At 41.4% G+C, this 121,896-nt stretch overlaps 2 protein-coding genes across 2 annotated transcripts; both read right to left on the reverse strand.

Annotated features, from left to right (window-relative positions):
* Positions 1-65,084: 65,084 nt before the first annotated feature.
* Positions 65,085-98,602, reverse strand: CDC5L (cell division cycle 5 like). The gene is made up of 16 exons (XM_065681819.1): positions 98,419-98,602; positions 95,500-95,603; positions 94,578-94,739; positions 93,645-93,772; positions 92,550-92,649; positions 92,095-92,313; positions 90,790-90,934; positions 90,477-90,665; positions 88,682-88,830; positions 85,705-85,864; positions 84,187-84,351; positions 82,500-82,580; positions 81,900-82,145; positions 79,113-79,310; positions 67,264-67,476; positions 65,085-65,552 (listed from the first exon to the last, which is right to left on the reverse strand). Exons 1-16 carry the CDS (start codon positions 98,461-98,463, stop codon positions 65,448-65,450), a joined length of 2,409 nt encoding a protein of 802 aa, XP_065537891.1. The 5' UTR covers positions 98,464-98,602; the 3' UTR covers positions 65,085-65,447.
* A 774-nt stretch (positions 98,603-99,376) lies between these two features.
* On the reverse strand, positions 99,377-106,674 carry LOC136015631 (zinc finger protein 493-like). The gene is made up of 3 exons (XM_065681820.1): positions 106,504-106,674; positions 105,180-105,797; positions 99,377-104,175 (listed from the first exon to the last, which is right to left on the reverse strand). The coding sequence occupies exons 1-3, from the start codon at positions 106,544-106,546 to the stop codon at positions 101,501-101,503; spliced, it is 3,336 nt and encodes a 1,111-aa protein (XP_065537892.1). The 5' UTR covers positions 106,547-106,674; the 3' UTR covers positions 99,377-101,500.
* Between the last annotated feature and the right edge of the window lie 15,222 nt (positions 106,675-121,896).

Below are 121,896 nucleotides of genomic sequence, written 5' to 3' on the forward strand. Positions count from 1 at the left end.
CCTTCAACACACCAGCAACTTGCACTATTATTTCTCTTCGTCTTCTACCTGAGCTTCTCAGAAGTGCCTTGTCCCTGGTGCTATTGCAGTGACTTAGATCCCATAGTTCACCCCAAGAAAGATTTCTGGTACCAAGCAACCTCTCAGGGTTAAGCAGCTCTGAACAGTGAGCTGTCTCAGCAAAATGCTTCATAGTTTCAGTCCCCAAATAGCTGGCTCTGTGCATTTGACCTTGAGCATCTGGTTATATATAAATATATATCTACACACACACACGTACTCTGGACAACTTGCTCTGTACTGCTTACAGTGCAGCTCCATTTAAGCTCTGTGTTTTAAATGCTTCCCAAGAGCCATGGTTTAAATTGAGTGGGGTTGACTACTTACATCAAAAGCCATCTTCTCCTGAATCCCATCCATATCCTGGCAAGTGTCTGCCAAAAATATTATTCCCACCCCATCCTCTCATGAAATATGCATATAAAATGCCCCCTGAATGGTACCTAAAAAATTCATAGTTCCTGACCACATTATAGTAATGCGTGTTGTGGAACCTAGCAGTGTAAAAGATGCTTTGTGACTCTGACAGAGATGATGTCCTATTCAGGAAATTAATATACAGGAGAAGTCTAAGCATATGGTCAAGATTCATGTATATTATTCTGTAAGGGTTATACATGCATTTGGAAAGAGTGCTAGAGCTGAACTCATTTACAGCATTTACTGTGCTTGAGAAATATTTGCAGTTCACAGTTAGAGAATATATATCAATACATGTGTACACATGCATTGAAATATACACATATTCTGTTACAAGATAAGAGATTTTAAACTGCATTTCTTTCAATTGCAATTTCATTTAGTAATGGGAGAAAAGTAGCCATTTGGTTGACACAGAAACATTTTTTCTTAACCAAAAAAGAAAATGGTTATGTCTGAATTTAGAATTTATAAATATTTCTTAACAAAAACTGATTGAAGAATTGGAAAAAAAAAATAACAACCAAAACCACTTCACAATCTCATGCTGACTTTGCTGAAACCTGGGGGAAATGTTTGGCTTTTTTTTTTTTTTTTTTTGTTTTGAAACACAAAGAAGAAAACAGTTAGTAAGAGCTCAGTAAAAGAGATTTATGTTTAATTCCCAGAAACTCCATAGGGAATTGGGCATGGGGAAACTATCACTTATTCTTCCTATTCTGTTTTCAGCCTCTAAAGTGGAGATAATTGTCTTTCTTTCTATAGGGAGCTGAGCTCTGGTATTTAAATCTTAAAAAAGTTTACAGATTTCAGTAAGGGTCAGTCTTGGCCTTATTTATTACCTACAATAACCTGTTAAGGGATCTTGGGGATAAATGACTCACTATTACTGTAGCACTTAGGAATCTTCTCTGAGTTTGCAACCTGTTGGGGAAGGCACTGTATCTACAGGTAACGGGAGACACTGGCTGCTCCAAGTAGTCTTGTAGGCTAAATTAACTGAAGAGAAGAAAATCTGCAATTCATTTTTCTCATTTACCAGAATAGAAGCACAGAGGTATCAGATGAATTGTTAGGAGGGTGTAGGAGGCTGTAGGAGATCCAGGACCTGAACTAACGTTTCATGCCTCTTAGTATTGTGTTTGTCCCATAAGATCTCCTTTCTTTTCTGCTAGTGGACCCTGTGTTTCTATTAAAGATGTAATTTTTCATTGCAGTCGAGACCTGTCAAAGAACAGGAAGGAAAATCTTCTAAACAGAAAAACACAAAGGGAAGTCTGAGCTGCCTGCCTGGTTGCACCTTGGTTTAGTCACTATTAATCCTTCCTTGCTGAGTGAATAGGAGAGTTACCAAACTCACACAGAGCTCAGTGGAAAGGACTCACCTTATCTGAAAGCCACTTTTTGCAGTATGCCAAGTGCTGTGTCTACACAACAATATGTCAGTCTTAACAAAACAGGCAGAGTGAGTGTGAACACATTCACTTGGCAGCAGAGCCACAGACAAGTGAATAAACACTCCTCTTTGTGTGTGTGTTAGAGTCCAGTGGGTGTTAGTCCAAAAGGCATCTGTCTCCTCCACTGGCAGAGATTTCTGATAAAACCAACACACTCCATCTCTGACTCCTACAATTGTTGCACAACAGCCAGCATGATACCAGAGCTCCATGAGGCAAATCAATGCCTGGCTTTCCTCCCAAACCTTATTAGAGCTGACTAGAGCAGTTTGCATATCATTTTCTAACAAAGTGATTTGAATTTGTGATTAGCTAAAATAAATTATTCTTTATTTTTCTTAAAATAGCCTAATAAAACAGTGACTGTCGTTGCAAATGATTTAACTGATGGGTTTTGCACTCATTGTTGAATAACTTGCTTTGGGGATATCCTTCCAGAAGTCAGTGGAGCTGTACTCACACCCACTGGTGAGGAATCTACCCACATTTCTGCCTTTAGAGTGCTAAATCAGTTCATTTAGAAGCATACAGGGAAAAAAGTGTTTTATTCAAATTAGTTCCTTCCATCCATGCCTGCTCTCGCAAAAGGTTATATTTCAGAAATTTAAAGATTTTTTTCACTTTTCTAATTCAGTCTTTTATTTATTTATCTTTTAAATTTGACTTCTGTCTATGATGCATATAAACCAAAAAGTATTTTGAATTTCTAATAAATTTCTGCTTGCAGGACTCCCAAAACATGATGGTTCTGAAAAGATATGGGCTCTTTTGACACAGAGATTTTCCTTGTTACAGAAAGTAGTAGAAGAGACCACTTGAAGCCCAACTTCCTGCTTGCATGCTGCTTGCATTGGTCTAAGTAAGTCCAGGAGAAGACAGTTTGCATTTGGGCTTGGCTAACCCACCTTTTAGAGACTGTCCCCCTTGCCCAGGCTCTGAGTCACAGCCTTGCAGCAGGGAACCAGTGTACTTGGAGAGTTCTGGCTCTAGTTGGGCTTCTCTAAGCTTCCAGGATCCCTGCTGTGGACCTGGGAGCTGAGCCCAGATTATATCTACTCTTCCAGGCTCTTGGCTCCAGGAGAGACTGTCTGGAAGTTTTGGCATCACTCCCTGCCCTACAGCTACAGACCCTGTAATCCTGAAGACCTTGGCTTTGGGGAAATCTTCTTGGGGGGTCTATCTGGGGCTGTCCCACCTGGAAAGTTTTCAGTATGAATTTGAATAGCTTTTTAGTGCAAGAAGAGCTAGTGAGTGAAATGTTGGACTGGTTCTTACAGGGGAGCATGAAGGGCAAGTCTCTCCCTCTTGCTCTGTCTCTGGCCCATCTCTGTTGCACGGTGTAGATGATAGCCTAGGTTAGAGCTTTGTTCTGGGAGGTGAGACGGGTAGGTTTAAAGATGGAAAGACTGACATGGTAGATGAATACAGGTTTCCCACTTGACGGGTGGGAAGCATTGACCTACTAACTGCATACTGCACCCCACTCTCCATTATGAACCAGGGAACAAGACAGGTGTCATATTTCTGCAGATTCAGAAATACACTGCAAAGACAATCCTTTGTCCTCTCAGATGAAGTTTCCCAGAAGAAAAACAAGACATGTCGGGGATAAGGTCTCCTAAACCCAAGCACAGGCAGGGAGGCAACTGGAAGATTCAGCCTGTGAATTTCAGCTTCAGAGAGGTAATTAACCCTGGAGTCTGCTGGAGCCCAGTCATCAGGGACATTATTTTACAACATGCCATATTTCATCATCTTGTACTGACTGGTAAGCTCCCCTCCACAACTCAACTACACTCCTATTCCTGCCTGGTTGATCATCTACTTCTTATAAAGGCGTGTAAGCACCTAAATGTTTTATGAAGTCCTGTTGCAAGGCAAGGTTCCTAAGAAGCTTGGCTGTGGCACTGCTGGGAATAGATCAGGGTTTTGTGTGGAAAACAGGTAGGTCAGCCTAATTCCCAATGGACTTCATAAAGAGTCTGATTCTCACTCATCACACAGGTCCTCCAATTTTGTCCAAAAACTCCTTGAAGCTATAAGATTGTGCCAAGTGGTGTAAATCTTCACTACCCTTCCTTGGTATGAGGTAGAAAACAATCACCAAACTAACAAGGCAATAGCCGATCTTTCATTCCATTGTCTCATAAAACTATTTTCAGCCACAAAATTAAAATTAGGGCAGTAATGAGAAGTCCTTTCTTCTCTCCCAGTTCTCTTCGACAAGTTGTGACCATTAAAGCCTATTCAGGGCTCTCTAGATATTGATAGAAGTATTATTTGCCATAAGAAATACCACAATTTCTTTTTACTTTTCAAAACAGTCTAGGAAATTAAATGTAAGACAACTTACATTAATTCCAAGTAGAGTCTCCCAGCTCCCAGGAAAGTCAGAAAATGGAAACATTAAATCATTATCAGCTCTCAGATTGCAGCCCTGAATGCAGCATTACAGCTTTGAATAGCTGAGATCAGCCCTTCATAAATCATGGTCTCTCTAGACATCACCTGATAATTCACACAACACCTGTTATTTCCAAGTGGGATGATATCCTTAGTGAGCAATATATTAATGCAGTCACCTCCTGCCCTTTTCCCTTTTTCCTGTGGCTTTATTTCTTGCATGCAATTACTTCACTGGTCTTTTCTTGTTCTGTTGCATTGTATTGCATTGAAGATTGAGCTGGTTGCTGTATCTTTTTGCCAGGATTGATCACATAGCAGGCAAGAAACCATGGTGTTCCTTTGAACCTAATTAAACAAGGCCAGGCAAGCACCACAAGTAGGGATCTACTTTCAAAGGACTCTGTTAAACATGACATTCTCTCCAGCCTCTGCTATCACCTCAGATGACCAACAAATCAGAGGAATTCCTGCTCCACAACAGTGTGACTCTGTGTCTAAGTTAGAAAAAGGATTACTTTGGATATGTGGAGGCCAATGTTAAAGAAGAGTATGGTATGGAGGAGGATGTCCTTGCATTCTTGAAGAAGAAAATGAAGAAGAGCAGTGGGTCTCAGCAGTCCAGGACTATATAAACATTGCATTCAGAGGTGGTTTTGGATGGCACATTGATGATTTCGGGGGTTATTTTGGAGCTCTGATACTGTCCTTCTTCCAGACACTTTCTTTAATTTGTTTTGCATTTCTCTGAGTATGAGGAAAGTTTCAGGAAGGGGGAGTGTCCTGTATTTATCTGGGTGAAGCCTGGCATGTTGGTTTTGCAAACTTCCCGGAGAAATCTTCTCTGGGAAAAATATATCAATCCCCAGCCTCTGTATAGTAAAGCCATGGGACTGTTGAAAAGCTGGTGGATGACTTTGTTTCAGAATTTCCAAGATGAGAGGACCCTCTCAGCACCTCCAAGTCCTGATGAATGGTAGTCTAGTCCCACTTGCTGAGGAGCCAACATGGAAAATCTGCAGGGGGGATGTGAATGATGGAGTTTGTAGTTTGATGCTAGTTTGAATCACAGACTGATGAGAAAGAGAAGGAACAGCCAATACAAACCATCCTCATCCTGTTCTCCCAGCAGTCTCTCCTCTAAAGCATTGCTCAGAGGTGAGCATATATGGAAATACTATTATTACTCAACTCCTGCTACTGTAAGACCGCCAGCAAGTTGAGCAGAAGGAGCCAACTTAAATGACAATAAAGTAAAATCCTTGGCAGCTGGAAGTGTTTGCTTCTTGGTGTCTGAAAAGGGAACCCTGGCCTGTGCTCCGCACTCATGCTGTTTTGGAAACTTGAAGTTGTCCATAAAGGAATCGTCTGTGCAGAAGCCCTATCACCAAGCAGCAGGAGATGTTGTCCTTAGCTGTGACAAATGATTGCCAGCAGTGATTTCGGGGAAGAAAGAGCAGCTTTCAGATGTACTGCATCTAGCAAGCCAGGGAGCTAAGTCGAGCTGCAAGCATAATGGTGCCACTGAGATGGGCCAGATCCTGAGAGCATTTACTATGCCTTGTGGGTGGCAGGATTTGGCTTGGTGCTCATAGTGTCACATGTCATTTCCAATATTGCAGGGCCAGCTCCCAACAGAGCTGCATTGCACTGTCTGAGATGTAGCTCTGTAACTGCAGAGAGCTTTCCATACTGTCTGGGTTGCTCCTGATCTGGCTAATCCTACTTGGTACAGCCTTCCCCACCCTGCTGTGCTTTCCACAGCTGACCTGAAAGGGTGATGGACACCTTCCTGTGAGTACTTCTTGGTTTTCGGAATTAATTTGGGAAGGTCTGATCCAGATTTCAGAGAAGTATAGAGAATATTTCCATTGATTTCAGGGACTCTTGGAATGGTCCTTTATTGCATAAATTCAGATCTCTGCTATTTCACACTTCATTTCCTTCCATACCCTTGGGTGAAGATCATCAACTCCTGTTGATTTACTGCCCTTGAACTTCTCAGGTTTCTCATTTTTTTTCCTTTTTCTTTTTTTTTTTTTTTGAAACTTGGAGTTTCTTTCAGGACCACATTCAGATTTCTCCATAAAAATTCCCTGAGAGCAGGAATTTCCCTATTATTTTTTATGGTTTAACAATAATGCACCAAAAGGAAGAGAAAAAAAAAAAAAAAAGCCTTTCACTTCCTTGCTTCTTTGCTAGCGTTTCTAATTGCCTCACTTTGCTCAGCTTTGTCTCCTATTCTTGTAGTTATTATTAAACTTTACCTGGAAACACCACACTGCTGCTGTGCATAAATATATGGATGCTTAAAATCAGACAGTGATTACAGAAGTACCTGCTAAATTTTCTTTTCCAAATTTAAAACCACACATTCCTGATTACCATCTTGAATCAGGGTGCTGAAAGATGCAGAGCTCTGATGCTGGGGGAAAGTCCATTGAATTGGCTTTAATGTAAATTTCTGTGTAATCTGTTCTTCTTCCATTCTGGATTCACAGCACCCCCTTGTTCAGATTCATTTGAAGATACAATTGCATTATTTCTGCTGATTCAGAGGCAGCTATTTTTGTTCCATGCTGTGATTCTTACACTGAAAACTAACAGAAAACAGCGTTAGCTTTACCTGTATGCCTATTCCTGTATGGATTCCGAGCCACCGGCTTTCAGTCTTCCTAGGCTTGCAGAACAAGAGCATTTAAGACCAAGTCAGCTGCCTCTCACTCCCTATGAACTCAACAAAATAATTTGTTCTCCCTTCAGTTGTTTCTAATCAAACCCACTGGAGTTTAATGAGTTGGACACTTATCTCAGAATATCTCATTCAGTGACCATAAGGTACCTAGAAACTGCACATATCATTTATTCCATAGGATCCCCATTGAAAGCAATGGTACAGGAAAGGAAACAACCCCGTGCACCTCAGATCTGAAGGTAAATTTGGAGAGATGGAAAAGAAAAAGTCATCCTGCATAGTGTGTATATATTTGATAGGACATTGCAACTGAATGAACATATGGTCCTGAGATCCCATTGATGCTATGTGGCTTTTCAGATAAGAATCAAATGTTCCAACTACTGGCATCACTGAAACACTGATTTTCACCCATGTATCACTTCTAACATCAGCAGTTGATAATGCTGTAGTCTTATCACAGGTACTCTGTCAATGTGATTCCATCACTGCGAACCATTCTTTATTTGAACCTTGCTTTCACATATTTATTGACATTGCCACAGAAAAAACTTTCTTTCTCCTAGGTAACCAGAACCACCAGCAAAGTTCATGCCTCTGCTGGCCCTATTTAGCCATACTGCTGAAACGAATCTGAGACTGGTCACTGCTATATTCCACCTACTTCAGCGACTCCTTTGCTCTGTTTAGTGTTCTTTCTGACCTCTGCACATGAGAATGCAGGGCTGCAAGACTAGCAGCTGACCTGGACTCAGGTTGTGCACAACACCTGCTGATACTGATGCTTTTTTCCCCATTTGCTCTTGTGTCATTGCTTAACAACTCCCAGTCTTGTGATAGCAACCACTGTACCTCAGGTGGTGTGGGTTTGCCCTTTCTGAGATATATAGATGTTATTGTTCTCAAAGTAAAGATGAAAGATGACATACATAGAGCTCAGGAGTATCTTTTTGATAATACTGCTGGTTTTGCATTGCACATTTTAGGTGCTTGGTCCCTGTTTAAATACACAGATCCAGTTTATTCACTTGAATTCCCAGCTTGGACACTTTTCTATACATTTTCAGTCTTAATTGTCCAGTTAGGTCTGTGAAAATATGTAAAGAAGAGAATCATGGGCCCCTTATACAAACTGCCAAATGACAGCTGAAGGAGAACTACACTGTCCTTCAGACAGCTTTACTCAGTCTGAGGATCAATTCAGATACTCCTTGGCTAAGCAATTACAACAATGAAAAAAGCTGCCACTTCTCAGGTATTGATCACTTCAGAAGCAATGCAGAATGGACATCACTTCTTCACACATTAAACATTGCTACAAAGCTATTAAGCTATTGATGAATTTGCTGATCTTTCCTCTGCATTGAGGCACAGGTCTCAGCTACCCTGCTCAGACCCACACCTTATAGCGGGTACCTCCCCACAGTCTTTGCTTCTGGTATCAGCCATACTGCTGGAACGGTGCTCGGAGACACAACAGATGAGAAACAGCAAGGAAGAAATCCTCATCCTCGTTCTCCGTATTTCTAGATCTTGGTGTCACTCTCACCTAAAGCTGGATGATGAGAACAGGTCAAAGTGGAGAACAGACTCTCTCCTTTTCTCTCCTCATCATTCCTGCACATTGACATCAGCTGAGGGCCAGAAGCCAGGAAATTATTAACAGCAGCTTCCCAAGCCCCTGTCAGATGTATTTGCACTTCCCCTTTAAAATGAAAATGAGAAACAAGTCAACTTACCCTGCTGAGCTCTGGCCTAGGGGCTCAAGGGTTTCACAACCTGGGTAGGGAGCTATTGCAGCATGGATTTAGGAATTTCACAGTCTGATTAGAGCTCGGATATAAATTTGAATCCAGACTAGGTACGTGGTTTCGGCATGTAAAAAATTCTCATTGACATACCACCAAGTATATCCTAATATTTACTTCTATAGACCCCAAGTTCCCTACAGGTAGCTGACAAATTTATTCAACTTTCAGATAAATTTCTGCCCATTCTGTTTAAATACTGTAGCGATTTTTGTGGTGATACAGGAATACTCAAATACCAACAATTCCCTTCCTGAAAGTACATGCTGCCTCTGCAGTTGTCAGAAGCTGAGGAGACAGCCACCATGCCAAGATGCCACCCAAGCCAGCCAGTCTTCTACACTGTTTCCATGTGAGCCATGCCTTGTTCTTCAGGTGTAAGAAAAAAAGCAGACAGGGGCACCCACGGACATGGGCAATGTTTGTGCTTGTCATTTACCTCTACAAATCTGGGGAAAACCAGTCAGGATCTGGGAGTGGAAATCTGTGCGTAGTGGACAAGGTAAGGTGGAGTTCAAATCCATCATCTAAATCCTGGCAAGCCTTTTGCTTGATTTTTTGCTTTCATGCAAATCCTGATTAGCTCCTGGAAAAACCTCATTGGGATCTGGATGTTGAGACCGATGTACATGTTGGTAAGGGCCTGTCCACACCTTTGATGCTGAGGAAACTTTGCTCTGGGTGCACACTTTGAAGCTGAGCTGTGCTTTCATTTGAAACAGATCCTGGTGGCTCAGATGTGGAGCAGAAGGGATCTGTGCTCCGTGGCTGGTGGACAAGCTAACAGAGATGTGTTAACAGCTGCTAATATGCTGCAGCTCTGATTTCAATTTCAGAGCATTTTGTGTTAAAAAAAAAAAAAAAGAAAAGAAAAAGAAAAAGATCAGCCATTAGCAGTTAATAGCAATGGAATATTTCACCGATTTCTCTTTTGACGTAATGGAGCAGAAAGCTTGGGGAACCAGGAAAGAATCCGTAATGCAACATCCTGAGGCTGACATGGAGCAGGGAACAGATGAGAAAGCTCATACTTTGCCTTTAATTTATAGCACATTTTATTATGTGACACAGATTTAATAAGTTAAAATATAAATAACACGGTAACAATTACAGAGGCACTTTACTGGAGGAAACAAAACTTGGAACTCTCATCAACATACAAGGCTTTGTACGTTACGCCCAGAACCTCTTATTTCCTCTGGCACTCTTCTCTCTGGGTCCAAACTACATTCTCTTCATCACAGTGATATGGTTGGGTGGTGGAGGAAAATGCTGTGATATCTTTGTTGTGGTGTAGTTTGGAGAGGCAAACATATGCAGAGATATCTCTGGAGAGGCACGCTTTTATGTTGAAGGATTGGTGTAAGCAAGACTTAAGTACCAATCAAAGATGTTTTGAAACAGATTATTTGATATCAATTAACTTCAACAAGATAATGGAAGAACCAGTACATTCACAGATTAAAGAGGACATCAATTGAAATAACCCAGCAAAACAATACAATTGTACCCATCACACATCTTTCCCATAGATAAGCAGGACAATAACGTGTAGGAGATGGTCTCGCATCTATGTTTGCACTAGTGGGACTGCTGCTTCATTGGTGATCTGGTGAATTTCAAAGAAGACATTGGGTAAATGGAAATGATTCAGAAAAGATTTAGAGTCATTCAGAATCTTGGAAATGCACCTAATGGTGAAGCTGCCTAGCTTGTCCATGGGGCAACAAGGGAGTGATTTAAACTGGGTCTGCATGGTGGAGCTGGCCTGATCTTACCCAGATCTTTAGCCATATATTGCTTGCAGTATGCTTTGTTATACCCCTATGGCTGAGCCGAATTTGGGAAGCCTGCTGAGATTCACCAGCAGGTTCAGCCTGCTGCCCTGGGCTCCAATGTGCAACATAAGTGATGGCATCCCAGTTCAAAATCAGCTTAGGAACTTACTCTCGGCTGCTTTGCCTCTTTTAGTTGCCTCTTCTTGGCTGTGATGCTGAGCAGCGCCAGGTCTGGGCTTTGACCTCATGGTTAATAGCACCGTCTGTTGGCTGAAGCTGGACTGTGATTACGTACTCCTCGCTTATAGCAGAAAAAGTAGGAAAAGCTTTCATGTAGACAGGCGCCAGGAACTTCCCCATCTCTCAGCTGAAACTAGAGCCTTACTGTGCAGTTTCTTTGTCTGCCCACTATTCTGGGATATTTCTGTCATTTGGTTTGGCTGCAGACTCTGGTCTCAGTTCAAAGGTAGCATTTTGCTGGTTGTTACGCCACTGGAGGCAGTGGGACTTGCCTCTCAGATGACATTTCACCATTGATGCTTAAGATAGTAGGTGAGCTCAGATGTTTGCTCAGGCAGAACTTAGGAGCCATAGCCCTAACCATGGCCTGCAGGTACAGCTCAAGGAGAGCACACAGTACAGTATCCTCTAAAGTTATTAAAAGCTTGAATGTCTTGAACTGAGATTTGCAAGTGTTCTAGGCAAACATTTGGCATAACTTGTGGAACTGAGACTTGCCCATTAGGTCTATAAGCCCAGGATTGTGGTGGCTCCTTCAGGACTTGATGCATGGGTGGTTTCCCAAAAAGTGTTGTCCAGCTCCTGCACAAAATGCACAAATCACTGTATGAAATTCTATGCTCTGTGGTGTCCAACAATCAAACTATATGGCCCAAATAGTTCTTTCCCTCTGGCCTTCAAAACTGCGACTACTCTAAAAATAAAAGCCTTGAATTTCCCTCTTTTCCATTCTGCAATGAATGCTTGGAAGGGGGAAGAAGGCTGGATCTGATTTGGATCCAGGGGCAGGTTAGAAACAAAATAATAAGAAGCATTAAAGTGAAAATGAAGAGTAGCCAGATCACTGACTTTTAAAAGAAAAACAAACACACAATAAAGCGATACCTCCGCTGCTTGGACCAGCTCCTACTCCAAACCACCTATCACATCTCATTAGAACAATGTTGAGCGCTTTGGAAAAGAGGTGCCTGCCTAGGATCCACTTTCAAAGAAAACTGCTGGGAGTTTACTTAGAGATGAAGAAAAAAAAAATTAAAGCTTTTATAAGAACCAGAGTAGAATTCCTCACTCCAAAGCAATTGTTATATTTTAAATATTCTATTAAAGAATCCATTTTCTTCTTTTTCCTTAAATGGTTGGGGATAGGTTTCAACGTACATCTTGAATTGGGCTCCACTGCGTTAGGATTTCCAGTGGCATTTGGTTTTGATAAACCTCCTTTTTTTTCTTCTTTTGCCTTGAAGCAGTTTGTTCTCTTGGCAAGAATACAGAGACTGGCAATTGTAGCTCACTTCTTGTTGCCAGCAGTACGGAAGGCTTGAGGTCCTCTTTTTCAGCTGTAGCACGTTTAGATGTTTGGAACCAGAGCAGTGAAAAGAGGGGGAAAGGAGGAGGGAGAAGGAGGGTAAAAAAAAAAAAAAAAAAAAAAAAGAGGTCCCTAAATCTGTTCTTTTCTCTACTGTAAATTGCAACCCTGCTTTTTTAATTTCCTTTCCCAGCACAATGTTATTCATTCACTTCCAAAATAAACAGGGGGCTTAGAGAGCGAACAGTTTGGGAGAACAAACTGTCCTCTTTTCACAGTCTTTACCTGTCAAGAGCCTGATTAAACACATATACACTGATGGCAAGTACAGTATGGTGGCCTTTGGGAAGCTCCCTCATCCCAAAAGTTGACATGAGGCTGATCTTGAAGCTCTGAGGTCTTCAGGGAACCGATGGGTTCTTGTTTGGCTGAGCTACTGAATGAGGCTAAAAATACTAATTTTTTCCGCAAGGGTTCTGTTTTTCAAACACAAGCCTTTGGGGTTTTCTTGAAAGAGATGGCAAAGAAAGACTTCACAGTTGCTAGGCCTTTTGAGATCCCTGATTTGGGATGATAGACATTTTTCTTCAAGAAAGGTGAATGGGGAGATAGAAGTTCTTTACTAAAAACCAGCCAACATAAAAGCCCATTCTATTTATATAAAAGTGCATTTACTGTTTCTGTTTGGTATAACAGGTCGGTCCTCTCCAGTGTAACTTCATGGATCTTCCAGAGTGGCCTCATGGAGGGGTGTGATTTTATGTTTCTTGAAAAGGAAGTTCCTGCTCCACAATTTCTATTTCCTTGGTAGATTCTAGTATTTCTTTTAAGGAGACACTATGGTCTGGACTAAAGCTAAAAACTTTATTAAAGCTAAAGTAAGAATTTTTTTGTCCTCTCCTACTAACTTCTACAGTACCTGCAGAAGTAAAATTCGTCACACAGGCAATTAGTAATGAGAGGTAATAAACAGACTGAGAGATTGAGGTCTTCAGCTCTGTGACTCCACTGCTGAGACAGCAATAGCCTTGAGCACTGAAATAGGTTTTCCAAGGAAGTTGTGAAAACTCCATCCCTGAAAGTGTTCAAGGCCAGGCTGGACAGGGCCTTGAGCAACCTGGTCTAGTGGAAGGTGTTCCTGCCCATGGCTGGGGGGGTGGAACTAGGTGATCTTAAGATCCTTTCCAACCCAAACCATTCTATAATTCTATGATTCTGTATTTATTAACCTTTTTGGCCATCTTGACATGAAAATGACATGCCCTACAGTCTATCTGTTTCAGCCATCAGTAAGTGTATTGGGAGTAAATGGCAATAGGAATACTGCTGGAGTGGAAAAGATACCCGGAATCAAGAAGATATGGGTCTTGGTGATGGTCCCTCCAGGGATGGAGGGCAACACTCAGAGTTGGGTGGCTGTACATGGTCTTTAAGCCTGCTACTCCAACAACAACCTTACTATTGATGGTAGCAATAGTCTGGGAGAGACCCACAGTGGTTGAGATGGACTTGAGAGGCAATTTGCTTAGTGTAAGAAGTGCATGTCTAAGAAAATCTATTTGCTGTCTGAGGGAAAGAAAAAGAGGCAAAAGCCATCTTGTTTTTTCCCACTTACTGTGTATTCTGTGTGCAGCCACCTTTTCAAATAATTTTCTTGAGTTTTCTTTCTTTCTTGCATGTAAGTGACTAAAGCTTCTGGAAAAACTTTTAGATTTTTCCTGTTTATTTATAAGTGGATTGTTGTTCTTCTTTTTGTATATATATTTATATACAACTAATGCTGGAATACAAAATAATGACTGGTTTGTAGAAAAGCCATCCAGAATTTTCTCTGTATCCAACACCATAAAGCAAGAACGAAAAGGGGTTGCTGGGTCGATCTCACAGGCAACAAAGTTAAAATGGATACAAGGAAATACTTCTGTCTAAAGCATATAATCACCCTAAGGAATTCCCTGCCACAGGAAATCATTGAGGCAGAGTTGAAGAAGGTCAGAGAGATATTTTTAAAAGCTTGAATGTTTATGTGAACAAGCAACACACATTGCGTACTTTTTCTCACTGGCTAAGCAGATGGGTCAGATGCTACAGGGATTCAAAATATATGCCCACCATGTAAAGACTGTAGATATGAATCATGGATTAAGTGCAGAAAGGTGACCATTTCCACGTTACGGTTCACTATGAACCAGGTAAAAAAAGAACCATAATCCAAATAAAAGTATACTAGTATCTGGAAACACACATTTCATCAAAAAGTTCCGGAGTGATACAATGATACTACCATACAGTTACACCGATGCGTGTAAGAATTTGTAGTATCAAATTATTTTTTCTAAGCTTTAACCTTAACTTTTCTTACTTGCCTTATTATCCTTTTTTTTTTTTTCCCACAAAGTAATAACAGCTTTCCCCTTCTTTTCTCTCTTGCCGTATGGAATACCTTCTTAGGCTGTTACAGATTACTGTGTGATTATCACTAGCCTAGTCACTCATTTTGCATGTGAAAACTGCAGAAAGTTTGGAGGCATGCCCTGTTATCTACTATCTTCCAAGAGTGATTTTGAGTGTTTCAGTTTATGAAAGCCAAAAACAATCCATTCCACAGGCATCCAACTTTCAAGCACTGAGCGTACATGCCCTAAAAATCGCCTCCTCTACTTTATTTCCAGCAGAGCTTCTATAGTAATGTAATAAAAAGGAACTCATCAGTTTTGGAAAATTCCTTTCTCTCAAGTAGGATTTTCCACAGAAGTGCTTTGCTTTGACTTTTATTCACTCTCAGGACAATATGGAGAAGGTAGGGTGGGTGTATACCACCACAGATGGCACAGCCTGGTACCCCAAGTGTACGTTTGCACCAGCCAGCTAAATGGTACCTGGGAGTTTAATCATCTCTGCCATTGCACTGATGGAACTCACCTTGCCATGCTTTTGATTGGGGCCAACTGTCAGTGTACAAATAGTCTCTTTGTATGGCTGGGGAACTAGGACCTTGCAAGTACCATGCCCAACTGGCAGGTTACACCTAGCCATCCTGTTCTGAAGACTGAGACATGCTACACATAGGTCATGCCATGCCTGTTGGTCTTCATGTCTAGCAGTTATACCCATCTACCTCATTTAGCAGGAGAAATGGGTCACAGTGTGATGAGGGCCTGGATGCAGTGCCTCACGCCCTTTGGCTATGTGCCCAGGCTTCCTCTCTAGAACAACTGTGACGTGAGAGGGGAAATGAGAATATTAGGTCTTGCTCTGATAAGGGATCTTCTGCAGGTAAAGGGTTCAGATAGGGTAAGGATACTAGCTCAAATCCTCCAGCAAAGACATAGCTACAAGTATCTCATCTAATCCACACCTCTCAAAGGAAGAAAATAGCTTTTTTCTGGCCAGATGGAACAGAACTTAAGAGAAATTAAGTGAACAAAGTTGACTTTCAGCCAGGAGCTGTTAACAGTTGTCAAAACAGAGAAATGACTTATTCATAAGTATCAATTAGGCCCAGACAACAAGTTTTGAAGGAAAAATTTACTCTCATCATGTTTTATTGTTTTCTGTTCTGATCTGCTGTCATTTGGGTGGTTTTCATTCTGGTCAGCAATGCCAGTAGAAGGCTGAAGAGCAAACAGGCTTCAATTTTACTAGCTGTTTTCTCACAAGTTAAGGGAAAAAAAAAAGAAAAAGGAAAACTGTCAATGGGAATGATCACATAATTCCATACAGTCAACAGCCCTGGTCATTGCCAGTCCCTAAAGATTGCTATGAATGCTACTTGAAAGAAATATTCACATTACACTGGGGACATCTAAGGTCTGAGAATTGTTATGACTCCGTTATCACCCTTTAGCTCTCGTCCTGGCTAACCTTACCTTCATCGGGTCTAAAAACTCTTGCGGCTATGAGTAACTTGTTCAAATACTAGAACTCTCACGGCTGCTTCCACCAGTTGCAGCATGAGTGGGTATATTTTAACAAACAAAACCTAGCACAGAAACACTACAAACTGGGGCCAATTAAAGACTCTAGTAGACTGGAGCAACTGGATGTCATTCTCCATCACCACACTTCTATTAGTACCTTACATTTCAGGAATTAATTTAGAAAACCAAAACAAGAGTATTCTCTCTTTAAGGATAAGTTGGCTGCAGTCCTGCATATCTTGTGTGCTGACCTAAAAGCATGGCCTACAGCACATAAAACTTCTCATCTTCTTGATCTGAGACTGAATCAACTTTGCCCACATGGAAGTATTTGCAAAGGAGACTGTGCTGCTGGGTTTATGGTGGGAGATGTCCTGGAAGGATGAGAAGCAACTGCAGAGAGTCAATAACAAACTAGTCAAACGTCCCAAAGTACCAAAAAACCTGGCTGATGACTGCACCAATCCCACTGCCAGCTGATCAGGTTCGCTATTCAGTCTCTCAGGTGGTAGTTCAAGTTTCAAAGAAAGATATAATCCTCTTTCTTACACCTTGTTGGCTATGCAATAATTGCTGTGCCGTGTAATACCTCCTCAAACTTGCCAAAATCACCTGATTTCTTGATGAAGCTTAGTTAGAACACTAATATATTATGGTATTATCCACAAAATTATCCAGGCCTTAACACTGAGGAGAATTGAGGCAAAAATGTTGTACTCCTCTCCATTAGAAACCTTCCTTCCTTATCCCTAGGAATGTTGAGGCTCACAATTTCAGACTCAACCCTTCTGAGTTTCTGATTTCCAACAGTGGGAGTTTTCCATGTTTTTGTTGTGGTACAACAACTAATTAGTTCAAAATTTACTTGTTAAATTTACCATTCTTTCTTTCTCTTGTCCTCATGCTAAGGATGGATGTTTTCCAAACCAGGGTGAGGGAAAGAAGCACATCAGAATGACCTCTGAGATGAACTAGAGTTTTGCCTCTGAAGGCTTCCAGTCAATTGGGAGTGACATTTATTTAACCAAGACAAAAGTCCTGTGGCTTTGATTTTGTTGTCACACAGCAGCACAGCTCTGGAAAAACTAAGCAAGGGACTGTTTAAGCTCAGATCATAGCAGGTCCTTTTTCTTTTTTTTTTTTTTTATCCCTTTGGAACAATAAATTGGTTTAAAATATAAGACAATACCAAATGCTTATTACTCCTGTGGAGAATTAATGAACCATGGCATCTAAACTATTGAGTGGTCAGACCATATGTTATTAGAAATGGTGGATGCTCTATGTTGGTTAGGGCTGTTATGCATTTGTGATTAAGGCTATGAAACTTTACCAATAAACACAGCTGAGAAATGAGCATAAACAGTCAATCCATATGAAGGAAACAAGCCACGTGCAGTAAATGTAGCAAAATGCAATTTAATGAGCCTTGTAGGGAAGACTTTCTACATCCAAGAAACTTTCCCACAAACTAATATTGCCTGAGGCCAACTGCTTATCAAAATAATCCTTGGTCTTGCTGGACAGTAGTTCTATACACGGGGAATATGAGAGGTGTCTAGCACTAATAATCTCACCTCATCACTTTGGGGATATTTACTTCCAGCAATACGCAGCTTCCTTGCTATAGTTTTTAGGGCCAGGCAGAAACTGTCAACTGCAAAAGAGATTGTGGCAGAGGTCCAACCTCTTGAGTGACACCAGCAAGCCAAGTTACAGTTCTGTGGCTCAGTTTACCCATAACTCTGTGACATACAGCCAATACAGCTTCTCAGGTTTGTATTGAAAGGGTTTAATTAATGTGTTGCTGCATGTCTAATTATTTCAGCTCTTGTATTTCCTCATTATCTTGAGCACCATTTAGCAGATAATCAGAACATATCATAATAGAACATAATCAGAACATAGAGCATAATCATAATGAGCGTCTTAGGATCTTGGATGAATAATTCCTGAGTGACTATGAAATGCTGGTGTAGTTGCAGCCAATATGAATACGTGGCTCACCTCTAAATCTAATGCTGGGAAAAGCAAATATATCCACAGGCTATGGCTCAGCACTGCTACCTAGCCACTGTGGTCCTGAGAGAATTGGTGCGCTGATTTGATGGAGCTTGCTGATTAGCCCAGGATGCTTTATGGATGGGGAAAATTAATAAATAAACAAACAATGATAAAATATGATGCAGTTCTGCAGTTTTTTGTGGGAGCAAATAGCATGATGTGTGCTAAGCTGAGTTGAAACTTGTTTTAGAAATCAGGTCTTTGAAAATTTGGAAAATGGACTAAACCTTGCTGAACTGAGAACAGAGTAGTGTCAGGCTGTCAGGAGCAGGCCTGCTGAAATCCTGGTGGCAGCAAAGCTGAATTCCTGTTATATACACCAGGCTCCTTCCAGCCTCTTTCAGCTTTCACTTGTTTATTATTCTTGCCTAGTTTACAAGCTCCAAAGAACCTTGACATAGATTATTATAACATGAACAGGCTCAACGCATCTTGAGATGGATGATTTCCTTCCTTCAGAGCGACAAGGAGGCTGGTGTTGCTCATGATTTGGTATCTTTTTGACATTCATTGTAAAGCTTACTTTCTAACACAGTAAGACTTCAGTGTGGTAAAGTCTGACCAACACAGGCCCGTTGACCTGCTGGCGTCTCCAGCACTCTATTCCATAATGGGATTTGCTGTTGCTGTCATGCCTTACATCTGGTCTTGCTGTTTAGAAAGTGCTCATTTTCACCTACAACAGCACTGATTAGAAAAGTTGCTATAACATCCATTCCTGTGAGGTGGCCCCATTCTCCACACGGGAAACATAAGGCACAGAATACAAAGTAAGAGGAAAGGGTAAAAAAAGAAGGTAGGAAAAAGGCAAACAAAAAATTGTTAGGTTGTTTGACACGGTTTATTTATTTCTTTGACAAAGTAATTAATTTCTGACTTATGCAATCAATGTTCAATGATTACTTGGTGGTTTGAAATAACATTTAGGCTAATGGATGTCTGAGACATTACTCAGATCTTCAAGGTTCAGGCCTGCTGGACAAATGGAGTTGTCTGAGTCTGTCTCTCTTCATGTACAAACTGGGGAAGCTCCAGATTTCCAAAATGAAAACCAGATACTGGTATCATCTCCTTTTGAGTATCAGAATTTATGAAAATTGGTAGTGACTCAAAGATGATCTTGATTCAAATAGAAACTAAAAACTTCACCAGCAAATAATTGCTATTTGCATTTACTACAACATGCTAATAGTGTCATGGTTAACAGAACTCAATGAGAAGATGCTATGTAACACCAAAGACAAGGTCATTACACAGTGAATCTGGAGCACAGATGAGCCCAGTGGCTCAGTTGCATTGGGGTTACCCAGCCGCTAGAGAGAATTAGATCCTCTTTCAAAACCAGTTTTCATCAATATTATCTTGATCTGCAAAATTCCCTTCCTCAAAATTACATCTGAAGCTTACTGCACTGTCCTACTAGAATCCAAGTTGAGTTGCTATCCAGTGGCACTGAGGCATTTTATACATGGTCAGATAGAAAGCTGCAAGCAGGACTCATTTCAAATTAACATACCATTGCAAATTAACATAACTCTTCTAGTGCACTGTACTGAATTCAGCCTTCTGGATTATTCCATTTTCCAGTGAACTACAGATATAATATAGCATGTGTTCTGTTTTTAAAGCAATTATGCTTAAATAATCTTGTTCTTCAGTTTAATTTTCCTTCTGAAAGCACAGCAGTCATCTTCTATCAACAAATCTATTCCAGAAGGTTTTTGCTAGCAACTGTTACTAAGACTTTTTTCATCCAAAATGGAAGCTTGGGAGGGATATAATCAGCTCTCTAGCATGACTAGAAACATTTGCCAGTAGCTAAAATATACATTGAGCAAAATATCTGTCTTTTGGATGTTTTTGAAGCAAACAAACAAACCAAATCATAGCTTTAGGACGTAGACCTGATCTTCTCATCCTGGAAAAGCAGGAGTCATTATAGTCTGACAATGAGATGGCTGTACTTACACAAGAAGGAACAGCTCTCTGGTTCTGGGTGCCAAGTTGCCATAGGTCTGTACCCAGAACCAAAAGCTGAGTGTCTAAGTGGTAAAGCAGACACCAAGCCCCATGCGTAGCCCTTACTGTTGAGGTAGAACAACATTCTATTTTGATTGAAAACTTTAATTATTTTACTCATCACTGAAAAATATTTGCTTCTTCCATCCTGTCTATCCTTGTCACATTGTAAGGGGTTCAGGCAGAATAAACAAATCTGGGCACTGCTTGTTGCCAAGATTTTGGGCTTGTCGCCAAACCTGTAGACTACATGAATGACCCTATTCCTTAACTTGTTATAAACAATAATGACTCTTAACAGTCAGCAATATTAGGAGGTCCCATTCTCATAGTGCATGAGTGTCTACATGATTCATGAGTTTTGGATCGCTTCTGAGGTTTGCTCCTAGAGATGTTTAGGTGACTGTGATGCTATCATGAGTAGCTAGAGAAACAAACGCTTTTGTACAGAAAAATTGGCAGGTAAGTAAATAAGGAAATTATTTTCAAATAATTTGTTTCAATGTATTTTTATCATACTGAAATCTAAACATGCTGATTTATATTATGGCTTTGGCATCATAAACATTTGATAGGATTATTTATTAAAATAATGCTGTTCTTTCTTGACTTTCCAACACACATTTACAATAAAATGTGTAAACACACACACGCTACACAATTGGCTGACTCCAGCGCACCTCCTCAACACAACTGAATTGTACGAATATTTACATCCTTCATACAGCATTTGTGGGTACAGACAGATCATAGAATGAGACTTCTGAGCTAAAGCTACAAATAGACCCAAGTGTTACTTCCAACATGGTGTTTTACAGGGATCCTGTTGCTGAGGTCTATGCACATTCACATTACTGCTGGCAAAGCCCCGTGGGCCTTAAGTCTCCATCAGAGAAATTATAACAGCCTTCAAGCTGTCACCTTGCTGAGACCCGTGTCACATCAGAGACAAAGCAGAGTTCTCAGACTGACTGTTTGCTTCATGGTCCTTCCTCTAGAACCTACTTCAGGGCATGTTCTTTGAGAACAGTTATTGTACTTGGCTTCACACCAATCAGAATTAATTCAGAATGATTCTGAATGAATCTGAAACCAGAATGAAACTTTCTGATGTTGCCATGTGTGTCCCATCACATCCCACAGACCAGCAACAGAACTGGACTGGTTTTCTGCTAATTTCCCTACCCTGCCAGGGAGACGCTCAAAAAACTACCTGCAGAAATCAAGATGTGGGTTGAAGCTCCTGACTCAATTAACAAGCACTCTACTTTCCTCTTTTGCTGTCAAGAACAAGGCATCTCCCCACAGGTTTCCATAAAATCAGGCTAATGAACTTAGGTACCTAATCTACAAAAAGATTCAGAGCTGAAAATTCCAGCTAGAGACTCCCAAATAGTCGTGTCTTCCTTCATCCAAGACCAGGTATCTAGAAGACCTTAGTTTTGCCCATCTTCCTATTTTCTACAGGTTGCCCCACATATTTTTAAGCTCTGTTTTCTGTCTTTGTGTAATCCTATTTACTCATCTAATTTGCTTACAGAGATCCTGAGTATTTGATGCCTGGAACAACCCAAGTCTGCTTATAGATCTAGTTTTGAGTGACTTTTCCAAAACTAGGCAGAAAGTAAACGCAAGAGCCAGGAACAGATGCCAAGTTTCTTGTTTCATAAACTCCTGAGTTAACTACTTGTGCTCGTAAGAATCAAGTATGGAAAAACATAACAAAGGGGAGTAAGAAGGAATGATTTCAAAGAACTAAACCCAACATCAGCCGTTCAGATTTCTTGAACGCCTTGTGTTGCCAAACATTTACATCTTTGAGCACTGCTGGAATTCTCAAAGCTGATGGATAATTTTCCCCACAAATTTTATTACTGTAGAATTTGATTCTGCTACCCTTCTGTATCTTGGTCAGTCCCACTTTTTTTTCCCCAGAGACTGAAAAAAGCCTGTAAGCTTTGAGGGGACAAAAGACTGCCAAGTGCAGAAGCTAACTTTTACTTTGTTTCCTTTTTCTTTAAAAAAAAAAGAAAAAGGAAAAGGAAATGAGCAGATGAAACCCATGTTACCCTCTAAGATTTTTTCTTGTTAATGAAATTTGCCTTCCCTCACGATGCTAACTTTTCCCTGCTGTACTACCCAGGACAAGGTAACACTGAATATGAACCAGATCCAGTGAGAAATTCTGTCCTCACATCATTTCCCTGCCAGGAAAGTCAGGTTTGCTGCTATCTATCTGAACAGTTCTTGGAGGTGGTTTGGCTTTGGCAAATCTTGTAGGAGACCTATGAAAGAAGTTGTGCTGGAAATCTGTGTTATTTTATGTCAGTTCAGAAGGATGCTTCTGACTTTCCAGCAGTGCTTTTTAAGAAGGCTTAATAAGGACCTGGGTGCTCAGCAACCAGGGTCTATGGGTCTTCCAGTAAGGCAATTTAGTTGGAAGTAGGATTGGGTGTATATTTGATGAGGTGCTTTAAGGTAAATAAGAAGGGGAGGGAACACTAAGATGGACTTTATAACTCCAATTTAATATGCATGAAAGTAATTTCTACAGCAGTTGCTACAATTAGAATGCAAACATTTTTAAACAACCATCTACTCTATTTCTTGGGGGAAAAAAATATATAAATGAATAAAACCAACAACAGTGAAGAAGAAGCAACTGCCTGGCTCCTGATCAGCAAGGGAAAAAATAAAAATAATTACAAAAAAAAGGCAAGAAAATGTGGCTGCTGTGCAACACAGGGGAGAGGAAAAATCCGGTAAACAAGACAAAACAAACATAATTGGAAACAGGGCTCCAGTGGCACTCCGAGATGGAAGGTAAGTGGAGGGAATGGGAAAGCTGCTGAGAATATTAGAAGAACTTAAAACCCCAAAGAAAACCAAGGGGAGTTGGATAAAAACAACAGTCTGCTTACAAAAGTAAACATAGGGGGGAAGGGAGAACATGCAAAGGGAAAACAGATGCACAGTGAGACAGTGCTCCAGAGACAGAGGGAGATGAAAGCAGTCTAAAACAAGAGGGAAACTTGGAGTAAAAAAAAAGGAACAACAAAATAAGCCAAACAAAAATATTGGTGGCAATGCCTTGTTGACCTTCGTGTGATGAGATGGTTCTGGGGATGCTTATGGCATTTTACCAAACAGGAATTTAACAGCAAGGAGCACACTGAGGAACTTGAAATTCAGAAACACTGTCTTACTCAGGATTGGTTTCGAAGTCTCATCCCAATTTATACCTCAGTCATGCAGATCTGAGGTGGAGCAGATGACAGGAGCTCTGAAACTGGGTCAGGGTACCCATCTGAGGTTTGGCTTCATCCCAGAGCATCCAAAGACAGCCTGATCCATAACACCAAGCAGCTGAGCAGTCTCTCCCAGTGGGCTGTAGGTGCATATATCTATCATAGTCTTGAAACCAGAAGGTCTACAAAAATCATGATTTCCAAGCACAAGTTAGATTACTTGCAGGAGTCTGTCCTTTCTGCTAAATAGATACACAAAAATAAACTGTCATGGAAAAAAGTTGCTCTTTAGAGCTTCTGTGGAGCCTATTGGAAATCCACAGTTGTTCAAAGCACTGCAACCATATGCTGAAGGTCTTCTGATGTGAAGAAGTTTCTCTAGGCTTAACCTCAAAACTTGTGATTCTTACATGGTTATTCTGGAGAGCTGTGCAAGGAGGTTTAGCTGTTTGTATTCCTTCTCCGGCAACCCAGTTTAGTGAGTTAGTGCAAACTGATTTTCGTTAGTAATTTAATCTGAGTAGGTAAATGTCTCCCCATCATTTCTCTTCTCCCACACCTCCCCATCTTCCCTGCTGTGGTATGGGAGAATCAGGGTGACAGAGTGTGAAAGCACCCAAACAAAACGTCCCCAAAAAAGTCTACCTTGTGGGCTGTGTGGGAACAGATGAAGTAATAGGGTTGAAAAAGGATAAGGAGGAAAGTCCATGACTGGCATACATGGGCTTTCCAGACATTGTTTTCGTAGTGAAGCAAACTGACTTTGACGCTAGCCCCATGAGTGGTGACAGTCTGGCATAGCATTCATCTGTGGTATAGAAGGTCAGACCAAAAAGCAGTGAAGAGGCTCAGAAATGTGATTTCAATGTGCAGAGGTGCCACCTCCGTGGTACTGCCTTGTGCTACACATGCTGGAAGACCAAGGGCATTTGTGTCATGGGTCATTCAGACCATGCCATCTTCCTCTGACAAGCACTTTAGGACACAGTGTCCTTTAGGACACAGTGGTCTTAGGGTTTCCTTTTTGATCTTTTTTGCTGGGAATGCATTCACGACAGGGCACAAGAAGACAAAGGATAGGATCTTAAAATTATTGCTGATGATTACCTTGACAGGGCATGGCAAACACAGACAGGATTTGTGGTTTTTGGGGTATGTATTTGAATTGTTCAGCTTTAGTGTTCAGGGGTTTCCAGAGCATCAAATGAGTCTTGTCAACAGCATCAGCAAAAAGAGCTAATGACTGGGTCTGGGATCCTGAAGATGGTCTCAGAGGGAAAGCTCAGCTTCTTGCTCAGAATTGTGACTTTGGGTTAGTGAAATAGCATTAAGTACTGCTGCCTGTGCTATTCCCATGTAGTGAAAAAGCAGAGGTTTTATAGCCCAGGCTCTTATTTCAGCCTTCATCTCTCAGAGTACTTAAATATATTGGTCTCTCCAGTTTCTCATTGACTTCAATGGCTACATGTGTATTAACAAAACAAACATCACCAGGAGTCATTCTTTGGCTTGGAGACTAGCAGTCTGGTTACGCTATCAAACCCTGTTAGCCTCTGGAACAGGATGATCGCATCAGCTATCTATTGGTCCCAGGAGTGTGCCTGTTCTTGCACCATCCCTGGGAGCAGCCTGTAAGAGACATGGCAGACTGGCAAGGACCACCCTAGCAACATGACAGCAGAGGCCATCAGTGAGGTCTGTCCAAGGAACTAGTTGTTCTTGATGATACTTCAGCAAAGACCAAACTGCTCTGTGACTGCTCATTTCCATCCATTGGTTCTCACTGTACTGATGTCAAAACTAATAGAGAATGGTTGTACCTGCGTGAAAAAAAGACTTGGTACAATTTCCTTAATCAAAAAAAGTCCAAAATCCCTTTAGGACAAATCCTCAAAGACATATATGATTTCCTCACCTTGTAAAATTTCAGGGTTTTGCCTTGAACTGGTGTCTGCCAGGAGAATTTTGGAACAAAATTAAATCTTCTGTCCAAATACAAGAGGGGTAAAATTTCGGTTTCTCCTTTCTGTTTTCTTTAGAGAAAGGTCATGAGTGGTTGCTTTTTGTCAGAACCAAACTTCCTCAAAGCCTAAATCTCCTAGAAAAAGAGCTTTGGATCACTTTCATTATAAGGAACAACCTCCAAATCCAACAACTTTTGTATTTGGGATTTAGGTGTGGACCTATTAACAAATTAGGACTGTACATGATGCTAGGTTGAAGATCCAAACTTGCTGAAATGTTCAAGGAATGATCAGATCTGTGGTTTTGGTTTAGCTCCATCACAGTTTTAAAGGGAGGAAAGTAGTATGGACTTCACTGATAAAAGAAGCTTAAGCTTGAATCATTTTATACCGGTAATGTGTTAAATATACCGCAGCAGATTCATATGGCAAGGAAGTATTTTAAGCATTGCAGCGAGTTAACTGAAATGAACCATAGGAAATATATACCAGAAGTTAATTTTTTCCAGTTCTTTTTCAGATCTGCACCCTGCCTGTGTTAGCTCTTGTGCAGGGCAGCTTATTTTCACTTAGAACTGTTTTGGAATCATTATAAAATACAACTCACATGCCACAAGGACACAGGGAGTCTCTGGGCTTATATATTGCAGATGTCCATAATTTAACTGGACCAGCAGGTGACCAGGATTACAAGGTCACCTTATGACAGCGATCAACTCATGGCTGAGCATGGGCAGCTCACAGTAACACATTGGGACTGTTGTACCCATGCTCAAGCCTGGCACTCAGCCGCTTTCCAGCAAGTCTGTTGTGGATAATCAGTGTTCTCTGCCTGAAACCTGTCCCTTGAGGTTAATACTAATAGTGCCTTTTGGCCTAAAAAAAATGTGTCAACCCAGCGAGTTGGTGGTTTTGCTTAAAGGTAAAACAATCCAGGGAGCTTTCAGGTCTACATGAAACAATCAGTGATTATGCAGTTTATCTTGACATTTATTAGTTGTTAATGGCAGTGCTTCCAGAGAGCAAAGCACATTCCGGGCAACCACAGAGCATCCTTGACCTGCAAAAGCTAGTAGTTTGAGAACACACAAACACTAAATGGAACAGCAAAAATAAAAAGGGACTTTTAAAGTTTGTTTGTTGGGTTTTTTTCTTTGTCATTAAAGCTCAGTTGGGCCACTACTGGTCAGATGGCGCTAGACAGTTTCTCACAGATGGAAATATCCATGGAGAAGGGAGCTGCAGGTAGACCTAGATGGACATGGTGAGGCCAGTTGAAGATCCTGGTGTAGTGAGTGCCAAAACCAACAAGCATTTGACTACAGTCTGGGCAAGAAAAATCGCTGTTTTTTCTTTCCCTGGTGACAGCTGCAGAGATTGTCACCAAGGAGGTCAGCAGAGAATAAACAATAGCAACTCAGGAAGTCACATTAAGGAGTGTTGCCTCTTTGAGATGCTCATGGTACTGGAACCAGCTGTGATAGCTGGCAAACCTGAAACTATGGAAACACAGCTTCTCCCTCCTCAATAAAAGCAAAATCCTGAAAGACTGATATCCTTTTCGGTGGTCCTTCCTATCAATGTTTTGTGCCCTTGTGCAACTGAGGCTGGAGAAAGGATTTTGATGGCTCTGTGCTCAGGCCAGGCTGGTAAATGTCAATGCAACAAGACAAATGAACATTACATGTCAAAGATAAGTCACCAAAGATCAGTGTCCCCTTAACTAGCATGGAGTAATTTCTGAGTAGTTTTTGCTCACCAAACTGTTCTTTTGACTATTGCCTTAGAGGCTGCCATGTGACACAAAAAGGTGTGTTTTTTTTTTTTTTTCCCAGGACAAAAGCTTCTTCCAGCAGATAAGAGAAACATCCCTTTGTGGTGACTCTCTGTATAGCACAGACAAGTGGAAGAATGGCCAAGGAGAAAAAATGCAGCTAATCACATCACTGAGTCTTTCAATATAATTTATTATTACCTGTTTTCCACCCAAGTCCAGAAACTGAAATTCAGCTCATGAATGAAATCTTCATCTACATGACTTGGGTCTTTTGACCTCTCTGGGCCTTTCCATTTGTAAAACATGAGTAACAGTGACAGGTAGCCTCAGTATCTGCGGAAAATGTCCCTATGAAGTAAATTGCAGCTCAGACAGAACAGTATCATCGTTGGAAGCTCACAAAGGACTGTGTAAAAATGTTTTTAAATAAGATGTATTACTTCCTGGGGGTCACCTCAGTTCTCAGAGTCATCTCTTACCACACCCATGTCTCTTCAGACCGTAACAGTGACACTGGAAGCAGGACCCAAGCCAGATGGATCCTGATACACAGAGCTGTGTCATGTCCATTAAAGCTAGTGCCTTTAAAATTGTGTAAGTTATTTAGACTCATACATTTGAAATAAAAGAGACTGCCATCCATGCAGGTCCTCTAACAGACCCCTGAACACTTTGGATTCCTACTGGCAGATGACCTACATAGGGACAAACTCCTTTTAACTGTTTATGATAACTGCACAGGCTTATCCACCATGTGACTGCTCTAAGTGTCAGTGCCACAGCACAGGTACCCCACATATCAGAAAGGGAGCCATGTATTAGTCCTTCTCCAAAGACAAACCTGTCTGCTACCCCTCAGGGTAATAGCAGATTTTGGTGAAGCCAGCAGATGCTGCTCCTCTGAGCTACTACTCCAGGCTGCTTACAGACTATCAAAGGGATCTCTTCATGTCTCTCTGTGCTCCTCAGTTTTATTTGCAGCTATAAAGAGTAGGGACTTAAAAAAAATAAAATTCAGCACATAATCATAAATGTGCCACTCCAGATCCAACATCAACTTTTGGGTCCAAAATCCAGTTTGTTAAGAAGGTAGGAACCTAAAAAGGCTGCTGAGTCTGGGTTGGGACATTCACACCAAATACAACAGCACCCTCAAAAGCGTGGAAATGGCTCAGCTTAAAAGTTTTACAAGTGCTTGGGAGGGACGATGGCTTGTAAGAGCCAGGCGAGATGCCTAGAAGCTTAAACAATGCTGAGTGCAGCTCAAAAAGCACTCCCTGTGGACAGACCATCTTTTCAACACAGCCAGAGATTATCCATATGTCTTTAATGCCCGTTGAACGCTACATGTTGCATTGATTGTGCCCAGCAGCTGAGCACTGAACAAATAAGCTGCCACTGCTGTGCTGGATAGGGGAACATCCTGGTGTTGCTATGACATTTCTTGTCAAGTTTTCAGACCCAAATGGATCCCACATGGAGGAGCTCATCAGGCTCCACTGGCAAACGGGAGATTTGGAGGCTGGAGCACTCCCTGTCTCCTGTTCATAGAAACAAAGCATCTTTTATGTTTCTTTCCAACCAGGACAAAGGGCTGAAATAAATCATCAAGTGACCCAGCCACTCCCCTGCTATTATAACAAGCAGCTGGAGGGCCACCAAAACTGGGCACTGCTGCTAGTCACACAGGCGCTTTCCCATTTGCCTTTTATTTGGATTCATTGGTGGCACTCTGGGGGTTTGCCACTTCTTTCTTTGCCTCCTACTGTCCAGAGACACTACCAGTAAAACCCCAAAGTGATATTAAAAAAGGGAAGCTGGGCTAGCAGCCAGCTGTTGCAAACAGATGTGCCTGTGAGCATCACGAAGAATAAGCCAATTTAGCCAATCCAGCCTGCTCGCAAAGCAGAGTCCATTGTTCAATGGGGCACAACATGAAACTGCAGGAGGTTAAATAAACCCCAGGGCACAACTTCTGCAAGCTGTGGAAAGCTTCCAGAAAGGTGCTCGGGACTCCTCTGTGACAAGTTCGTGGAGTTCTTTTGGAGCAGATAGGTGCCCAAACATCATCACTATGGCATCAAAAATATCTGCATTTTTAAGTTCATTTTGAAGGTAATAGCAGGGAGAAGTGCATTTAAGGGTTTCTCAGGTATGCAGGTTGGATGGGGTTGTTTTGCCTCACCTTGAATATGAAGAAGGTCTACAGTGGTGTTAAAAGTAGATGACCAAGCCTTTTGCTGCTGCTTCAGAGCCACCCTCCCTCCATTCTTCCCCTTGTCTGGAGTCTGCCTTGCACTACACAAAAGTGGTGGCTGGGGCTTATTTCCTACCTCGAACCACAGCCTCAAGGAGCCGCAAATTTGGCGATGCCCTGCAAGCCAGCTGCTTTTCTGGGCCTGCTGCCTCTGCTGCTGGAAAAGGAAAGGCGCAGCGGGGGGGGGGTTCCAGCTGGGAAGGTGGGGAGGGTGAGAGAAAAACCGGGAGGGAGCTGCCTGAGCAATTTCACAGCAAAAGCAGTGTATGAAGTTGCGTCGGTTCGTGGTCTGCACTCTGGGGTTTGTCTGTGGGAAGCCTGCAGGGGTGTTGCAACCTGCCAGTGCCAATAAACATCACCACAAGACCAGAGGAGCTCAGGGCCTGCAATATGAAAGGCAAAGGGAGGAAAATTAGAAGCAAAAATATGAAGTTAATAAAAACCCTTTATCCAATCAGACTCTAAAAAGAGCACAGCCATGGGCTGGAAGAAGCAGCCGGGCGCTCTGAGCCCTCACTTTGCTTAATTACCTAATAGCTTGCAGAGCCCCTTCAGTTTTTATGAGCTGCACATTTATTTGCAGCTGTTCTGCCTTGAAGAATCCATGGTAGCTGGTGGGGGTGTCTCTGCTCGTGTTCCTGCCTGGATGCAAGGCGATGGGGCTCCGTGGCCCAGACACTCCGGATCTCAAGGTCTGAACTAGCTAAAGACCTTTAAGTAAATAATCTTTCTTATTCAATGCATAATTTGCCTACTAAGAGAAAAAAATTCCCCCCTCCTGGCTGTTTGAACAACAGGTCCTCTGGGCCGTCTGTCTGAGTCCATATTCCCAGGACAGAGAGTTGATGATTTCATGAAGATCAGCAATTGTGCCTGTGGCTAGCTGGGGGCTGGCATGGGCTTCTCTTGGTCTCCCTGCCCCGCTATTACTACAAGAAAATCCCTTCCCAGCTCAGCAGCTCTCTCCTGCTGGGAGCAGCTCCCAGAGCAGGAGTTGGGTGGGATGCTGGAAAACCTTTCAGCACTGGTGGGTGCACTTTGCAGATGCAGGGCTGGAGCTGGGCATGGACAATGTAGGCACACAGCTGCCCAGGGTGTGAGCAGAGCCCTGGACCCTGATAAATGATGGGGCTGGGCACTGTAAATCATCATTTTGTTCCAACCGGGCTAATGATGGATCTAATGAAGTTTTTCCCCATGTTGCACTGACGAGGACTGCTGGAGTGTGTTGTTCTTCCCCTGTGTCCTGAGATCTTTGCTGCTTCATGGGCATTTTGTCTGCATGCCCCATTCCAGCGTCCCAGTTCTACCTGAACAACCCCCTGTGTCTCCACCCCGTGACTGAGCTGCACACATAATCATTTCAAAACTCCACTGCTGGCACCAGGCTGTGCTGATGGCAAGGTCACAGCATGTTATGAGGCAGAGAAAGTCGAGCCCTGCCTTCAGCAGATTGTGAGATGCCAGGTAGAGTTTCCTGTGCTGACAAAGGATAGCTTGATACCCGCTGCCTCAGCATGTCCAGGAATAAGCAGTGTCTAAAGACCTCTCTAATCAACAAGAAATTACCTGCAAGGTGCCCATGACTCGAGCACTTTGGCTTTTGATTACCAGCTTGCTTAGCAGGGTGAAATGCAAAGGTACCATGTCTGGAGTGCTTGTCCTGCAACACTGGGTGATGACTCCTGGACTCTGCTTCTAGCCCTTTTCTGAGGGAGGATTTATGGTGAGATAACTATGGAAAAACATGATGCTTTTTTCAGGGTTTTTAGACCCAAAGGGCAGCAGTTGTGACTGACATTCAGGGATGAACACTGACCATCTGGAAGGAGCTGATGGCTTACTTTGCAGCTGAGCACCATTAACCCCACCTGGTCATTAATCCCCAGGAAATTGAATCGTATTACAGAACTGGAGGATAAACAGGTTGAGAGGACCTTGGGAGATCATCTTATCTGACCTTCTGCCGTATGACAACACCAGAGAGCCCCGATTCCAGCATCTTTTGGTGTTACAAGCTAAAACCCTGAGAAGGAGATGGAAAAGATTAAAACATAAAATCAAGTGTTTAACAAGAACTGCAGTGTTATTCAGTCAATGTGTGCCCTACTGTTATTCTCCCTCTGCTGGCATATAGTTGATACAACCAAAGAGAAGAGATTTCTTGTGGCACAAATCATCTCTGTAAGAATTTGGGCTGGGCATCTGATTGTTGTTTGTGCATTAGGAAGGTCTTTCTGCTCTCCACCTATAGTATCTTACTGCCTAAAGGTGATGGGCTCTCAAAGCAAAGCCTGCCCAGAGGCTCGGGACTCTCAGGCTATGAGGCAGTGCCAGCTGTGCATATGCGGGATACCTGCCCTGGTCAAGGCTGTGTGCTCCCACACCTACAAGGTGACAGTGGTTGATCGATTGGTTGGCTTTTCTCCTGGCAATCACAGTTGGGCTTTGTATGATGATGCTTCTGCAGTCCTGCCCTGTGCACCACTGCCATGGTGAGACAGCAGAGAGATACCTCATTCCCTGACAGGTTAAGCTGGACCCAGAAAACTGGTATGATGCTGCACGTAGGGAAAAATCCCTGACATCTCCACCTTCAAAACCAGTGTGAAAGGTAAGTGCAGTTCATTCTAATACACTCTAATTCATTCAGTTAGTTGACTGAGCAGGCTGTGTGATTTCAGGGTACCTCACCCAGATGTTTGGATGCGAACACACAGAGCTTTGTCCCAGTCATAGAGAGATCTCTATGTGGCTTTCGGGGTGTTTCCCAGGTACCTGCAGGGCCCAAGTGAGAGGTGCATCATGCATGACCACATTGAGCTTTTGCTCATGTTTCTTTGCTCTACATGGGTTTTCCCCACCTTGAGTGCTCCTGGTGCCAGATGTTGAGCACTGCCATGGCCTCAGTGCCTTGCACTTGCCAGAAGCCCAGTTAGACATGGCTGGCTGCAGACACACCATCTACTTTTCCCTGCTGAGGTTGTGAGCTCAGCCTAGTTCTACCTAGCAGAGCGCAGCAGTGCCCAATGAAGCTCGAAGCTACACACGGATCAACCTGTAAGAAAAGTGAAATGTTCTCCTTTGGGATTTCATGGGCCATGGGACCTCAGTCTGAAATCTTGGGCCACTTACTGTTATGCCTACATAGGACCAAAGGAGTCCAGTGCAAGATGATGATCTGGCAGTTATGGTTTTTAGGCTGATATTATTCCTGGGCAAATCCACTACATGGTTCTTTCTTGGCAAAAGAATAGCTTAGTTACATTTCAATAGCAGTCTGAGAATGTTTTCTTCAACTTGAAATAAAAGTGGCAAAAATTCAAACCAATATTGTAACTTTAGTGGTTACAGGAAAAACGTTCACACAGGTGTCTTTTTCTGCATTTTACAGCTCCATTTTCCAAATTTGGGCTCATCCTGAAATCATTCTATCACACATTGAAAATACAAGTAAAATAAGCATCTTTTTCATACTCATTGATATTTTTGAAATAGAAGCTCTAAGGCTTCAACTAAATGCCAGTCAGCATTAAAACAAACATAAGTAACTGAAAAGGTTCAGGATTCAGAAGGAAACTAAGATGAAGTGGGAATAAAATAAAATAAAATAAAATAAAATAAAATAAAATAAAATAAAATAAAATAAAATAAAATAAAATAAATCCCCTTTCTGTAAATATTAAATATAGAGAGAAAAATTCTCTCATTTTCACCAAACTGTTCTAAGTAGGAAACTCAATGTGATGGGAAGAAAAGGCTATCCATGTTTTTTTTGTATTGCAGAACAAGAAGATAATAGGGTCTTGATTAATTGAAGCTAAAATTAATAATTTCTTCATCAAAAAGCTTTCAGTTAAGTCCAAACTGAGAATATTCTCAGGCTGCAACTGGTAAAGGCTGTGTAAACGTGGCTTTTCACACCCTCAGAGCACATTTTGATTTGTATTTCCATTTTTGCAAAATATCTCAAAGCCCCTCACTGGGCACTTCTGAAAGCCTGCCCGCTTTCCAATTAGGATCTGAGCTCTTTTGAAAACGTATCTCCAGTTGGGAGAGCTGACCACTTCTGTAAATCTGGAACAGGTTTTCAAAGGGAATTAGATGTCAACTTTTGAAAACACCAATAGGCATTTAAACACTACCAAAAGTTTGACTCTAAGTGCTCTGAGGATAATAACCCTTTCTTCCCTTCATCTAGTCTTTCTTTGGTGTCCTCTTAGATTGTAAATCATCCTGCGTATAACCTGTCTTTACCTGCATGCATGTGTGCATCAGAGCCCTGACTTTGGTTAGAACTGTTAACCATTGCCAGAAATGCATTTAGAAATGTTGATAATCATCCCTTTCATGTCTGTAAGTGAAGAAGGATGAAGAATTCAGACATAAGGTGACTTTTAATCTTAATTGGGCCCATTTTCCCGTGTTTATGGTTTTACACCAGACAGACCTGCAGTAGGTATTACTTGAGCATGCTGCTCAGAGTAAGAAAAACTCGCAGAGCAGGTTTGAAGTGAGCTTAGTGTTTACATGGTCTGAAACCAGTTTTAGTGTTAGATCTGACACTTGTGGCTACAGTGGCAATGCACGGATGAGCAACAAGTGAATACTTGCTCTTGCTTCCCTGCATCCCAACCCCTAAACCTGTCCTGCCAGTGCATGATGCAGCGAGTGCTGGGTCTAACTCTTTTATGAGTTCATCATGTGCAAAGATTTCTGGAGACCAGGGGGATTTGCAAGCTCCAGACACATCTTGGTGGCTTCAAGGGGCCGGTCCATCTGCTGCACGGTATACACTTACGTGGAGTCGGCGGAGCTGGCTGCCAGCTCTCAACAGGCAGATCAAACCAGCATAAAACTAGATTAGTATCTGAAGTCCGGATGAAATTCCCTGACATTACCCCTTAAGAGTTTCAGGTGGAGGATAAAGAAAAATCTTGTAACTCAAAACCTTCTGATGTCCAAATTGTTATGTTACATAGGAAATCTCCTTCTTTCTTACAGCCCCTGGTGGACTTTCACTGATGAGTGACTGGGCCATCTGTTTAATTTCACGATTGACATATGTGTCATGCAGTTACAAACGCTTTCCTCCCAGCATTGTCCGGCTGCCCATATCTGAAGTGTAGCTGATTTTGGTCCAAAAACCACAGCAGGGTGTGTAATTAATAAGGGTAATGTTGTGATATGATAAGTGCTGCAGTTTAATGTGTGGTTGAGCCTATTGTTAACCCCAGAACTGTTAATTTCAGGGTGATGTTTTAAACTGATTTACATGAGAGATAAGCAAATTCATCTGTATTACAGCAATAAGACTACTTAGCACTTATCCAGCTGCAGATCTTAAAGAACTTTATAAACATTAACAAATTAAACTCCGTCTTCAGTGAAGCTGCAAACAACCTTACAGTGTTGTAGCCTCATTGCCAAAAACAAAATCCAGGAGAGTGGGAGAGAAGTCATTGTCTTACTGACAAAAACTGAGAGCAATTGCCTCCAGTTTCTGTTTGAAGTTGTAACAAGCCTATTTTGGCGCTATACCCTTTTTTGATACACTCTCTTTAACCCTGATGGACATTCAATGCTAGGTTTCACCTTACAATTTGATAGTGAAATACTCCTTTACCAAAAGCCAGTGTTCAAAACATACCACTCATAAATGAAAAAGGAGGGGGTGAATTTTTCCCGTGGTGTTCCAATCTACACTAGCAAAATGTCTTTTATGCCCTAGTTATCTCTGTCTGTGTCTTCTCTGTCTCTACTCCACAACAGCAAGAAAAAGAAGGTCTAAATTTTTGCAGCAACCAGTAGGGGTCTATTCCCAGCTCTGCGCGATCAGTTAAAAGGGTCATAGTGCTTTGCGGTGGCTCCAGGTCAGACCCTGAGGATAAATGCTCCTTCGTGTTTAAAGATAGGTAGCTCCACAGTAAGCCAGCTAAACCCATCAAGAGAGTTGAAGGCATTTTAGCTGCCCTACATAACAACTCTTGTTGATTAAACAGGACTTACCCCAATAGGTTTTGCAGCATGTGGTGTTGCCCAGAAGGCATTATATCATGGTGGGATGGGACAGTCCTCGGTGAGACAGCTTAAATTGTTGCTCTAGGATTTCATAGCAGGAATATAAATTTCAGTTAGATGTGACCCTGATTGCTTGTACCAGTTATTTGACTATTGGGTATACATGGAAAGTACAAACTTTAAAGCGTCAGCAACCTGCAAATCAAATATACCTGCAGGTTCAGAGAGCCTGTACACTGGCCAGCATGAAAGGAGATGGATGATATTAAAGAAAGGAGAAATGGGCATCCCCCCTCTACACATGGAGAAGAGAGTCAGCAGAACATCAGGTCAGATTTGCAATAAGCTCCTCACCCAGCACCCATAAGGTTCACCCTTTATGTGCTCAAATAAGTGGCCATGTTTTCTAAATCTTGAGTGACCTACTGTTGCCATCTGTGCCCAACAGCACATAATGGTGGTCCTCAGACACTCTGCCCTCACACATCAGGTCAGGATCATGATCTCCTGATGAGCTCTGAGGACAGGTCCTACAGAATGGAGCACTGAGATGACAGTTGCATCCTCTAGTCATGCCCCAAAGACAATCCATGTGATTAGCTGCCTGTGCCCATGCCTACAATCAGTGCATCCCAAAAGAAACCCAGGACTATGCTGGCAGGGGGATTGCAGGGAGATGCAAAGCTTCACACTCACATGGTGTTGTTAAGTACCTCATTATCATTAGGGCCATCTTATTTTGCATCAAGACATGAGAAGATGTGTCTGCTCCTCAATAACTGCCTTAGTTATTGAGGAGAAGGGAGCAGCCAAGCTAGAGAAGTCTTACTGAAAAGACTGACCACCATGTGCAATATGGCCCATAATGCTGAATTAGAAGTGTATAGGATCTGGGGCTAGTCCTGGAGAGCACACAATGCCATTTTTAACTCAGCTTCAAGAAATATTCTCGAAAAATACCTATTATTGTTGTCTGAGATTCTTGTGGGCATCACCTGTGATTCACATTCGAGGTGCTTCTAGCTGTAGGCTTTTAATTGCTGATATCACCAAAAAGGATGACTGATGCAACTTTCTAAAGCTCACTGAGATATAGGGACCCACAGGGAAGAGGAAAGCTGCATTTTTCTGGTTGGCATTCCTGTATACATGTGCTAGGACACTCATTGTAAGCCCCTTCCTCACAGACAGAAAACAATCACTAGCAGAAACTTTCTCCCTTCAGCTCATCTGAAATAAAAACCTCAAAAAACAAAGAACAACCTGTGCCAAGAAAACTCTTATCCAGGGCCTCCTAGACACTTTCCCAGTGCCAGAGGATGATGATCTTTAAACATCTGTTACAGCTCTGCACATGAAAGGCTCACAAGCACATTAGTTTGCATGTTCAGTCATCCTATCTCCAAGGGGAATGTGCTCATCGGCTGACAGAGCTATCTGCAGGATGCAATTGCTCATGCTGAATCCAGGTACTTGGCAAGCGAAACTGGTGACGATATTCTTGGCATCGCACCTGCCTTGTGTAATCAGCCACGGGCGGTGATTTCCGCATTGATATCTCACTCTGCCCAGGGAGGAGAGCGGCTGCGAGCTCACAGCTGGAGCTGGACAAGCTGAGCAGCTCAGGAGGAAGGATTTCATCTTCCCTTTCAAGGCAGAGCTGTGAAAAGACTTGCACTTGATGGGTTTTTCCTCTCTAGCTAGATTGAAGATGCTCAGCAAACTTGGTGGATGGTCTTTGCTTCAGCTTCTGGAATAGTCTTTAGGTAAAGCATTCTTCTTCCCTGATTGGGGATGGAGGTGACTTGCAGGAGGTGACACACAATCCTTGCCCCATCAAATGCACCTGTAGCTTTCCAGGTGGTTTCAGAGAAGCCTCAAAATCACCAAGGCAGTGTCAGGAGCTGAGTCCAAATGTTATTAGTTCCTGATTGTCTGCTTTGATTGCAAAAGCCACCTTCACATGCTGCAGTATCTTGTGACATAAAACTCCATGTCAAAAAACACGTAAAGACTGGCAAAAGAGTTAAAAGAAACAATTTGTGTCATAAGAGACCCATTTGCCACATGTATCCTGTCACTTCTCAGCCTGGAAATGGTGTCACTCACCACAACTGAGTGTAGATTTCTGGGACCTGTTGAACACTTCCAACCTCTGCTTGTTGTGTGTTAGTGCTGCAATTATATGCTAGTGCGAGCACACATCAAAGCAGCATCCTCCTCTCCTTGCCTGCCACCAGGATGCCAACTTAGATTGTTGAGAGTTTTATAACCATGCCTTTATACCAAATATGCTAGAAATCAGCTCGGAACAGTCTTGTGAGGAGACACAGAGAGGGGGCAAAACTTAATCCTTAATCTTACCAGACCTTCAATTTACTTTCTCTTTTTCCTCAATATCACCCCATTTAATTCAATTCTTGCTTTCCAGATTTGCAATAGCGGGTTATTTTGCATCTGCAGACACAAATCCAAATCCTGATCCCATTAAAGTTAGTGGCAAAACTTCCAATAACTTCAACTGCACCAGGACTTGGCTCACTGTGAAGAAAATGTTGTTCTGAAGGCAATATGTATTGCCACAAGGATTCAGACATCCATAAATCCATCAGACCAATGAGTATTTCCATCTGCCATCCAGCATTTGGAGCCGGGTGTGTTAACAATATGAGCTAGAGAGTGAAAGTTACCAGCAAATGCATTTCTGTAACCGTTTCTCTCTTATTCATGAGGTTTTTGCATTTACTGGCAGAAGGATAAAGAACAGCTTCCAGAGCATAGCAGTTTATGTGCAGGTTGGGATCCTGGGACAGGAGCTTGGATGCCTGTGAGATGGACACCTTAAAAGTACTGTTTTAAAGAAGCTTGTTTGGGTCTCAGGAAAGCTGAACTCATTTCCCAGTTCTGCCACCGACCTCCTGTATGTCCCAGGGCAAATCATTTGGTCTGCTCAGTCTCTTTGCTACGGCATTTCTAACTCCTATGCTTTGTCTTTGCAAACTTTCAGGTAAGGCCGTAATTCATGTAATAGTAATAGTAATCATAATAAGAATAATAGTAACAACCATAATGACAATCTGGTTTATACGCAGCATCAGATCTCAGTCACCTGCATTAGGCCAACTGCATTCTGGCAGGACTTTCACAGCTGAGCTGCACACACGGGAACCCTTTGGAGAGGAAAAGAACCCTTTTGCTTTCCTGGTGAGTAATTTTAAGGACTAGACTGGTAGCAAAGCCAGTGTGCAACCTGGAGGCAATTTCGCCGGCATTCTGAAATGAGTTTTGTGTAAGTCCATAAATGTTTTTGAGAAGTCTGTTTTAACAGAGGCCAGAGTGCCCTGGGGTGACTCTTTTTAAAGTGCTTTGTTTTGTTAATAATGATCTGTAAATGCCGTCTGTCGGAAGTTTCGCTGCCACTATCTTGGAAAAGTCTTGGCTGAGAAACACAGGTACCTTGTGTTACTTAATGTGCTTCAAGTGGTTTTCCTTGCAGTGGTGCCTGTTAATGCCACAAGTCTGTGTGGCCACAGTGAAACGATGCTCTGCTGAGCAGTCCAGGTCTCTGGCTAGATTCACCCATCCCTTCATTCAGCAGCATTTGGGAGGTCACCCTGGATAGCTAGATGGCATTAGCCAAGATTGTGGGAGCTGAACATCTTGGGGAACCCACCGGGTCATTTCTGAGCAAGGGCAACTCATCCCTGGAAGATCCCTGCTGCAGCCACAGCTGTATGTGTTATCCTGTCAATAAAGGACCAACCTCACTTGTCAGAGGGAAGACTCTCTTCATGGCATGGAAAGTGTCCTGCTGGGATGGCGAACAGCAGTCATGGGGATGTCCTGAGCAGAGCAAAAAGGCCAAAGCCACTATTCATGGCACTAATTGTCAGAGAAAGCTAAAAAATAAATCAGTTATTTCAATGTCTATATTTATATGTAGTGGGAGTCAAGACCCCTAAGTGTCTTTGGGAAATACCCAGAATTGTACCTGTTGCTGCTATTTCTCCAACCATGTACTGTGTGAAAATATGATCACTGCTATTTCCTATTAAATCCCATAATTTGGTTTCCCTATAAGCACCGTTTCAAGCCTCTGGGTCCTTCCAGAGGACCCAACCTCACCTTTTAGGGACCCTGAACACTCTTTCCACCCATGGAATTTACTCCAGCCGCTTCAGTTGGGATAAAATTACAACAGCCATCAATCCAGCCCTCACACTTCAGAGCATACGTTAATCACCGCAAAGGGGAAGGAAGCAATTTTCTTCACACTTTATTACTGCACAGCCCCAAACATTACAGATCTCAGCGCTGCTCTTTGTTTTGCATCTTTGAGGAGCATCCGTCATTGTCCGCTGATGGAAAGCCTGATGGAAAACCAGGCTGGACAGACCACCGCAGTGCCCAGGTGGGATTTGCCTGACCTAATGCAACTGCCTGCAAGTTTGGCTAACACCAGATATCCTTCTCTGGTTTGTGGAGGGAGCAGGAGAAGGTCAGAGCATGATTCATCCCATGCTAAGAGAGGTGTCTGAAGCAGCCAAGATAAATCACCTTTCAAAGGCCCTGACTCTTTGTTGGCTGTAGGTGAAACCCAGATGATTCACCAATTTGAGACTCTTAACTTGTAGATAGCTGAAGTGAAGTGAGGTGTTTCTCACCTCCTCTGGCCATGCCTGCTGTATTCCTGCTCCTCTGCAAGATTTCCTTTCCAGATGAATGAAATACCAGAATTTTTGCTTATGCTTAATAAAAAATGTCCTGAGCACAATGCTTGTTAACAAGTTGATAAGGAATGCTAGCACAATATGGATGTGACATGATAATAATATTTTTTTTTTTTATTAGGGGAATATGACTGCTGAAACATAGCAGAAGGGACCGGCAAGAAGTCCTGTTCCAAAGAGATCTTGCACTGAAATGGGGTGGAAGAGGAGAGGAAGTTTTATTAATTATTGTACTTAAACCTGAGTGAAATGGCAAACACCGCTGCTTTTAAAACTTCCCAGCTGTTTCTTCCTTTGTTCTGGTGGCTGCTTGGAAGTTTAAGCACTTATAAAAACAAGGACTCTTAAAGCAGTTCGCAAAGTTGTAGAAGACTTTAAACAGCTGGTATGATAAAACACCCACATTTCCCCTGACAAATGTAAGCTCCACCGGTAGCTTTTAGAGCAAGGATCCATACCAGAGCCATAAAAGAAATAAAATGGTTAAGTGTAGAGGTGACGTTCTGGGTTTTCCCAGCTCAGTAAAGATATATCTAACCAGCCATTATCACACAGGTGCACGTATATCATTCAACATCAGACATCAAGGAAAAATAATCGCCTAGAGTGAGAGAGTAAAGTTCAGTGAAAGTTTGAAAGCATTACACACCAGCACTCCTGGAAGTATAATCAGACACCCCAAAAAAATTACTTCCAAGCTTTTGTTTGGTTGATGAGTTTGGGTTTTCTGGCTGCATCGAATGAGATCTCATACAAATCTGTCTTCATTAGACTTCTTCTAAAAACAATTGTACATTTCCTGGAAGCTCATTAACGGGGGAGCATTGCCAGGCTCTTATTCATAATGGCCCTGATTCAGCAAAGTACTTAAACATGTGCTCTGGGCCCAGTGATTTATGATAAAAGGTATAAAAGCAACCCAAACTTTTTCTAAATTGTAGAAAATACTAAGCCCCCCTTTCACTTGCATTTTTAGTGAAAATTGTGGTCAATTCCTCTCATCTTTGATCTGATTTGTTTTAAATAATATGTTCAATATCTACCTATCTATGATTCTCTCAGCCAGCATAACGTCATACCCAGCTCAAAATTTTTGGTGACAGCGCCTCTGCATCTGCTGGTTCGTCCTGGTCTCTTCTGGAATACTTCAAATTCCCTTGTGATGGCACCAGCTATTACTTGTTGAGCACAAGGATATCTCTGTCTCTGTCTGGTGTCTGTCCTACCTGGTCAAAAATTCAGCACAAACATTTGACCTAATTAACTCTTGGTCAAACTCTCTCCTAAATGTCTCTTTCCCCACCAGTAATTTGTATTCCTTGCATTTTTTTAATCCTGCATTGGCCTGCTGGAAATTCTGTCCCATGTTGAAGGACCAGCTGTTCAGTGTCTCAGCCACTGATTCCAGCTTGCCTTCTGAAATGCATGCATTAGAGGGTAGCTGCAGAGCTGGAGGAGTGCTGAGTTAGGTCGTTTTGACGTTCTCCACATTATGCAGTATGTTCTGACATCAGGCAGTTTTTGATGTCCTTTACAAGTGTCTTTCCCTGAGTTTGCTGAGTTTTTCTTGGCTCTTTCCAACTGAACTGCAATGGAGATGTTGAAGATGCTGTAGGATGGCAAAGCTGTGCTATTAACATGTACTGAGGGCCGTCAAGCTCTGCTAACTGTCCTGCTGGGATGTGCTGAAAGCCTCCAAAGATATTATTGCCTTTGGGGCCCTCTGCTTTTCATCGCCCAACTTGAGGCACCTCAGCAGGAAAACGGTTTTTGGGAGGCCATACATTCCTTCATTGCAAACCAGCTCCCTGGCTGGGCAGCTGCCTGTCACTCTTGCATGCATGTATTTCTCACCCCCTTTTAGCTCTCAGGATCTTAGACATGGCTTCTCAGTGTCACAGATTGTGGAACATGCAGGGAGAGCTGACTTTCTGCCCTAACCCTGAGGCTAGTCAGACCCTGAATGGCAGCAGGACTGCTCCCAGCTCTGGCCAGCATGTGTATGGCTGTACAAAACATTGGCATGTTCACCAGACTCCAAAGGAGAATGCAGGGAAAGGCCCTTCATGTAGTTGTGGGGTTTTTAATAGTTTAAATATCTCTTCCTAATGCACTTTCCACACTTGATTGGATTTGCTGTTCACTGCTGAACTGTTATCCAGCTTTGGCCCACCAGTGGAGGACCTTATCCCAACCACCCCCAAAGCACCAGTATCTACTGTTGCTTTGCCTAACTTGTTGCTACTTCACTGTTCCTATTCCTGCAGGTTGATAGCCCCAGCTGTGATTCAGTCCTTACTACATACTAGGCACTGTACAAACATGTAGGCAATTAACATCCCTCTGAAAAAGTCTATAAACTAAATAGATGAATAAAAAATATAAGGAGGTGAAATGATTTGCCAGGTGGAAAAGCTGACTTTCAGATTTGCACCTGATGGCACCAGGTCTCAGTGCCTGGTCATTAATCCCCAGTTTTCCAAGGGAGCACTTGTGTTCACCTGCTGGAGGTCCGCAGCTGGAAAGCCTACTGGCTACACATTTCTTATTGCAGTTCTGCAGGAGACAAATCATTGCTTGCGTGACACACAGAGTTGTACAAAGTCTCGCTACAGAAAATGTTTCATGCTGTCGATCTTCCAAAGCGTCATCACTGGCAGCAGGACACTGGCTTCAGAACGGGTAGATTGTGCTTCCAAAAGCTAATTAAAATCATTAGCAGCAATCTGTGATCAACTGCCAGAAGCTATCCTTCATGAGAGTAACCTCACTTCCCCCCTTGTCTGCTTGAGTAAATTTAAGAGTTATTCTGAAGTTTATTATCTCCCTTTTAAAAAATAATTCATGTTTATTTTATAGTAAGGGGAGACATCTCAAAATCATTATGTATACCCAGATAAGCAATAAAAATCACAGAGGTCATGGAAAAGAGAGCTTGTTATGAATGTTACAAGTGCTTTGTCTCTGCTGCGAGGTTCAAGCCCAGAATCATTGCCAAACCCTCTGAAGTCAGATATCTTTGAGCTCTCTGCTTGTTAAAAATGCTGCTTAACAGGACGCTGCTTAATAAGAGTGGGGGGGAAGGATGAAAGGGGAATTCTTGACCAGAAAATAGTCACAAAACAATATCACCATTTAATTTTCCTCAAGTTTCTAATTCCCTCATCATCCACTGTTTCCAGCTTTGTATCCTTTGGAAATGGACAGAAACAAGAATTTCCTGCAAGCTTATATATGTGTATTTGTGATATGAATAAAAACTTTGACAAGGATTTATACAGCTTCTGAATGCTTGAATTAAGAGTACAGTTGCTCCAAGTGCCTGGACAGAGAAGGGTGGCTCAATTCACTGAATATAGGTTGTGACCCCCAATAAATCAAATTAATACTGCTCTCCACTGAACCTTTACTTGTCTTGGCTGTTTAAAGTGTATTGTATTTTCCTTTACTATGTTGTACAGTGATTCTCCAGGTGCTGACACAAAGCATTACAAATGTGGCCTATTTGTAGGCCACATTACACCTGCAATGTGCTGTGTGTCTGCTGCAAGAGGTGTGTTAATTTCAGCTGTCCTGAGAGCTGCTTGGCACAAACACTTTGGCAGTGAAATCCAGTGGTTAAACAAAAGCTCTTGGGCTACTGTGGGCAATTCTTTGTGTGGCTGATTGCTCTCATAGACATGGAAATTCGTGCTGGAAACATGGTTCTAATAATTAAATTCATTTGGATATCTAGTGTAGAGTGCTGGTTTAGTTCTGTCATAATGAATTCCAGTTTTTCTTATTTTGTTTTTGCAGCAATATAATTCTTACTGAAAGAATCATTTCTGCTCTACTTCTGCTTTCCATTCTCTGGTTAGCTCTAGTGCCATCTATTAAATGGATTTGTCCAGCTTTATAGCTTTTAAAAAGAACAGGATCCAAGTGATTTCTCTATATCAAATTATCAAATACAAACCTCTGAATCCTAAGTGATTAAACTGTAGCTAAAGTTGCTTAATGACACCATTGTTGTGCTCTGGCTCTTTAAGTGGGCTGGCTTTTCAGGTCTCACCTAACTCTAACCAAAATCTCATTGCTCTTATTCTGGTTCTCTTGAGCAAAAAGCACAGCTCCCATTAATGATGATAATTGGCAACAGCAGTGATAGTAAAGAACTGATGTCTGCTGAGGACAGCCCTGGTACAGGTGCCTGTAGTGCCTGGGTGAACAGCAGTAGAGCCATGATCTGCTTTGCCTCCAGCAAAGATTGGTTGCTGGTGATAGTATCCTCAATAAGCACTGATGTCCCTTTCCTGTGTGTGATGCCACAACAAGCTCTATGCAGGACCCCACTTCTTTTTCCCCAAGACCTATAAAACTAGAGTGTTTGCTGGGTGTGAGCACTGGTTATGCTTGTGACACTTGTGGTGGGGTAAGGGCCTTGCCCATGGGCTCCTGATGGAGATTTAAGAAGTCTCCTGCTGGCAAGGCTTGCAGGCTCTTAACAGACCTGCTTTTCCATGCTGAGGAAGCAATTTCAGTGCCTATGAGAATATTACTCTAGGCCTGAATCCAGTGACCTTTATTCAACTTTTACTCATTCAGAAGGAAAATTATGGAAATTGGAGGAGGGGGAGATTGAAAACCTTTCAAGGGAATGTTTTCCTATATGGTGCCACCAGGACTGAAATGGCACACATTAGCCATTGGCTAGAGGATCACTCCTGGCTGGTACAATGTCCATGTGCCAGGTAAGGCTTTGAGGGATCATTCCCCAACTGCGATAACTTTCAGAAGGATTTTTTTGTACTTTAAGTCCCCTTGAGAAGAAGAGGGGAATCCAAAGCTATTGTATAACCCAAGAGGGAGGCATTCACCCAATTAAGGGGCTAATCCACTTAATCTCCTCAGCCTAGTGCCCACATCTGTAGCTATCTGCCTGCTCCTCAGTCCATCTCTCTTCCAGCTGAAGCTCTGTGCTCCAAGTGCTCCACATGCTTGGGATCACCCTTGGCCTCTCTGCAAGCAAGACCGCAAGATATTTGGGTACACAGGAACACAGGTAAGAAAAAGGGGAATTTTTGTGCCCTCAGTTGGGATAGAGGCAACCTAAGGCTCTGCTCCCTGGGCAAATAATGTGCTGCAAATTCCACTCCTTGGAGAGAAGACAAAGAGTACCTCAGAAGTGTAGCTGGGAGGGCATATTCCCCTCCTGCCCAGCCCTAAGTGGGAGCTGTGTGATTCCCTTGTGAAGTGTGTTCCAAAGGCTGCTCAGTGGTTGTTTGGCTGGGATCCCTATCTGTTCAGCAGAGTACAAGGTTTTGAAGGCAATGCCTGAGACTGCAGCATGAAAAGATAAAAACTAACAACATCCCCAAGCTTTAACTGAGGTGCTTCTCAGTCAGAATCTGCTCAGATTCCTTTGAAAGTGGTAAATGCTCCATCCCTGGCAGTGCTCAAGGCCACAAGGGTACACAGAGCCTTGAGGGACATGGTCTAGCGTGAGACGTCCCTGCCCATGTCAGGGGAGTTGGAAATTGATGATCTTAAGCTCCTTTCCAACCCTAACTATTCTATGATTTTATGAAATAGCTGGTTAACCCTGAATATGCTCAGAAACTGAACAAAAGCTTTTGCAAGCCTGGTCTCTGCCATGAACGAAGGCTGTACCTGCAGCGCCTGAGCTACATAGCTCGGTGACAACTGGTTTTAAACCATGACACAGCCACCTCTGCAGCCATCCTGGAGGGAAGCAGCAGCCCAGCTGCATTCATCAGTTCATAGCGAGTAACTATAGCAGATCTGTGCACCATTCACCTAGTGGTGGGCTCTTTTCAGCTTTTTTTCTTTCTTTTTTGGGTAGTAGGAAGCATCCTTCAAGTGAAAATAAGACCATTTGATGTTACCATAAACCATTCTGCTGGCTCAAATCAAAGATGAGGCACTGAGGTGTTGTAAAAATCTTTGAGTCAACTAAAGACAGCTGGTTGAATCATTTCCCAGATTTTCATATGACTCATAAATTTGTTACATAGTGAGGAAATTCCCTGAAAGCTTCTTGGCAGGCACTTCCACTCTGACCAGTAGCTAAGAAACACATAACCTTCCAGTTATAGGGGGGGAGCAGTGTGGGGAGGAAACAAAGAAGACTCTGCCTTTGGGTTTGAGCATGGGGTCAATTGAAAATGTATTCCTGCCACCAAAGCCACAATCCTCCTGCACAAGAGGCCAGGAGATTTAAGGGACAGCTTCTCGGATGTAATGCATATGTGGAGAAGAGTCTGCCTCCTTCCTCTCTCTCCTTCTACCGGTACACCCAACTTCACATGTGCACAGAAGTGGTGCACATAACTGCGTATCAGTTGAATTCATGACATTAGACTTCATTTCATTTCTTGACAGGTAGCCCGAATCCTGTCTTATTCAGTCCTCTAAAAGCAAAACTGCAGATGTTTCTGTTACCAAGATCCACATTTCTTTGGGTAGTTAATGGTGAGCACCAATGTGCACCTCTAAAGGGAAAAGCCTGTCTACCTTGTGTAGGAAGGTTGAGTGCTTGTGGTTTGGGCTGTTTGTGGGTACTTGTGTTCCACATAAGACTGTCAAAGTTTTTTTTCTCGCACCACTGACTATGTGGACATAAATGTCTTCCTTCAAGAGAACAGATTAATTAAACACCTATCGTCTTGGCACAGATTGAGACCTCAGTGATGTGGACCTCAGCTCCCTGATGTAGTCCACCTCAAATTAAGCAGTGTGAATAAATCTCAATGACCATCTGTGTTAATGCAAGCATTGGGCCAAGTTCTTGCCTGGCATCCCAGAGAGCTTTTGAGCCTGGAGTTGCCCAGAAAAATGGATTGTTATCCAGAAAACTCCCCCAGCTTCGGATGTCATTGGTGTAAATATCTGAATCTGAATTACTCAGTTATACCTTCATAGAATCATATAATGATTTGGGTTGGGAGGAACCTTAAAGATCATCCAGTTCCAGCCCTCTACTATGGGCAGGGACACCTTTCGCTAAACCAGGTTGCTCAAAGCCCTGTCCAACCTGGCCCTGAACACTGCCAGGGATGGGGCAGCCACAGCTTCTCTGGGCAACCTGTACCACTGTCTCACCACCCTCACAGTAAAGAACTTCTTCCTAATATCTAATCTAAATCTACCTTCTTTCATTTTAAGCCACTTGTCCTATCGTTGCATGCCCTTGTAAAACATCCCTTCATGACTTTCCTCATGTCCAAAGGAAAGCAAAAGAAAGTTCTTCTCATCCTGAGTTATTGAAGACCCATGTCTTCATCTCTGGTATCATTTAGATAAGCTTACAATAATTTTCTTTTTCATGTCCTTGTGATATATAAAGAATAAAACAAGGGACACATTGTTGAAAACTGTGATGTGACATTATTAGTACCTCTATAGCAAGACTTCTGGTTGTTCTCTTGGGTCTCTAAACTCCATGCTTAGCTATCTTTTGGGAAACAACCAAGGCGTCTGTCGGGCTCGGTGAGACAAATTGTTGTACAGCCTGGGTGTAAGCATGCATTTGTATGTCATAGAATCATAGAATCAAGTAGTTTGGAAAAGACCTCTAAGATCATCGAGTTGTGCTTTGTTGATGCTTGGTGTGTTGGCAGCACACTCAGGGTGGTTCCCTCTCACAGGACCATGAGGAGAATCCATAAACCAGCTGCATTAATTGACCGCAGTGCATAGGGTTGAGTGATGGGAGTGAGATGGTGTCCAGGTTAGAGAGTGTGAAGATGATGAGAGCTACCTTGCAGAGACACAGGGACCACCAGGGAGGGACATGGACTCCAATCTGGGAGCTGTCAGTTCAGATATTTTAATTAGCGCTTCAGAAACTGTGTGACCTGGCAATTTGCCCCATGGAGTTTGCACACATTTAATTTGTTCATTAGGTAATTCAACAGGCATGGATGGACAACCATGTATAAGTCCCATTAAAGTCCCAGTGCGTGAGCACACACAGGCAACGTAACGTTGCTCCCCTCTCCCTAAATCCTGCTATGTTTAAAAAAGCCAAAGGAAACACAAATGACATCTTGTTTCTTCCCTGTAAAAAACACTTGCAAACTCTAACCAGCAAGAATGGATTGCATTTCAAGGGCTTGTTTATTCATCCAAAGCTCAAAAGATTTAAGAGTTTAAATAAAATGTCTGAATGAGGCTCCGTGTATGTGAGCCTCTGAAATGCTCTTTTGAGACAGACGTCTGACGCCTCAGAGGAGCTCCTCAGTGGCAGAGAGGGCTTTAGCAGCTTCAGTTGTGAGCAATTAAAGTTGATCAGAGCTTCGGACTGGTTGAAAACACAGAAAATCATGCCCCGTTCAGCTCTCCAAAATGCTTCTTCATGTCACATATTTGCCACAGCTTTAGCTTCAAATTGCAGGATGAAACATACAGCCAATCACCAGGTTTAGGAGTAAAAATGTTCCTAGGAATTCAGAAACGCTACCAAACCATTATTCTGACTGCTTTCCAGATTGAATCTTTCTTTTTTCTCTGTTTCTTTTGGTTGCTTTAATTTAGTAGAGGAAGTGAAGGCAAATAGTTTAATCATAACCATCCCTAGGGGCAATTTAGAATCATTTTCTTATTAGTGTATATAATACGCAGTATAAGTAATGTTCAATCAGATGGTTGCTACAAAGGCCTGTGCAGACACTGAAATGAAATGCAGTCCAATGCTATGAATAGTTGAATAAGAATAATCTCATCTTCTTGTATCTTGCTTCTTTGTTGTTGGGTGAATAGAACTTTCCCCCCTCCTTTCTTCTATCTCTTTTTCTGTGGGGAGGAGATAATCAGACTTTCTTCTAAATAGTAAAATCAAGTTATAAAAGTGGAGGGATTCCAAGACTGTAAAGGCTTCAGGGAATTCAATCACAGACAGCCAAAGCCAGGAAGTATTTGAAGAGGGAGAAGAAAATAAAAACACGAGCAGGAAATACGTGCTGCATAACTGGGAGACGTGTCACACATTGGAACTAGATGATCTTAAGGTCCTTTCCACCCTAACTATTCCATGATTCTATGATCTACAAGGGAGTCCAACAGTAGTACCTGTGGGTATTTTGGGAGAGGCAGTAGCTCCAAGGGCTTCTTCTCCCCCAAAAGCCACTCAACTTACGATGTATTTAACTGCTCCCCAGTTTCATCACACAGGCTTGTATGGGTCAGGCTTAAAGTCAGATCACTGAAATTACATCAGTTAAAAAGCAAGCTATGAAGATCCAAGATGGTGGGGCAGGAAGTTCCTGCACCATCTCTCCTGTGAGAGCTGGCACACATTGGATTACACCCCAGGGTGTAGATAGGTAGATAATCAAAAGTAAAATACTTAGTGCTTGGATGGCCAGGCAGCTCGGTGATTGCCGTCGTGCTCCCATCAGCTGGAGTGGGCTGCTCAGTGACAGCTATGACACACAGCTGGGATCTCATGGATCATCCTGATTATGATGGGAAGCACAGAGACCAATGTCTGTGATTTCAGCACAAGCTAGGACCTGAGGAAGGTAACACTTTCATATTGCTAGAGGAAGAACTTACCAGGACCTCTAGTTGTCTGCCTTTCTCTATATTTCTCAGTAGGCTCATGGCATGCTCAGGGTGGTACCCACTGGCTTTGATGGACCCTATCTGGGAGAATGGTGAACTCTAGGATTTCCTACTTTCCAGTTGGCCCCAGGGTGGTGACTGGGATTGGATGTTGTCTCTTGAATATCTAAGTCTCTGCACAAAGATGCAATGGCTTCGCTTGCCTCTTTTTTATAGGTTGGAAGAGATGTGAATGCTGCTCCCAGCATCCACAGAGATCAAAGGTATGAAATAGGACTCCATAGCAAGGGGTTTTGCAGATCATTTTTCAGGATCATTCAATGAGGTCTTGAACCTCCCAAGTTTCACTTAATTCTTCATAACTGAGTAAACCCAAAAATTCAAAGTGAAACTCAACCCAGAAATCCACGTTCAGCTTGGGTTTGGATGGAAACCAAAGGAAATCATTTAATCCCAACATGGTTTCCACCAGAAGCTCTGTATTGGTTTGGGTTTGGTTGAAACTCAGCCTTTGCTTCCCTTTGCTGAACAGTTCATGTAAACTATGGGGTAAGAAGAAACAAATTCAGGAAATACTTGTGTATTTTCCTGTAACAATTCAAAAATACCTTCTGAACTCTATCAAACACATCAGTTCCATGAAACTCCAGGAAACACATCAGTCCAAATTCTCTGTAAATTGGAAATAAGATAAATTTGTCACTGTTTATCTTCAACACAAATACAGATATCCCAGCACTGGAAGAACTTTGAATATGTGGCATGAAAGCTTTTCCCATAGGTATTAAAAAAAAGGCAATTCGAAAATAGATTCTTTGTTTTGATAGACAAAAATGAAAGGCCTGGACAATGCTATAAACTAGTTTTTCCTCTCACTTTTACAAACTTTGACAGAAGCAAAACATCACACTTACTGCTGTAACAGACTTGGAGGATTTTTTTCTGAGATCTTAAAAATCATGGAGTTATACTAACGTCCTGTTGTGCAACAGACTTTGAGCAATTAAGGACAAGTCTACTTATTGATTTGGGTCCTTGCAAGAAAAGCTTAATAATAAGCATAAAGGTGAGAGGACAGTTCAGATAGTATACTAGTCGTGAGTAGTGGGTATTGAAAATGGATGTTTCTTATTTTAGGATATGCTTGTAGAAGTCCCATGAGAGACTGTCACAAAATGGCAAGTTTACTAGACAGGCTTGTCTAGCTCATATCTGTTAGACCACGAGAACATGATGTTTCATGTGAAGGGACAAGAAACCATAATTTATGCTTATGGGATGAGCAGTTCTGTGCAGAAGTATTTTGCTACCCCAACAATCAGGGGTAACCTGAACTCAGAGGATGAAGTTCTTGGTCCTTTCAGCTTACAGATGAGTTGCTATCGGTAGCTCTGGACTGCTACTGTAAATCGGCATTTCCCTCTAGGCATGCTGGGTGGCAAAAATACTTGTTACCAGAGTTTTTGGTACAGTCATTACCCTATAGGGAGCCCTGGGCATTTGCAAGCTGTGTACAAGGCAAACACACACCCTGGAGATATTTCATGGAAATCCCACTCACTGATTTTTTGGTTGTTTCTCCTCAAATGCTTCATTAATATATTCTCCACTAATAAATCTTTAAATTGCTCAACCAGTTCTGTAGAAAAACAAAAGTACAGTCGGGGGAGTGCTTGCTTGCAACATACTTTTCTGCAGAAATAATTATTAGCTAACAAAGTTGGAAGGATCTTGGCAGAGTTAAATCCTCCACTGGGATTGGGTGCTTCCTCTTTGGATCCTCTTGAAAAGACTCAAATTAATTTTGCCTTTGTTATAATTTGATTAGTTCTTGTTTCACAAGTGGTTGAGCTTCAAAACAAAGATATATATCTGTGCAGCTAACCTGCATAACAGCGCTTGTTGCTTCCTTTTACTTTCTTTAATACATTTAGTACAGTACATAAAGCATTTTTAAAGACATGTGGAAATACAAACATAAAGAAAAGACTTGAATACCAAACTGCACGCATGATGTTGTTGTGCTTCTCTTCTTGCTTTGTCTGTATGCAAGAACATAATGTGTTTCGGCCAGGCCATTGTCAAAACAGACAGAGATTAATTGCTGCAGCCATTTGCTCTGTTACAAGAAAGATAAAAATAACTCATGACTCATGACAACAGCGAATATTGCGGAGCCAAACCCTGCATCCTATTTGCCATTTTGTAGCCTCAGAGTAGAAGCAAAAATGTGATTTTGGGAAATGATCTGATGCTATATTTAGTACCTCTGCAGTATTTATGCAGCTAGGGAAGTAGGTGTCTGGCATTGTCTTAAAGGACACACAGATGTGGTTCAGGAGGCTATGGATACGGAGTATTGCTGATGGGGCTGGAAATGGCTTGTGTATATTGGTAGGTATGGCTGCAGGGCAGAGACATAATCTTACAACACATCAGGACTCAGAAACCAGGGAAAACCCATAGTTTTCCTCAAGCTGTCCTTCAGCGTGCACATGGCATTTATTAGCATGTGTTCATTGGGCATAGACCATGTGCTTAGGCTCTGTGTGGAGGGGACCCTTAGTCTTAGAGTGAGGTTTGGAAGGATGAATTTCACCCCTCCGTGTGGGACATGTTCCCCATATAGGGGGTATGCACATGAATGTTATTGCCCATTTCCTCATATACCCTTAGCATTCTGAGGTTTCCAGCCCTTGGATTATTAGCTTGGATAAGGAGAACTTCACCTCTGAAGCATTTTCATGGCTTTAGATGACCAGTCAATCTCACCTCTGTGTGTGGCAAAATCTTGGGGCAGATTCTCCTGGAAGGCATGCTAAGGCACATGAAGTACAACAAGGTGCTTGGTGACAGCCAGCATGGCTTCACTAAGGGGAAATCCTGCCTGACCAATTTGGTGGCCTTCTATAATGGGGCTACATAACTGATGGACAGGGGTAGAGCAGTTAATGTCATCTACCTGGACTTGTGCAAAGCGTTTGACACTGTCCCACACAACATCCTTCTCTCTAAATTGGAGAGACATCAATTTGATGGGTGGACCGCTCAGTGGATAAAGAACTGGCTGGACGGCTGCACACAAAGAGTTGTGGTCAATGGCTCAATGTCCAGCTGCAGACCAGTAACGAGTGGTGTCCCTCAGGTATCGGTGTTGGTACCAGTCTTGTTCAACATCTTTGTCGGTGACATGTACAGTGGGATTGAGTGCGCCCTCAGCAAGTTTGCCGATGACACCAAGCTGTGTGGTTCAGTTGATATGCTGGAGGGAAGGGATGCCATCCAGAGGGACCTTGACACGCTTGTGAGGTGGGCTGATGCCAACCTTATTAAGTTTAACCGTGCCAAGTGCAAGGTCCTACACCTGGGTCGGAGCAATCCCAGGCACAGCTACAGACTGGGCAAAGAAGAGATTCAGAGCGGCCCTGCAGAAAAGGACTTGGGGGTGTTGGTCGATGAGAAAATGAACATGAGCTGGCTTCAGTGTGCGCTCGCAGCCCAGAAAGCCAACTGTATCCTGGGCTGCATCAAAAGGAGCGTGACCAGCAGGTCAAAGGAGGTGATCCTGCCCCTCTACTCTGCTCTTGTGAGACCTCACTTGGAGTATTGTGTGTAGTTCTGGTGTCGTCAACATAAAAAGGACATGGAACTGTTGGAACAAGTCCAGAGGAGGGCCATGAGGATGATCAGGGGACTGGAGCACCTCCCGAATGAAGATAGGTTGAGAAAGTTGGGGCTGTTCAGCCCAGAGAAGAGAAGGCTGCGTGGAGACAGCAGCCTTCCAGTATCTGAAGGGGGGCTATAGGGATAATGGAGAGGGACTCTTCACTAGGGACTGTAGTGACAGGACAAGGGGTAATGGGTTAAAACTTTAACAGGGGAAGTTTAGATTGGATATAACGAAGAAGTTCTTTCCTGTTGGGGTGGTGAGGCACTGTAATGGTTTGCCCAAGGAAGTTGTGAATGCTCCATCCCTGGCAGTGCTCAAGCCCAGGCTGGACAGAGCCTTGGGTGGGATGGTTTAGTGTGAGATGCCCCTGCCCATGGCAGGTGGGTTGGAACTGGATGATCTTGAGGTCCTTTCCAACCCTAACTATTCTATGATTCTACGAATAACTTTGCATGGGAAAGAAGCCACTGTAGTCTCAACAACTTTATGCAGTCTTAGAGCTTCAAATGCAGCAGTGGTGCTGCCCACTGGAATACCACAGAAATACCAGCTGATGGGTCTGTGTCCCCCTGACACAGGCCTCAAATAATGATACAGAAGGAAGGGGGATCTTGAAGCTTAGCCCCAGGGGAGTCCTTGGCAAATGGTGGGCTTACAAAAACCAGCACTGGTAGTTTAAGTGAGTCCCATCTCCCCTTCTGCAGGAGGGAGGGAACCTGCTGGCTCCAAATCTTGGAATATTCTATTAATGAAGAATTTGGTGCAGGGGGAAATAAATTAGGCAGCTCTCAGAGTGAGAGTCTTAAGCAAACAGGTTGATAGTATTGAGAGAACAAAAAAGGAACATTTTGAAATGTGAGTTAGACATGCTCGAAACCATCTGAACCCTTTAAACCATGTCAGAAAAATGTCACTGCACTCCGTTGCTTCAGCAGTTGCAGCTGTTTCACTACAGTAAAAATTCATCTTTTAAAAGAGATGAGCCTATCATGAATTAATCATGCTGTCCTACCTGTCAGCATTAGGCTGTGGCCATGCCAGCATCTGATGAGCTGGTCAAGGACTGCTGATGGCTGTTTCTTCATCAGGGAAACACAAGCTAGCCCAGGGAGGATGGGTTTGGGTCTGTACATTCTGGAGGTGATGGCAGTGAGATGTGTGATGTGGTTCTGCATCCCACAGGGTAGGATGTTCAGCCACAAAAGAGGATCCCATCACCTTGTCATTTTTGGGGTGAGAGAGCAGCTCTTCCTTGCCTACTCTCCGTTAAGCAGTTGCAGCACAGGGCCACAAGTGCTGGACCCAGAGATCTGTATTGTCCATTTGGTAGGATGCGCTTTTTGAGCCATCAATTCTCTAGCTTTCCTCAGATGTCAGCAGGGATCAGGACCAATTACTGACATAGTTATCATCCTGGGAGAAAGGATTTAATAAGGGCATAGCCATACCCCACCTTAGGGACAGGGAGAGGAGTGGTTTAGTTTTCTGGCACAGATGTGGCCATGCACTGCAAGGAGGACTCTGTAACCCCTGTGGGGCAGGCAGCAAGCAGCTCTGGACTCTACACCCAGGTCCAAGGACTGCTCAGATAGTTTTAGTTATCGGTGACTGGATATGATAAACATAGACAAAACCGACCAGAGTCTTCTAACCTCTCCCTTGAAGTGCTCTTGTCTGCCTGGAGTGGTGAAGGGAGAAGAGGAGCTGAGTGCCTTGTTGCTACAGTGCAAAACTAGGCAGCTCCTGGGCCAGGCATTGCTTCCCAGCAGAGAGCTATGGGGATGAGTCTCTTCCAGCTGCAGCTGCCCCTCCTCTTGGTTTTTACTGGGCCAAGTACTCTGCTGAGGAGCTTCAGCCAGCAATGGCCAAGGACCAAATACGTCACCCGGGTCCCATCATCTCTGGAGTGCGGTGATGCCAGAGAGAAGGCATTTGAGGTCAGCCCTGCACGTGTGACAGGAGCAGAAAACCATCAGGACACAGGTTTTTTGCTTTTTTTCTGCATTTTGCTGGCACACATCTCATGTGTCAGGTCATCCCTTCACACATACACATGTGTGCGCTTCATTACAGCTCCTTGTCTCCCTCCTTTCCTTCTCTTTGTCCCACTTCCCTGCTGTATACTCCTTCCACCCTGGGGCTTGGAAGCTGCGTTGAGCCTCTGCAAGAAAACTGCTTCCAGCTGTGGGCTGTGACAGGCTCTCAGCCGCTGTGCAGCTGCTCTCAGTCTTCTGCTCCCTAAACCAACAGGACTGGTGGGGAAAGACTGATCCTTGCTGCTGACTGTCTTCACAAGCAGTTACATGAGCCTGCTTTTGAAGGTTGCCTTTGGACACTGCCAGCAATAGGCACAGGACCCTTCCAACAAGCTAAACCAATGAACAGGGCTACAAGAGCTAAAGGAAGCTCTCAGCAAGGTGGGTCATAGCAATCTGGTGTCATCCACACCTTTAATGCAGGAAGGGTCTAATGGATTCTGGGGGAATTTACCCTTCCTGAAGCAAATTCGGCAAAAAACGATCTTGTATGTGCTGTGTCAGGCTGCTCTGTCTGTGGCATGTGTTTTTTCCCCATGTGGTTACCTATCAACCTGTTACTGATTCAGACTGGTTGGATGTCAATTATCACCAAATTCTGAAGGAAGCTGTTCAAGCCTCCTTAAAGCACTCCCTCTGGCTTTGACCTTGGTTACTTGGGCCACCAAAGATCAGATTTATGAAAGGTTAAAGTTCCTGTGAAGAATTTCAGCTAGTTTCCTAAGGCAACTTTCCTTTTGTGTCAAAGGCTCTCCTCAGTAGTGTCCAACAGGTTTCTCCTTGAAACCAATGGGACAGAGGTGCTGGATTTGTGTTCCCAAAGACAGCAGAAATAGCCCAAGTACATTGGTTGCTCCAAGAGGAAAACTTAAGTGCTTGCAAACGTAACTTGCAAATAATTTAGCTAGTTTGGACCCAAAAGCTTTCTACAGTCATTAGGCCTCCTCGTTTCTTTGTCACAAACATGTCACAGAACTGGCCCAGGCTGAAGGCTCCTTTCTAGTCTGAACAGCCACCACGGATTGCACAAGCCAAAGTGTCCCAGAAGTGCCAGGTACAGTATAACCCGACCCCAGTTTTCAGTGTAAGTTGCTGTGACTACATTCATCCTTATGCTTCAAGACTTTGGAGGTACCACTCAGTATCTGTGATCCAAAGGCAAAGAAATCCTTTAGAGAAATCTGCCCCTTACAATACCAGAGGGTTGGCAACCTGCTGTCTTGCTGGAAAGGACTTCCTAGTAGGTAAGTAGGTGCCTCCCAACCAACCGGCACCTCTTGACCTCTCCTGGACAAGTCTTCATCATTATTTGTGATTATCTTTTGCTTGGTGCTCACAGGACATGTCTGCCTGGCTCAAGCTTCCGCTGCAAACCCTTGTTCTTCTGGCTGAGTTGGCAGTTTCCTCAATCACTGTCACAACCACCCCTTGCGTGGCCGCATTGGCTTGGCTGTGCTCCTGGGATCACTCACTGCTGTTGGAACAGGGGAAGGCAGGCAGACGCTTGTGCATTCTCTGGTGATGCACAATCTGCGTCCTGTGGTCACTGGGTAACTGTAAAATTAAAACAGACCCTTGCTGTTAACCAGGAGGTATTTGCAATAATAGGAAATTAAATATAGTGCTGGAGGGGTTGGTTTGCTGTCAACAGTACTTTACAGGACCTGCTAGGAAACTGGATTCACTGCTCTATCCTCGCCCCCATGATTAAGTTCACCCCCAGTTTAATGTGATTTAGAGTTAGGTGGTATTTTTTGTGCTAACAGTAAGTTGAAGGACTTTTTTGATTTTTGCCTGGATGTTGGTAGCATTGCCATTGTTAAGAATGACAATAAAATCTACAGAATGTGCTACAGCAAGTATGAAATATATAAAATACAATCCTTGAGTCTCCTTTTCTCTCTGTACAATCCTTTCATGAGGTAGAGGAGGGCCACCTATTCCCACTTTCCTATCTAGAGACCAGGCAAGAGGCCGGAGCCAAAAAATTCTGCCTTCACTGGAATTTGGATGTTTTCCAGGCAATATGGTGATGTCGGGTAGTTGATCTCTGTTACCAAAAGTCTGGACCTTCATACTCCTAACAGTGCTGAAGTTTTGGCATGTCCTCTGGAAAGGCACTTTGTCACACAGAAATGACACACTTGTGTGACTAAACATCTGCTACAGGTACAGAAACTGGGTAGGGCCCTCTAAAGCAATGTTTCTATAACACCAGAAAGTCCAAGCCTGGTTTTAGATGTGAAGGTGCACCACAAAGCAATACCTTTGGGATTTAGCCCATAGAACTGAGACCTCAGGGTGATTTCTGAGGCACATGGGATCCATCGATTTCTGAGAGCAGGGCACATAAGCATTAAAAGAACTATCTCCTCTTTCACCACTGCTTCTAGGTTTGGGTTGGAAGAAACTTTAAAGCTCATCTAATTCCAACCCCCCTGCCATGGGCAAGGACACCTTCCAGTAGACCAGGTTGCTCCAAGCCCCGTCCAACCTGGCCTTGAACACTGCCAGGGATGGGGCAGCCACAGCTTCTCTGGGCACCCTGTGCCAGTGCCTCACCACCCTCACAGGGAAGAATTTCTTCCTTATATCTAATCTATTATGTACCCTCTGTCAGTTTAAAGCCATTCCCCTTTGTCATGTCACTACAAGCCCTTGTCAAAAGCCCCTCTTCAGCTTTCTTATCAGCCCCTTTAGGCACTGGAAGCTGTTCTCAGGTCCCCCTAGGAGCTTTCTCTTCTCTAGGCCGAACAAGCCCAGCTCTCTCAGCCTGTCTCCAGAGCAGAGGTGCTCCGGCCCTCAGAACACCTTTTTGGCAGCCTCTGGATTTGCTCCAAGTGCTCCATGTCCTTCTTATGTTGGGTGCTCCAGAGCTGTAAGCTCTAAATTTAAAACAAGAAGACCAGCATTGCTTCTTTTCAAGTAAAACACTAGGACAAAAGTTACTAAAAGTACCTGTTGTAACCAGGATGAGCTAAGGACATAAAAGCAGCATGGTTTGAAAGGAGAACATTATTCAGTAAACCAGCTGGAAAGGAAGCTGAGATTCTAGTTTCAGAGTTCAAGACTTCATGTATACCTGTGTTCACCTGTATGGTTTAACAAAAGACACCTCCTTTTCCGAAATGCTTGAAAGTGCTTTGGTAGGAGCACGGACCAAGGAGGGGCTAGCCTGTTCTGTGCTAAAGATTGATTTAGTTGAGCTTGAATTAAGAAATAAAAGTGGGGGGACACGATCTATGAAATGATTTAATTTTTACTTATATCATTCTATGGTCTGCCATGCAGATTAATTAATGTTGCCAGCAAACTCAGTCTTTTTTTAGGATCCTGCTGCAGCGATGGTCTTGCCCAAGCCCTAAGATAATTAATGAACATTAATAGATAAGAGGGAGACAGCTTTGAAATCAATGCTTTATACAAGGGCCAGATATAATGAAGATCAGTGCAATAATTAATTAAAATAAAAATCATACAGCTGAATTACTCCAGGGGTGCCTTTGTGTCTGAGGTTCAACCAGTGGATACAGTCCTTTTAATCAGAATTCGTTCTGAAGTAGATTTTGCTGGCCATAGAGCTGAAAACATAATCCTGGCTGGCTCATTCAGCTTTATTAAGCATCTCTGACTATTTTTCAAAAGAGGATCTCTTTCTTCTCCCACCCGAAATGCTCATCAAATGCAGACAGAAGAGGAGAGAGGAAAGGAAATCTCAGCTTCATTGAAGTTGAGGCCAAATCTCCCATTGGTTTCATTGGGGCCACAGTCTCACCTAAGCTGCAAAACATGCTTTAAAATGCTACTGGCATGATAATTATACAAAATAGACCCCATGTTTCTCTTTTCGGAAAGAGAAGGGAGTGGGAGAAGAGGGGAACCTAACACAAACGTTTGTCTGATCCTATGAGGCATTTACCAGTAGCGTGTACTTGGCAAAAGATCTGATATATGACCTGAATAAGTAATAAAATAGTCTGTGTTTCTTCGTGTCACAATTCGTAAATGCTTTCAATGTACATAAATGATCTTAAAAGAGGTACTTTCATTTCCTCTGAGGAATATTTGAGGAATCCAAATACATCAGAACCACGGTTGTAACTTGGAAACCTGAAAGTGATCTAATGAGGCAGACCCTGTCTAATCTGATATGTGAAAATCCTTTGACTTTAACTTGAAAGCAAGATTTTTCTAACCCTGACACTAAGGCATCTCTTAATAAATTATATATAAAAATCCCAAACCAGAAAACATCCCCTAACAACTGGCAAACAATCAAACCTACTATGAGTAATCATACCAGCAGCAGAATTGATGCTGTAAAACATTTCTTGCACCCACTTCTTTACCTTTTCACCTACTGTGAGGATAACAGTTATGCCTGAGGCAGCAGGAATTGGTTAAAGCCACCTCATTTAAATACATCAAAAAATTAATGAGCCATAGGCTAGCTGGAGGGGAGAGGAGAGACTCATAGTGCCTGTATGCAACCAAAAAGTGAAGCTCCTTGTTATTCACTGCTACTCCCCTTTGCTGCAGTTATTAACACCCTGATTCAACAAAGTGCTTAGAGACCATGTTGAACTTCTAAAGCAGTGGGACAATTGTATGTACTCAGCGGAGATAGGGGGATGGATTAGTTTACATACATTTTAAGTACATCTTTTGAGTCCTTTTCTGAATCAGGGTCCGATCTCACTCCCATGTGAGTTAACATGAATTCAAGTCTTCAGGACCAGCAGAACCAGGTGTTCTGTTGTTCATATGCAAAGGTACGCGCTGGGGTCCTAGAAAGGCAGAAAGTACAGGTCTGGAAACAGTTATAAGGACACTTTGCTTTTAGATGAGTATCTGGCTATTTTTCAACATGTATTTTACTCAACTAAGAAAACAGAGGAAATGCGATTTGATACTTCACTTTTAAATCTGGCTTGGAAGACAGGTGCTGCTTTGAACCCACAGTATGGAAGATAACTTCAAGCTGGATTCCTGAGATGAATGTGAGGCAGATTAAGTCCAGACCACAATAATGTCATCTTCTCCAGCAACATCACTGTCCTGGGATATCGAAGGCAAGCCAAAGTTCACACACTAGTTTAAGATTCTGCTAGCTAGTTTGCAGCCAAAGCAAAAAGTTCAGACATGGGTCTGGATGCATTTTATTTAGAAATCTATGTTCAAGCCATGTTTGCAAAAAGCAATGAATCTCCAGCATTTATCATCAAGGGCTCAGATCCAGCTGAGTCAGTTACATTGCCTAACTGTGGGTGGTTGCTCATGTTAGCTACTTGCCTTGAAGCACTGCAGGCCATGTTTCACAGTCACTTTAAGCAGACAATGAAGTGGGACAGCCTCCGACAGAGGCAATTCTGCCCCACTTCCACCTTCTGTTGCACTTCCTACCTCGAAAGCTGGCCCAACTCATCTGTACAGCGATTTGCACAACTAAGTTGCATCAACATAGCTAAAACTGTGGCTGCCCCAGTGCTTGCACCAGCAAACAAGGGTGCAAAAGCAGAACAAGCAGGAACAGCCAAAGACAAGATGCTACTTCTGTTGGCACTGCTTAAGTCTCTGCTTAAGTAAGCCAGAGAACTAGAGTGTATCTTGGCCATTGCCAGCTGGAGTGACTAATTACAATGTCAAAACAGCGCATGTTTCACTGGAGATTTGCCACCTTTAGAAGAGCTGACTCCAGGTCTGCTAGATTTCTCACAGGGAACCTCCTGTGCCTTAGAAACGTCTCCCCCTTACCTCCAGCTCACACTTGATTTTTGTTGTCTGTGTATATGGATGAAACACGCAGCTGTTATAACTTAGTACTGCTGTACTTTTAGCTTCCTCAGGTACCTGTATCCAACTAAATTGAAGCAACGACAGTCTTATCAACTCCACAGACTTTGAAGCACGATCCAGCTACGGGATTGATCCAATATGTAAATGGCAAGACTGACTCCAGGAAGAGAGGAAAACCATCAGCTGAAATTATTTAAAGATTTGCAGATATATCTTGGCATGCTAAATGGAAATGAAGGAATTTCTCAGAACATTAATTAATTCTCAAAATAATTGTGAACACACACAGCACAACCCCCATCCCATCTCTGTCACTCAGTCGGGTTATGGTTTACCCACTGCAGTAGACTGTTGACTAGTTTGCAGTGTTTGTGGTTATATTTGTTATTGTTCTTGGAAACAAAGACCAAATCAGAAGCTTAAAATAAAGATTTGGTGTCAAGGTGTGCTGGTCACTCTGGTGTCCACCAAACATCTGCATTGGATTTACAAAGTATTTTAGAAGGAGATACAGGGAGCATTGTTTTGGACATAAACTGGGCCTAAGTCCAAGAAAGCCCAAGCTCCATCACCACCTGCTGTTGGAAGCATTGATATCTATCAGCATTCAAATTTGAACAAATTTCCTAAGCAGTCCTGTTTAAGCTACCACACCTAAATTCCTTAATCTGGGGCTGTCCTAGCCAGGCTCTGTTGCTCTATTCACATCTCTCTGGATCCAACAGACACATGCACAGACTATCCAGTGTGAAGTTTTAAGAGTGCTTTCAGAAGATCTAAGACTTAGAGTGGGCACTGAGGCTGTGAATGATACCCAGGACTAACCAACCTCAGAAAACATCTCAAGCATCTGACAGTGACAAGCTACTGCCCTGTGGCACTGAAATACTTCTGGGAAAGGAAGCATAGTCACACCTCTGCCAGTATTTTGTGTCTGCAAATTAACGGTCCAAGACTCCAGTAGCAATGATAGAATCATAGAATAGTTAGGGTTGGGAAGGACCTCAAGATCATCTAGGTCCAACCCCCCTGCCATGGGCAGGGACATCTCACACTAAATCAGGCCACTCAAGGGTCTGTCCAGCCTGGCCTTGAACACCTCCAGGGATGGAGCAGTCACAACTTTCCTGGACAACCGATTCCAGTGCCTCACCACCCTTACAGTAAAGAACTTCCTCCTTATATCCAATCTAAACTTCCCCTGTTTAAGTTTTAACCCGTTACCCCTTGTCCTGTCACTACAGTCCCTAATGAAGGGTCCCTCCCCAGTATCCTTACAAGCCCCCTTCAGATACCGGAAGGCTGCTGTCTCCACGCAGCCTTCTCTTCTCCAGGGTGAACAGCCCCAACTTTCTCAGCCTATATTCATACAGGAGGTGCTCCAGTCCCCTGATCATCCTCATGGCCCTCCTCTGGACTTGTTCCAACAGTTCCATGTCCTTTTTATGTTGAGGACACCAGAACTCGGATAAAGTCAAGGTGGGGAAGAGAGAGTCTTTATAGCTTAGTATCACCTCTCCATTTTCTGTCCTCTGGTCATTACAGTCCTGATTACAGTAGGGCTGATTTAGGACCCTCAGCTATAAATGACATCAAGCCTTCCGCAGCACTCTTTTTGCGCTCAAGAGGCACCGCAGGGCCTTAAAGCACTTTCTGAACCAAAAGGGTATATCCCTGGCTCACAGCAGGATTGGTTGGCAGCCAAGTGCAGGCAAATCAAACCAAGGTACAACTGAGGTTTAGGTGAGGCAAGAGACATTGTTTTCTTTCACTAGTTTTCTTTCATTATTGAGATAGGAAGAAACTTCCGATCAAAATTCTGATTACAGAGAGGGAAAACAGTGTAAGCATTGCGTAAACAAGCTGAGGTGGAGAAAACACTGAATAAACCTCCTGTAGACTCCTTTCAAATATAACCACCTTGTATGCGCTGCTTTGCATGCCAAAAATTCTTATCTGCTACAACTAAAAACTAACTAAAAACTGGTAAATTGTACTGGTTTTAAGAATGAAAAGTCTCTTGCAATCTATCAGTCCTTCAGAATTTGCCATTAAAAACTATTTGTTAAGGCAGAGTGAATACCTGTCTTGCTCCAAAGCTGTCAAAACCATAGGAAACTTCAGAGGCTTTGCTGCAGCCCTAAAAAGAAAGGAGATTATTTTAATTGTGGTATTGGTAAGCCTACCAGGCTTTTCTCTTAGTATCTCTAGCTACCACGTAACCACAAGAACTGTCATGATGTGCATTTATATGATTTTTCCTTTTGGACATCACCATCCAGACTAAAATACCCCATACACTAAAAGATTGATGCTTAATACTTCTTTCCAGATGTGCTCTGGTTTAGTTAAATATTTAACACATTTCTAGAATAATGTAGTCTATAATTGCATTAATACTTCAGAAGAATGATGTCCTGGTGAGTAAAGGGAAAGATATTCAAGGCTGGCTGCGTGGCTGCTCCTACCAATGACCAGTAGAAATCAGACAGGTCACCTTTAAAAGAATCCAATTACCACTGATCAACATGGATGGCACACAGACCCAGGACCACGAACCTGAGTGTCCTCCAGGACAAGGCCTAAACAAAGTGACATTCTGTAACATGGTAAAATGGCAGACTGCAAAGTCTTCATTTAAATTCAAGTATCTACAAGCAAAATTTGCTGATGCACACAACTGGATGCATATTATTGCTGAATTTGGTGCTGTTAAGAACACAGTTTTGCCTTTTTCCCTATGCAGTTCCACAAACAACTACTCAAAGGACCCAAAGTCTAAGAGCTGGAAATAACATGGATCCTTGAAGAAGTGAAGGACATCTCCAAAAAGATAAAAATATGAAAGCAATCTTCTAATGAGATGCTTGACTCTGGTAAATGCTTTTATTAACAGCATTGGGAGTGGCTGGCAAAATTTTCAACAGTAACATCAAACTTAAGTATGTTCTGACTAGACAGTACTTGGAGAAAGATTTTAGATGAGATTTAGAAAAGTACTTAAAAGAATAGGAAATAATGCAGTCACCCCTTTCAACCACATCCTTACCCTTCAGAACAGTCAAAGCAACAAGAAAATGAAAACCTGTTGAAATGTAGAGAGGAGTAGTAATCAGGGAGCTTTGCTCCAACCCATTCCACAGCTGTTCTGGGCAACAAAGCATGAGTAACCAACTCTCAAGGAGCAACAGAAAATACTACCAAGGATCTCAAAAGCACTATGTCCTCAGGATGTACTCCACAAACCCCTAAATGATGGCACACAGGGATAACCTTGTGAATGTTCATGTCAGCAGCAGTAAAATAAACTTCCCAGGAAGCTCCCAGGCTAATTGGCACAGCACAGACACATGCCGTTAAGCTACCAGGGCTGGCCACATCCCCACTGCTGATTGAGCATTCCTGGTGTCCCTGGCCTACATTAATTCACAAACTGTGACCTGGAGGTGCTCTGAAGACATGAGCTGATCAGAGCCAGAACAGAGCAAAGGACAATTCTAAAAACTGAACGGAACAAATGGCTGAGTTCCAGTGCTTGTGATGTGTAAGAGTATGGCTGTAGCCCCCAGAACCATCATCCACAAGGTCTGGGCCAAGGTAGATCTGTGATGTTACCCAAGTTCTTCTGCCCACTGTATAAAAGCAGAAAAGGTTCATCAACCAGATGGAAGGAACATGCATCATGCAAAGATTATTACATGGACTGCAATTATCCCACACAGGTTCTTCCTATTACAAATTACAGCCTTGGGAAATAAAAAGCAGCAGCAAAGAAAGGGAAGAAAGACAATCTATCAGAAACACAAGAGGCCTGGGATAGGTTGAAAGACAGGCATTTTATATCTTAATTATTTTTTAACATTCCAAGTTTATTCAAAAGACATTATTCTGCAGGCATGTATTTTACAAGTTTTAAGACTGATAAAACACTAGGAATAATGTGATAACCCTAGCAAATGAAGACATGGCTAAAATCATAGCAAAGTGATTTTTTTTTTTTAATAAAATTTTGGCCATTTCAATTCGATTTTTAATTTTGGCCGAAGCCATTCTTAGAGCATTTTGAATAGTCCATTAAATGAACAAAACTTGACAAGATGCAAAGAGCAGACGACATCTGATTTCTGCAATACAGTAGTAGGTAAGAGTTGCTGGAGAAGTATCTGTACATCTTAAAAATGTTACATCAGCGAGAAATGGAATTTTGTGCTTTAATACTTCGCTTGAAATGTCTCTTTATCCAACATGAAGTCAGCAAATCTCTGCTGAAGCTCCTTTTCTCTCTCCTGCTGTCGTTGCACATCTTCCTTCAGACACTGCAAGAAAAACATAATTAAGCAACCAGTCAGTTTTTCCAATGGTCACACGATGAAGATCTTTACCAAGGGTTATATTTTAGTTCCTCCAGAGGAAGGGGTCAGAACTGAGATAAGACATCACTAAAATTACTTATTTTAAATATAAATGTAAAACAAAGCAGTTGATGGAGAGTATCAAGAATCACGGTTATTTTATTTCAAATGTCAGGTATCCTACCCTGTTTTTGACAACAGTTAATATTAAATGCCTCAAAAGGAGAGATTTCAAATAGGAAAGTTGATACAAGTATTGAATTTAACAGTTATCCATGGATTCTTCTTTCATGAGTTTGTTCAAAACATTTTTTGGGTAGCCTTCTTAATCAACCCTGCTTCCTGCAACAAGGCCTTCTACAGGTCTTCTTCCACTAACTACACAAGGCATGAAGAACTACTGCTTCTTCTAAAACTGCCAGTTGCTAGTTCATTTCATCTCCCTTTGCTTTTGTTTCAGGAGAGGCAGTAAATGTATTCTGAGAATTATCCCCGAGTAAAGTCCCATTTACTAGTACCAGGTGCTATTAGTAGCTATCAAGCTATTTAATACATTTTTACTGTTAACTTTCACTAAAACAATCACTTCTGAATTTGCAAACACATCTATGAGCATTTTCAAACAGTCTTCATAAGAACAGTTTTAAGAATTGATATATTTTATCTTTTTTTTTTTTTTAGCAAGTGGTTGGGAAGATCTAAGACTCAAGGAAAAATTACGTTCAGATGAGTACTTGTTTCTTGGAAAGCAAGCCTGGCACTGGCTCAAGTGTAAGACTGCATCTTGGTTGAGGGCTGCTTTGTTAGCTGAATAAAGCATGTAATATCCTGGAGATCCTTAACTAAGAGCAGTGGGTCTGAGGCACTGTTTTCATGTATCTCAGACTATTTCTGCTAGTTCCTGGCTGAAGTTAAGGCTGCTTAAGAGAAAGAGTTACCTTGCTTCTTAAAAGCCATGCCAACCAGTTAGAGGCCAGTAAGGCAGGTGGCATTATCAGGAGGTCCACATGCAAACATTGTTAGTTAGCAACAGGACCACAGGCAAACGGCCTGAACACTGAGGACTGCTCAAAACAATAACTACAGAACAACTGCTCAGCTTCTGAAACAGAGACCCATGTTTAAATCGGTACAACGACTCCATTTCAGTACTGGCTTTCCAGAAGTCCACCCACCTGCAAGTCCATTGACAATGTTAGCTTCAGGGAGTAATATAATTAACATGTGAAAAGAAAGGAGAATCTCCTGTAGCACATGTTGGCATTTGGTCCATTGACTTTTAAAGGAAGTAGAAGTAGAAGGCTTTAGACAAGTTTCAGATCTACCTTAAGTTCTCACAGTAATTAAAAACAAGACAAGCCAAATTAAGGTAGATATGGAACTTCTGCTGATTCGCACTGCAGAAGATTAATAAAATAAACCACACAAGGAAATAGAATAAAAACAAATTTAAAGAACACACTAGTAGATTAGTCCCATCTTATAATATATGTATCACAGAATCTTTGATATTGAAACGAACAGCAGATGAGTCGGGTCATAGCCAAAAGTATAATCTTAAAAGACCATTAAAAACTTGATACAAACTCAGGCTGTGAACCTCAGAGCCTCATAAAAACATCTTTTCCACAAAAAGCCTGTATTTGACCTAACATGTTACATTTAGGAATCCCACCTCCAGTCTCCGAGGGATTGCAGCATCTTCGTGTTTCTTCAGTTCCTCGAACGTACGTAGCTCCAGATGTGCCTGTTCAATTTGGTCCCACAAATCATTCAATTGCTTGATAAGGCCCATTGCCCGCGACTGATAACCACCAAGCAAGATCTTCAGCTTCTTCTCCATCTTGGCAGCCCTCTTTGCTTCAGTTGTCATGTGACCTCTGTTTATCTGTCAGAAAGAATCCAAGAATTGTTTTATCTATCCAGAATTCAAAAGCAAAACAAAACAAAACAAAAAAGTAGCAAAAATGTATCTGTGGAACTCTATCAAGTTGATTGAGTTCTTCGATTTTTATTAACAAATCATACTGCAGATTTTACAACAACCTAAATTTCTGGATTAAAATCCTTACAATGTAGATTATTCTGGGGGGTGAATAGTCAAAACAGGGGTAATGACACACGATCCGAGTACTGCTTTACAGACAGGAGTTGTTGCAGTCACTGAGTTAACTAAGCAGCCGAGTCACATGACAGCTTGCTATGCCACATCCCACTTACACAGGAGATGTTCTATGCCTTAATAAAGTAAAACTAAATCAAGGCATTACATTCCTCCTTTTCCAAGTTACATTCCTGGTCTGCAAAAGCAGCCACGTCTTTCAATCCCTCTGTCTATTCAACAACATTCATCTAAATAATATTCCATACAGTAAAAAGGCATTCTGTGACTCTGTGATAAAACTCAGAACCACAGTGGCTGAACCACGTACCCTGCCTCGTTTCTTAAAAATCAAAGCTTTGCTGGTGATTGTTCTCTTATGCAAAGGACTTACACTGATTAACCAAAAACAAGGTTTCTCTGCTTTGAACTCTACAGTTACCTAAGGAATCATCTTTTACCAATTAAACTAAACTGCATTGGGAAGGAACTACTTTCCAGTCTGTCCTTTACAGTTGTAACTACAGTCAGCCAGACAACTTCAGCCACTAGGACCAGCACAGCCATCAGAGTCTTATGCTCCAAGCTATTGCAAAATACATTTCATCAACCTTTCAACCATCCCAACTTTAATAACACATGCTCTATCATACAGCTGTATGTTTCTGTGAAATGTCCTACTCCTTAACAATTTATTCACTCATTTGAAACAGTTTTAGTAGGTGGTGCAGAGATAAACAAAGTGAATGGTCAAGGGAGCAAACTGTTAATGGGTGAGTGAAAGAGAAATTTGACTTTCTGAGCTGTCGAGTTTGCTCCTGGGGAGAGAGACGCAGACTGCTATGCCTTTCAGTTTCTGTTTGCAATGTAGACTTAAGCTATGCCCAAGGTGCTTTAAGCATACAGAAAGGCGCCTCTTTTTCAATATTTATATAAATCTAGAGAAAATTAAATAAATAGATTAGGGATTTGTGAGGATACTCTCTGATGGAAAAGTATGAAAGCTTTAAATGTTTCCAGTGGTAAATAATATGCTATTACTGCAAGAACAAATACAGCTGTGCAGTAAATTAACTATTTTCCAATTACTGTTTCTTGGATGAAAAATGTGTGTTGAGAGCCACTGACATTTAGAGATCATGGAACAGATGGATGCACAGGCAAACAGAATTTTATTTATAACAGAGGTCTAATGTAACAAAGATCAGTTGTCCCATGTTGTTTCACAGCATTATAGACAACATAAAGTATGCTTGGTGTGAAATGAAACTGCAATCAGAATGTCAGTCTCCTAGAACAGGTTGAAAAAGATCATTTAGAAAAGTTCAGCTATTCTGTTGTCCTGAGGGATGATCTGTCAATAACCAGATTTTCTAATAAAATGTTAAATACTGAGTACCTGAAATACAGTTATACGCGCTATCTCCACCATACAGAAAAGAGAATGGATCGGGGCATTGCAGTTATAAGTCTTGAATTACCTGCATTCTCTAAGCATCACCAGTAGCAGTGGCAGTACTGTCTCACGCTCTGGGATGGTCTCACACTTTTACACACTTGAGCTGCGATTCACTTTTCTCAGCTTTAGACATCAACATCTGAGCTTGCTGCCCGAGATCTTTCCATAATCAGAAGAGAAACTGGCAACTCTAAAGCATGTATCATCTGATCCAGAGCCTCAGAATGAGAAGAAACATGCTACTGAAGTGCTCTTCACTAATACGGAAGGACAGATGGCTTGCTCAGACAGCATTACCTAAGTGTGGATCAATCCCACTCTAAGTGTGTACTGTTTTAATGTATGAGATATAATAAGCCTTTTTTTTTTCCTCCAAGAAAAAAGAAAAAAAGCCAGTTCAATTCTAATACTTATTATGGTATCAGACCCTGATTACTTAAACACTCTTGAAATTTTCAGACAATGAGAACTGGAGCTGATATTTCTAAGCTGATCTGGATATAGATTCTTACTTTCAACTACTAGAGCCCGTTAGATTTTATACTGCTATTCAGACCTTGCTTTTCTATGGGGGGGGGGAAGGGGGGCGGTACTGGGGGAGAAAAAAGCCTCGCAAGTATCTAACACAAGAAATAACAGCCCTCTCGTCCTTCTCTGCTTATAGAGACAAATGTGAACACTCACCACCTTTCCTCCTCCCTCCCAACTACAAGATTTTAGGACCTACTATGAAAAGGTCAAAAAGAGGTCTTAGCTTTTGTAACAAATACTATTTATTCAAAATTGCTGACTGCTGCATTAATGCCAACAACTGCATATAATTTTAGCTCAAGCTTCATAAAATTTTAAGGATCAGATACCAAGCTAAAATTTCCAAGCAGTTATGAAGAGGTGTGTTTAAACAGTAGTCTACATTATTTGCTTAAAGCTAAGAAATAGATTTCACTAAAATCTGACAACCATTTGAACCTAGCAGAAAATGTAAAGACTTTTGGAAGATTTCTCCACTTTTGTTATTTATTTTGTGCTGCTCCTTGGCCAGCTTTGGTTCTGCTGACTTCCGTACCAGCTATAGCAAAACGAGAACAGAATGTACAGACACGGGGTAGGATGATATATGATGTTAGGGCAAGCATGAGAGACTCATCCCATCCCAAATCCCCACAAAAAAGCCTTCCCTCAGGCCTAGTAAAGTTGTGTTCAATTTTCAATACTACACTAAAGATCCAAAAAAGAGAAAACAGAACAGAGCAACAGACGTAATCAGAGGTTTATAAAACGTGACCTAGAAAAGGGAGACTGACTGAAAAAACAGGGTAGATCTTCTGTTGTTTGTTTAGTTTTTTCATCCACCTTACGAAAAATAGAGAAAATTAAGAAGAGACACAACAACATGCTTTAAATATCTCAAAGATCATTGTGAAAAATTAGTCTGTTCTTATGTTCACTGAGAAAGGAAGAGGGATTTAAATTTGGCATTGAATTCTTGGTTATTTGGAAGGTTTTACCAAGGACAACAAAGAACAGAGAAGACTGCTATGAGAACAAACACCCACCAGGAAAGATTTAAGAATAACTGACCCTGAGGAAGGAATGGCTCAAGTGCCCTCAAAACTGAACTTTCACATTCCTCATTTCACTGAGGACCCCCCTCCTCAGTTCAATTCAAAAACATTGGTTTTCCCTTTACTAACTGTTTGTGTCCATTAAATGTGGAGCTTCTGGTAATCCTTAAACAGCATTAAGCTCTCTTGTCTTCTCATTGATTTTCTTAATCATGCCTGATGGATACAAAACATGACATAAAACTGCTGCAGGTTCTTACCAGGGCCATAGTTAAAAGCAAACCAACTTGTTCCTTGACCTTGGAGAATCAACATATTATAAAGCTGCTTAGGTTGTGCAGAGAAATCCTCTGCCAGCTTCAGCTACGCTGGCTGAATAGGTTACTTTTAGAACCTATATAGGACTACTCCAAATGTTACTATAACTTCCTTCCTTACTTCAGACCCGCAAGAGGCCCTCCCATACTCAATTCTGCTGGCAGGAGCTGGATTAACTTTATTTAAGTAGCAGGGTTTGTGAACTTGCCTCATATTGGCTCAGTCAGGCAAAGTAGCTGGAATGAGACAATGCATACTCAGATGACAGCTTTCTGCCCAACACCAGGTTACACCAGCACTTCAAACCACGCCAGGGACAATGACGACTGTAATACTGGGGCACCCTTTGTGTAAAATCTGCCTTTATAAGCTTGAGTGTGCACTCTACAACAGCATGTTTTTAAACAAAAATTGCTCTACTAAAATTAAACAAATTGCTCTATTTAAAAATATTTTTCCACTTCCACGCTCTTGGACAGACTTTTCTATTTTTTGGCTTGAAATACTGTTCCATCTGTCCACAGCTGACCAGGCAAAACTCTGTAGAGCCTGCCTCTTACCTCTGAGTTAGTAAAAAAATAATAGTCAGCTCTGCTGGAAACTGAGGCTTGGGGTTACTATCAAACAAAAAATTGCATTCCCAGAGTAGAACAACATGGTCTCAATCTATCAAACTGACACCAACACTCGCATCAGCTCAACTCATCAACTGAAACCACTCCATGGCTTGACACAGCTTCAGTACACTGCTGCAACACTGAAGATGATGCTTACTTAACACACAAGGGGGATGAAGATCATTAAGAAAAGGTGCTAATTACTAGCAGAGCAGTCAAAAGGGGACAGAGCATGTAACTTTCAGGTGACAACAGATGTTTTCATGGAAAGATTTGGTCACAGGTGATCCTTAAATTAAGGCACTGCCAGTGCGCAACTGCAACTTTGCAATCGAAAACTAGACCAAATGTTCAAAGCTTGCATGGGAATATAAAGCTACCTTTCCCCAATCAGTAGGGAAGCCTCAACCTAAATTCCTGTATTGCACTTTGCTATGTAGATTATGTACTACAACCTACTGATATCTGCAAAAAGCTATTCTCGTAGTCAAAACAAAACCCAAAAGAAATTACGGCAATTAGCTTTCAAATGTCATGACATGAACTGGTAGGACTGCTGAGTAAACACAGTACAGGGTACCTCAAAAGCAAATGCTCCCACAGAAGTTTACAGCATCCCAACTATCTAGAACTAGAATAATCCAGAAAGTTACCACCTAAGTTAGCAGTCACTGCTGATCTACAATGATAACATTAAAGCCCACTTTGAATATTTTTATTTCAGAACTGTTTCTAAGACTAGCAATATTATCAGTGATATCATATATAACAATCACAGTAGAAACATGTCTAGAAAAGAACAGTTTAAGAACATCAAACAATTTATTGTTACTAAGCTTTTCTGAAAACTCTTTACAAACCAACCCAAAACCGATGCACAAGCCAAACCAAAAAACCCCCAGTATGATCACAGACAGCAACTACCTCGAGCTAACAGCTTTGACTAACTGTAAGCAACATGGGTTAGTACTGTGTCTGATGAGATAATATGGCAGTAAGCACAGTGTAGTTACCTTCAAAAACTATCACTGCAAGCCCAGCGTTCTTGGACTGGTCTCTTCCAGAGAAAAAGCTAACAGTCTTGTGGAAGGTCATGCAATGAACAAGTTAACAAACTGCCTTGCTCCCTCTTAATACATACCAGAAGTGCCACGACAAGCCTGCATAACAAGTCACTGGTACTGCAGCTAACAGCAGGTATAAATGAAGCAAGTTATTTAGTGAGCAGCAACTCATGCGGGCCTGACATTCACACATTCTGACACTGCTCACATTAGGACAGATACCTCTCAAAAAAAAAAAAAAAGGACAGAAAGCTCAGAGGGAAATTCAACTCTAAAATGGGCCAAGCTGCTCTCAGGAGGCCCTTCATCTTTACTGAAAAGAACCTAAGGCAATCGCAACTTTGTTTAGGTAGCAGGCTAAAATAAGGCGTATCAAATCTGAACTCACAGGACCTGCTCAAAACCAGGCAAAGAATATTCACCTGTGCTAGGAAGAAAACACAAGCTTTCAGGCTAAATCCATTTATCTTCCCTGTCATTTTTTTCTTATTGTAGACATAAGTTATCATTGGCAATACAAAAACTTTTATTACTTTCCTCATTATAGGTTATGCGTTACCTCCACTGTAGATCACACAAATACTCTAAAATTCTGAAAGCAAAGACGTGATTTATACTACAGCTAAGCTGATCCAATATCCAACTCCTCTGGAAAGGGGTCTGCTGGTTAATCTAAAATTACTTTGTTTTCTGCCAACTCAATGAACTGATTCAGATTACCACAGAGTTACAAGAGCATGGGTACAAAGTTACAGGGAATAGCAGGTGGCAGACAGACAAAAATAAGCAGCAGTTTGTTCCAGGGCAAGCCTGTTCCATCAGGTGACAACCCTTTCGGTGAAGACAATTTCCTAATATCCAAACTAAACTTTCCCTGGCACAACATGAGGGCACTTCCTCTCATCGCTTGTTACTTGCGAGAAGAAACTGACTACCCTACCTCACTGCAACTTCCTTTCAGATACCTGTAGAGGGTGATAAGGTCTCTCCTGAGCTTCCTTTTCTCCAGGCTAAACAACCCCAATTCCCTCAGCTGCTCCTCATAACCTGTGCTCCAGAACCTTCACCAGCTTGGTTGCCCCTCTCTGGACACACTTCAGCAACTCGGTATCATTCCTGCAGTGAGCAACCCAGAACTAAACACAGGATTTGAGATGCAGCCTCACCATTGCCAAATACAAGAGGATAACCACTTACTCAGTCCTGCTGGTCACGCTATTTCCAATACAGGCCAGGATGATGCTGCCCTTCTTTGCCACCTGGGCACAAGCTGGTTCATGTTGAGCAGACTTGACTGAACCCCCAGGTCCTTTTCACCAGTCAGACTGAGCCCTGTTCCCCAGATCCTCCTTCCAGCCCTTCTTATATATGGGCATCACATTTGCCAATTTCAAATGCGTCAAATGTTAAAACATCCTAGCTATAGAACAAACTGCATGATAACCATTCTTGTATACAGTAAAAGTGTTTTCACACACTGGTAAATTCCTAAGGGATGTGCCGTATATCTGTGTTACCCAGGAGAAGTATATACCCTCCGGAACTGCTAAATACACCTACTTTGCTTGATGTACAGTTGACCATCAAAGATCAGACACTGCAACAGTGGTCTTGTATAAAGAGTCAGCTCTGTCGGGTTCTGAACAACTTGACAGTGAGGACAACTAACATCCCTCACAGGTGATCCTCTGGTGCCAACTTAAGTTTGCAACAGACCTTATAAATAGAAGCATATTCTGCAAAGGCAACACAGGCAACAAATGAATAGGTGTGACCATAAAAGGGTAACTTCTCTATTCCTAATCTTATACATTCTCTTAGTTTCTCCTGGTGTTTTCTCAGTAACAGCACACCCGAAAACTCAAAAGAAACTGAAGCTTTAGAAACATGTAAACTAGAAAGAAATTAAAACACAGTCTCCAATAAACTAGTAAGTGATACACGTTGTAGTGGTGCATACCAGGTAAACCCTAAAACTCTAGCTATACAACTGGTTTTCAGTGTAAATTAATTCAGAGGACTTGGGCTACAACTAAAAGCAAAAATGGACACTTCAGTCAGGTAGATTACCATCTTGGTGTATACTGGATACTGCAAAGAGAAGATAATTTACTATGCTCTGTGTGTACAGTGTAACTAAAGCTTCTTCCCCTGTAGACTTTCAATAGTATTTATAATTCAGGAAGCAACTGAGATGACAATGTTAACTACCACAGTTTTAATAAAAACATTTTTATGTTTCAAGCCAACTTTATGAACCGCCTTCAAAGGAAAAGTAATGCTGGAAGGAAGTTTCTACGTAACGAACTAGAAATGGAAGTAACTACCTTGTTAAATAGATGCCTCTACTAACTCATTTCATCTGATAAGGGTCCTAGTTTAATGTACACCTTAGGTAGGAATGTTTTTTTTATAAATATATTGCTTGGAATAGAGGGGAGTACAAGTACTGCAAATTACTTTGAGCATCAGAAAACTCCCATTTCTGAAATTACTAGCTCTGTAGCGTAGCCTAGCCTTGAACAAATATACTAGACTTTTAGAAGCTATTAGGCAGATCAGAAAATTCCACCAGGATTCAAACAAATCTACGCTGCACCACCGACACAAAATGAGGTCACAGGGATTCACTTGGATGGACCTGAAATTCCCCATCCGTAATGCAAAAAAGTTCACATACTAATCTGGTAACACTCTTAAGCCACATTAAGTAACACATTCAGAGTCCAAAACTCTCCAAATAAAGGAGTAGTGAAAACTATTACTAATACAGAGGAGTACATTTCAGTATTAAAACTATTGCCGAGTTGTACATTACTGCCACTGAATCCTGGACAGGATATCTAGCCAAACAGAAGCTCTCCACAACTGCTCCACTTTGCCTCAAGTTCATCAGTAACAGCACAAATCTGTTTGTGTTATCGCCATCAATCTAAGAAAGATAAATGTCATGTCAACATATACAAGGCTGCCATCACTAAATCACTCAGGCAGTGAAAACAGGCCAATTAGAGAAAAATGACTGTTTGTCCACGCCATCAATCCGCACAGAAATCTCTGAGCAATGAAGACAGCACTAGAAATAGCTGGCTTTTTAGCACAGGATCTGCAGGGTGCTAGCATTCCCATATGGAAGTATTAGACAGTGACTACCCAATGTGCAGCTGTCTCCAGCAAATGTCACTAAACTGTCATGTTTTTTTCCTAATGATCTTAGTACAATATGAAAGGGAAAAAGCAGCCCCAAAAGCTGACCCACATCAGTTCCTGGTGCTGGCAAACTCTATTTTATAGTTTCTACTCTTCTCTCAGAGGAAGTTAAAGAGTACAAGTAAGTATCTTGGGGTATTGAAAGCTGAGCTAGTATTCCTGGTTTTCATTAAGGTTGTTTGATACTTCCCATTAAAATATCTATTTCAACTGATAGTGCTTTCAGTTTTCTTTGGAAAAGCATTAAAATGAAGGTGTGTTTTACCATTGCTGAGAATGGGTTGGGAAAAAAAATAATTGCTGTGCTTGTCTCATTGTATATTCATTTGTTCATTACACTGCTATGCTTTTTATTTAAAAAAAGATCCAGCTGGTGACCTATGCTTACAAAACTGTATCTTGCTTTTAGGAAGGGCCTTCTAAATAGGTCAGGCAACAGAGCTGCACTAAACTCCATTTTGCACACACTTGGGAGAGATTTTCAGCTCAAATTTAGCTTTACAGAGTCCACCTGCACTCAACAAACAGTGAGTTGTGAAAGGCAGCCCAGTGCTTCCAGTGCACCTGCAGCTGCAGGGCGCAGCCAGCTCTGCTGGCCCTGGGTGCCTGACTGAATTAAGGTATGTGGTATTTCGAACACATACACAAGCTTCTTCTCTCACTTTACAGTACGTGCAACACATAATTAGCCTGGTCTAGAGGCACGCCAAGCTCTCAGCTAACCTGAAGAGATGTAGCTGCATTAGTGACACATGGAGTCTCCTGACTGCAGCAACTTAACATAGGCACAGCTAGCTAGATTTTTTTAACTGTCTCCCATGGAGTCCCATGCAACACTGGTAGCAAATGAAACCCTATTTTTTTCTTGGCAAGACCTTGGATTTGTATTTTGCTTCCTGGGTAACCATCTTCTGACTACAGAGCAGCGAGAACTTACAGCGTGAACAAATACAACAAGAGTTAGATGAATGGATGACTTGAACCTTCTTCTCTTCAATATTCTTAATAAACACACTACTACCAACTACTCATTCAAATATTGGGAGGAGATGAACCAAAATCAACAGCACAAGAAAGCCCACACAGAAGTAACCACTGCAAGAAATAGTGTGCAGTGTAAAAGCACAGGGCCACACACTGAACAATAAAGAGAAAACAAAATATTCAATAGCTACTCACTAAGCAAATACTATCCACCCTGTGCAGTCAATGAGTCTGTGGAAAAACTAGGCTGTAATAATGAACTTAAATACTGTCTCATAATGCATGTACACAGGCAAATTAAGGCTGTTTGTGCATTCCCTGACTTTGACTATTTGACTTTGCAACTTTAATAATGCACTTCTAACGCAGTTTTGGGTGTGAGACATTTAAATTTCAAAAAGCATTTGTACACAAACGAGGTACAGCCCTCCGATCGCTGGCCTGACGCCAGAACAGCCCCTGCTGCCGTGTAGGCTGGCTGCTGCTGCGCTCCGACACTGTTTTGGTGAAATGAGAGTAGAGCAGAGCAGAGCGCTCAAGCAGCGGGCAGCGTTGGGCAGAGCAATGGTGCTCTCTGCTGGGGAACAGAAGCAACACAAGCGCTCCGGCATCAACGCTAACACCCCCCGGTTACTGGGCTACCCGCAGGTGAACCTCTCCTTGCCTGAGTGCGTGAGTATAACAATGGTGGAGTCTGTACCAGGACGACATTCTCGACAGATAAACTTTACAAAACACACATTCACGCTTTATTTCACATGTACGAATCAAGTGAAAATTCAGTGTTTCTGGCCTCTCATATTATTTCTGTGGTAGTAGCTGTTTGAGCAGAGTTCTTCTAGGAACAGTAGCTAACAGTAGCTATGCTGATGTCAAATACAGAGTAACTTTTTTTTTTTAAGTTTCCTTTCACCATGGAAATAATAATATGTTTATATTTTATATATATAATAATCTGATGCTGCGTAATTTAGAGAGGCTTTGGGGCTAAAAAGGTATTTTGGAAAACAGTTCATATGACCTCCTGCAAGTCTGAACAAACACATTCTGTGGGAAGAAACCATTCAAAACCACCTTACTTCTTATCATGAAAGCACTATATTTGTGTGCTTTGGGTGAAGTGTTTGGGTGGAACTCTAGAGAGGGCACACAGGGCAAAGGAATTCAGTGTCGAAGTGTTTGAACTTTCACCTTCTACTTAAGTGCGCCACAGTTCAAATTATTTCCTCTCCACATCCAACTCCCTCAATCCCAGGACACCAAATCTTAACATCTTGTTAAGACCTGTGACAGCTGCATTTTGAATAAACTGATGTAAGCATGTTGACACTGGAGAACACTGTACTCCGTAACTCAGCAGAAGAGGACGTAGTGTCAGTTCTTGGTTCCTTAGTACCAGCGCCCTGCCACAGGACTCAGACTCTAAGGGGACACACTAGCAAGATGTTGCTACCTGAAATCTGGCATTTAGTACTTGCAGAATAAATTAGTTACAAAAACAGACAACAGCAAACTCAAAATTTGAGTTTAAGATGCACTCATAAGGAAGCCTATTACTATTTTCTGATTAAGTGAAATTGGATCACAAACATCCATTGTTCACTGTTGTTGGAGCGAATCACTGAACCGGCAGAGGATGCCAGTCTGGCAAGAATTCAGGACTATCTGGACCTATACAGAAGAGTCAATCAGAAACCAAATCTGAGGTCTGAAAGAGAATTTGAAAGAAGTCTGGGGACAGAGATGTTGGGTTTAAGCATCTTTCTCTGAAGTATCTCAGATTGATCACTAACAGGGACAAAGCATGAAACTAGACAGATCAGGTATTTGATCCGCTAATAGTGGAGATTAAGAAAACAGCCAAAAATCCACATGGAATTATGAGAGAGCAGAACCTGACCCGCTCTCCAGTTGAGAATCAAGTGGGTGAGATGAGCTGTGTTACAGCTAATAGTGCAAAGAGAAACTGTGTGGGAATACTCTGGGGATATTTTAAGAAAAGGAGGAGGGTGAGAAAAGGCGATTTGAACACCTTAAGGGCATCTACAAACTCCCTTAGAGAATACCTCAACAAAGGACCCGAATGATTTATAAAGTAATCTGTAACTCTTACGTAGAAAAAAAAGAAAGAAAACACATGGGGAGAAACTTAGAAAAAAAAAAAAAGAGGGGTGAGCAAAAAGGAAAAAAAAAAAGTGACACTGACCTCAAGCCTCTTTTCAAGAGACTCTATCCTGTCTTTTTTGCTGGCCAAGTTAGCTCTTGTGTAGCGGCTCTGTCCAGGCAGGTATAACACTTGACTGTAACATTCTTCCCACACCTGGTTATAAGCTTCACTTGAGAGCTCTCCGTGCCCCATTCCTTGCTTTACCACTTCCATCTCTTGCGCCAGTAAATCCTGTGCCTGTTGGAAATTATGAGAAATAAACCAGTTACAATACAAAAGATACAGGAAAATTCCTCTTCAGTGTGCAATTCACAGGGGCAGTTTCTTTTTTCATACTGAAAGCTCACCATCAGGTTAAGCTAACTATGAAATCTAACACAGATGCTGTGGATTATAATGAAACCCAGGCTAGAAGGCTACTCACAGCGCGACTATCCTTCATTTTATATAATTTGGCCAAACCTGACATCACACTGCTGTAGCTAATGAACCCTGTGGCACAGCTAGATCCTTCATCCTGCGGCAGAAGAAAAGACATAAAAGCAAAGATCTTTAGGGGAGGGAGAACTGTACAGACAGAAGCAGCTGTTCCATGAAACAAAAAATTACTTCTCATTTCCTTTTCCTTGCCCTTTTCCACAGAACCTGGAAAATCAACTTCAAATATAATGGAGCTGTATAAGCTCCATTGCAGGAAATATCTGACTTTAACACAGATTTTGTGTCTGAAGAACTATTAGTGAGATGAGTATTCTGCAGTTTCCAGTTTAGTTTACAAAAGTCACTTACAGTCAAATGAAAAGATTCATGTTGTTCTCATAACCTTTAATATTTCTGAGAATGAGCCCGGCCCATGAAACTACAGAGACATCCAGGTCCTTCACATTTTATTTGTAACTAAAAACCTAAACTATCTTCACCAATCTGGACTTCATTAATTTTAAATGCAAGTCCTCCCTTTCAACGGCATTTACATGTGCATCACAAATTTTCATATCAAGCAATTCAGGTATCACCAGATAAGATGATTCCAGAAATATTGAAGAAAATAAATTAGTTGTCCCTGATGGTGGAAACAAATAAAATAGGAGTTCTCTAAGCACACTTGACAAAGCTGAATCTTGGAAAGGTCCACTTTCAGTCAGCTTCTATTTGTTCACTGTGAGGAACTACTTAAGGCTATTTATTTGTGGCACCACAACTGTTCTATAGCTCTAACAGCTCAATACACTGTGCTCAGCAACACTGCTAATCCTTTCGAAACAAGCACTACCTATCAGAAAAGAAAGGAGCACTTTATTAAAGGATTTTAGTGGGAAGATGTTCTAAAAACAAATGAAGAAGTAAAGCAAAATAAGCAAGCCCCAGAAGAGAGCTTGAAGACAGGAAAACTTTCTGGTTTGAATCTGATTTTAGACAAAGAGGAAACATTATGCTGAAAGTCAGAGCAAGCAGGAGCAAGGATGCAAAAAAACTTCTGCCCATCAGGCAGAGATTCTGAAGAAAGTTTCCATACAAAAACTACTGGACTGTGTAATAGTCTTCAAGGGAAGTGACAGAAAACCCGACTCTCACTGCACTTCAAAACAAGCAGAGAAAACACTCAGAGAACGGTCCTAATGGAACAATTTGACACTGGCAGGACAGTGAAATTCATGATCTAACTGTATTTTCCATCTTTAACTTCTCCTGCTCAGAAATCTTCAAGTATAATTTTCCATTTAACAGCAAACTGAAAGTACATACTGTTCAGTGTTTCTCATTTTATGCTCTTGATTCCTTGGTCTGATATGGTCAGACTTAAAATCTGCTTGTATATCTTTACGGTACTATGGGATTTAGGTGTAGAGGTACCACAGCTATTGTCAGAACCCAAGTCTCAGATAGGAGGAGTCTGCATGAAACAGATAACTTGGTGGCACATGATTTTATCCTTTTCATTTTTATTCCTGTAAGCATATAGTCAAAGGTTACTGGCACAACTTCACAGGTGAAACTCTCTGAAACAGGTAAGCACAGCACCATGCGTCTGAACTGTCCATCTGTCACTTGGCAGCAAAAGGCAACATCTGTAGCTGCTTACATAAATGAACAACCCAAACCAGAACCCTTGGTACAGGACTGCTATTTAACTCAGCATTACAACGCTAAACAGACTTGAGTGCCCAGACAGCTTACTCATTTCATTCAGCAAAAACCTATTCCACCTATTCAGCGCTTTTTAACCAGGTATGCTCTAAGATCAGTCGCCGTAGCCCAGCAGGCTCTGCACTAGCACAGATCTGCTGGATCAAGCTTGACAAGCACAATTAAACAACTGGTTTCGCTGCTTCAAGTTAGAAACTGGCTATCACTGCCATATTTAGTTTGCACTGAAAAAAAAATGCTTACGAATTCTGGATTAACAAACTACACAGGCAGCAGAAGGTGGGCATCACACTTAGTTAAAGTCTCAATGATTTAGTAATTATTAATAATGGTTTTAATAATTTCCAGGAATAGTAAAGTACATTGAGTAACTGTTAGGGCATTATAGCTCCTACCCTTACTTAAAATGACAAGCAATCACAAAACACATCCAAAATTGTATCGAAAAGACAATGTCTCTGGACAAATACAGCATCCTCATCACTCTGTTAAGTGCCTAGATTAACAGAAGATCACAGAAAAGAGAATGTGCACTTAAATTACCCTTACAGCTCTTCATACAATACTCTGGAGATCTCCAACCTAAATTCTGTGCAGGCTCACCTTTTTTTGCAAGATTACAGGACCATGACATAAGGAGACATTAGGTCACTGGTAATGAGACCATACAATTCTCACCTTCTTGAGGTCCTCTTTGGAGAACTTCTCGTAAGGATTTTGTTCCAAGTAAGCCATATGTTCTGCATTGTTGCTTCCAAATCCTGGGCCTTTCCCCTTCTTACCACTAGGCTGCTCTCCAAATGGGTGGTGTAAAAGATCAAAATGAAGCATAGTAATCATCTCTTTCTTTATTAGCTCTTCACTTTTCTGCAAGTCTGTTAGAGGTGGTTCCACATTTAAGGGTCTTAGTATTGTTTCATTAACCTGCCCAGGAATAAAAAAAGTTCACAAATACCATATACACCAAAGATCACACTAAATTCATACACCTCCACCTGAACACGAATTTTATATACGAGGCTAATCCATGCAGAAGAGGCGCCAAAATCCCTTGCAGTGTGACACACATACAGCAACCCAAACACCCAACTGTGGTTTCATTTGTGCGTATGAAATACCTTAGAGAATTCTGCTGCAAATGTTTCCCGTAATGCTGAAATCAGCATAATCAAATAGAGATTTCATTTTCTCATGATCTACTCAGACTGTGTTTCCTCCTATAATGGTTAAAATCTGTGTATTTTTTTCTCCTTAAAAGTAAATTTTGTTTCTACTTACTTCAGAAGGCCGCGGTAGATTTTTCTGAACAGCTTTGTGCATTCTTTTCAGTTCTTTTGCACGTTCTGCCTCTCGGAGAGCCTAGACAAACAAGCTAAATGTTAATCCAGCTACTGGAATACAATCAGATGCTTCCTAGAAATGTATGTGATACAAAAACCAATTAATTAACACAGCAAAGATTCCTTAAACACTTCATGTTACAAAGCCAGAGCCAAATAATGTGATGACGTCATAATTTAGTGCCTCTAAACAGGAAAAGAGTAGCAGACTAAGAGGAGAGAGATCCTAAAAAGTAATTTCTAGCCATCACATTCTCCTTCATCCTCAAGCTCAGCAGACTTCATTCTTTACAAATTTCTCCACCATCAAGTTTGACAGCTGCCTGAATTCTCCAGACACAAAATCCACCAGGAAAAGACAGACTGTTAAATCTGCAGCCAGGATTGTGTTCTCTTCGATGACTTGGAGTAACTATTCACTAAAGCAATACTCGCGGAAAGTGTAGAAACATAAGATTTTTCCTTACATTCAATTTTCAGTCAATAATTAACATGAAAAGGCAGTGCCACCTAAAATTTCAGGAAAAATAACCAAGATCCTCTGTGTTCTAATTCCAGACATGTCACACCTTCATTTGAAGGGCAGGATGCTGTTCTCTTGCATGATATTACAACTCAAATTCTTTTCTCTATTATACATACATAAATTATCCATATTTATTCAAACTTTTTATTAAGGTATGTATGCACAAGATATGGATATATATGCACATAATGTGATCTTCCCCAATCAGGACAAGCTAGAAACCAAACTCTAGGAAACACTTAGCAGATAACAAAGCATGGGATTTTTTTCTTTTTTTTAATATTTTATTAACTTTTCAAGCACATTGATTGGCAAAACCCCCTCTGAACTCAAAACTAGCCATTTATTTGAATTTATTTGAAGGTATATAACAAAATTAGATCTGTATCACAAAAATCAGGATAAGCAATAAATGGAAAAGACACTCCTCTTACAAACATAAAAATTTAGTGTGTCCCTAATTACATGCCAGTGTAGCTATTTAACCTGCAGAATTTAAGGCAGCACTTTATAAGGCTTCCTTGATTCTGGAAACAAAACAAAAGAGACCCATTCATGGCTCAGCTGCCTAGTAATCCTTAGATGCAAGTCATACAAAAGGAACCAATTCACTGCCTGGAAGATTTGTATCTGTGTGCTACCAGCCTGCTGAATTTGCATGTGCCTATCTTACACTTCACAACCAGTAACTTTTAACTTGAGAGAATAATACGAAACTGAAAAAGAAGAAAAAAGGTACAACAGTACAAGTCTCATGTGCTTACAGTGAAGTGTGTGCCTCTGCAGAGAAATGCTTTTAATTATATTTTTATCTTTTGGGGGACAAATGCAGGACTTGGGGCATAAACACTCATGACTTCATCGTAGAAAATGACAAATGAAATGTGATACATAACATTAACAAATTAAGAAAATGATTCAGAGAGAAAACTGATTTAGCCTATGTGTGTGTGTGTACACTGATGTCAGCAGAGAAAACAGGTACATTTTACTTTGTAGGAGCTGTACCACTTTCACTGAACAGATATGAAATTATGCGAACCATACAAGAAACATTTTATTATAAACCAAAGGCACTATCTGCCTCACATACACCCACCTGCTTGCGGGCATCTATATCAGCAGTGTCTTCTACAAAGGTTTCATCTATTTCATGTTCCTCAAGTTCTTTTTCTGCATTTTCAGGTAAAACAATCTCAAAGTCATTCTTTGGAGCAGGAAGGGCCATGAGTCCAAGGCGCAGGTGTTCACGAGACTCTCTCTCCTGTTGAAATAAACGGTAAGATATAATGCTTTTGGATTCATGCATTAAGGTGCAATTCAGTAACATTCCGTTCATCTCCATTAATAGACATGAACAATACACAGCTGATGTAATCCAGCTATCTTTGACTGCTACAAAATCAACAGAAACAAGACCTTTGAAGTCTGACAAGAGGCGTGTTACTAATCCAGCCTAGCTACAGACCACCATACCAGAGTTCATGCACTTTTCATCACAGAAACTCTCTGATACTAAAAAAAAACATTAGACAAATTTCTTAAAGATAGCTAATGAAATCTTCAAACAGGCTGAAATACACTCAAGTAAAACAACAGCACAGCACCTTTGCCTCACAGTAGCCTCAGTACAACAGCAGAAACTCACATAAACACCTTCCAAGAAACTGAAAATATGTGGAAATGTGATGATGGACACAGAGGTATTTGCAAGCCTAACAGGAACTTTCTTCCTTGCAGTTGCTCACAAATCTGGGGAATGTTTGCTTCATTTTCGTACTCTGCCACAATACCAGATCTGGGAACCAGTGAGGTTCATCAGGAAACTGAAACCCCAGTTTCCCTTCTAGCAGCAAAAAGCTTTTTTATAGTAAAAGACAGAACCAAAGTAAGTAAACAGACAACAAATAATCCTTGTCCTGCAAGCTAGGAGGAAATCTGAAATTCTGAACTTGAAGAGCTGTTTTCGTGTGCGGAATGTGCCAAACACTTGGAAGTGGATATCCTTAGCTAGCCTGAAAAGGAAAATGTCAATAGCTCTGGTGGGAGATATCCAAAGCCACAGTTAAGGCTGCAGAATCAGCTACATAAAAGGAGTTCCCAAGGTGCTACCTATTAGGTATATGCTGTTTTATACCATGGCTAATTGGCAGGATACATCTGGCTCACTCTCCAAGAACAGAAACATCTGTTGAAAAGGCGATGAAAGAATCTAGATGGGACTCGGATTACTGTACATCTCAAAACCAAGTGCTCCTAATGGCAAAAATTAAACTCCTTTAGCTCAATGCTGTCAACACGACAGATTGTTGAAAAGGTCCTGTAGGTAAACTGGGAAGCCAAGATGATGAGGGATTTGAGGGCTGCAAGAAAAATGAATCTTTGCTTGATATATTTCCTGCTCAGCTTCAAAGATACAAAGTAGGACTGAAACTTAAGCATGTCTTCCTTGACAAACAGCTTGAGAGTGCTTTCACTGAGCACACTGAAATCCATTCCAAGTGGCAAGATTTCTGTTCTTTCAAATAAAGACTTGATTTTATCAGGTGATGAGTACAAACCTGCGGACAAGTGGTAGAAATAACACTTGCTTTTTCCCTTCTTAAGTGCTTCTTACCATTTGTTTTGCATAAGATGGGTCATTGTAATCTGCCATTCCTTCTTCTGGGTTGATGTTCAATTTATCACGTAGTGGAGTTCTACCAGGAGTTGTACCAAGCACAGGTTTAGGAGTTAGTCCTCCACGAGGAGTTAAGCCTTCTTGCCCATGAGGTGTCCTAAAGGAAACGCAGATACAGATATTTATTTTTTCCCTAAAGAGCTCTATTTACCAAAGTCTGAATGCTGGATAAAGTTACATAAATACCATTAATAAATTCAATCTAGATTTTTTTCCTGGGAAGTAGTAAAACTATAACATGCAATTAGAAGAATCCAAAAAAATAAATTGTTTAAAGCTGTCAAGGTGTGACCAAGGACTTGTCAGTCTGAAATCTAGACACATCATTATGTGAAGAGACATTTCAGGAACTACATCAACACAAACTCCCACTGCTATGTTTGAAAGAAGAAATTATCCTGTCACCAGACACTGTTACGGGATACAGTAACCAGGATTTGATTGCAAGCTCTGATTTCCTTACCACCTGTGGCAAGTCGTTCACTCTGAATTCAACTGGCCTAGCAGCTGTCCCAACTTACAATTCAATTAATCACTCTGAAGATGCCTCTCTGCTTTCACTGATTATTCAAGGAGTAACTACATTACAATAATTACTTTTAAGAACGTAAGGTTAGGCAAGTTAGATTAAGCCTTAGATTTTGTGGGGCTCAGTTGCTTTTCTTCTAGACTGAGAAGAAATTTTGTTCTCTATCCCAATAACCTACTATATGAAAATCTCGCAGACATGGTCTTGGATATAGCAAAAAGTTTTCTGTTGCCAGCTGATAATGAGGTTTCACATAGTGGTGATGATGGTAGTAACAATGAACTGATAAGATATTGTTAACTGTCTCAAACAAAGTAAGTTCAGGATGGGGAAAACTTTTAGAAAAAAGCCTACACTGTGGTACCCACCTGTGCTTACGTGATTATTTTCAGACAGTAAGGACAAGTACGTGTACTGTAGAGAATCATGCTGGCAGAGACAGCTGGACCAGATGATTTAATACATAATTTCCACCACTAGATATTGTAATTCTGTAGTGCAAGGAAGATACTATAATAGCGGACAAACACAACTGGCCTGACACACACTACTGATCCTCTTCTAAAGGATACAACAGAACCTTATTTACTGGGTATGTGTTTGAGAAGCAAGTGATACCATCCTCTTGCTTGACATTGTTCACAGATTTTTTAACGAACTCTCATTTAGGGTAACAAATACAAGCAATAGCGTTTGCAGGATGATACCCACAAAAAAACAGCAAAATGAATGTTTCATAGAATATACTGAGATTTACTGCAAGGCAGCGGGACAGAGGCCCAAGTTGCCCTGAGAAGCTGTGGGCGCCCCATCCCTGGAAGTGTTTAAGGCCAGGCTGGACGAAGCTTGGAGCAACCTGGACTAGTGGAAGGTGTCCCTGCCCACAGCAGGAGGGCTGGAACTAAATGATCCTCAAGGTCTCTTCCAACCAAAAGCGCTCTATGATTTTATGATACATTGATTTTGTTGATTATACTAGCAGAAAAGGTTTTACACTGACTTTCCAGAAGAAACAATTCCCAAGTAAGTAGGTTATTTTTTCTAGTTGTCTCAGTTCCATATAGTGTTTAAAACACTATTACAATTTTCAACTTCACAGCTTTTAAGAAAATTCTTATAACTAGGATGTGGAAAAAAAAAAACAAACCCACAACAACCAAAACAAAATACCTAATGCAAGGCAACAACTTCCATAAAAACCTTGCATCAAAACATTACAAATTTCATATGACCAGAGGAGAAAAAGGTGTACTTAGATTAAATATTGCAGATGGCTCTGCTTCACTACTCTGCCTCCTTAAAAAGTTATGGCTTCCCTTTGTTTTTTTACCACTTTATGAATTTATTTTGTTCTTTCTGCTCAGTCTTGGATATTCACGCTGATAAAGCATTTCTGCAAGCAAGCTAAGTTGATACATAGGTACCATATTTACACGTGCAAATCTGAACTTCAGAAGCTAAAAAACCCACCACAAAGAAAATACCCCAACACCCAAACAAAATTAGAATGTCTTCACATTTTTTAACATAAAAATCACTCAAATGAACAGCCAGATCACTCCAGGCTAAACTCTACATTCATTCTGCACTGAACTAATATTAATAGATCTCCAGAAAGGTATTTGTTTATGTAGATCCAATTAAAAGAGCAGGGCTTTTGTACACAGCTTTAAAACACCAAAATAAAGCTTTTTTTGAAAAGCTGCCATAAAGGCCTTTTTTATTCCTTTCTCCACTTTTCCTACTAGCATGATACAAGTAAAATTAGAACTTAAGTTGAAAAAAATTGACAGACAAAATGTACCAAGTGTAGTATTTGGTAGTAGTTGTACAGTATTTGGCATTTGTTGGATATATACTTATTCAGGACCCACTGCAATAGTTAAACCAGCAATTCCATGCTATTTAGATTGGCAATATAAGAAATATTTTATTTTGGATATATATGGCTTATAAAATATTTACTCCAGCTTTAAAAAAATTCAGTGTGGGTTTGGCTAAGGGACCTCCTACATTTTTGACTCCGAGGTAATACTTTGGAAAGGTTAGCATCCACGTACAGACTGACACTCTATCTTACTATTTATACCCCTGTATTACTCCAGTGTAATTTATATCGCTACAGAGCAGAGAAGGCCTCATTTCTGGACAAAAATTCCAGTGAGCTATACACTGTACAAGTATAGCCAATGATGTGGCAGAGCTTGCAAAAGACACAGAGAAGGAGAAAGGTGTACAAGGGCCTGAAATAAAAAAGTGAGTTAAAACTTGTTTCAAAGCACTGATCGTGACCTACTATTTCACACGCTGAAATTGACTCTGCTCACTCATCTCCAATAGACACGTGCCCATCCCAGCACCCATTAGAAAAGGAGTCTGCTTTACCTGAAGGGTGTGGAAAGCACAGTATTTGGTGTCTGGATAACCTGTTTCTGTGGTGTTACCCCTGAAAAGTCACTTTCATGCAAGGGAGTGTTAAGTCCTCCTTTCAGGGGGGTATCCACATTTGTGAGAGCCATCAGATTCTGGGCTTCCTGTAAAACAAACAATACATGCAGTACATCACTAAGACTTTTCATTGTCACACTCTACTCTGTATAACAGATTCACTAGCAGTAACAACAGCTGAAGAATTATTTAAATATCAGTGAGTTTGTGGGAAACGTTTAACACTTCTTAACACCCATACACTGGTATTTACAAACCCAACTGTTCCACTGAAAGGGATTTTAAACTTTATTTCCAACAGAATATGTTATCAATTGGAGTTGCAAAAATGAGTGGGTTACTTAATGTTTCAGCTTCCTTTAGTTTGCCAGACTCCATAAATTTGCAAAATTTATTAGTGAGTGAATACTCAAGTTATCCTAAGGATCCCAATTTTCAGAGAGAGCAGCACACCTGCACTCTGAAATGCAACATCAATGAAATTTGCCCAAGCTGTACGGCAAAGCGAATGTTCCAACAGAGAGGGTCACTATCCAGAATTCTGGTCCATGACTCAGTTGGGCGTTTTAGTAATACCCCCCTACTTTTTCTTTTTCCTTCTACAGTGAAGAATTAGGTCACTGAAAATGAGCTAACATAATGAAACTACTACATACAGACATTATCTTCACAGAAGATTACCACTGCAACTACTGACCTGTGTATGTACATAACACTGCAACATACATGATGTCAGATTACTCCATCTGAAGGTGAACGTGACCCCTCCTGCAAACACTGCATGGAGACTGGGTCTTGACCTGTAGAGTCAGGAACTTTCTCTTTTCTACTATCATGAAACTGTTAAAATACAGCTAATTATCAATATGGGTTGGGGATTTTTGTTTCAGGGTGGGTTTTTTGGGGTGGAGTTTTGTTCGTTTTGCACACTAGCAACACTGATTTTATTTAGTAATTTCCCCACACTCAGCAAAACATTACCCAACACTACCAGGTTTTGAAAGAACCCAGACACTCACACAATCAGTATAACACAAATGTAACTTGCAGGTTTTTGACCACCTTTCTCTTCAGTGGTTTTAAGCCAATAAAGTGCTAGGAAAGTATTCCTGTATTGTTGCAGTTAATTACTTCTTGTTAACTGAACTAAAAACTGAACAGCAAAATATAATTAGGAACAATATAAAAGACTGCTTTAAGGACATCAACATTACATATATCTTCAATGCTGAGAGGAACCCAATACTAGAGGAAATTATTAAAACCACCAAGAGAATGGTTAGTGCTAGAAGTTACCCACAGTATGTAATACAAAAGAAAAAAAAAAAAGGATCACAGTATTTAACAGATAGAAGTGGACCTGCTTCTACACTTTTTAGTGTGCCCTGGAGATCACATGTCTGTTCAAACCCAAGTACCATACACAACCTAAGGAATGTTTCTATGGTACTTACACCCTCAGTTACTTCAGTTACTTCACTAAAAATAAAAGACCATAGAGTAAACTTAAGTTAGACATTAGGAAGAAGTTCTTTACTGTGAGGGGCTGGAACAGGCTGTCCTATCCATGGCAATGTTGAAGAGCAGGTTGGATGGGGATTTGAGCAACACAGTCTGGTGGAAGGTGCCCCTGCCCGTGGCAGGGGGGTTGAATTAGATGGTCTTTAAGGTCTCTTCCAACCCAAACCATTCTGTAATTCTATGATTCTGATTTTAGACATTTATACTCTACCTGCAGGATCCTGTCTTGTGCTGCAGGAGTTCTGGGAGTCCTTAGTGCTATGTTGTTGTTGGTCACGCTATATTCAGACAGAAGAGTGCTGGAAGCTGAATTTGTAATTCCAGATTCCTCAGCAGTTTGGCGTGCAATCTCACTCGCCTGGCCTACTTTCACGACTTCTTCAAGTTCTGTATCAGATATCTTTAAAAGAAAAAATCCCAAGCCATAGTAAAATAAAATACAATCACGAGATCCACTTGATAAAACAGAACTCATTGACTGGCATTGGTCTTTTAAGTTATTTATTGATCAATGAACGGCTTACCTGAGGAGCTGGAAGCACCAGCTTACTTCTTTTTTTGGTAAATTCTGACACTCCACTGGTCTGTAGAATAGCTGAAGGCAAGTCTGACTCTTTTTTCCGTTTCATATGTTGTTTGTCTTTTTTGCGCTCTCTTCCCTCCCTCTCACTGTCATGACAGGTAACAGAATCATTTTAGAACATTCAGAACAGCTACAAAGTAAATCAAACAAGCAATGAGCAAAAATGCTGTATGTTATCTCAAATGCTGTATGTTAACTATCAAAAGCTGGATATGCTGAAATAAAACATGTTGCAGGAAGAGTGAACCACCTTGTGGAGCAGAAGTTAAGTCATTAAATATGGTCTACAGATCTTGCAGCAGAACCTACAAGGCAGTATAACGCTTCTAAATTCTGGAATTAGGCAACAGGTGGTTGCTTCAGCTACAATCAACAGCATCACTGGAACAAGAAAAAAATGTCAATCCAAGAATGCAGACAACAAGAATCAGAGGATGTGAACAGTCCCTTTTCTCCAGCAGCAGCTAAGGGAAGACAAACATCTTCTGTGGGATATGGGAACCAGTTTCTCTTCAGTATTTAATAAAAATGGTATTTTCTTCAAACAGCAGTGAAGTCAGTCTGTGAAATCATTAGCTTCAGTCTGAAGGTCCTGACGGACCCTCTGAACTAAGAGCCATACAGAAAGAATCGATCTTGTCACAAGCTAATGAACAAAATCATATGCAGTACTGGACCTACTCTCCCAGTAAAAAGCAGTTGGCAGAAGTAGCGGGAAATGCAATTGTATAATTAAACATGTAACATGCTGTTCATGATGAAGATAGGCATCTTATTTCTCAACTGCATTTTTTGTGGAGGGGGAGAAATTAAGCATTTCAGGAGATTCTACTTAAGAACGATTCCATCAGAAGTTAATACTACAACAAGCAACATCTACTCCTGTACGCAATCTTATTAATGTTATTCTTGAAGAAAGGACTGCAAAGCTACTGCTTACAGAAAACGAACCTCGAAAAAAATCCTAAGATTTCCATTTAAAGAGCAAGAACATGCATGAGGAACTTTATGCTCATGGATAAAAAAGGTCAACTGGGCCTTTTAGAAAGATAAAAAGTAAAGACTGAAAAAGTAAAAGCAACCTTTCTGTCCTACAGAAAATACAACTCCTGCCCATATCATACTTCAGGCATTTTCAGGACCTGACATATCTGTGTATGTACACATATATACACACACACATATATATATGAAGTTGTTTTTTTTTCAAATATACTATTTTCTCCATAGTATAATGCACACTTACGATCTTAATTCTCCATCCAGGTCTTGCTGACGTAGCTTTCTGAAATCTGCATCCAGAGACTGGTAGTTTTCCTCTGATGTGTCATAAAAACCAGGGGCAGGCTTCTTTTCAAATGGGATTTCTGCATTGTAATCCACACCTCTCTTCTTTTTTCTTTTCTTCTGAATTTCAATTCCAGCAGCCCGAAGTTCTCGTCTTTTCTGGAGAGCAGCAAGCCGCCTATAGTAACAGTAACACCATGCGATTTAAAGTGCATACCATATACTAAGGTCTGGTACTACTTTAACAGGTTGCTGCTGAGATAGGGTTATACATATTTCCACAAGAATAAAGCTATTGTCACAAATAATAAAAAATACCTGATTCTGCAATGGCTTAAGGCTGTAACAGACTTTATGCATTGTAAATGCTCCAAAGACAGCAAAAGCAGTCTCAATATACAGAACTAAGTTTACCTAGCTTCCTCCAGCTGCTTCTCTCTTGCTTTCCTTTTGGCCTTCTTTCCCTGTGTATTAGCCAGACGAGCTCTAGCTTCAGAGAGCATTTCAAGTTCATCTAAAATAGTACAGACAAATACAGGGAGTAAGGGAAAAAATGACATTAAGATCAGAAAGCAATCTTTAAAAACTGAATCAGTGCTTTTACAGGCACTCTGAAAGACTGGGTTGCCCAAGGAAGTTGTGAATGCTCCATCCCTGGCGGTGCTCAAGGCCAGGTTGGACAAAGCCTTGGGTGACACAGCTTAGTGTGAGGTGTCCCTGCCCATGGCAGGGGGGGTGGAACTAGATGATCTTAAGGTCCTTTCCAACCCTAACTATTCTATGATTCTATAACTGATAAACTAGTTTTCTCCAAGTTGCCCCAATATATTTTCTGAATCACTGGCCAAATGAAATAAAGACTTCAAGAAAAAAATGCCTTATGTTGAAAATTATTCAAAATCTACAGCAAATCAAAATGTCTACATAAAGAGGCAAACTGACCACACCAATGAAATTATATTTCAATCACATCTTCATCTGAGAGGACTGCTGTTAGAGACCTTGTCAATTTTATTTATATCCACATACAAGACTGCTATGTATGTGACCCTGTGACTCTTGAAAACCACTGTTAGTTCATTAACGGAATTTCAGCAATGTTCATTTTTTAGTTTATAACATTGCTATGTGCAAGAAAAAAGATAGTCATGTAGTCCTTCTGTGCTTCTGCGTGGATTCATCAGGAAGGTATGAGCTGATGGGAAAAGATGAAGATACAGAAATAAGAATGGCAAACGCGCAGAGCATTTGTCAAGCAAAGAACAGTCAGTCGTGGTTAAGAGATGATGAAGACAATTTCAACACCAGAAAACACACCAAGGAAAAGGAAACTGGAAAAGTATAGCTGACTGGCCAGATACAGAAATAAGACAAGCCCTGTAAGAAAAAAATGATCTGCGGGGGGAGGGAAAAAATACAAGAGAAACCCAGGGTTGTTTCTCTTTCCAAAGAAACAACAAAAAAGAGATCACATTTCTGTCAGAAACGGCAAACAAACTCCTATCTTACCCTCATCCATGTCAATAGGATCTGGCCTGGCTGGTTTAGTTTCTGGATTTGGATCAATTTCTCCAGGTTTAAGTTTCCGAGGATCATCAGCAGTTTCTTCCTCATTGTCTCTTTGAGCAGCTTTGTCCCTAAAAATGCATTTTATGAATGTGACAATCAGCTCTTTGTTTCCCCCAGTGTCATAATAACCATTAGGTCCCCAAAGACTGATCAAAAAAGGGTAACCTCGTACTACTTACCAGACATTAAGCTTGTTATATAACTACTGCAGAAAAAAAATCATCTACATGGTACAGTTACATAATCTTTAATCAGAAATTAGACAACGTAGTATCACATTTCAATAAAATATTGTATAAAACACAATATTGATAAAGCTAATAGTAAAGAACTCTCCTCAAACAGTGCGACCAAAAAAAAATGAGTTTCCCATTATATATTACACTAAACCAATCACACCAGAATTAAGCAAGATCATGAGGAAAAGAACACTTTCCTTCTTTTCTCACAGCCTAAAGAAACCCTCTATAGCATAGAGATGAGAGATGCACATTCAGCCATTTCAACAATATGTGGTTTGTCTTTTTTTTCTTCTGTCACACACCCACACATGTTGATCAACCACTCAAAAAATACCCAAATAAACCTCAAATATAAGCCCATTAAACGCATCAATCTTGACACTCTTCTAGCCAGAAGGACCAGAAGCAAGAAAATATACACCTATCTCTATTCAAGCCTGTTCTCTGGGTTCCAAAAGCTTCTTCTTTCAAGCCAGACATGCTGACTGAAAAGAAATGGTCCTTAACAATTTGCTTACAAAAGAACTGTCAGCTTGATACCACCAGCACCATGGTAGAAGGTAACGACACACTCCTACAACAAACTCGACAGATTTGCTTGGTATGCACCTCTAGCAAAACAGTAACTCACAGCAGAAATTCATAGTGCTCCAAACACTGTGCAGCAGTTCTCCCAATAATTGGGGCAATAGTTCTCCACTGGGTTGGCATCAGCTTGGCCAGGTGCAAGAGTTTCTCCTCCTCTTCCCGTGACCACTCCGTCTTTTTGATGCTTGGGTCTAGCCATTCATACCTGTTAAAAAGTGGAAAAAAAAAAAAAATCAGGATGACAGATCAGTCATCTTACTGATCTCAAACTGTGCCAGTACTGTTACCTTTATACACAAGTACTGTCATAAATATGCTTAATATGCACATGTTGCCCCCAGAAGCTGCGGCTGCCCCATCCCTGGCCGCGTTCAAGGCCAGGTTGGATAGGACCTGGAGCAACCTTGTTAGTAGAAGTGTCCCTGTCCATGGCAGTGGGGTTGGAACGAGATGACCCTTAAGGTCTCTTCCAACCCAAACCATTCTCTATGCACAGTTCAACAGCCAAGAAACTAAGTCTAACTCTCAAACAGTCTGAATTAGTTTTACGCTTCTGTTTTTTCAATATGAAGTTAAATTCCATGGTGCAATATCTAAACATTTATCTTCAAGCCAACCTATCGTTATGAAAAATTAGGAAATTATCTTTAAGATAAATTAATATCCTGCAGTTTTACTTCCTTGGTGATTCTGATTAAAAATGTGCAAATAGAGGGGGGGAAAAAGCATGTGCACAGTTTTAAGTGATCCTGCATTTGCTAACACTGCAGTCACTGGCAAAGAGAACATTTGGCTACTTTTGTTCAGTTACTTTCAAGCAACAGGAATTTGAAATATCCACAAGAGCAGAAATCAAACAAACTTAAAACTATTGTTGCTTTATGGACATAAATTTATCTGTGGTAATTTCTCAATTCTCACTAATTATAAATCTCTCATTCCCAGTCATGGCACTTCTCACTTACCATCTGGCTTTGCACTGCTTTGCTGATTTTCTATGCAATAAAGATGCAATACGAGACCACTGGTTTTTGCCATATTTCATCACAGCTGCTTTCAAAATTTCATCCTTAAAAAACATAATAAAAAATAGTTACAGATCACAAGAAATTGCAAAAGAGAAAGTCTGAGCTCAAGCAGAGAAGATCACCATGGCTGTCATCCCACAGGCTTGTCATGAAAGGAAGACTTGGACGACTCAATATGAGTTACCAGCAAGCTTCGTTTATTGCAAGTCTTAACACCTATTTATATGGTTTCTAACTAGGTCACACATATTTTGTTAGATACAATGTAGCTTTACAAGGACACTGTTTATGGTTTCTAATCAAGTTATACATATTCTGCTAGATACAATGTAACTTCCCGAGGATGCTGTGTCCTTGGTGATAACTTGCTGCTCCCTTTTCCTCCTGGTCTTAAACCTGTTGATTGTGGTGTTTACCACATTCCTGCTCCACCAGCTGCAGCATGTCTATGTGACCCTTTTTGACAAGCCATTCCCCCACAGAGAAAGTCTGAGCTCAAGCAGGGAAGATCACCATGGCTGTCATCCCACAGGCTGACCCAGTTCTTATCCACATTTTATTCTCAAGATGAATGAGGATTTGTATTTCACAGGCCAATTAAATTAATAAAGATTAAATGAAAAAGACACATGATGATGATTGTGGTCAGCTTTACAGATCCAACAGATCTTCCAAAACAATGACTTTCAATGCTCTCTAATGTTCAGTTTTTAAAGGTTCTGTATGACACAACATTTAGAAAGAAAAATACAGAACTAACAATTACCTCTTGGTGGCTTTCTTCAAAGAATACCATAAAATCATAACCTTTTTACATCTTTTAATGCAAATGGAATATTTACCTACTAATGAAATATGCTGTTAAAAAGATAATAATACTTGATAGTAAATTTCTCTTTTACACGTAAACATCTTAAAACAAATCACTTGAATGTTCAGAATGTAACATTCAAAAGTTCTGATCCCAAAACCTATAAACCTAGGGGGATAAAAAAGTAAAAATGTAATGGATTCAGCTTGGGAGCCAGATGGTTCATACACATCAAAGAGCGCATTGAGATTTGATCAAAAGCTAGAAGCCCTATCAGTTGGCTGTCAATCCATCTACCAGTCTCCCCCCTCCTGCCACCCTGATAAATGGGTTCATTATTTCTGGTTTCCTCACAGGTCAGAAAGTGGTATTTTAAATGCACCAAAGCTATTCTGCAGCCTTGTCAAGCACAGATGTTCCTCTTCTGTATCCAGTAAGTACTTGTAGCTGCATTCAGAATCCGTTCAGCTGTACTACGCAGATGCTAGTCATCACTGGCAGATACTGTGGCTCAGCACAGACATCTCTCGGAGCATACAGCGGCTTTATCTGTAAGATGATGATGAGCTCTGGCTTGAACTGCTACAGGAAGCAATTAATGTAATTTCTATCAAAAAATAATAATAAATCCTCTTGTGTTTGGTTGTTGGTTTTTTTCTTTTATTTATTTACTTGGTGCTATGTAGCATACAGCAGCCATACTGATGACATTAGCAAGTATTTTTGCAAGAAATGAGTTATTTTACAAATGATCTGATATCAACTGGTTCCACTTTCTATATTTTTAGTCTTGTACGTATAATCAAAACATTAATTAAAAAAAATATAATATAGTACCAAAAGAGAGCAATTTCATCTCTGGTACACAAAAGCAGTGAAACAATGATGTGTTTACACACTGTTGTATCTCTTAACGGTCACCAGAATAAGTCAATTTTGGAAGACCCTAGGAATGGTGTCAGCATACAACAGTTCTTCCTGTCCCCTGCGGACCCCCAATTTAGCCACTTCCTGGCATATAGCTGGTAACATCACAAGTGGTTAAAAACACATACAGCACTTAGTCCATTATTAAAGGCTAGATTGGATGGAGCTTTGAGCAACATGGGCTAGTGAAAGGTGTCCCTGCCTATGATAGAGGGTTGGAACCACGTAAGATTTAAGGTTCCTTCCAACACATTCTGTGATCTATTATTTTTCTCACTGCTTTTTGGAACTAGGTACACGCCTAGTGTTCAGGGTATATGGGGGTGGAGTTCTGCACCTTAGTGTCAGGTAAAACCTTTTACTTTAAACATGCATCTAATAAAGCTGACATTCTTAACTTCTCGTGTTGTTATTTTCCTTTTCATGACCAACTGCAGTTTTGAAAGCACGTGGTGGCAAAGCTGAGAAAAGAGTGTGGGTTTTTCTTTTTCTTTGTGAACAACACATATATTTGTGGGTACAACACACATCGGCCTGCAGATGAAGAGGTTGTACCCATCCTCATTCTCGCATCTGGAAGGGTCTTGAAAGGCAAAACATTCCAGCTGCGTCATACCCATAGAGACGAAAAACCCTAACTGTGCAGTACAAGATACACTCCAGCCTGCAAAAGGGACATCTCCAGGGACAACATGACCAACGCACTCCCGGCAGCTGCCGAGACGACGGTTCCTCGGAGGGAGGAGGAGGGGGGGAAGGGGGAGAGAAGGACACGACACACGCATGCCTGAGCTGCGTGTCCTCCCCAAAGCGCCTCTTTCAAGAGAAACAACACGGACCTGACGAGCAAGGACAAGCAGGAAGGCAGGCTGCCAAGGGGCCAAGCCACCAGGGCAATGTGTCTGCAGACGCCTAACCATCTAAATCCCCTCTCTCCATCCTGAAGAGACCCAGTATCTCCCGCAACTCCACGCTGTTACACCACGCACCAATACACGAACGCCCCGCGCATGCGCGCCACGACCCCTCATCAGCGCCTGCGTACTCGTGCAGAACAGGCCGCCCCCCCACAAGCCTCCGAGGCTCCCCCCCCGGGATTAAAGCGAGCGTAGACCTACCTCGGTGTTCCGCCACACACCGCCTTTTATCATAATCCGCGGCATCTTGGCGGCGAAGGGGCTGGCAGTGCTGCACAGACAAAGCAGCGAGGGAAAGGAACGGACCACCGCTCGCCTCACAGGAGCCCGCCGGCACTCCGCCCAGGCGCCCTCCGCGGGGAAGTGTCGTTCTCTGCGCAGGCGCACAGAGGCGAAGGAAGCGGGGGGGAGCTGGCTGCTCTGCGCATGCGTAGGCAGCGGGGACCTGTACTTTCTCTGCGGGTGTGGTCTGGAGGCGCTTTGCTGCTAGCGCCCCCCTGCGGGCCGGAGGTGCGCACAGCGCGGAGGGGAACAGACATAAATGCGGGAACAAAAGTAGAAGCTGCACTTCAAGTGCGTTTTCTTAATTTGAAAAAAATAAAAACCAACCCACATGCATTTTCTGCAGCCCAAATGGAAACTGAAAGCAGCATCCAGCAATGTAAAAAACCATGCTGTTATTCCCTTCCTTCCACTGTAGATACACCTGGGTGGTGGTGAACAATATAGCAGCATGGTCTGATTCACCTGTGCTCATTTACTTATTGTGCTTAACTGTTATCCACTTATTTAGTAGATGTATAGCAGATAAAATAACACCCATTTGCTCAAGTTCTCAGTAAGTGTGATTTCCTGGTATATGTCATTGTTTTATCTAAATTCAAGGTGTGTCCATAAAAGAAAATAAAGCAATCTCTTTTTCTGCTGAAATAGAAAACAGGATTTAGGAAAGGCTTTGAGTTCTGTTAAAACTCTGAAAGAATAAAAGATCATACTTTAAATTAGCAATAATAATAATAAATTCAAGAATAGCCTATGTCCTTATTTAAAAAGGATTACACCCTTACATTTAAATTTCTCTACCCTGGCAGACTAAGAATCACTTTTCTTTCCCAAAAGTGCAGTTCAGTGCACAAGAAGCACAGAGGAACCTCAGAAGTCAAACATTTTATTTTTATTAGAGGCAACCACCTGGAATAATCTTTTTTACAAACTTAACAAGCTCCATGTGAAAGTATCCCCCCCTTGTTCTTTATTACAACTAAAAGAAACTTATGCTGTTTACAAAGTCTTTAAAAAAATTTCTTCAATGAATTTAACTGCCTTAAATTGGGGTCCCTTCACTACTGTATACCAAACTTCTAAAGAATTATTCTCTATCATATTCGGCTTTCCTAATCACATCAGATACACAGGCTTACAATTCTCTCCACCATTTTTGTTTCTTCTTTGTACCTGTTCTTTTGAATTTTTCTTCAAATAAATGACTGGTAGTGTACAGTAAGGTAAAAATTCCTCCACAGTTGTGTAACTGTTCATATTTCTCAGAAATGCTTTTCTTTATTCATGTCAGGATAACGTTGTTCTTTCTTACAACTGTATTAGGTGGTCAGCTCAGTTGTTCCAAGATCTCAATCACTCATTCCTGGCTTGTAGTAAAAATGTGTAACCATCAGGGCTCACAGTCATTGATACTTACTTGTCTGATTTACTACAAAGAACTAGATCATTTAAATAGCTTTGCTGATCTGGCCTTAACTACACGCTTCTATTCATGAATTTTGATCCACACTTGGAAAACTGCATTCCAAATTACAAAATGGCTGTGAGACCTCTGGAGTTAACCTGGTCCAAGGCCTGGTACAGCAGGGACACACAGTAGGGCTGCCCAGACCCCACTTCCAGGTGGCTTCCAAGGATATCTGAAGAGGGGGACTCCACTACCTCTATCAGCAACTGCTTCCAACCCATCTTCTACATTACCAGAAAGCCTCTGCAAAATAATATCTATATTTATAAAGAAAAACATATATTTGAGAGCACTAAAGACATAGTGGTAGCTTCATGTTTCCATTCTCTAAATTAAGCTGTAGATTTACTCTGCTGCTTCATGGACTGAACTGTAACATGAGGGGTGACTTGAGCCAGTCCTCTGCTACTGCCTTCCTTGGATAACACCCCTGTTACCAATACCACTGAACATGATACATCCAGCGATGTCCACACAGAGCTTCTCAGAGCATGCAACTCTATAAACCAAAAATTCATCTATATTTGAATATAAAGCAGAAAAAGCATCCATCTGTCTGTTACCACGGTAACAACTGTTGTTCAGCACAAGAGATCCTTACGCATGGTGCTGTAGATGCACAGGAGAGCTCTTTAACAAAATAAATTTTATAGTTCAAGATATTGCTAATTCTCAATATATCATGAAGGGCTTAAATTAACAGAAGTTCTTTGAAAAGTATGGTATTGTCTATTTTAAGAAACAGAATGCAGTAACTATCACCCTGAGAAAAGATGAAGCATTTCAGACTAGATTAACATTACACATTCACAAAAAAATTGAAGATCAGTTTAAGGATTCCCAGTATCATAAAATATTTAATTAAGGACAGTATCACCATTTCTGTCAGACTACTCAAAGGAATTATCAGAAGTACAGTCAAGATAATCGTTTAACCAACCTTTCATGTATACACACACACAGTAAACATAACCCTGTAATCAAGCACTGACACAAATCTTTTTTCTGCAATTTTGTGAGTTGTTTGTTTTTTTTTTCTTGCAACACTTGCAAGAGAACCTGCAAGTAGTAAAGGAAAGTTTCAGCAGATGGGAGACAGCACTAAGCCTTGAAACACAATGTCAGTTTTTAAATTAAAAGCTTTTACTACAAAATATAATGCGCACTTCCTTTCCCCCTTTAAACATTCTTTCAGTTAGTAAAGTTTTGGGGGTCTTTTAAGAAAAAAACTGGCACAGAGTAACTGCTTTAAACTGATGGACATATAAAATCATAATTGACCTCATAACCTTAAGTTACCCAGGCACAAAAAAGCACCTCCAATATCTTCTTTAGCACAGCCTGTGCTAGAAAAGGAGCTGTTGCAAAAAACTGGAGCAAGCCAGTACCCCAAGTTTCACCCTCTGGACCAAAACACCAGATGCATCCATTACCAGTCATTGTTCTGGGGACAGCAGAAGAATGGAAAGCAAAGAACAAACTCAGGACATGCAAATTTGTTTAGAACCAGGTGCCAACTTGCAATTCCCAAGATTATACTTCAAGCTCATGTTGCCACTTATGCTGTTCCAGAAGTTTTTTGGTAGGCAGCATCACATTACACTTCCCACACTTGTGCTTTCTTTTGTGTGTTTTCACATGCTTTTGGAAAGCACATTTATCAAATGTTGAAAACTTACACCTTCTGCAGTGCAACTTTAAATGAGTCACCAAGTGGCGCTTCAGGTGGCTTGATGTGCGGAAAGCGACAGCACACTGACTGCATTTGTATGGCTTTTCCCCTGTGTGAATCCTCATGTGTGGCTTCAGGTTTCCATTGTGGAGTGTGCAATAGCCACACTCCTTGCAAGTGTATGTTTTGACAGGTAGCTGCTTTTGTTCATAGAAACAGCCAGTAGATGAGCTTTCCCCACAAGAGTGTGAAGCCAGATGCCGTTTCAAGGACAGCCACTTGTTTGTGGAATAGTCACAGTTCCTGCACTTGAGATAATCTGAATTATAATGCATGACTCTGTGTCTTCTAAGGTGACTGGAAGTACGAAACTTCTTCTGACAAACACTGCAGCTATAAGGTCTCTCACCTGTGTGAGTTCTTATATGTAGTTTAAGATTACTTAAAATGTAAGTAGCATACTCACACTCTGCACACTGATAGTATCGCGGCTGACTCTGTCCTAGCAAATCATTCCCTTCGCCCCCCTGGACATATGGCTGTAGTCCACAGACTTCTGAATCAAGGAGGGAATGGACATTTTTTGACCCTTCCAAGGAACCAAAATCTCTTTCTGGACACACACCTACAACCATGTCACGATGACATTCAAGATCCTCTAAACAACTATCTACACAGAAGCAACGGCCAAACTCATATCCATTCTTTACGTGAATTAGGCTGTGTTTCTGCAAATCATCTGCTGTTTTAAACACCTTATTGCATTCTTCACACACAAACGGTCTTTCATTTGTATGTAATTTCAGGTGCAGCCTAAAGTTGCTATAAACAGTGGTAGCATAACTACAGTGTTGGCACCTGTATGTTTTGAATGCAGACAAACTGGAAGGCCACATCACCTTTAGGTTTTCCACATATTTACAATATACATCATTATCTTGAACTTGTGAATGAGAGGCCTTGGAGCTGAAGAGAGGCTCACCTTTACAGATGACAGATTCCATATGGTGTGAATTCAGAGGAACTTCAGATCTATTCCCCATAGGTAAGCTGCTGCTTCCATGGCTGTTTTCAGAGAATTTCTTTCTAGAGCGCATTTTCTTATTATCCTGCACATTATTTTCCTGCTTGCAACCTACTGCTGAAGCCAGCATTCTCCCACCAAGACAATCATTTTCTTTACCACCAGAAAGAGACAGAGAAACAGTCTCCTCCGAATCAGTGTCAGCTCTGCATACTTTTCTTTTATGATATTCACTACTCTGATTTGTATAACCATTAGCCCTAAACTGTTCATGAAATTTCTGATGAAAACTGAGATGTCCTTTAGTGTAAAATACCATGTTACACTCATCACATGTGTAACTCTTTACAGATCTTTGAGTTCTCTTTCTTCTAGTTGCCAAGTCAACTTGCTGCCCTTGGCAAGTTTCCTTCCCTGCATGTAATCTTCTGTGTCTCTTTAATGCTGTAGTGCTTGTGAAATTTGACTGGCAGAACTCACAAGAATACGGTCTAGCCCCTGTGTGTATGTAGCTATGCCTTACCATGCTTGCAAAATACAATGAAAAAAACGTGCAAAACCTGCACTGATACAGCTTATATCCAGCATGCCAGTAGATGTGATTCAACAAATAGGATAAGCTAATGCAGGAATAATCACATTGCGGACACTGGTAGGGTGGTCTCTCTTTATGTCCCTTCATGTGATTAATAAAAACCCTAGGATTTGATGAAGCAAAGAAACAAATTCTGCAGGAAAAACTAACTGGTCCACTCAGAGGTGTAAAGTCCCTTTCTATTTTGCTGAAAAGTTTATTGTATTTACTTTCTTTTTTCTTGGTCTCAGATTGTCGTTCTTCAGATCTTCTCTGCCCAACTTTTCTCGCTTTCTTTCTATTTTTTCTTGCTTGCTTTCTATTTTTTCTTGCATTTTTCAACCTAGTTATTTTCTTATGAAGCTTAAGGTGGTTCTTAAGGTTGACAGAAAAGAAAAAGGTTCTTTTACAAAAGCAGCATTTATACATTTTCTTACCTTTATGCGACGAATAAAGATGTTTCTTTAGATGTGCACTGCATTTATACACAGAACTACAAAACCTGCACTTGAAATTCAATCTTTCATGCTTATTTGTAGAAGAAGATGCTTTAGGAAGGGGTTTGATGGTGATAATATTATTTAGGCATGCTAAACTTTCTTGCTGGTTTTCGGACTCTTTTGGGCTTGCATGAAGAGAAATTACTTTTTGCTGCCGACGTCTTTTTTTAGGAAATGGTGATAATGTCTCATAAAGATGCTCTCCAGGAGTATTTGATTCAGCAGAAGTGGAGGCACTCATCTCCAGTTTCCCTACCTCTTGTAGCAATTCTTCTGAAGTAGTAGAACATCCATTAACAAATGGAGCAGAACAATTATAGGTAAATCCTGGTTCTTCTTTCAAGCCACGCTCCAAAAGAGAACCCAGAGTTTCATCTTCAAATTTGCTTCTCTTACCGTTACTGGCTTCATTATCTCCATTATCTGAAGAGTCAGGATCTACAGGGGAATAAAAAGTCACATGCATGACAGGTCATACAATCACCAATGTTCATGATTAACTGGTAGCAATAATCCTGAATTGTCTAACGACTTAAAATCATAGAATCACTGGATTGCTCTTCACTCCTTTTGCTTCCTTAATACTTTCCTATCTCCATTCTTTTAATGTCTCTCTTCAGTACCTAAAGGGGCTGACAAGAAATTTGGAGAGGGACATTTTACAAGAGCCTGCAGCAATACAACATGGGAGAATAGCTTTAAACTGACAGAGGGGAGATTTAGACTAAATATTAGGAAGAAGTTCTTCCCTCAGAGGGTGGTCAGGCACTGGCACAGGTTGCCCAGAGAAGCTGGCTGCCCCACCCATGGCAGTGTTCAAGCCCAGGCTGGACAGGGCTTGGAGCAACCTGGTGTAGGTGTCCCTGCCCACGGCAGGTGATTGGAACGAGATCATCTTAAAGGTCCCTTCCAAATCAAACCACACAGTGACTGTGTTCTGTGTATGCATCCACATCTCCACATCCTATCCCCACCCCCCACCAACATTTAAACATTGTTTTAAAATAAAAAATCCTAGATAGAAGCCTTCTTTCCACTTAAAGCTCTGAATTCCACTGGACAACACTGCATCCCCTATACTTTTTAGGGAACAGCTTTATGCCAAAATTCCTACAAAAGTACCCACCACCAAACTTTGCTAGGGCTCCATTCTCACAAATACGATGGCCCTTTTGCTTTTATTTTTCCTAACAAAAGGATGCCTTGCAAACTGCAGCAAAATGCAACAGTACCAACTTTAGTTTCATTATTTTTCACATGAGTCTGTGAAAGAACTAAGCATACTCCAGCCAATATTCTCTTTCTGCTGCATTTGATATTAATCCATGTTGAAATGCTTACTCTAAAATATATGGGTCTGGCATTCTTCCTATACACTTTCCTACCTATTTCAAAAACTTGAGATTTCTTAAGCTCTTGCACTAGGCTTACTAACAACTTACTTTTCATTTCAACAATAGTCTCAATCTTCTTGGGGATTTCTGGTTGTTTCTCTTGACTGCTACCATTTGCAGCACTGACAGGTTCCTCTTCATGTTTGGGTATTGCTGTCAATGTCACCTGACTGTTTGTTTTGATGGCATCATATCTACCCTCGATGCCAGCACAGAAGAGAGGAGGAATCTTCTCAGAGCTATCATCACTATCACATTCTTCTCTGCAACTGGCTTCATTTCTCTCTGTAAGCTGTGTTTTCCAAGATGATGTAGGCAACACATAATTTTGATATTCATCCATGCCTGCACCACCCCCATCAGTTAAATATAATTCGTATTCATTGCATACACTCTTGGCAACCTGTTTTTCTTCAGTGCATGTTATACTATTATCCTCATTTGAAGCAATCTTGTTTTCTTCCCAAATGCTCACACTGTTACTGTCATTTGAAGCTGTTCCATTACTTTGTAAGACAATGCTACTGTTCAAGTTCACTTCCAGCTCATCCGCCTCCTTTGACTTGGGAACCAACTCCGCCTGCTCCTCAGAGTCATCTGGGAGAAAATCATCGTCACTCAGCACAAGCACGGTGATAGGAAGAACAATTTCAAAAACATCTGACTCTGAGGACAAAAAGAAAAAAAAAAAGGTATTAATACTGTTTCCAAAATACCGCATACATTTCTGGTGTCCCCAACACAAAAAGGACACAGAACTGTTGAAGAAAGTCCAGAGGAGAGCCACAAGGATGATAAGGCAGCTAGGGCACCTTCCATATGAAGATAGGCTGAGAAAGTTGGGGCTGTTCAGCCTGTAAGGGAGACAGCTGTGTGGAGACTTCACAGCAGCCTTCCAGTATCTGAAGGGGGCCTACAAGGATGCCAGAGAGGGACTCTCCATCAGGGACAAGTGACTTGACAAGTGATAGGACAAGGGGTAACGGGTTAAAACTTGAACAGTTTAGATGAGCTCTCAGGCAGAAGTTCTTTACTGTGAGGATGGTGAGGCCCTGGCACAGGTTGCCCAGAGAAGCTGTGGCTGCCCCATCCCTGGCAGTGTTCAAGGCCAGGTTGGACGGCGCTTTGAGCAACCTGCTCTATTGGAAGGTGTCCCCGTCCGTGGCAGAGGATTGGAACTGGATGAGCTTTAAGGTGCCTTCCAACGCAAACCATTCCCTAATTCTACGGCCGCCACTGCGCCGCACACCGTCCACTGTGCAGGCCCAGGCGCAAGACCAAGCCGCCGCCGTACGGGCCCCGAGCACGGATACGATCGGGAGAAGCGTTTTCCAGGCCCCGCTGGATCTCTACGAGGGAAGCGGGCACCTACCGCTATCGTCCGCCGGCTCCGAGCTCCCCTGCGTCACCGACATTCTGCTGCCTTCTCCAGCCCACTGCCGCTGTCAACCCTACAGGCCTACGCACAAGGCCGCAGCGACACCCTCCATCCGTCCGCGCACACAAGAAAGCATAGCACAATGCGGCCCGGAACGCTACTTCCCAGCGGCCAGCGGGAGGAGATGGGAGGGGCGTACGCAGCTGCCGCTTCCTGATTGGAGGAAGAGGCCAGGGGGCGTCGCCTGAGAAGGGGTGGGGTGTCCGGTTTCCCGAGGGAGCTGCGCAGTTGTGTTTGTGGTTTCGGTGGTGGTAGTTTCGGCTGCGTTAGAACTTGGTTTAATCACCCAGTGCCTGGACTAGAATACCTCAGCCGTGAGCAGGGAGGGGTTTTCGAAAGCTTTGTAAAATCTCTGCGCGTTTTAAGCAAAACAAAAAGAGGATAGCCCATCAGCCGGGCGGTGGAGGGCTCAGACCTCCGCGCCCCGAGCGTTCCTACCCTCCGCGGCAGAAATGCGACAGGTTCTCGCAGGGATCTCCTCGTGATGTTTGCTTTGGTCCTGCTGCTGAGGAGGGGAGGTGGAAAAAAACGGGCAGGGCAGAGACTTGCAGACCGGAGCTGAGGACATACTTGCTGGTGAGAGTAGGCAAGCTGCAAGGTGGCCTGAGCAGCTTACCCGGAAGCTGTTTCCAGGATGTTATGTACAAATTTTCAGAGGTGTTCATTCAGGAATGAGGTTCAAGTGTGTTGGTGAGGGTTTGGGCTCAGAGGTGAGTCTTCTAAGGGCACACGGAGGAGTTTCATGATCAGTGAACAGTGTCTCGGGGCTTAAAGACTGCTTTGCCTCACTCTTGCTTGCTCTGTGCCAGCTCCTTGCTAACTCAGCTTATAAACCAAAGAAAAAGTCATTGTGTCACTAGGCCCAAAGGATTTCACAGAATGTAAATTACAGTAGTGGGTTTGGTTATGATAAGAGTTATTTTTTTTTTTGCTAGCAGATAGTATAGTGCCGTGTTTTGTGTTTGTGACCAAAACAGCACTGATAATGCACCAGTATTTCAGCTGCTCTTTGCACAACATCAAGGCCTTCTCTGTTTCCAGCTTTGCCCAGCTGTAAAGCAGGCTGAGGTAGGCAAGAGGCTGGGATGGGACTCAGCCAGGACAGCTGACCCCAGCTCCCCACAGGAGTTTGATCCAAGTGACCCACAGGGTCATTCTAGACTGTATGACTACCTGGTGTGTTATTAACACAGTTTAGTTACAAATCTAAAACAGAGCACCTTGCAAGCAGCTATGGGGAAAGTTAACACCATTCCAGCTGGAGCAGTGCAGGTGCTGATGGCCATCTAACAGAGGAGTAGGAGATTTTGTTCATTTTTAATTTACTGCCCGGCTCTCCATGTTCTGGGGCTGTTGATAGAAAAAACAGCACAGGAAGGTAAACTGAAATAAAATCAGTAATGAGAGTAAAACTGGTTATATTTGCCTTGAAAGGACAGTTCTCAACTGGTCCGATAAGCTCACATGTGCTGCCAGAACTTGCAGTCCCTTATAGCGAGGTAAGGATGCAGTGAATCCTTCGTGCAAGGCCTGAGGAAAAAGTGTTGGGGTTTATTGAATCTATGGCTCCACTAAATGGGAGGCTGCTGCAGCTCCTCACTGCCAGATCCAGCCAGCAGTAAGGCTGAGGATGTACTGCCAAAAGGCACTCATGTTCATACACCCAGCATACAATATACAGATTTAAATATACATACACATGCATGTATGTGTGTAATAATAATCAGCCACACAGATTAACTCAGATGGAAAATACAAAGCACTCAGACAAATACAAGAGGTATTGGTGCCCTGATCCTGTTCCTCCTCACTGCCTGAACATGCTGGATTCTGCTAATGGAATAGGCATGCATACATCTATAAATATGCATACTATATATATATGTGTATATATATACCCATAGTAAGGATCATTGCAATAGCTGGTGGGGTGCTCAAAGTCTCATTTATCAGGAAAAAAGCAACACACCTTATACATATATATCAAGCCAAGAATTTGTTGTTAGCGGAACTGATAACAGTCTAGTTCAAGAATCATTATTAGTCTAGATCCACTTATTATTAAAAAAAATAAATAATAAGATTGCATTTAGAATACTTCTGTGGGGAAGAAATCTCAACAATAATAGAGCAATTAGAATTTAAAGCACACAGTTTCTGTTATCCAGCAATGAAGAAGTTAAGATTTGTAAAGGACTCTGTGTGTGAAAGCTTGAAAATCTTGAGTTTGGAAAAACAGTGTTTCCTTACTAAAGTCACAGGCCTTGAGAAGAGGTAAAAGACTGATACATCTCAATCAGAAGAAGAGTAACAACTAACTTGGGAAAGATTAGGAAGGAACCCAGGGTCAAAAATCCGGCACTAACTTTGAAAAGCGCAGCAAAGCAGAAGATCTAAGTGTATCCTCTGGGAACTTAGTTCATTGTAATAGCAAAAGTCACATGCCCTGAGATGAGACCCTTGCCCACAGAGACCCTTACTCATGGAACATGAGTAATGAAGTAAATACGTACTGTGTCCTTAAGTGGAGATGAGAAAATGGAAGAGCCAATAATTGTAGATCTAGATTGTTACATATCCGAAAACACTGATTTTCACTGTTTGAATGCACGAAAGTGAGCATCTGGCAGACTGAGAGTGTGCTACGTCCGTGAAACTACCACCTAGCACCCATCTTTGTGCAAATAAGAATGGAACAATGTCTTGACTCTGGGGTGACCGGGCTGTCTTGCCTAGACTCTTTCCTGCCGCAGCAGTCCATAGGACGGTCCTTCTTGTTCCTTGTGCGAAAAGAAAAAAAAAAAACTAAGCAGGACATCTCTTCCTGCCAGAACCGCCTGAACCTTCCACAAGAGGGCTCTGCAGCCTCGGGTTTGCTCCGTGTCCGTGATGGGAAAGGCTCTGGAATGGGGGAACCTCAAAATCCACGAGAGGTCACCAATAATCCCGTTCCTGTTCATCTGGTCCAAAGCATCTCTTGTGGAAAGGGGTGATAGATCTGATTTTCAAGTAGAAAATTAAGGGGGAAAAGAACATCACCTCAGTTGTAATTACCAAAACTAATGAAAAGGTAATTTCCCACACATTTGTTCGTCCCATTTCATAGGTGACTTTCAGAATGAATCATATTGTTACTGCAAAAGGCAATCTAAGAAGCACTCTTATTCAGAGTTTTAAAAAGCAAGCATTCTTTATTGCAGCACTGGGTGCACACACGAATCATTTTGCAAAGGTGAGCTCACCTAAAGTCTACAAGCAGCATCCATATATCCAAAAAAATATGCATATTTGCAAACTTTCTAGGAAATGTTTTACATTAGATGTCCTGAAACTAATTGTAATATTTGCATTTTAATTACACATGTACTTTTCTTGCTGAGTGGTAGTCTCGAGGGGTCTCTGATGGTCGTGACCAGTCTTCTGATGACTCATCTCTGCTTGCACGTGAAAAGACTCTTGTGAATTACTTAACAATTGTGTCTGTGTTTTAGGTTAGTTCTGATTTCTTCTTCATCTTGAAGAACCGGCCCTGCCTGTCTTATGAAAAGCCTCTCTACAGCTTTCTTGTCAGCCCCTTTAGGCACTGGAAGTTGCTTTGAGGTCTCCCTGGAGCTTTCTCCAGGCTGAACAAGCCCAGCTCTATCAGCGTCTCTGCATAGGAGAGGTGCTAAGCCCTTTGATCATCTTTGTGTCCTCCTCTGGACCCTCTCCAACAGGTCCATGTCCTTATGTTGGTGTCCCCAGAGATACGTAAACCCCAGCTGTTTTAAAGAGACTAAACTACAAGAAACCCATTGTGAATAGTTCTTTTTCTTGGCTGTGAGTCATACCTGAGTTGTCAGTGATGTAGACACTGATATCTTGTAGTGATGTCTGTCTCTGCCATTTTCTGAATCTTTATGTTTGTTTGTTTTTTGTTTCTGTTTTTTTTTTTTTCCCTGAGCTAGTTCAAAATTTGCATTTTAAAAGTGCAGCTGAAAAGGATGTCACTACTCAGAGAGCTGATGTTCCTTGTAACTTGAGTCTGCATCTGAGGACATGCAGAAAATGAGGAAAAGAAGTTAATTGGGTCTGGTTATGTTATTCATATATTCTCAATGGAAGAATAATATCTGTTTCCATCTTTTTTTTTAACATAAACTTTTAAACAATCTTATTTGAAAAATATCTCCCTCACAAGAAGAACTGCAAAACTCTGTGCAAACTTTACAAAGCTGTAAATGACATGTCTTCTTCCTTGAAAGTATTTCAACTCTTTTTCTTACAATAACAAACTATAACTCTCAGCTTAGTACTCCTTAATACTGTCATCCACCAGCTAAAGTAATCATGCAGTGGCTGAAGTGTGGCCTATAGACAGTTAGTCTGGGGCACAGTGGATCTGCCTTTACAATCCCATTGCACAAAACTGTGTTCTGCAAATTCAGCTTGCAGTGGAGTGATAGAAATCTGCCTGCAATAACACTTGTGCCCACAATCCAGAATGAAAAAAAGAAGTAAGTTGTGGGAAGTATCTTGTAAGGAATCTCTGTGATTCCTGCATCTGTGCCTTCTAACTCTGTGACAAACCGGGAGAAGGAGAATGTCTTCAGATCCACTCTTAAATGGAGGAGGAGTTGACACTGATTAGTAGCCAAAGGTTATTATTTATGAGCTTCGATGATGATTATCCATGCATGTGTCTTGGCAAGTGAATGTTCCTATTTGATTTGCCAGACAGCAGTGACAGAAACATGCATATATTATATTTTTTAAGTGTACTTTAACAATAAACAACAATAATCTTTTTGTCTGCAAGATAAAAATCAGACACTAATTTGTACTGAGACTGTCTATGCTGATTAAAAGTCAAATATGTATCTTGTATTTTTGGAAGATAATGAATTTGTAAAACAATTTGGAAAGTATTGGACACTAACACTGCAGAAAATTGAAGTAGCCCCAGTGAAATGGAATTATTTGAAGTGTAGATTTTTGACATCTCTGGGGCCAGAAAGGTCGCCCAGATTTACGTCAACATAAGGCATAGACCTGAAATGTGTGACATGAGAGTGCAGTCACCCTAGGCTGCTCCTAGAGCAGGCTTTTTTTGTTGATCCTCATGCACCTAATGCTGTGCATTGGAAGAACCCGTAACAGTAATTTCATTAGGTCTTACATCAGGATGCTTCATTTAGGGCCTTGTACCTCCAAAAGGTAGCCTTAAGTCTTCTGAAAGCTGAAGAAGGCTGAAAACCATTGCTGTACAGTGAGAACAGAGGTGAGTGAGGTGTTAGACTGAGCCACCTCTCTTGATTATGGAAGAACTTTGGAAATTACACTCCTGATATGCAAGCTTTGGCTACAACACTAAAGTGAGGAGTAGTACATGTGGTATCTGTCTGCATAGTGCTTTGCTTAGTAGAGCACAATCTGATTACAGCCTCCAAGTGCTGCTGCTTTATAAATACTACTATTGCAGCAGTTGCACGCTTTGTACTTCATGCTCCTGATTCTGTTTCTCTGAATGACTGTCGTCATCTTTCATATTGATGCCATCAGAACCTGTAATTCGTAACTGCTGGCAGATGGCAATAGAAGCCCTTTCCTAGGTGTTACAATATGCTGTTTAAAACCTCAAGACAAATACCGTCAGCTGTAGACGCTTCCAGATTGTCAGCTAGACAAAAACATCCACTGCTTCTAGTAATTTCAGTTAAACCTTTGCAGGTTTGGTACATAACAAAAATCACGCTGGAAGTGGCCTAGTTGAGCAAAAAGCCTGAAACCCCAGGGGTAAAAGATAATGTCACTTTTAGACCAAGGAGAGTCAGAGAATTTTTCCTAGGAAAATAATGTAAGAGCAGTTATGGTCTGGCAATTAGAGCAGGCAAAGTGGTAGCTGACTACACATCCAGCTGGAAAAGCACAGAAACAGGCTGGATGAGTTGGAAATGAAATCATGAATTTATCAGCTAACGTAAAGAGGGAAGATACGGTTGGTCAGCACAGTATCAGCTGTATTAGAACTGTGACCTACAGTGGCTGAGAGCTTTTTAAAACCCAGGATGTTGCAATAGCAAACCAAGACTTAGGAACTAACTGGCTTCCTTTATTATAGAACCTGCTGGGTTGTTGTTTTTCTCTTTTTCACACTGACTCCATTTATTTGTTTATTTAGTTTATTTTTTTTTTTTTTTTTTTTTTTTGCAAACAGTTTGACTGAAGTCTGTTCCAGAGGGAAGAAAAGAAAACACATCAGTAAGGAGCTAGTCATTGAGAAAAAGCTTAGCAACACTTAGGAACAGAGTCTTCTAACACCAAATACGCACGGAGAGATGCAGCTCAGGACTGAGAGTCACACAAAGTCCCCAGTGCACTCTTCTTTTCAGCACTTTCTGCCCCAAGCTGATCTCTTTGTCATTAAGTTCACCTTGAACTCAATCAAACTGCAAGACTGGAGGAGAAATTCAGTCTTATGGTTAGGGCAGAGGAGCCAGGATGTTTGATTTCCACTCCTGATTGTTCTGCAGGTCTGTGTAAATCAATGTTCTTAGCAAAGTGTTTCACATTCTTCACATTGCTTTAAGAGAACAGTGCAGTGCTATTATGTCAGTGTTTGCAGCTCTTGGTAATTGGAAACATTTCAATTTATCGATGTACACAGCATTTCCCTGAATCAGGAGACAAATATATCGAAGGTAGAACTCAGGAAAACATGGAAATACAAAGGCCTTTCTCTGGTAAACTGAGAACAGTCCATTCTACTGAATAGTCCATTCTCCCTCCTTGCAGTTCTCTTGCACCCTTCTGATGGGAAAGACAAAGGATCTCTGCCAGCAGGGACACCAGTCTAAGACTTCTGAATCAAAACATTGTTTCTTATAAAGCCATACTTAAGAGTCTGATACCAAAGTAGCTATTCTTGAAGGTGTGCAGAAAGAACTAGTAACACTGAAAACTAAATGTTGTTTCCTGTTTTGATCTGAACATTTAGCTGAAAATTCTGGGTTGTGGGGTTTGTTGCAGATTGAGAGAGGAACAAGAGATGACACCATATAATTTCCATCAGGCAGTTCTCATCGCAGCTGTTTCCATAGAAGGGAGGGAGTCCAGTCTTAAATACATGCTAAAATGTGTAAGCTATCCACTTCCCTTTGTCTCTTGCCCATGTTCTGCAAGAAACACTGAAGACCCTACTCCTCCTTCTGCTCTTATTTCTATTCTTTTACAGTTTTCTTCTCTTTTTTCCACCTGCCAGTTTTCTTTCTGCATTCCCCACATTATCACCTTTCTTCCTGCTCTCTGTCCCTGTTCTTTCTCTCCTAAACCTTTTCACTCCCAGTCTTGCCCTCATTTTTCAGGAATCTTCATTTGACTCAGTTCACACCTTGCTTTGCCCAGTAGGGTCTCCAGCAATCCCTTCTGCTCTCTTTATCACTGACTTGCACATTGGTGACCCACAGCTTCTTGGAAATCTTTACAGGGAAAGCCTTGCTGAGCCCCAGTGACCCCAGGGGGGATGTGCCTAATGATCCCAGGAATGGTGGGAAAAGGAGCTGTGCTGGGAGAAGCTCAGTGCCAGCACACTGGACAATGTAGCTGTCAAACTAAGCCTGTTGTGAGCCTGTATAAACTGATTTTTTCAGGGGCTCAGAGCTGTGTGGAAGAACATAATCAAAACAACTAGACACAACGGTGTCCCCAGAGTTACGTGTATGGCTCGATTTCAAGCTTCAAAGCACAGGAATACTAGAGCTTTTCAGATCAGTGTACTACTGACTGTATTTTTTAATTATTATTTTATGTACACAAAATATTGCTTAACACTGGTCTTGGAAATTATTGGGTTTTTTTGGGGGGAGGGGGGGTTTAATTGAATCTTTCTGAAAAACAAAGTATCAATGTGAAACAAACATGGCCAAGGAAATTTTAGCTTGAAAGTTCCAGCAAGACTTTATTATGGAAAGTGTGAGGAAATTTTAATATGGAATATTAATGCCTCTGCCTTCAATAATAATTTGAAAACTGAACATTAAATTACTGACAGTTTAACAGTGAGTAATGAGCCATCACTTGTCAAAAATAGTATTGTAGAAAGAGGTCAGCTGTTTGGGAAAGCAAATGCCTATGGATTGACAAGGTTAATCATAAAAATGCATGTATCGCTGCCAAATTGTCAGTTGCTGGGTAACCCACAGCTGAAGAAAAGTGTATGTGCCTAATGGACAGAATTTAATGATTTACCATCTGTGTGAAGTTTTCTTCAGTAGAGCATGTAAGACCAAAATACATGTTGTACGGGCAAGAAGCAACCAGCTTTGTTGGTGGAGTTCAGGTTATGATTAAGACATAGGGCTTAGTCCAGTTACTTGCACATAGGTAGGTACCTTGGGTTGATCAAGAAGCCCTTGGCTACCCTACAGCTCTTTATACTGCTGGTCTGGAAGGAGCGGGTATCCTAACTGTGTCCTATTGGCCAGCCCTGTGAGGATGTTTCCTATCAGCAGAGCATTTAAAAGAGTGCTACAAGTCCAGCTATGAACTGATTTAAGACCTTAAAATGAGATTGAGCTACAGTTTAAAAGACCTGCACCACGTGTCTACAGGTGCAGCAGGTGTCTAAGCTCCCACTATAGATGGTAGTAGACCTTAAGAAGTAATTAAGCTTATCAGCCACTACATGGTTCAGTCACCTAAACATGGGTGTTTACAACCATTTGAGGTGCCATAGGGCATGTGAGACATCTGTGTGGGCTGGCAGATATAACAGATATGATGGAAAAATGAGGCATTCTGGAAGAGCATCTGTAGACCAGGCAAGATAATCAGGGCTTCTCAAATGGCTCTACACTTACTAAGCCAATACAATTTACTTATCCATTTGGTCAGCTGATCTCTTTCTAAACTCAGGTAATATTGGCTGCATGCTCTATTCAATTGGCTGAACATAAATAACAATAAAAAGTTCCTTTATTTAGTTTTTATGTATCCTAATGGACTTGAAATAACTTAAAACATTCCCACCAATTAAATAAACTACACGTTTTATTTATGGAACAGTTTCTTCACAGGTGCAAGGGTTGAAGACCAACCTGAAAACATGATAAACAGAACTTGATGGCTAAGGCACCTCACTCAAAATGGATAATGTTCTGTTTGCTTTGAGTGGATATTATTTGATGGTTTAGATGATTCTTGACATGGTTTTTGCATGTTGCAGGGTTTTTTTTTCTGGTTGAAGGCCACCTTAATGGGATCTGCTCATGTCCTGTTGTGAATTTCTTTCACGCTCCAGAACTGGGTGGTTAGATTCCAGCTGCCATTTGGAAACTATCCGTCCATATCTCTGTCTCTGCCAGGCCGCACCAACAAAGTAGACAGTGACAGACACCTGCACAAATCAATCCATCTGTATGGATGGCCTCGAAAGGCCAGGTTGTACAGGTCTTTGAGCAACCTGGTCTAGTGGAATATTGACCCATTGCAGGGTTTTGGAATTAGATGAGCTTTAGGGTTCCTTCCAACCCAAACCATTCTGTGATTCTATGATTCCGTGATTTCCTTTTTTGCCAGTTCTTAGAATAGTATTACTACCTCACCTACCTACCTTTCTCTAAGGCTTCCTTTAAACTAGACACCTAAGGCCCTTTTCTATGGACAAAAGAGAAACAAGCACCTTTAGTGTGCAGTCCATGTGACCTTTAGATGTCTACATTAAAAGAAGATGAGTCTTTTGCCTGGAAATACCCTTTGTAGTGTGCAAAGGGGAATCTAGACTACTTTAGATGGCATCTAAAGTTAGGGCTGCTGTTCTCAGCTGCAAAAAGGATATTTTGTTTGACTACATAAAAAGGTGCTTTGTTTGTCTATACCATATATTTAACTTTTTTTCTTTTCCAAAATGATTTCTTAAAAAAGTCCCTCCAAAACTATAACTATATGCTGATCAGATGTGCCTTATGGCTTATAGTCAGCTTGGTTACTTTTCTGCAGTTGGGAGGAGTGTCTCAATTGAAAACAAAACAGATAAATGGATTCTCAGTTGTTTTTCAACTTAGTTATGCATTCTGGAGCTGCTTCATAATCATAGAATAAATCAACTATATTATTCATGCTGACAAGACTGAAAATGACAGAAAATTATGGAAAAGAAGAAACTAAAGCTTTTCATGTGTGCAACATTTTCCCCAGCTAAACAGGTCAGGTCCCTCCTAACCTATTTTTGTATTTTCCTTCCAGCTTAGATTATTCCATCCTAAAATAGTTCAGGTTATACTTCTAATAATGTAAGAACACATGAGGCGCATTTTATGTGATACAAAAATCCTCTCCAGAATTTATTTTCCCCTGTACATTGCAGAGTACCACATCTGGCTTCAAGCAAATTCCATTAATGCAAGTACGAAATACTCTTTTTTTCCATCTTTTGCCTTGCATAAGTGACAGTTACACAGCATTTTAGAAGTGATGGAGGCATTCACCAAGTGGTATGGACTTCTCATTAGAGTAGAATGATTACTAGGGTGACTTATCAATCAAATGGCATTATATTTGCCATGGCTATGGTGTAATTAAGCACAGATGAGACCGACAAGCAAGCATTGCTCTGGGAAATAAGGTTCACATGACACTGAGTACAAGGAGCTTTCTGAGGAAAGGAGCTAGGAAGAAACTTACTTTGGTACATGATTTTTCTGAGCTGTACCAAGCCACTAGCTTGCAGTGCTTTCCCAGAGACCAGCGTGTGACACGCTGTAGGAAGACACTTTATTCTTTTACTAACAGACAGAAACAGTATTTGTTGTTTTTTGTTTTTTTTTCCAGAGAGTCATTTGCTATGCCTGCATTTAGCATATATTCCAGATGTGGCTAACTTCACTCTGGCAAACTTCTCCCTAGTTAAACTTACCTGGAGTATTTCACTGAGAAACAAACCAAATCTTATTTCCATTAGACAGGCTTCTCACTGAAGATATTACGAAGGAAAATCTCATTTTAGAGATGGAGAAAAAAAAACACAGAGTACTCTTTTGCCTAAACAGAAAACTGGAACACAGTCCTGATGTCCCAGGTGCCAGCTCAGCACTGTATCACTGGGAATGCGGAAGGCATGTTGTTTATTGCACTGACAATTCTGTAGGTTGCACTACTGCCTTGCACCAGTCCCCTTGCCTGATATTGCAGTTCTTTGAAACATTATGCCATATCTCTAGTGCAAAAGAGAGAAATGCTGCTTACTGTGGCTCGTTAAAAAATAAATCGGTCCACTTTTTCAGAGGTTAAGTATAGTGTCTAGGCACAGTCTGAGAGAAAAACTTACACTCAGCCTACCTGAATATCCAAATTGGGTTCAATCTTCAGAAACCTGTATTCATGCTTTACCTGTATGTATTTACAGGATTGAGAACAGAGGTCCAATTCTTGCCCCAGAGGGAGCTGCATTCCCTAATAGGTGATATGAGTCCGTACATCTCAGATAAGTCTAAGTTCACAAAGTTCACAAATTAAGTTCTGAGATTTCAAAATGCAGCTATTATGGAAATAGCCATTGTTATTCTTGCATTTAATAGCTGCTGACAATCATGAATATTTTAAGGATTAGTGCCAAGTTAGAAGCTGTGTTTATGAATAGAGCTTTTCAAATACTCTATTATGTTTTGGGTAATTTTGTGAGAAGCTTTATGTTGGTGTATTTGGACTATCATCCGAGAAACATCTGGTGGAAGGGGATCAGACTGATACAACAAAGATTGGCAGTCTCTGTTACACGTCCCCTCATGGAGCCAGTTTACGGTTTTGGTTGTGCTAAAGGTGTTCTACACTTCATCTTTGCAGGGCTTTATTGAATTTACTTGAGCTGTCTGAAACTCAATATTTCCATTTCATGGCAGATGTCAAAGTTTAACTGTATTTTTGTTCTCAGTATGAGCAAAGCCACAAGTATAAAAACTTCCTGCCTGTTTAGAAAAACATTGCTTTAAAAAAACAATTCTATATGTATGTATGTACACAGGAAACTTCAAAATTAAGTTGTTACTTCAAAACTTACTTTGCGTTTCTTTTTGTCTCTGTATTAGTTCATTATCTCCTGACATAATAGCTCTAGTAGTCCTGGGTATGGCACATCTCATCACACTGTATCTTGTCAGGATGTGGTCCAGGTAAGGATTTTATTACTAGGCAGCCAAGCGGGCAGTTTCCAGTGGATGAGATTCAACTACAGTTACCTAATTTAAGTATCTTCTTTGTGTAGTGACTGGAGCTAGTGGCCAAATTCCTGTTTTGGAGAAGGATTTCATATAGCCAGCGGAGCCCACAGGGTAGTGCACATCACTCTGAAGCAGGTACCTCTAGGCAAGAGAATTGCTTTCCACTCTTTATTGCCTGTATTGACTAGTGTGTATTACAGGACCTTACAGTCTGTTGTGGACATGTCCATTTAGTTTTGAAATGGATGCTGAATTTAACCCTACAGTGTTCACCAGTGGGATGGGAGCTGTCTGAGAACAAAGTAATGGCAATAATTTGAAGCCGCTTGTCCATTTAATACTATGATCTTTGCAATATACTTCAGGATATTTTGGACCTGTCATCCAGAACATACAACCAGAGCAGGGTACTTCAAAGGCTATCTTGTCACTGAAAAAAACTTGATATATTTTTAAGCTGTTAATATAAAATCTTACTGAAGTAAATTTTTGTAGTTCATGCAAGACAGCTCAAAGCTAACTGGATTTACCTGAACCTGTTTCTGCTAGGATCTTGTGTTGACTTAGCTGTTTGATTTAGCAATCAGATATAAAAACACAACATTTTTGAAGCTTGTCTAATGAAGATGCTTGGAGTAAAGTTCTTTCTAACCACATGTCAATGTCTGAATCTGAGAAAATTACCTCAGGCTCCCTTTATTGTCAATGGGAAGAAACAGGCATTTAGAGTGTGAGTCATCTGACCTATTTTAGATGTCCATTTTAGAGTGATGAGTTTCAGATGAAATGCTGATTTCTCTTCATTGAGTACCAGAGAAGCAGAGGGTGATTAGCTTAGATGTAGATGTCTAATGGGGTTGGATGAACGCATTCCATCCCCACTTCAGAGTACAATGAGGGTATGCTTCGCCTTAGCAGCAGCAATAGCTTTATCACTCAACAAACACCATGGCTGATAAGGGTTCTGTCCCAAGGATCTTCAAGGAGATGAGAACAGCCACTGGAACTGGAGCTCTGTTTCCATTCGAGAATGATTCATAGCCCACTGTGGTCAATGGGAATCTTTCCACTGGCTTCAGTGGGCTTTGCAAACCCTGGGGTTTCAGCATACATTAATTTAGCAGCTGGGTGCCACAGTTCACTATAACATCATTCTTCTGGGGTTTATTATTAATGTTTTGCCAAAAGTCAGCACTTTTATGGCAGAGCTGGCAGAACAAAGTGAGTCATAGACTAATATGGGGGCTTACTCAGTCTTAAAGGCTGTGTCTGTGCTATCCTGTTAGCATGCATTAGCACAACAGTTCTTTCCCTTAGTTACCTGAGTCTCCTCTGGTTTGGTCGATCTAGACCAGAGTCTTCACCATCATAACAATCAATACTTAATCCCTTTGTCCATCTAATCTATGACCGCTGCTCATCTGTGTTTTACAAAGAAGAGCTTCCCCAACCACTCTGAGTGTTAGCCACCTTCCTCAAGGTTCTTATGATCTCTGAAGGGCAGGTGACCTCCAGCTGAAGATAGGTAGGATGATATTTCACATGGAGGGTGCCTGTCTCTGTGATGTAAGGGGTGCCTGTGGGCAACTAACATTTATAGGACTGTAACCAGAATGTGAATCCTTCAATAACTGTTTCCCTGCCATATGATCTCTATCCTTCCATCATCTGGATGTCTTGAAGCCTACATATCAGTAGCAAGTCTGATGGATTAAGCAAACTATCTGTACTGATGAGGGGACTGAAAGTACCTTTGAAAAGAATTCAAGGTATAGAATCATAGAATTGCAGAACCGCAGAACGGTTTGGGTTGGAAGGGACCTTAAAGATCATCTAGTTCCAGCCTACCTGCCATGGGCAGGGACACCTTCCACTAGACCAGTATACCTTTTGGGATAAAACCACACGTTCTTTCTCTTTGCCAGATTGGCAGAGCTGTCACTTATAAGATGGAGAACAGGTAAGAGGAAATACATTATTGAACTGGATTAACAAAGCTTGAAACTTCATTAATTAACAACATGAAATGATATTGTAGCTTTTTGGGGCAAGTTAAGACTTTGGAAGGAAAATACGAAGGTTCAAGGATTTGTCTTATTTTCATGGCTTTATGGGTGCTTTTGCAATACTTTTACTGACCCCACTGTTCCAATCTTCCTTTTCGGTGTCTGGGAAAGATTACTCTTTCGTGCCTGGAGCATGCTGCAGAGAATGTGCTGTTGCCTTACTAGCAGAGCCTTACAGGTGCCAACAACTTTCTGCAACAACAAAGGGTCAAATTCATGTTCCCTCTGTTGCCCAGGTCTGTATAATAAGGACTTTCAAACTGAGATAATTCAAATACTAATAACATCATTGTCCTAATTGTGTTTCTTCAGGAAAAAAATAGCAATTTAAAACCTTTGGGAAAACAATAAAAGTTGGACAGCTAAAATACTTTTTAATTTTCAGGATTCATGGCTTTTGAATGGTCTGAGGAATTTCAGATTTTTTAGTTATGGAAACAAGGAGAATATAAAAAAAGTTCATTAAAGCCGTAACTCAGGATTAGAGACACCTAGGTTCCAGTTTATCCTTTCCTATATGTTTCTTGTGTTGCCTTGAATAAGTCTGTCAAGATGGGATTCAGCTCAATCAAATATAGCCACCTCAAAATGGGTCGTTTGTTTAAGACACCTCCCTGGCTTCCTGTAATGTCAGTAGGCACTTCCAATGACAACTGATCTCATTCAGACAAGGTGGATATTTCTCCACCAAGAGTGCCTGTCTTTCACCACTGACTCTAAAAGTCTGGAGGACCATTTTAAACTAGATCTGAAGCTTTTAAATGATTTTATTTAGCTGAAATAAATTCTGTTCCAATGTTAAGTTTATAAAATACATTTAAGTACATGTGACAGAGAAATAGTTTAATATATTCAGTTATAGGCAAAAATAGATTAATATTATCCTGCCAATTCCACACATTAAAGTGGTCACAAGTCAGTAACACAGAAATGGTGAGTGAAAAGAGCATCATAATTATGGATCTTTATTTACCTCATGGTTTTTGTGCCTGTTGTATTCAGGCTGTCAGAGTTTTTTCTAAATAACTGTAATGGATAAAGACGCCCTAGAATTTTCCCTTCTGAATGAA

The sequence above is a fragment of the Lathamus discolor genome, chromosome 5 (assembly GCF_037157495.1).
Source record: "Lathamus discolor isolate bLatDis1 chromosome 5, bLatDis1.hap1, whole genome shotgun sequence".
Lineage (NCBI taxonomy): Eukaryota > Metazoa > Chordata > Aves > Psittaciformes > Psittacidae > Lathamus > Lathamus discolor.

Excerpts from the sequence above, each read along its gene's own strand:
- CDC5L (XM_065681819.1), bottom strand. The coding sequence starts at position 98,463 with ATGCCGCGGATTATGATAAAAGGCGGTGTGTGGCGGAACACCGAG. Across the intron at positions 95,604-98,418 it reads GTGTGTGGCGGAACACCGAG|GATGAAATTTTGAAAGCAGC; the intron begins GTAGGTCTACGC and ends ATGTTTTTTAAG. Across the intron at positions 94,740-95,499 it reads AAGCAGTGCAAAGCCAGATG|GTATGAATGGCTAGACCCAA; the intron begins GTAAGTGAGAAG and ends ACTTTTTAACAG.
- LOC136015631 (XM_065681820.1), bottom strand. The coding sequence starts at position 106,546 with ATGTCGGTGACGCAGGGGAGCTCGGAGCCGGCGGACGATAGCG. Across the intron at positions 105,798-106,503 it reads GGAGCCGGCGGACGATAGCG|AGTCAGATGTTTTTGAAATT; the intron begins GTAGGTGCCCGC and ends TTTTGTCCTCAG. Across the intron at positions 104,176-105,179 it reads GACTATTGTTGAAATGAAAA|ATCCTGACTCTTCAGATAAT; the intron begins GTAAGTTGTTAG and ends ATTCCCCTGTAG.